Source organism: Manacus candei, unplaced genomic scaffold, assembly GCF_025592945.1.
Source record: "Manacus candei isolate 608988 ecotype Guabito, Panama unplaced genomic scaffold, ASM2559294v1 h1tg000017l, whole genome shotgun sequence".
NCBI lineage: Eukaryota > Metazoa > Chordata > Aves > Passeriformes > Pipridae > Manacus > Manacus candei.
Genome location: NW_026138065.1, coordinates 32456193 through 32600371, shown reverse-complemented (window position 1 = coordinate 32600371; position 144179 = coordinate 32456193). Strand labels below are relative to the sequence as shown.

Sequence of the window (144179 nt, the reverse complement as noted above, 5' to 3'; positions counted from 1 at the left end):
GCCCAAGCTTTTACTGTTATGGGCAGAGTGGCAGCCTTGCCATTTAGAAGTGTCAAACCACTTTACTAATTTTACAACTGTACTTAAAAGTTGTGAATAACTTTGCAAAACTTCAACTGCGTGAGCTGAAAACCAAATAAGTCTTCACCAGGTTGACTATTCTGGAAGTGGAAAGTGAAGTAATTTTCCAACAAAAATGGTTCAGTTGCTTCTATTTTACAGGGTGAATCGTTATCTTTGAAACACATGCCCTACTATACCTAAGCAGGACCTTGGAAAAAAAAAATCTCTGGCCTTTGGCAGGAAAAGCAACCATGTTGTTCACAACTACTCAGTAAAAAAAATCAGTTTTAGAAAATAAGGGCCACAAAAGTTCCATTCCTATTTAGGATGCTCCAGTCTCCCTGTTCTCTATGCTGATTAGGCAGTACCAGATCCTCTGAGTCCCCTCCTTGCATCTCAAATAAAAGCATCCTATTATTTCCACTGTCCCTCCACTGCAGGCACCCAGATGCTGATCCCAGATGCAGTTAATACTTCATCTCATACGCTCCTCCTCACAAACCTAACCCTTACTTCAGGTGCAATCCTTCTCTCTATTCTACTCTTCCACCTGTTATTTTCTTCTTTATCTTCACATAATTTATTTTTAAAAAATGGTCAGATCTTTTAAATTATTGGCTATTTGCCAATATAAATATAAATAAAGGCAAAATCTATAAAGGCAAGTTTTGTCAAAAAATACCTACATATTTCCTCAGATGTTTACGAAGGATTCCACTGCACAGTATTTGAGGCCCCTGATATAATGGTCACACATCCCCTTGAGTCACCAATGTCATAAAACCACTACTTTTCTAGAATATTCTTGTGCAGACTTTTGCACACCTTCTTTATAAATCTATTGCCAACATTTTTTAGCGTTATACCTTCAAAGGAGCTCCAGGAGTTTGAGCATCCTGATAATGGACCTCTTTAAGAAAAGCCAAAGCTGTTGATCTCCCTTCAGGTGTGCTGGTACAGCCGCTTATAAGGCCATACAAATTAAAATGTTCAATTTAAAGCCAGTCCAATTCTGTGAACCAGCTCATCATGTAACTCTACAAAGAGTTTGCCAGTGCAATTATGCCAGTGATGCAAGGACAAAACAAGAGCTGTGTCAGCTGGCAGGGCTGCCAAAAACATGCTTCTTAAAACTGAACTCTCAGGAGAGATATTATGTGAACCACTGATATCTGCAAGGGGTTTTCAGCTGGAGTCAGCTGGACACAACAGTTCCACAAGGAGAGAATACCTCAGAAGATGCCTGGAACGGTCCTGTTGCTCCCCGGCATAGCAGTAGAAGTTGAGTGGACAGTGTGACCAAGCAAGTCTATATTCTATCAGTTATTTACCCCAGGACATCTCTACTCATTCTCTTCTCCCACGGTTCAACCCCCTGCACTCCAGTACCACAGACGTTGCATCAGAGTTGCTGAACAAACACAAGACTGGCGTATTAAGACTAATCAAAACCAGTCACAGTTTATATTAATCTGACAGACTATAACCTGGGATGATTCAACTTGTTTTTATAAGCAGCAGAGGCTGGAACAACTAGAGGCATCTCACAGTGACATGTTCCTCACAGACTGAGCTGTGCTTGCATGCTTTGTTCTCTGTACTCCATATGATTGGAAGGGGACACAGCCTTCTGCATGCCAGCGCCTCTGGGAGATCAAGACAGTAGCAGCACATCAGCAAGCCCCAAATATCTTGTACTGAGTTACAGGCAGGTAAACAGCAGCTTTTTCTGGTCTTTTTTTCTCTCTGAAGAAAAGGAGGCTGAAGACAGAGCAATGGTTGTCAGTTCAGCTGCTGAAGGCAAGGGAGTGAACAAACTGAAGACTGTGACAAACATTTTTGTCCTTCCTGAATAAAATGGGATTACAGGTAATTTGAAAATTCAAATTCACTGCACTGCTTAGTCACAGCCCAGAAAAATGAGGCATACTGTGTCAGACGAAAATCAAAAGGCAAATGGAGGCACAAATGAACTCAAGACCGCATGATAACTCCATCTCTGTGGACTGAAAAGCCATAAAGGTCGCAAATTCCTAACAAAGTTGATGATGATGAAAAAGAAGAAAAATGGTATTTTGACAAGCAGATATACTAAAAGCTGTTCAAGACTGGGCTTCTGCAAGGAAACCTGTAAGCATGGCAGTGCCTACACATTCCTGCCAGGATGAAGGCCTCTCACATTAGGCTACCACTACCCAATTCCTAAAGTAAATATTAAAAGAACAGAAAAACTGGATACCTATTCTTGATCAAATTATCATAACCAGAGAGAACTGATTGCATGCACATGTCAAGAGTCATGACTCCTGTTCAACACAAACAAACTTATTAGATCTGAAGAAGTTTAAAAGTTTTTGAGAACTCTAAGTCTCTGTTTGGGTCCTTTATAAGCAGAAAAATCCTGATCGCAAAAAAATTGATTTCTGTGCAGGTAGAGAAATCCTGTAAATAAATTCTTTCAAAAATATCTTTGTTGCTGGAGAGTGCATCTAGAAGGTGAACTGGACATCTCTGTGTAGGAGAGCATTGCAGTACTCAAGGCATTAAATCGTTTATTCTTTATCTACCTTGCTTTGAATGTGGATACTGAAAGATTGAGGGAAAAGCCAAAGGATACAATTGCTCTAGTTCAGTGTGCCAGTTCTTGAGCAGGGCAGATTATTAGAGGACAAATGCAATAGCTCATACCAGTTGTACCCCTAATTCTCTTTTCCTTGGGGATGAAGGGGTTTTTACCCTGTTGCAGGGTGGCTAAGCTACTTGTGAAATAGGGATTTCACAGTCCTGCACTGATGCAAGGTACAGCTCAGTGCCAGTGGTGCACTAGCACCAATTTCAGCTTGCCTTAATTTGCCAACCTGTACTTTGCAGATCTGCAACATAAGCAACTGAATTGTTCCCAAAGCAGAGGCTGTGCAATAACCACAGCAACCATCCCAAGATAAATAAAGTCACGGACTGAGCATCAGATCCCTGGGGCATCTCATGCCCCTGTGAGCCCCAGTTTGGAAGCAGCAGCACTTTGGCACTCTTAACTGGTTGATGAACACATACACCGACCTTAGGGGGAGCCTGAAGATATTGCAAAGAGTTTGATGACTCCATCATGCTGATTGCTTAATGCAGATGGTCACACAAGGTCTTTCCTTTCCAAGTAGATTGACATAGCAAATATGAAATTAACAGTAAAAAGTCCCTTGCATCTAGAAAGGGGATTTGAGAAAATGAGTTCCCTCTTTAAAAACAAAAAAAAGCATAGTAAGATGTGATGCCTTGCAGTAGCAACTTGTACCTGTGCTACAGAAGGAAGGCATTAATGCTGTGTTCCACCACTCACTTTCACTCATGGTGAACTGAGATTTCTCTTTGCCAAGTTATGACAGAGATAGAAGCCCCAACAACATGAGGCCCAGTCTAATCCAAGGGATTCACAGTGATAAAAAGTTTAAGATAGGAGAAACAAACAGCAGTGCTGAAGCACGTTATCTGCAATAATCTCAAGGTACTCACGAAAGGAAAGGATGATTGACTTTGTTTTCAGGCTTTGTATGCTGATCAGCCAATGAAATATGACTCATTATTAGAGGAGGTTTGGCTGTTAGGCAGAAAAGTAGTGTCAGAGCAAAAGCTAAAGGAATGGGGAAGATTCCCCGTGTAAGCTGTGGCAAAGACCTTTCTTCATGCCGGGAAAAAGTCCATAATCGGATAGGCTGTTGCTCTGCACTGTTACAGGTCATCAAGTTCTATCCAAGACGTCTGATTTTCCTTTTTTTGAGTTTCAGACTTCACTTCCCTCTCTTTGTAGCTCTCATCCCACCTGACAGAACAAGACAGACTTCCTGCTCTGCCTTACAGCCTTCTGCCATTCCAGTCCGGCGACTGACAGGATCAGTCAGGATCAGTCCTTATGAAGGAAGTCCAGCTATGTCTGCTGTGCCAGGAGTTGATCTCCACTCAGTCAAGTGTAGTTTGGTCAGTGGCCCAAAAGCGAGACAAGTGCATTCAGTGAAGATGCAAGCTTTGGAACAGTAGCTCTTGAAGGTCTCACAAGCCATAGGCAAACTTCAATTTTTCAAAACCCATTTAAAATGTTTGCTCCAAAGAACAGAGATATCAGTGTCTTCAGGAAGGGGGGAAAAACCTTAAAAAAAATTTAAGAGAATGAAAATCCTCAGCAATTTTTCCTAATTTCACCCTTAGACAGGCTGGCAAAATCTTTTTACTTCTTACAAAACCCAATAGCTGTAGACATAAAATACTTCAGTTACAGCAATTAAGGTCATAAGCAACTGAAAGAAAGTTCTTACAACGTGAATTAGGTGACCTTTCTGACCTCACCTACAGCAAATCATTCAGTCCACTGAACAATTTCATATGCAGTTACATATTTGGAAATGTCATTTGTTCTTTTTATGTGACCAAGAGTTTCTCAGATTTGTGTGGGCTTGGATATTGATGTTATGCTGTACACAACAAATAAGCAAAGTGTACAATTGGCAGCAGGTAAAATCCTTCCAAATATAGTATTTATATTGAAGACTTCATCAGTCTATTAAAAGTGGTATTTTAGTACTCCATAAAATTGTGTTTATCCTATATTCTTAAAAATGCTAAATGCACTATTGATATCCTCTCATAAAAAGAATGCCAAGAAAAAGTTAAAAATTTATGTTCAAGTTACCTCTTCCTTGAAACAACCCTGCAATTAATATTTTTTATTCAAGTCTATTTCTTATATTTCACATTACTGATATTAATATCTAAATAATATTTAAATGAGTTACCTGAGCTAAAAGAGGATCTCAATTCTGATTTAACTCAGGATAAATTATTCTTTGTTCCACAAAGAGAAAATGTTCATAATAAAATTATTGCTTCAAATCTTCCTTCCCTTACCTCCAAAATCAAGTCTGATATTTCATTACACTTCCTCCTCCTTCTGCAGTTTGAGGAATGTTAACTGTGCTTGTGTTCACAGGGACAAATAAGAATGACAATCAAGGAAGCAATTACAATAAATGTCTGATCTCCCTCCACTAAAAACATATACTTCAGCTTCAAAACAATATGCCACTCAAATGGAGTAAACCCTACCTGACACTAAAATCATCAATGTTTGTCATGTCTGAACACATTTTTTGACTAAATTAAACAAGCAAGTCTTGCCTTTATCAACTCTCCTAAAAGAAAAAGAACATTTAGTGCCTTAAAAAGCAAGGCCACGTAGTGTGTTTCTGTCACTTTTTCTTAAAGAGAGAGTTCTAGGCACTTGTAAACTGTGAAAATTATTATTTTTTTTAAATGGCATCTTGATTCTTGGTGGATTTCACTGGCAGTTGTGTTTGCAGCTTTGAAGTCTCCTCCAGGTCTGTCATTTGGTAAGGCTGTTGATGGGTGCCTGGGGTGCTTTGTCCTCCGGGAGGCTATTTTCCTTTAATTCATCTCTGATTAGAAGCAATTTATGCATTTTCATCTGTTTTATGTAAAGATCAAAGGGATCATGGTTCCCAATGTCGACCCTATTATAGACAAAAGGGGCAGGCTGCACATTTTTGCTTGGTTGCTGTTTAAGCCTCAAAGCACCCGTTCATACCACGCAGTTCTTGATATCTCTCTCATAAACCAGCATTTTAGATGGAGACCAAGTCACACCTATTTGCTTGCCTGTAAACACATGCATGCTTTTATATATACATAAAACAAAACTGTGGAGTGAAATTCCCCATTCTCAAATCTGCTACAGTAATTATTTGCCCAATGAGAACAAAGAGAGAAAAAATTAAATTCAATATTGATGTAACAATACTCTTCTTAATGGTCCCATTAATAAATGTATGGCACTTCATCTAATCACAAACTGATGTAGCTGGCCACCACATGAAAGTTTGTTCAAACCTTTCTCAATATATTTTTCCTGTCTTCAAGTTATAATAATAATTGACTTCAATGCAATTAAACAGAAATTATTCCCAACACAAAGATAACTTTAAAATTTATTCCATTACAATCAATATTCAGTAGCCCTTGATATTAATGATGCAGATGTTAACATTGTTGTTGTCAAAACAAGAGTAAAAATACAGATGTCACTAAAAGTTACCTTGAGTGAAAAGATCTGCATAAGGAAGTTTTATTTTATTACTATTTTTTTAAGCAAATTTGGTACACGTGCCAGCAAACACGCGGAGGTGGGAAACTTCCAGGATGTTGTCCCAAGCCAGTAAACACAAACTGTAAATTCAAATGGCACTTCTTACTTCCAGTCAGTTCAACCTGACTCCCTCTCCATAAGGCTCAAATCTTCCTTTGTCTTACTGATCACGTGTAGAACAGGGAGAAAATATTGTGAAGGCAGATAGAAAGGGGGAAAGCCCACCAAAAATCCATTTTGTTGGAAAAGGCATAGAGCTGTGTTTGGGAAGGCTTCTCGTGTGGCAACATTAAGAGAACAAAGACTGCCACCGGTGGCTTGTGATTTCGAAGGCAAAGAATTAGGATTGTACTTCATCAGACACATCCTGAAGAGAATGTTCCAAATGAGTGACTCACAATAAATGGTGGCTCTTACCTTGATAATAGTGGAGTCTAGCCCTACCAACTTCAGCAAATTCGCTAAAACCCATTATGATCATTCTCTCACAAGAGTGACAGAGGGGCTGCATGAAGCAATACAGGTGCAAGAAAATAGCATTGAAAAAAAAGATGACCAGGAACTGTACAGCTTATTTGTTGTCAGGATAATCCTAACAAGACAAGAATATTTAGAATTTATTTGTTGGAAAATATAAGAAAATATTTATCACATTGTAAAGGATTTTTCAATTTCATCCTCCAGGCCTGTGTTTTTGCACAACCCGAGTTACCACATGCCATTTAAAAAAGAAAAAAATCCACCATCACTTCAGGGAACTTCTTACCATTCTACTTATGAAACTTGTGACACTTGCTACGAATTGAAAAGAAATAATTCTAAAACGCATTGCAATGTTCCCATGTAGTTGTGTGCTTCCATAGCACCCACTGTTGGGATTTTGCTGGTTATTCCCAATCTCTCAGAGTAATGCATGCGGTAACTCAGGTTGAGTGCAAACAGGGATCTGGAGGAGAAGGCCACAATGTCCATTATGAGGTAATTGCTATTTTTTCTACTTTGCAACACTTTAAAAACCACTTAAAAAATCATGAAAGCCACAGCTCCAAAACCAGACAAGCTGAATTCTCAGCTCGCATCATTAACACCATCACCACCAAATTAAACTCAGGTCTTCAATAGTTTATAATATATCAAACCCAAAGAACATGTAAAAGAGGTACTAACATACACATCTGACCTGCCAAAACACAGAAAACTCCAGCTTGTAGGATAATTTAAGAAACAATTATGGTAAAGAACCTCAGGCCGTCAATCCTACCCATAGTAGAAAAAAAAAATAATTGAGCTCTCCAAAAAAGTGTCTGAATTCAAGACAAATTCTAAGACACAAACATCCATGGGGCAAGAAACACCACTGACAAAGAAAACACAGTTACCAGAGGTCCTTAAATTTCAACAGGCAAGGAAACTTATGAGATACTTAGGGGTGAACATTCCAGAAGAACTGGAAAAGACCACAAAAAGAAAAAATTATATGCTGCTTTTAAAAGACAAAAATTACCTGGAGAAAATAGGTAAACTTCCAAATTCATTTCTAGGGAGCAAGAATCCTTTTCCTTTTTCAGGTCTGACTTACCCCTTGTCTAGGGATCCCCTAAACTGCATTCAGAGACATGTAATCGAGTTTATATGGTAAAGGAATGGGAAAAAAGCTGCCCAAGGGCAAAAGGAAGGTCCTGTTTGGGGAAAGGCAGTGGGGTAGGAGGAGAATAGGTGAAGGAATCATTAACTTTCCTCTCAGAAAATTGTTAAAAGGCCTTGTCTGATTTTTGGTAGAATTCAGACTCTTTTACTGTTTAACAGTTCTGGTTAGAATACCAAAATGGAACAGAGAGGCAAGAACTAACTGTTTCTATATATTGGAACTGGAAAACAAAACAGCATGCTGCCCACAAGTAGAGAAGAGAGTAATTCATCTGATTCTACCGAAAAAGTAAAACTGACAAATTTCTCTCACCTAGTCAGTAACTGCAGGTAACAAATTAATGAATAATTAGATTGTGACTACACAAATCTTCTAGAGAAGTTTTCAAGGTCTATTTTGCAATACAGTAGAAAAACAAATTCCTTTAAAGGCAAACTGAAGAACTCAACATGACAAAAAGTGTAATTTTTTTTACCTTATTAAACACTGTGTTTTCAAATTCTCTGGTTTTCTGGTTTAGGCAAATAAAGACGACAATAGGGTTTGGTATTATGATGATATACCTTCAGTTTTGCACAAAGTCAGGTGTCTCATAAATCACTAGAAAACCCCTTTAGCAACTAAAGTTAGAAGGCTTGTTCTAGAAAGTGACAAGCAATTTTATGTAGCAGGTTTTTAAGAATAAAATCCGGCTTAAAAGAAACCTCTTTTGTTCTCAAGTGTTTACATCTCGGATTAATTTTTAAAGTTTTCTATAAATCTTCAACATTGTTCAGATATATAACATAAATGTGAAATGTGGCAAAAGTCGACAAGTTAATTTATTGCACTCTGTAATCAACAATCTGTGCTGATCTTCAGAAAAGATAAACTAGAAAACAGTTGCTCATTCTGTAGAGGAGATAAAAGCAAATGGGAAACTCTGAAAGTGTTCCAGAAATGCAAATGCATACATCATTTGTGCTACAGGCAACACCAACATTCTCCCTCAAACGAAGCAATATATCAACATGTAAGAACAGGGAAGCATTCTTCTGTCAGCAGAAAACAAAGAAAACATTGCCCATGATGAATAAGTTATCAAACTAAAAAAGAAATGGCAACAAGAATTACACATTAGTTAAAAATTTACTTTCAGTGTTCTTGTATGCTCACAACACACTCAGGTTGTAATCCAAAGCACAGACAAAATAGTGAAGGGCACTGTAACTTGTCTGATTTTCTATGCATTGGTTATCTACAAGCCCAACCCCATAATCCCAAACCTCCACGTTTAGGTTCCCTGCTTTTCTCTCAAGTTTCCCAAATTCCTTCTACGTTACACTCAGCTCATTCACTTCTTTGTAGCCATGCCCTTCAACTCCCTTTTCTTCCCTCTCCTCTGCCACTGCACGCCCCTCTGATGCCAGCCAAGCACAAGCAGCACGCTGTGGCTGCTCCAGAGCGATAAGCTTTCTCAGCCATCGGTACACATGCATTCAATGACTGATATCAAAGGCCAAATTGAAAAAAAATCCTTGAGCTCAGGTCACAGTCTTTTCTTGAGGAGTCTGGGGAAGGGGACACCAACTTGCATTCCTTAAATTCTCAAGAAACACGTTCATATTTGGAGCTTTTGAGATCCCTACCTTATCCACCAAACCCATCAAATTAGCCAGCAAGCTCCAAAAATGAATGCGGGAACTGAAAGACAGACTGTGAGCACTGTGAGCTTGTCCCTTTAGGTAAGCAAAGAAAAATGCCCTTTCCTTACTCAGCAGATTTTACTTACGTAAGTCAGGTGATTAAAAAAAAAAAAGGAAATAAGAGTGTTCTGAATATAAATGCATCTGTTGTCCATCTGGAAATTAGGGGTGCTGGGTTGGGCTGTGTTTAGTTCATAATTTGAAGACAGGAAAACTCTCAGGTACATTTCTTGTTAAATATCTAAGGTTGCAAACTGAAATTGATTCTAATATTTTAGTTCTGCAGATTAACTGATTTAAAACATAATCTCATGAGACAAAAACACAGTTTCCATGGCCAACAAAATTTGTGTTTGCTCACTCCAGAAGAGTAAATTTTTACAAACTCCAGCTTGAAATCTACTTTCAATACATTCCAAAGCTGTTTAGCTTTGACATTACTTAGCAAAACTGTGTAACTTTTAAAAATTATCCATAAAACTATACCACATATTCATTAAAACACCCAAGAAACATCCATAGTTCACAGGGTAGTCACGTAGGGTTAGCAACATACTGCTTGTTCCCTGCATCTCCCAAAGTACATTATCCCATTTCAACTGCCACTACCTAAAATAAGTATGAAAATCCATATTCACATTTCACTTTTGAAAACTAGGGCACTTAGAAATTGGCATTAGAACACTGAATTTAGACACTTTGTGGTTATGACAAGACTCCACTGCACATTAAGCATGTTACTGGGCAATAAATGCCATTCCCTGATTCATTTTCAAACAATGTAACATCTTAATAATCAAAAGGAATGTTATCCAAGCTTTGAGGAAAGATGCACGGATGAGTGATAAGATAAAGTATCTTCAGAGAAAAAGAATGAAGGGTAACTCATTATTCCCAGAAAGAAAAGGTAAAAATAGCAATGCACCCCTACCTGGTGAAAGCCATAAGTATTTCAGGATTTCTTTCTACACTTTTTCTAAGACACAGGCAAAAAACGAGAACAAAATGTGATTATTAATACAAAGCAGCTGTAATAGGGGTCACAAAACCTACATTTTGGTATGCAGGGAAAATACCTTTCCCTAGAGGGATAAAGTTCCTTATACCCCATTCCTGCCATATCCAACCACAAACCTGACTTTGCTGGGCAGATCCACTTTTTCATCACTTGTACTTCATAGCAAAAGTGTGCCCTGGAGCTACAACTCTAAAAGGCAAACAATAACTCACTTCATACCTCTTGCTTAAGTGCAGAAAGTGAATTCTTATTATTTCTCAGAATCAGAAAGAAGTGAGACATATGAAAATGTTTGTCAAGTAAAATCTGGGACAGGTCCAAGAACACTTGAAGGTGTCAACAGGACTTGGAGGGGCAAGAAACACTTAACTTTTTCTGCACAGAGAACAGGACAATTGTTGTCATGCTGAGGAAACTGCCTCAATTCTTGCCAAACTCATTTCTTCTCTTACATTCCCAAGACACCAACTGCAGTTAAAGAAAAATAAAAAAACCCCCACAGCTTTTTTTTTTTTTCATACTGATTCATCAAGATAGTTGTATCTTTTTGCAGTATGATGAGTGCCTAATTACAATGATTCAAATCTCTTGTCACCTTCAGGCTAGACTACAGATAGCAATGGGTTTTAGCCAGGGCTGATAGGGAAAATGAACTTGACACAGCACGCAGTGGTTTGTTAAGCATGATATAATATTAAAAACATCACTCCCCTTTTTAATCTAGCCAGGAGGAGGAAGAAAAATCACATGATTTTGAGTTCAAAGTTGCTAAATCCTTCTCCAGCAGGGGAACATGCTTGTCTGATTACATTTTCAGGTTGAATGCATTTGTCATCCTATCACCTTTCTCCACATTCAGTCCTGTTTTGAGCCCTGTTGGCTTCAGACAGTTCTTTCTCCTCCTAATATTGCTGTAATTTCTCAGGTTCCTTCAGCTTACTGCCCATTTTTCCTCTTGGGAAATGGTTTTACACAGCCTGGGCCCTCTAGTGCATCGTGATGTTAATGCACTACATTCCCAGTCCTTTTGGCTTTGTTTTCCTCTACGAAGCAACTTTTACAAGAGCATCTACTCTGTCCAGGTGACTTTTGCAAGGGGATTCGAAGAATATGATCGGGTCTGTACCTGCACACAGATGGGGCCAAGGTGGGAAACTGCCCCCGTGGAATGTTCAGTTTTGGCTTAAGCCAGAGACCAAACCCCTGAGGCTGTGATTCTCTCAGTCACTACGCTGCACGTCCTATACAAGCATATCAAAACCTTCAGCACTTAGAAAACCATCCTGATGCTCCCGTATCATATTTTTTCATTCCTCAGGTTCTGTTTCACAACCATTTAACATAATTATTCATATAATCTCAAACCATTTGCTTGTCTTTCACTTTTAGTTTCTTAAGATAAAAAAGACCTTGCTAACAGGCAAAACTGGAGATGACTAAAATGCTTTAAATAAAAAACCTTGCAATTATATCTAAATAGGTATTTTTACATCACTCAAAAAGTTTAGGTTCTTAAAGTAATGAGTGAATGTTTTTAAAAGAGGCTATATTATGTACATAGCCAAAATTTACACTGACAAAGCTTGCAATAGTCCAGGGGAAAAACATAACAAACCATAACATAATAAAGAAACTGGCAACAGTACAATTAGTGTGAACAAGATCAGAATCATCTGCATTAATTCTCAACACAGCATATACAGCTTCACTGTGTATGTATGTATGACCTCCAAACTGATAAAATCACCCAAGATCAACAAAGACATGAATGTCCTCTCTATGAATGACTGCTCTTTACAGTCTCATGAAGCTTTTCAGCCACAATAATTAACATAGAAAAAGGAAGTCTAATCGAATAGTAACTCTATGGTATAGGCAAAGTTGCACATTCTGTTACAGCTTTCCAGGTTACTGAACATTCTTGGCTGCATCACACTCAGGCTATGTTTTAAAAGAAATCGTTGAAACAAACACATGTTTTGTTTTGGTTTGGTTTTCAAATAGTTTTTAAAACAGCTTCTGACAGCTTTCCCTCTGTCCTTCTGACAGGCCTTCCCAGTTCTGGAGGGGAAAATGTCATTATAGGCATCCTGTAAATGTCACAGAACACGAGGAAATAGCATACAAGTGACCAAGTTTGCTAACAGGCTTGGAGTTACCTGATGACATCACTGCAAGGCAGAAGCATTTTGAAATTTGCCTTTCTTTCACCTCAAGATTAACTCAAAGCCTCCTTATAAAACCTTCAAAAACTGTTCATTCCCATACAAGCTGTCTATACGACTTGTGACCAATGGGTGTGAGAAAATACAAACAAGTTTTTGAAAACCAAAACCAGTTTATGTTCAGCTGCTGTGGATCCATTTAAAATAAAGATGAAACCTGTCCCGATGGACTTCTAAATAAAACACAGTTAAATTCATACCCCTGACATGAAGCTTAATGGAATAACAACTATTTATGGTTTCTCTGTGAATTCTGTTAGTAAAACTCTGGATGTGGTCACAGAAATTATAAATCTGCATTGTTATCTGGAAAACAAAACGATTATAATAATTTTCTGCAATTACAAGCAATTGTCTTTAATTACCCCAACATATTATTTCATTGTCTAAAAAGGCAGGATGTCAGCATGAACAGCATTGGTTTGGCAGCCCCAAATTACCAACAACCATTAAAATGCTGCATGTTCTCTCTATTCCCTTCCTCAAAAAGATGATCCGAGCTGTCACAGAATCTTGACTACCTTGGTACCACATAAAATTAAAAAACTGAAATTATAAGGAATCAGACAACTTAAAAAATTTCAAGTGGTACAGTCATATATTTTAACTTTGTTCTTTGCATCGTGCATATCTTTTAATTATTAGTCACTTCACAGTTTGACCCCTTCTTTTTACCAACCCATTTGTCATGTGGCTCCAATTTACATGTAAGGTAAATGGCAACGTAATGGAAAGGGTAGTACCAAGCAAACAACCTATTCCTTGACAATTATTCTGCAGATGGACATGCAAGGAAGGATGCTTTGACAGCATCAGTCAATCACTGGCAAATAACTTGGTTCTTTTATATACTTTCACAGGGTTTTAAAAAAGTAAATGAAAAAATTAGAAAAAAAAGAGAAAAAAAGAATTTAAACAGATATAGCAATTAGTCATTGTCATTATTGTTGTGAGTATCAGCCCCCATTCCCGATCCCCTGTGCTGCTGGAGGGGAGGAGGGAAAGAAATTAGGACTGAAGTTGAGCCTGTGGAGAAAGGAGGGGTGGGGGAAGCTCTTTTAAGCTTTATTTTTTATTTTCTCATTATCCTACTCTGATAGTTTTGTAACAAATTGAACTGATTTCACCAGGTCAAGCCTGTTTTGCCCATGATGGTAGCTGGGCAGTGATCTCTCCCTGTCTTTACCTTGACCCGCAAACCTTTTGTTATATTTTATCTGTCCCACTGAGCAGGGGAGTGAGAGCAGCTTTGGTTGGGCACCTGGTGTCCAGCCAGGTCAACCCACCACAATTCCATCCCAGATTTCTCACTTATTAAGGACATTGTTTAAAAATGCATTAATTCTGAGGAATTTGGAAGTATCTTCTCTCAAAGGAGAGCTGTGACCAACCATTCTAGTCAGCTGCAACAGTTGGCTCTTACCATTTTCACAGATGTAAAAGATATGATTAAATTAACTTCTCCACACAAGTGGCAGGGCAAAACAAAGCCAGTAAATGGCTTCAGCTGGAGGAAGCAGAGTTAAGTAATTTCTGTATTTTACACAAGCCTTTATTTACATAAGTCTTTTTAGGACTGATACAATATTAGGGTTCTTCTCATTTTGATCTGTGGATTTTTTTTCCCAAAAATCTTTGTCTGAGTTGGGTTTGCTCAAATTAAAGTCACAGCTGCTGCTACATTTCTGTGTGATGCTTCCTTTTCATCCACGTTCATGTTAAGGGAAGCAGCAATATTTTCACCATTATCATTATTCCTCTACTTTTAAACAGAAAGCCAACAGCATAATCTTCACACTAATCCATGAAACAGATGACAATTATATATATGTGAGAAAAGATGCAGAATTTTCATTTTTCTCCTTCCTTGCCCTATTCAGCAAATACTGCAGCATTTCCTTTCATGATGATAACATTTCTTTGATCCCAGCAAAGAGATTTTTGAAACTTCATTGTTAGAAATACATGTAAAATAACTAACTTACATGGCCTCAATTACAAAATGGCATTTACTGCAGTTCATCCACAATGAGGGAGTTTCAAAATTCACAGCATGCCATTTTTCTGAAAATCAAGCAGCAGCACTTCACAGGTATGGCACTCCCAGAGCTTTATGCAAAGTCCACACTCACATGTCCTTGAATTCAGAGTGACTAATAACCTCAGCAAGGCACATATTTTAAAAGAGCACTCATGCCAAAGCTGGCATTTATTCAGTGACATTATGGGTGGTATATTTTGCAGGCTGCTTTTTTAAGGAATGTTCACCCACCTGTACACTGTGTGTGATTTCAAGATCATTGCACTGAAGTTCAGCCATGCTCTGGACCTGAACGTGTTGCATAGTTTTGGTAATCAGATTCAGAAAACAAGCATGACTGCAGTGCAATTCATTTATTAAGTAATTTACTGAATAGGGAAGCAACCTGATACATCGCAAAGCAGAGAGACAGAAAAAGTCACTTAAGGGGTTTCCTAATAGCACATATAAAAATTCTATCCAGAAAACAAACCAAAAACACTCTTAGCAAGAGGAAAAAGTCGATAAAGTTAAATTTCATCACTGACAGATGCCAAAGAAGCTAGTCTACCTAGGTCTTTATGGAATCTCAATATTTAATTTGCCCTTTGATGAAACGTCAATTAATCAAGTTATTTTGAAATAGTCCCAAGGTGTAAGCTCTGCTTACTACCCAAGTATTTGTTCAAATGAAACCACCACCAATGCCACTGTTTCACAGCTGCCAAGATTTTGGACTTTAACACAAGGGTGGCACTGTGTTACAAGTCTTCTAGCACCAGTCTTACCCTGAACTCCACACAAAGAGACCTCTGCAGCCAGCTGAAGCAGTAACAAAGTTAACAGCACTCCTAAAAGAGAGGGGACTTTTCCAGCAGTGTTCCAGGAACCATCTTGATCTTTCACATGAATTGTGTCCTAAGCTGCACCTCAGTCACTGACATTAAATCACTAAGAATTTTGTTCCAATTTAAATGTATTAATTCCTTTTACAAAGGACCTTTTCCAATACCTAAAAGATACACCAACCTTTAAAAACCACGTCTGCTTCCTCCCATATAACGATATATACAGACTGCCACAGCTCCATGTCCAAAAGAGATCAGTAACAAGTGCTGTGTCCGACTGAGCCAGTACTGCTCATTATCTTTATTAATGACACAGTGAGATTGAGTGCACTCATGTCTGCAGATAACACCAAAAGGGACCTGGACAAGCTTGAGACATAGGCCAACATAAACCTCATGAAGGTCAAGAAGGCCAAGTGCAAGGTCCTGCACCTGGGTGAGAGCAATCAGCACAATCAGTACAAACTGGAGGATGAATGCATGGAGAGCAGATCTGCAGAGAAGGACTTGGGGATATCGGCAGGCGAAAAATAATATATGAGCCAGAAATGCGTGTTCACGGCCCAGAAAGCCAACTTTTATGCATCCTGGGCTGCATAAAAAGCAAGATGGCCAGCAGGTTGAGGGAGGGAATTCTCCTCTTCTACACCACCCTGGTGAGATCCCACCTGGAGTGCTGTGTCCAGCTCTGGCGCCCCCAGCAAAAGACATGGACCTGTTAGAGACGTGTCCAGAGAAGAGCCATAAAAAAGACTGGAGGGATGGAACAGCTCCCCTTTTTCAAAAGGATGAGTGAATTTGGCCTGGGGTTTAGCTTGGAGAAGAGAAGGCTCTGGGGAGACTTTATTGTAGCCTTTCAATACTTGAAGGGTGGCTTATCAGAAAGAGGGAGAGAGACTTTTTACATGAGGGTCTGTAGTGACAAGACAAAGGGCAATGGTTCTTCTCTGAAACAGGGGAGATTTGGATTAGATATAAAGAAGAAATTGCTTACTCTGAGGTTGCCCAGAGAAGTTGTGGATGCTCCAAGCCTGGCAGTGTTCAACGCCAGGCTGGATGGGGATTTGAGCAACCAGGTCTAGTGGAAGATGTCCCCACCCACACTGGGTTGAACGAGATGATCTTCAAAGGTCCCTTCCAATCCAAACCATTCTGTGATAAAAGCACTTGGCAAATCATTGCAATTCACTGCATCTGGTCAAGTTATCAGAACAAAAACTAGCAAAACAATGGATTGGGAAGCATCTTCCTAAATATACGACTCAGATAAGAAAGAGTGGAAAATAGCTTTGTACATTATCACAATAAGCTTTAAATTTGGTTCAGCTTTTCTTTATACTACTATTTAAAGAAGACTCCCTTAATATAACCATTATCAAAGAAATATAATTTTTAAAAAATTATGACACTAGAATTGGAAACAAAGCCATGTAATAAGACTGATTTTGAAGTCCATACAGACCTATTCTTTCAAGATGTATTTCTAATGCATTTTACAAGCCTTCCATTTCTCAAGGAAGACAGGCTCAACATTTACAAAACCACCTAAGTGTCATCCAAAATGCAGACAATTCTTTAAAGGTGTATTTTTTAAGAGTTTAGTAATTTCTGTCTAAAAATTATGCAACAAGATGGTGTTATTACCCTGTGGGGGATATTCCTGCCTTCTCAGAGGCACATTCAAACAGATGATCATCTCTCAGATTTTATACAATGACAACTGCATCTTCAAGAGAGTGTCTCACTCTACTTGCTCAGAAGTTTGGGTACAACTGCCTGAGACCGACTAAGATGGAAAAACAGTCACCTTATCAACTTTCAGTAGGCCTCAGCTCCCATTAAAAGGAATGTGGCAATTCAGAGCCTACCAGTGGCCCTCAGCAGGCAAGCTGCTGTCCACCAGCACTACAGCAGATCTTGTGGTAGGGCTGTTATATTCCACCAGCTTCCATTACAGAAATGAGTGACATTAATTTGGCCAGAATAGAGCCTAGCATTGCAGCTAAACTAATGATACTGTTGATGAAACTTCACTAATTTATGTCCCACTTGGCTACGTTGTAGCCGTCTGGAGTATGCTGCTCTTTTGAATTCTCTCTGCAGGTTTTAAGTCCTTAAATCACATTTCCTCCCCAGTCTTTTTTGTCAGGCAAGTCACAACGGTCCAATTTCACAGGCAACTGGCCCACTACTGTTAAAAAACCTGCTTCTTGTCAAACCTTAAGCATGTATGAAATATCACAAGACAGTATTGACATTTTCCTGGACACTGCTCTGCCTATAACAGTCAAAAGTGCAAACAGGAAAAAAGCCAGCTGCAGGTGGAGAAGAACCCTACTATTCCTCTCTAAAGACCACTATTTTTCCAACAGAAACACAGCACTTGCCCTTACTGTGCCAAATACCAAGATACTTGATCAGACACTGAAAAATATATTCAAGCTAGAAATTTTCTAAACCTCTCCCCCAAATCTTGTAACCCGGGGATTCACTTCCGAAATAGCTTTGCTATCAAATAAGGCATACATAGGTTATAAAAACACAAAGCTTTAATCAGCACTTTTTTGACCTAAATTCACTAATGGGTTTGCCAAATTAACCAGCCCAGAACTGTGTGAATATATTATTAAACCCCATTTTGAGTTTGCATATTACCTGAATCTTAGGAGTGAATTAGTCCTCTCTTTGGTGTTTTATATACTTACAAAGATACCCTAAAGTTTTGTCTTATAAGAGAAAAATTCCATAGAATGAGAAAAACTTCTTTGGTAACTTTGGGATCTTATAACTTGTAAATTAGCAATGAAAGCACTGAGATAAGTCTTTGGCAATATATTTGAAGTCCTAATGAAAGGGTCAGATTACAAAAAGCCACAGAGGGAGTATTATATGAGGAAGCTTTAAAGTTAGTTGCAATGTATTAAAAAACAACATTCAAATAAATTATTTTGCACTGCAGTATGCCAAGTTTTTGGAGATAGAATTAAAATTGGGCTTTCATTTTAGACCAAGTAAAGCATAATATTAGACTATAATACTGCATATAGTAGTGAGATCCAAATGCCCATGGTGTTGCAAGAGAACATTTTCCCTCAGGCATTTGAAATTTAATGCTTCTTTAATATTCTCTGTTGGATATTGTTAGAATGGAATTTCAAATATTTCCTGCAATTTGAGTTAAAGATTACTGCATAATGCTGAGCAGCAAAAAATTTTTGAAGCGTACATCTAAAGCTGGCATAGTAGCTTAATGTCCTGTTGTTTCTTGCTTTAGCAAAATTAATTTCTTCAGTCTTCAACCACGAATTCACGCACCACCTGGAGATACAAACCCATAATTTAACTGTGGTGTATTTCTAGCTCCCTTGCCTAACACACCGAGGCCAGACCCTGTATGTCAGGCAAATATAAAAGGCCATTTCAGAGCAATACTTTCTATTCTCCTAAGTCAGAGAGTGAGCAACTTGAAAAACTGCATTTGGTTCATTATTGTCAATAAATGGGATTACTGGTCACGAAGTAAATGCACATGACATATTAAAAGTATATATTCTACTATATAGTCAAAGGTAAGACCTTTCCAATAAGACTCAAAATATTCAAAAGGCTTTTATCCAATTAAGATCCAATTTTTGCACCATGCATGTGTTAGTGCTTTACCATGGTTACTCCATACAGGTAAGGGTAGATGGCAAATGAAACAAAAAGGCACGGTTGTATATCATTCTAAAAAAAAAAAAATCAGAAAAAGACAAATTATAATCACGATTCTCTTTGCTCGATTACTTCATGGGAAAGTCTCCCTCATTCAAAGATGCAGCTGCTTACTTTTACAACACCTGTGTCACAACATAAGTGGTCAATCTCCCAGTTTTCTTCTATGTGGTTCCCTTATCATTTATACTGGGCACATGCAGACTCATTCCTTAGCTCCCCCCTACAGGAAGCCTGACAACCCCCCTCAGAAAGGCTTGGAATGCTGCTTCAAACAGTAGGACTACCATGAGTTCAAATGAAGTCATTCCTCAACACCATCCCAGCCCCACAAGACAACTCTAAATGACTTCATGACATGACCAAAAGTTTTAAACATTGGTCCTCAGTCTCATGCTCTAAGAAAACCATCCTCATGGGCTCCAGCACGACTCTTGTCAACACTCTGAACTGAAAAACCAACAAAAAATATATGTCTGCATGTTTTTGAGCTACAGGAAACTCCAAGTTACGTAGCATTGGTACAGCCAATAGAATCTACACAGCTGGAATTATGTGCCTACACTTTTCTTCAGAGATGGGGACAGTTTAGCCTGAATGAATACAAGCATGTACAAAAATTGAGTACTTCTGTTTATGTGAGCAGAATGAATAAATACAGTTCCTTCTTTCTTTAATCAAATATCAGTAAAGACACTGAGTATGGTCACTACTATAAGCACACATGGTACTAAAGCCATCCATAGACTCTGCTGCTGCATAAAAATCAGTTTGGATAAGGTTTCCAAAAGCAGGCCAGATACCAAAATGAATCTGTGAAGCAGAAGAAAAACCTCCACACAGGACACAAAGCGTTTAGTTGGCTCTTTTGCTTATTAGTGATAAATTCATGTTTTAAAAGTTATGTTTCAAATATGAGTAATATCATTAAGATAAAAATTTATCAGTATTTTCCTTCTGCAAAGAATTATGTTATATACATAATACAACAACTTAGCTCTGTGAAAATACAGAAACAAATTCAAACAGATGTTGTAAAACAACCTGAAATATTTTAATCAAACTACGTGACCATAATTCAAAGAAATAAACCTAATGAGAAAAACTCTTGTCATTATGCAAGAGATTTGGCATGGAACAACATTCATCAGTCATTCTGACATGGAAAGGATGGATAAAGGAAGCAGATGGATTCACCCCCCTGCACTGAGTCTAGAAAACGGAAAGTCATCACGATGGCTGCTAACCTCTTGTATCAAATTTATTACTTGATTATCAGGTTATAACAAACAAGTGCAAGAGGAAATCATATAAAAGAAAAAGCAAACATACATTCTTAGCAGAAGCTGTTTTTCCACTTGACTGAATGCTTACCTCATTTAAAAAACTCAGAAGGACATCAGCTTAATTTAGTGGGAGAAAGGGGCGGTAGTGTTTGTTTTGTTGGGTTTTTTTTAAATTGCTGCAATTAATTAAGAGTACAAGGTTTGATTTGGTAGAACTTGAATTGTTACACAGGTCATTTCTTGTTTAGATAACCAACCTGCCTCTTCTCCTCCACACACTGACATTAGTGAGTAGAAAACCCACATATGGCTGTCACAAAGTCTCTGTTCAACCAAGATAAAGACAGACTTGTGTTAAGGTAAAAGAATCCAGTAAGGCTACTTCTCAGGCACCAGGAACACAACCCTTCTGTTCTCTTTGTAACAATTCAGAGATCAACTCTGCTGAATTTACAGCCAATACACCAAAGTCTTTGTGCCATGTGTGTGTGAGCATTTTGGCTGTTTGTTTTGTGGGTTGGTTTTGTTTGGTTTTGTTTCTTAAACAGGGACTCTCTATACCCTGGCCCTTGTAACAACCAAAAGAGAGAGAAGAAAATCTTCCAGAAATGATGCACAGGTGGTGGATGATGACAGAGCTTCCAGGGTCTCTCAGCTTTGGGGGTGCACAACGGGGGTGCCACTACCAAACCTCTGGTCAGTGATGGAGCCCTGAACACCTGAGCTGCACTCCAGGAACCACAGACCACCCGCCTCAGATCTGAGGAGGCACAGACGGCAAAGGAGGCCTGTCAAACCTACAAATAGCTGTTTGTACTACTTAGAAAAAAAAAGAAATAAAAAAGCACCTTCTGTTGACAATTTTTATTAAGATTTGACTCATGAATAGTTCATAAAGATTACTAATACATGTTCACAGAATCGCAGATTATGTGAGTTGGAAGGGACCATATTACAAGCAAGCTATACATCATTTGTGTCTCTTTATAGGCACATGAGTACAGAATGTGTTATTGCATCCTATCCACCTCTCAAAAACACACTAAAGGTTGTATAAATCAATTAATGATTAATTACTCACCTTTGATTAAAAAACCAATTAAACTGTTAACACGTAAAAAATAAGCCACAGGATAAAATCAAATCAGACCCATAGAAGCCAAAATTTATCCTTTAGAAAGTTTTCTGAACCACAGCGAGAATAAAATCAGGATTATAAGCAGAATTTATAGATACATCAGTTTCCTCATAACATTTAATGTCCATGCAGTATCATGTGACTGAAGTTCAGAAACAAACAGTGAAAAATAACGTTTTGAACATTAGCACCAGGAATAAAAAATAAAATAAATCCTGTGATGGTTTTCTAAACTACAACTTTAATTCTTCTTGCTTATATCTACATCTTTATCTTTTATAAACTCCATGATAGATTTCTCGCATACTTTACAAAACAGCTTTTGATCCTCTTAATTCTATTTCAGTACTTTTTTTGCAATGCTTTTATTTCTGAAAAATCTCTTATTATTATTTCCTTGGACAATAATCCAGAATAGGCTTCCAAAACTGTTTTTATTCTAGTATTTCTAGGATTGAACCCAGCCATTATATAGTTAATTTTTCTTACAGAGTCTTAAACATTCTGAATGTTAATCATATCACACAGACTTAGCTACAGGAGACACAATTTGGTAATAACAATTGCAAGTAAATGCATAAGATAAAAGAAAAACTGTGTCATACATAGAGAGGATAAAAAGAAAACTTCAAAAATTACTGAAAATTAAGCATAAAAACTTACCTAAAATATTCATCAGTTTCTATAGATGGCAGTGAAGTAAAAGAAAATCCCATCCAAAATACAGCTAAAGAACCCAGCCAGCTGTTAACAGAGAATAATTAATTTTAATATATATATAAAAAAATTAAGAGATAATTCTGGTAACTACCCTTCAAAACCACTAGTTGCCTTGAAAAATAATACTTGATCCCCAGAAAACTGAGATTAAAACATCTTAATACTTCAGTGTGTTGATTAATTACCGATTTCCACGTATTTCAATATCTTTTGACTGCAAAAATTTTAAAATGTATTTGAAGAATCAGCCAAGAGCCCAATTCACATGTATACTAAATTTCCATTATTTCATTTGCACATAATGTTTTCATTTATGCAGTTTTTTGGATTAAAGTGCTACACAAGAGACTCATACTAATAAAACATGGGGAAGCATTAAAGAATATTAAAAAAATTACACTTAAATTTTGCTTGGAAAACATTAGAGTTTAACAAGTAGAAACAAAATGTAAGCCATTTAAGAAGGAAATGTTAGAATTATTAAGTTTTGTTGAGTTTAAAAAATACACCACATTCGCAAAACACTAAATTTTACAATATCTTTAGTTAAATCAGCATAGATGACAATTCAGCCTCTCTTGGACTAATTATACTGGAAACAGATTGAAAATAAAGTGACAAACAAAAGCATTTACAAATGGCTTTCCATCACATTCATAACAAATCACTTTCAACAAAACATAACAACAAGATTTGTTGTCATCTCCAGCAGCAAATAGTTCCAGGAGCACAAGCTTAGGCAAAAAAAGGACCAAGAATGAAAAGGAAGTCTTACCTACAGAAAGTTTGAAAGTTTCAAGTTAAGCTCTTATCTGAAACCCACTAAATCAATACAATCTGCTATGCTGACACAGACAAATCAGTTTACAGCATGCTAACAGTGATTTACCTGAAAATTGATAAGGAATCAATTCAAACTGAACTAATTATGTTTGGTGGAAATTACCTTATGTGGGCCCACGTCAGGCTTTGTGTACATTTAAATCTTAAATAGTGTTAATTAAGTCCATACAATGTCCTGGTGCAGAAGAGCTTACAGTCACCAGGGTAAAGCACCTCAGGACACTCTGGAAAACTCTGACTGTAAAACAAGCTCCCTCCTACTTACCAAGCTTCTCTACACTTCACAGCAAGCCAGACTTCAGCTTTGCTTGCAGCTATTTGGCTTTTAAATTCATCCCCAGAAGGGAACTTGGGTACAATCTTCATTCATATTAAAAATGTACAGTTATTAACTGACATAAATCAGTACAGGTTGACATTTAAAATAAACTAAGCATGACTGTACCTTTCCCACTCTGACTGCACAGTTTTCTGTACTGCAGGAGCTGTCAGGGGTTCAGCTAAAGACTTGTTCAAGACACAGGACGTTCTGAATTGAGGCACGAGCACAACTCACTAAGAGGAGAACATTTTGCACGACAAGCATAAATATTTAGGTTTTACACCCACTGCCCTAAAGGAGTGACTTCTTATTTCTGTCACAGACCGAAGAAGAAATTGCATAAGCGTATAGGCTGTTTAGACTGTTTTAAAAAAATAATACTATCTACTCTAAGGATTAGAGAGAGATTTAAAACTAATCCTGCAGAAATATATTGGCACAAGTGAGACTTCACTAAACATTTCACTGAATTACAGATTTTTTGCAATAAGGAATCCTGTCAAGATCCGAGGGAAAAGAAAAATCAACTGTGTCACCCAAGACCCTCTTTTATAGCATAACCAGTACAGTTTATGAAGCTGTATTTTCCTGATGTATTTACACCAGTATCAGCCTCACTTTTAAGCCAGACCAAAAGGAATTGACTTCACCCAATAGTCCAAAACACAAGCAGACGACAAACTTTATTTTTGTACAAGAGGTCCCTAGTTCTAGCAGCGGGATAGCACAGGTAAGCTCTCAGCTTTCCCTAAAAATAATAAAGGGTTAAACACAAGCCGAGGGGGTTTCGTGAAGTGTGAAACGCAGCTCTGCACCATCTCCCGCAGGGCCGAAGGGAATGTGAGGGAGGAGGCGAGGGAAGACACCCGGAGTCACAGGACAAAGGGCTGCAGCTGCAGGGACGCGCTGGTAACTCCCCAGAGCAGGCCGGGCAGGAGAGAGCGGCGCGGGCAACGCGAGGGGCCCGTGAGGGGACCGCTCCGCCCGCTCTCACCGGGGCTCCCGGGGACGCCCTCCCCCCCGGGAAAGGGCAGGGTCAGGCCGCGCACTCGCACCCACCGAGCGCTCCGAGGAGCCGGGCCGGGGCGCGGGGGGCGCGGGAGCAGCACCGCCAGTGCCGGAGCCTGTCCCGGTTCCCCGTCCCGCCCTCCCGCCTGTTTCCCACAGCAACAGCGGCACGCCGCGCCCTGCGCATGCGCCGCCAGCTCTTTCGCAATGTAGCGCGCATGCGTAGCCCGGGGCGCCCGCGCTGGCGCAGCCCCCGCCCCTCCGCTTCTCACGCGCCGCTCTGCCCTTCAATGAATGGGGTGACGCGAGGGGCGGCAACCGCCAATGGAGCGCGGGGGCGCGGCGCCCTGGCCCCCGGGCACGCCGGGAGTTGTAGTTCCTTCAGAGAGCGAAGCAGTGCATGTCGGCGGTAGCCTCGACTACAGCCCCCAGGCGGCCGCGCGCGGGCGGCGCGCCCCTCCCCCCTCCGCGGCTCCTGGGCGCAGCGCCGCCGCGGCCGCAGTCGTGTCGCAGAGGTGACCCCGAGCAGCCGTTTCAGCCGCTCCCGCCGCTCCCGCCAACATGGTCGGTACCGCGCACCGGGCCCGCTGCGCCGGCGCCCGCACCGCGCCCTCCGCGTCCCTCCGGGGCGGATCGGGGGGATCCGGCGGGCGGAGGTGGCCGCGAAATGGCGTCGCGCTGCTCGCGGGGTGTGGGGGATAGGGGTGACCTGGAGGTGGCTGGTGGTGGCGGCACCCGGAGGAGCCGGGCCTGGCGGCGGCCCCAGAGCTCACCGCAACCCCCGCGGAGGCCGCGCAGGGGTGACCTTCCAGCGGGAGACGTGGGGTCGGTGCCGGCCTGGCGGCGTCTGTGCCAGCGCGGCGTGAGGGGGAGGGCGGGATGTGGGAGCGGAGCGAACCCCCCCCCGCCCTCGGTGGTGCCTCCCGACGGGGGATGGCACCGTTGGGCCCCGCGGGTGGCGACGTTGTCTCCGAGAGGTCGGGAAAGCCTTCGCCTTAGTCCGCGAGAGCTTAACGGGTTTGGAGCGGTTCTGTGTTAGCTCAAGGGGAAGCGCTTGTGAAATGTCTTTATTGTTTAATCTCTGCGTGCTGTCAGAAATCCTGCTGTTTGTGCAGATTGTCAATAGTTCTGCCCTGAGGTTATTACAGGGTACTGCAGCGCTTTGCTTTTCTGCAGCATATATACTTACATGTATGCACACACAAACCTGCACAGAGACCTTCCTTTCCTTTGTTACCCTGAAAACGTCTCCAGGTTTTTCTAGACTCTATACCCTGTTATTCAAACCTGTACTTTTAATGTTTTGCTGTAGAAAGGATGCTTGCATGCTCTGGGACGTGGCTTATTTCAGCTATACCCTAAAAAATACCAAAGTCTGTAAACTTCTCTGCTCTTTCTGTTTAAAATGTGGATTCAGAGGAGTGACACAAGATAACAGGTTTTAGTTTGTACCTGAGCTTTCAGATCATTGCCTGACATGAATGTACCAATCTCACAGAGAACTGCTGGTTGTAATCTACTTTGGTGTCCAGACTTTTCAGAATGTCACTGGTTTTATCTTGCCTTTGCTGTTCTAGTTGTGCATGTGGTGGTGGGCAGAGGCTTTAAACTCCAGAAATAAAATTATCTGTCTATTGATGCAACCACCGTTAGATAAATGAAGTGAAAAAAAGTCTTTCAGGGCACCTGTGTCAAGGTCACTTCTTAAGGAAAGAACGCCTTTGGAATTCGGTCTCTGAACGACTGTGCTGGTGGCTCTCCTCAAGTGCAGAGCTGACACTTTCTACTCTGTTTCCAAACATGTTTCTTGTCACCGTATCTCTGCTTTAAAGAAGGGAGAGCAAAGGGAAAGTTTCTTAGGCAGACTCTAGACTCTTGAGGAGATAAAGTTTATCTTGGTGCTTAAATCACCTTCGTGAAGCAAGGTGGGATAGGTTAGTTGGCTTTACTGTTCAGGAAAAAAGTTAAGTTGATGATAAGTTTATCGGCAGTAATGTGTATGGAGGTCTTTCATTTGTAATTTGCAATGGAAAGTAGACAGGGTGTTCTTGCCACAGCATTTGATAGATTGTGAGTTATCTTTAACTCACCTTTGTAACCTCCTGAATCAGTTTTGCGGTGTAGTGCTATTTGCCTGTATAGCACTAATATTTTAGGTCTGCTGTTGTCACCTGTAAATCACAGACATAACTGAGGCACTGAGTTCTTCAGCCAAAGTGTTGTGGGGAGGGCAATAAGCCCACAACTGCCTCGTTTGGTATTGGAAGCTTCGCTTTCATCTGTCATAGTTGAGGAAGGGGAGAAATCCTACATGGTTGCTGAACTAGACAAAGAAGGGTACCCAACAATGTTCAGTTGTTGGGGGTTTTTTCCTCATCCTTTTTATCACTACCGGTGCTACTCTTTTAGTTTCCTAAAGCTATTTAACTGTACATCGGCTGAATGCGGAGTGGGGAAGGCTTTGAAACAAAATAGTTCAGTTAGTTGTTGCTTAATTTGTCCTCTAGTTCTATACCTGAGGGTGAGTAAAGGTCACCCCTGTAGCTACCACATGAAAGTAGTCTTGCAGGAGCCAAGTCACGAGTTGAAGGGCCTGGACATGAATGTTTGGAACCTACAACTTCCACTGGGGAGCTACTCATTTCTCTAAATATCCAACCTCCAAAAGTAGCCTCTGATGCTCAATAAGACCAATTTTGATATGTGATGTAAGTTTTTTCTTTCTTTGGTGAGAGTTATCCACATTTTGTAAGAAACACAGCATTTTTGGCTTGTTAATCTAGCTTCTGGATTTGAGACAGCATGGAAGTTTCTTTGATACTAATTGCTCACAATTAGTGCAGGAGTAAAGGAGCCTGGGGAATGTATTGAATCCAGTGGACTGAAGGCTGGGAGAGAAAAAGCAAGTAGGCAGCACTCTTCACTTTATTTTAGCTTGTGTTTCTTCTGTCTCCAGCCTCACATTGGGGGGGAGAACAGGAAGGATGGTTGTAAGCAAACATAATTATGGTGAGAAGGTGGAGCTGAGTCATGACCAAAGTGGTTTTGTTGGGATTTTTTTTCCAAAAAAAGGCTAAATGCTAAGTTTGTCTCAGTAAAAGTATAATAAATAATTCTATCTCTTACCTTTTTTATTTTCTACTCCTTCCTTCTCCTGTTGTTATGCTAAATACTCACCGTAATATTAGTGGATAGATTGACATTTTTTATGTTTAAATCAAATTAGCATATAAAGTGCATATAGTGGAAAAAAATTCTCATTTTATTAACTAGTATAGTTAGCTACCATAAAAGAGTATTCACTGTCACCTTAATATAAATAAAATGTAGGATCTCCTTAGAAACATGCTGTAAACTTGGCTTTAAAATTTGATACACATCTTAATCCATGCTGTCCATCATCATTCAGATGTTATGGTACATTTCCTTACTCAGGAATACAATACCATGCTGGTTTTGAGATTTAAACCAGCAAGAATTGTTTGTCCACCCTCCTTCCCCCTCTGTGTGGAGTTTCCATGAGGGATGAGGCTCATAATAGGACAGATTCAAAAGAAAACAATGCAGTTCAATGCTGTGTAGCTGCTAATCTTGTAACCAGATATTTAAAGAATCGTTCCCATAATGAAGGCAGAATCAGGCCAGGTCTAATTCTGCAAGTTCAGGAGTTTAATGTCATCACTTACACTCTCATTTTATCTGGTATGTGGGAAGATGGGGTAGGTGGCCTCATTTTTGTAATAATTTAAGGATAGCTTGATGCAACTGTGCTTGGCTGGTCACTTCTGCAGAGAGGATACACTCAAAGCCCAAAATGGTTTTCCTATAAATATCAATGACAGGAACATTGGTTGGGAAGGATCTCTAGAGGTCACACGGTCCTCCCTCTTTCACTGCAAGTCTGGAAGTTGTCCAGTCCAGCCTGACAGCAAGGCTGTTGTCACTGATAAATCATATCATATGTGTGTTTTGATCTGAGTCTTGAAAACCACCAAGGGAGGAGATTGTACAGACTCTCTGGGTACCCTTTTGTAGCCAGTGCACCCTGTTCTGCCGTCTGCCACTAGGAGAGGTGTTGGGAAGCGTTATTTTTGTAACACTCTGTGAAGGTGTGGTAGGCTGCTGTTACATCACCCCCCATCCTCTGCCTTTCCAGGCTACGTCCAGCACCCTCAGCCTCACTTTACAGGACATGAACTCAGGGTGCCAAGACTGGACTCAGTATTCCAGCTGCAATATCACCAGCACTGAGTGGAATGTCTTTGTCTGCAAGCTGCGCTTCTCGTAATGTAGCCCAGGATGCAATTAAATCACTTCTTTCACGTTCAGTTGTGCCTGGTGTTTTGTCTGTATCTCAAATGGTCACCTTTTAATTATTTGACAAAGTGGGTTTGACACTCCAGCTGCCCGGTCAGAGTCTGCTTGTTCCTGTCCGGGCACAATCTGTCCCAGCCCTATTGCCTCTAGAGAAACAGGGAATGTTATGAAGGTCCTTTAGCATGTGTTCCATTTTCAGAGGATCATAGAATGTTGCATTTGAAGGGACTTTTCAAGGTCATCTGGTCCATACCCCCCCCTTACAATGAGCAGCAACATCTTCAACTAGACCAGATTGCTCAAAGCTCCAATTTGACCTTGACTGTTTCCAGTGATGGGGCATCTACAACCTCTCTGAGCAATCTGTACCAGTGTTCCCCCAGCCCTATTGGAAAATATATTTTCTTATCTAAATCTACCCTCTTTTAATTTAAAACTGTTGTTCCTTGTCACTTCATAACAGGCCCTACTAAAAAGTTTGTTGTAGTCTTTCTTAAGGTCCCCTTTCAGTATTGAGAAGCTACAACAAGGCCTTCCTGGAACCTTATCTTCTCCAGGATGAACAACCCAAACTCTCTCAGCCTTCAGTTTTCAATATTGAAAAACCTCTGGATTTCCCCAGATCTTAGTTCTGCTTAACAAAATGGGATGTTTACTATAAAGCATGCATTTTTTTCCCCTTTATTTGCAATATAGCAACATGTTGGCAGTCTTCTCCCAGTCTTGTGGAGTTTAGGGTCAGTTTGACAATAAACAGCTGTATTATGAATTATAGCGTCTGGATTTGTCCATAATGTACCTTTTGTCTGGTAGATTTCTTAAATTACTGCCAAACAGTTTAGTGGGGCACTAGTTTTAAGTCCACTAGATTCTTTGGTCTCTGGCATTCAGTAAGTCTTTGATTGCAAATAAACATTCAAAATGCTTAATGGAAACAGCCCTCAAAATGGAGAAGAATGTGAAAACCAGTGAAGTGTCACAGCTTGTGAAACTGTAGGAAATTTCAAGTATGAATGGCTAATCTAATGAGTGGGTGTTTGTTGTATTGTCCTATGTTGAAAAGACAATGTTGTTAAGGGGAATACAGAGTTTTTCAAATACATTGTTATTCCTGGCATTTTGGAAGTTATTCCAGGAGTGATTCTTCAGGATGCTTTTGCCAGTGTGGTCTGTTTCTGTAAAAGCAAGTAGAGAAATTGCTGGTGGTTCTGGTAGAACAGAAGTATGATCCAAGGAGTTGGGGCTGATCTGCATTTAGGCACACATTAGCATCTAGGTTAAATAATCCATGATATTGCTGTGGTAACTGTTAATTTTTAACACTCAGGTGGTGTGACCTGCACTGTGTAGCAGTGGATAAAGACTCTAATTTTCTTACAGGGTGAACCTGTCAGAGTCCTGGTGACTGGAGCTGCTGGGCAGATTGCTTACTCCCTGCTCTACAGCATTGCCAAGGGAGATGTCTTTGGCAAAGACCAGGTAACTCTCACACTGAATTGTCACAACTGCAGTCCCTGGGACTGGTTTTCTTGTAGACACTCACTGATTTACCAATGTGCAAGTAATTTCTTCTTTAAGTGAGGAAAACTGGTGTCCTGCTCTGTTACACAAGCTTTCAGTTGTTGGTTGTGCTGAAGTTGTTTGTTTTCTCTAAATGGGTTTTAAATCTTGCAGGAGATAGCAGTTTCTGGCAGAGTACAAGACAAAATTCATTATGCCCAACTTGCACTAAACTTTTTCTTTCTTTACAGCCTCTTATTCTTGTGCTGCTGGACATCACTCCTATGATGACTGTACTGGAAGGTGTGGTGATGGAGCTGCAGGACTGTGCTCTGCCACTGCTCAGAGGTGTCCAAAAGAATTTTTTCTTATACCTACAATAGGCTGTAAAAGAGCTGCTGCATTTATGAGTTCCTGTAGCTGGCAGGACGTTAAACAGAAGAAAATATTTTATGATCCTTGGTTTTATATTTTTTGGAAGATAAATTAACTTAGGCTGTAAGCTAGCAAGAATGACATCAAATGAGTTTTGTGAAAAGAACTGACAACACAGATATGTGGGTTTTGGTTTATATCAGCAAATCCTGGGGTTTCAGCCTGGACAGCAAATTGTCAGATACTTGTGCATATGTGCATTGTGTTCTAGCCCAGTGGTGAAATAACAGTCTTTAGATATTTCTTTGCTAAATAAGAAAACTACACCATAATTTTAGACTTCAGAAATATCTTCTGTATAAGGACATGAAATAAAAAATGACCCATTAAGTCATGTAAACAAGTTCTGGTACTTTAAACAAGCAGAAGAAAGGGAGTGAGTAGGTGTTACAGTATTAGAATACTTGAAAAAACCCCATGTAGCTACCAGCTCTTGTATAATTCAGACCTTCGGTTTGAATTGTAACCTAACCCAATTCAGAATCTTTGTTTGGGATTGTTAAAGAGGAAGGAAAATTTCACTTGTGTTGATATTTGCCATTGAAACTTTTTTGTAAAAGTAAAGAATAGCATATGTACTAATATGTATATATTTAAATAGAGACACACGAAACTTATATTTTTACATAGATTTCTCCCATGTTTTCCACTTTAGATAAAAATTTGTACATATAAATCATTTACTGGCAAGTACTTAATCTGTGGAGTTAGGGCCAAATGACTATACTTGTGTTTTTGGAAGGGGAAGGTGGTGATATTGTCAGATTAGATTATATACTCTTTATGAACAAAAGAATATTCTGTTAACACTGTGCCATGAGTATTTATCTTACTGATTTTTTTCCCCTCTTTCCTTTTTTTAGAGGTCATTCCAACAGACAAGGAGGAAGTTGCATTCAAAGACCTTGACATAGCGATTCTGGTTGGCTCCATGCCAAGGAGAGAGGGCATGGAAAGGAAGGATTTACTCAAAGCAAATGTGAAAATTTTCAAGTCTCAGGGTGCAGCCTTGGACAAGTATGCCAAAAAGTCTGTCAAGGTGAATATAGAAACTGAATTTAAAACATTAACACGGTTATGTAGAGATCTAAATATATTGTAGAATGATATTGCGCAAGAAGGAGCCTGTTCAGTGCAGGCATTCCTTTCCTTAAGCCCTGGAAAATATACCACAGTCAAAACCAACCCCACAAAACCATATTAAAAAAAATGAGCAGTCTTTTGCTCGTTATCTCTCTCCTCTGGGAGAACTAAATCTTCTACATGCAGCTGCCTACTTCATATCCATCTGTGGCTTTAACAGAATGGCCCTTAACTTCAGTATCAATATGGAATTACAGTTGCACAAAAAATCGGCTTTATTTGGGTTGTTTGTGTCTTGTTCTTTGGAGCACTGGAAGATTTTAATTGTTCTCTCTCAGATTCCTTCAGCACAGTTAATGGGATCATGGGGCTGCTCTCCCACTGCTCTTAATCTCAAACCCAGACTCCAACTGTGCTTTGTAACTGACTTTTTAATGTCTGCTTCCTCTGCTGATGAACTTCCTACTGCTTCTAAAGACTTGTTTGCTTCTTTATCCAGTTGGAATAAAAACTATCAATATAACTATTATGGAGTAGTGGAAAATTTACTGAACTCACTTTCAAAAGGCGAGATACAAAGGGAGGTTTGCAGATCAGATTGTGTGATTGAGGGTATATGGAGCTTAACATTAGTCATTTGAGGCACAAATGAAGGATGAATAAAAATCAGTTTTCCATAGCTATAAATGGATCTAAGTTGAGGCAGTATTTTACTTCTAACTGCTTATGAACATTGAGATTAGTAACTGTTCTGGCTTTCTTAATTATAAAGCAATTATATAAAGCAGTGGCAGCCAAACTAAAGAGTATTTAAAAGGCGTTGGTGAAGTCACTGTGGACTGACTAGTGTGCATGTACCTTGCTTTTCCTGTGTCTGGTAGCATGAGATTTGAAGCCAGGTTGTGGATCAGTATATAGATCTCCCTGGAAATCTTGTTCTCTTTCACATTTGAATCTCAAGTTATAAAGAAAATACCTACCTAGAAAATATTTTTCTGTACAGTTATAGAAGACTGGGTGACTATGAACCACACACTTAGAAAACAGTCACATTGAAGACAACCAAGAGATTTAGAAAACTTCACTTCTTCGATAGCTTCTTTGAAGGCAAAGCAGTGTATTTCACTGGAGGGAGTTGTTTTGCAGAAATACCGACTTCATCTTCCCCTTTTTCATTTTCAGGTTGTGGTAGTTGGGAATCCAGCAAATACTAACTGCCTGATTGCATCAAAGTCAGCTCCATCTATACCAAAGGAAAACTTCAGCTGCTTAACTCGTTTGGATCACAACAGAGCCAAATCTCAGGTAAAAAGAGCCTATTCTGTTATCTCTGCTAAACACAAACAGAACAGTGCTTTCAAAGGAGCCTGTGAATTGAGAAACTGAAGTCAATGCACTGGAAATCTTTAATTTCCCATTAGATTGCTCTGAAACTTGGTGTGACTGCTAATGATGTGAAGAATGTCATCATCTGGGGCAACCACTCCTCCACTCAATATCCAGATGTCAACCATGCGAAGGTTAACGTGAAAGGAAAGGAAGTTGGAGTTTATGAAGCTATAAAAGATGACAGCTGGCTGAAGGGAGACTTTATCCTGGTAAGACAGGTGGTTTTTTTGGTGTTTGTTTTTTTTTTTAACGGTCCTAACCTTATCTGAAATTGTGATCTATGTACCTGAGTGACTTGGTGAAGCAGCTGTTCTATCTCACTAGTATAAGCCACCCTCACATAGCTTGTTGCTGTCAGTTGTTTGCCCTTGAAAAATTTAAGGCATGAAGGCCTATGTAAACCCTGCTAGAAAAATCCACTTGGAGTGCTGAAATGATTCAGTAAAAAGAGTTTTGATCATAACTCAGGTGAAACTTGTCTGACACAAGAAGCACCTTTGCCATTTCACTGTGGTGACTTTTGGGGCCAGTTTTGTAATAATGGCATTAATTGATTGAGAGCACAGGCTATCTATGAAGTCAGACAGGTTTACGAAAGCCCCAGGTGCCTGTGATTCTGAATAGCTGTGCTCTGCTTGGTGTTGCAATGTTACTGGCATCCGAACAGCCAGGTACTACACCTTAGCCAAGGAAGCTTTAGTTTAGGACAGGGGATGTTTTTTGTCATATGGCAGTGCTCTGTCCTGTTTTGGATGTAATATTTCAGTTCATGCTTGTTGCTGTGGAATAAATGATTGGCAACCAAAGTTCATGAGCCAGAGTGTAAGCAGAAAGCTGTCCTTGTCCTTGATTCAGCTATATCTTACATGTCCAAAACAGATTTGGCCTTCTAGGTGCATTGTAATGCTGGACTGTATTAGAATGCTTTACCTAAGATAAGGTAAGATTTCATAATTCTTGCTTTCTGGACTGGGGTGTGGTTGGCATAAAGCTGTACCAAAACTATAGTGAAGCCTATTCTGAGAACTCTAATTTCACAAACACAAAATTTCTAAATAAAGGGAGGTCTGTTCAACTATCTTTGGGAATTACATGAATTTTGTGCAGTAAATATTGTAGTATTGAGACCAGCAAATAGTTCACATTGGTATTCAGCAAAAAACCTTAATTGACAGTGTTGCTCTAGACATCTGTTACTGTTGACATGCACAAAGTCTCTTGGTGGGAAAAGCTTGAGACATCTGGTTGTTATGTGAGAAGCTGTAAAGCAAGTACTAAAGATTGAGCCAGCCTCTGAAATGTTCCATTATGTTCTTGTCTTGACAACACTCTTCTGGATTGTATGCCATGTATGCCATGTTTAATGATAGAACTGTATCTTGACTGATGAAATTAAATAATTATGTACAACGATCTTTCGTCATGGCATTTACTGACACCATTTGGACCAAGCCATGATTTTGCTGCTTTACGATTTAGGGTTTGGGGTTTTTTTTCTTAACTGCAGACTGTTCAGCAACGTGGAGCAGCAGTTATTAAGGCCAGGAAGCTGTCCAGTGCCATGTCAGCTGCCAAAGCTATCTGTGATCACGTGAGGGACATCTGGTTTGGTACTCCAGCGGTAAGATGTTGCTTTTGAGTAAGTGCATGTTTGCCTAATTTGCTTTGATTACATGCCAGCATCATTGACCTCCGTTGCGTATGTGTGTTCAGAGGAAAGAATCCATCTTCTTCTGGAGTAAAGGGTCTCGTAGGAGAATACAGGATGTTGAAAAATCAAAATTTTGCTTTCTTCTAGCAGTGAAAAATGCATTCATCTCTTACTTTTCTGGTTTCAGGGGGAATTTGTTTCGATGGGAGTCATTTCTGATGGCAATTCTTACGGTGTTCCTGAAGACTTGCTATATTCATTCCCTGTTGTGATCAAGGTAACTAGACTGTATTGAAATCCATGTATCTTCTGCAAGACGTAAAAACTGTCATGTGAGCTTGTTAATAGCAGTGATTTTTGTGTGGGACTGCAGTTACTGGGATGTGGGGGTTTTAGTCTTTCACAGAGAGGACTGTTCTTAGCCAAGTAATTTAACTTGGTTGCCAACTAAGTGCTGATTGATGAGTAGAATCTGACATGACTAGCTGGTGCTGGTTGCATTCTTTATCTGAAACAAAACTAATTGCTGCCTGATGTGTTTTTTAGGGCTGTAAACTTTGGTTCTTATGCTGCAAAGTGTCCTTCATGCAGACTGAATTGAAAGCTTGTTCTTACGTGGTGGGGGCTTTTTATTTTTTTGTTTTCAATCAGGACAAGGCCTGGAAGTTTGTTGAAGGTCTTCCCATTAATGATTTTTCTCGTGAGAAGATGGATCTTACTGCTAAGGAGTTAGCTGAAGAGAAGGAGACTGCTGTGGAATTCCTCTCCAGTGCATGACTAGGTCATGAGGAAATACAAAATCATTTAAGAGTGGAAGAATCTAAGAGTCGTCTTTAGGTCTGCTACCAAACACTATTACTGTATCCAAGTCAACTGTCTGTGGCCATTGTGCATTTTAAAGTTCATAAGCTTACTGGTACTGTTGTGCCTCTGGAGTTATTAGCAAAAATGTTATTAAAGAAGTAAAACTAGTTTGTTGACCAAACTTTTTGTCTTTTCAATACTAGTTGCTTTCTGTGTGTGGTACAGGATAATTGTTTGCCTCGGCCTTGGCTACTAACGCACAATCCGGTTAGAATTTGGCACTATTGGAACACGTCCTAGTCCATGATCACTTCAGCATCCTATGGCTCAACTGAAAATGAACTTAGAATGTAATTGCCCTTGAACCAGTAGTTCAGTGAGTCTGTCACTGGACAGTCTTCAAATATACACAGTTCACTCGGGTTATGCTTACAATGTTTGTCAATAGAAATATTAAAAGTTGCTTAATCACAGTAGTCTGTTGCACTTTATTTGCATGTTTTAGTTATGTAACTAACAGAGTTTGTTAGTAGAAGATAAAAAAAACCCTGAAAGCCTATTTTAAGAAACTGAGGGAAATGAGTTCTAAGAAGCTTTATTGATGACTAGCACCACCCTTTGTCCAAGTTGCTGACTGTCCTGTTCCAATAGAATTTTTCGCCTTGTACTAAAGTAAATCTTGGTCTGTCTTATCTGGTGTCATCTCATTTTTCTTTTTCAGTTTGTTGTCATTAAATAAGGATACAAAAAATAGAACTTTTCTGACCAAAAAAGCAAAGGTTAAACTGAATTATAAGCAAATTGAATGGTTTCTTTGAGGATTTAGCAACAAGAATATAGAATACATCAGCCATCATCAATAAGCTTATCTATAAAAATAAGTCTTCTTTCAGAACGTTACAGTACCTATTGAGTATAGTGACAGTGATGCAGCAAAGAATATACATAGAGTTGAAAGGGAAAACAAACATTTCAGATAATAGGAATGTGCTACAGCACAGGGCAACTGGGACAGGGCACAGTCAGTGAATGCCATGAATGTTTATGAAGCAGCTGTTGCAAGAATTTATGCATTATTGCAGTCTTAGGAATAGACAAGAAATACACACAATTGTATTTTTTCACTGTTATTCGTCTAAGCCCCCTAGAGTTTAACCATGGAGAAGTTATCAGAAGAAAATTTCATACATCTGTCTTTTCACAACAGTTTGGGCACTTCTGCAGGAATTAGGGAGGGAAGGAAAGCTGCCAATGTGATGACTGTCTTGTGGTGTTCCATGCAGTCAGTGAAATCTCATTTCAACATGAGCCCAGCGACCAAAGGAATTCATTACAGTAATTACCATGCTACAGCTTATTTTAAAATAATGTGTTTTACAGTGAATGTTACAGGAGATAGCTCCAGTGCACACTGTTACTTGGTGTGAAAAGACGAAGGAAAGGGAAGAGTGCACATCTGTGCCTGATAAACAAAATTAAGGGATGCTAAATCCCTTGCAGTGTGCTTTGTGCCATACCTACAGAAGCATCACAATGTAGGGAAGAAGCTTCAAAAAAGAAAATGTGGAAGATCTGGCTCTTCAGGGTTTTTGATGTCTGTTTTAAAGCTGCCTTCTGCAGGAGACAACTCACTTTGTGTAATGCTTATAACACATAGGGTATCAGAACAATTGCATAACTAACCTCAGTACTTGATAGACTGTCTCATGACATACCGAACTCCTCATGTTAACAGTTGAATTTACATTGGACTACTCATACTGAATCTTACACACCATTTCTCTTCCCTCCAGATTTCTGTGAAGCCATTCAACAGGAAATCTCTCATCTGCTCATTGACCGCGCACTTTACTATCCCACTACTTACAAACTCTCAAGCTACCACGTGGTGGCTATTCTTTCTATTCTTTGTATTCATGTTTCTGGACTGCTCTGTCCTCTGTTCTACTCTCTCCAGTTTTTTTATTTCTGGGAGATTTCCTCCTGCTGTGGTTAGTTATCTCTCACTGTGGCTCGGGTTACTTTGTGCAGTCTTTATCAAATCTGAGGGTAATCAGATACTGAAACAACCACAGAGGTTGTGGAAGCTTCAGCCTTGGCCCTACCCCTGCATTTAGCAGGAACTTGTACTGAACAGCTGCTGAACTCTGTGACTGAAAGCCACTGAATGTCTTCACACCAGCTATATCTTTTAAACAACTCTAAATGCACATGTGTTGAAAGTTGTTCTTCGCTTAGCAGCGAGGTATTTTCAGGACATGCAGGCTTTCTATGCAGGAAGGGATCTTACATCCACTCTTCACTTGCTGATTATCTCTCCAAGAGAACAAAAGTTAGGACTTCAAACAGCAGCTCCTGAGTGAGTGTGTACAAGTGTTCTTTGAGAAACAAATCCTGGGGGAAATTAGGACTTGAAGTGTCAGATGCACTCCTGGAAAGTTTCTGGATGGAGTAGCTGAGAACATTAGGGCTCCTGGCTGAGTCTGTGTGTCAGCAGAAAGGCTCCCAGGGAAGGCTGAAAGCTTCAGCGTGACTGGCATTCCTTGTCGTGGAGCGCCAAATCCATGGATCATAAATCCTCCCTTCGTGCTTGTGAAAGCTGTACAAGGCAGGCTGCTAAGCTGATCTCTTTGTGCTTTCTCGACAGCTTTCCATTGCCAGCAAGAATTCTTTTGAGAGGGAGAAGTAAAGCTTTTCCCCAAATGAATGAAAAACTGATTTCAAGTTTGTGTCACATCATCGTTCTTCTCCCACTACAGCTATTCCTGCTCTTTTTTTTGAAAACTCCAGATCCAAGGAATGAATCTAAATCAACATTACACCGATGCTCATCACAGAACTTTTTACCTGGGCATAGTTCTAAGGTGTCTTATCAAATCAATAGGTTTTGAATCTCACTTTGCATGAGGGAAGGCAGGAGAACTCTGTCAGGTAAGAGAGATGCAGATTTCAGAGCACTGGATTTACAAAACAGAGGAAAGGTGTCATGGATGAGTTCATTTGAATTACTTTCTTTTTTCTTTGTTTTTTTTCCCCCCGTTTCCTGTGGTTTGGGGACTTTTTTACATTTATAGACACATTTTGAATTCCAAATAGCAAATCCTAGAGGATAACTACAGCTCAGTGTAATGAAAGAGGAACTTACAGAAATAAAATTATTTGCAGCTTAAAGGGAAGATGTTTTATGTTCAAAGTTGGGTTTTTTTTAAAAAAACATTCCAACAGCTCTTTAAGTGGCAGCTTTGAATCGGAAAATGATAAATGCTATTGAATTAAAGCAGAGGCTGATCAGTCAGCTGCTTAAAATACTGTAACTGCAGGCAAATAGAAAAATTAACAGATAGAGATGCAGTCTTCAGCTTAGCCAGAAATAAGCCCATTGTTTTGGTTTTACAGAATCTTTAATAATTTATTACTAAAAATCTAATTATGCAGATACTTTCTTTTTTCAGGTCTGCTAACCACAGCTATCAATGCCAAGACCACCTAAAATCCTAAATAAATACTTAAATAAATAAATACAGATAAAAATAATTTTGCAGTGCAAGTTTTCTAGGAACCTCCAGATGGAGCTAGTAGAGAGGGAGTCACACTGGGAAGATTTTTTTTTCCCCTCCACCTGCAAGCCTGGAGAATTTAAATATTTGCTCAAGAGAAAGCAAACAAATCTTCCAAATCTGCAGTTACAAGGCTGGGGGCCCAGGAAACTCTTGGACAGGAGAGGGAAAGTGTTGGCCAAATACCCTCATCTCCAGCAGTGGGGACAACCTGCCTCCATCCAGCAGGGAAGATGTCCACATGAAAGGTGCCTTCTCCACGGCAAGGAGAATAACCTACAGACATGCTTGGCACCGCCCCTGCTGGTGACCCTCTCTTCCATTCCCAGGTAGGAACAGCGCAAAAATGAGTTGAAAGCCCTGGCTGGAGGATGCTATAAAGGGCATAGTCTGAGTTTCCTTGCAAGTGTTTTGGAGAAGACAGGATGCACCAGGGGACACTGGCGTGAGAGGCAAGCAGAGCAGGAAAGCTCAGCCACCTCTTCATTGACAGGCAAACCACAAAATAAGTAATCCTGACCCACTCGTTTCTCCTCTCCTAACTGGAGAAGCTAAATACAGGTGAGGAAGGCTGTGCTGCTTCTGTGGTCTTTTAAGACAAAAACATAAAGCCTAGCTCCTCGTTATAAAATACTATCACAAACGGTGTTTGGTAACTTCTCTTCAGTGTGGCCTGGTGGCAGTGCTGGTGTTGGTGTCTGCAGAGCAGAGCACAGGATAAACATCTACCTCTCCTGAGAACCAGGAGAGCCTCCACCAGAGCTCTGCCTTCCTGAGGGGAGACAGAGACAAGCCACATGGAGACCAGCCAGAGGCCACCTGTGGGTTTAGGGCCTGCTGATGTCACTGAATGGAAATACCTGGAATATGTGGGAGCCAGACAGAACTACAGCCGTTCCCATTTTTCTCTGCAAAGCCACAGGAGATGAGATTGGCTTTTCTTGGCAGGTGCCAGGTGTTTCATCTGCACATTCCACAAACACAGAAATAATTAATACAGGCTCCACGTATGCTATGCTCCTATCTAGCTGCTGCATCGCTGCGAAACTGGACGTGGGGTAAATTAAGTTTCTTGTTAATGCCCAGGCTGGTAACAATAAAATCTGAGGAACTGTTTGATCTCAGCTGCCACAAACCAAATCCCCATGGCCGGATCCCTGGCAGCATCTCCCCAGCGCCTGAGTCCCCTGCCCCCTGCAGGCCTGGACTGGTGATAATGGGACTCACCTGCACTGCCCGGCAGGAATGCACAGCAGCCAAGTACTGCTGGTTAAGGGCACCTGAAGGTCTGGGGGTTTTGAACTCAGTCACTTATAATTTCACTAAGTGCTAAAATAATAATCATTAGAAGAGTGGGTCTAGACTTTTCCCCTGCAGCTCCTATCTCCAAATTTGACTTTGTGTTTCTCCTCCCAGCTGTCACACTGGCAGTTAATATATTTTGCACAGATTGTGGTGTGATTAAGGGGTACTGTTTCCCCAAAGGCAGCCACCAGCACCCAAAACAAAGGTGCCACTTGAGCCACGAGGTGTCCCCACAGGGCAGCCTTGAAGAAGACTTGGAGGGAAGACACAGGAGAAGACACAACTCCGAAGTGCTGGGCATGAAGTTCTGACGCTTGATATTTTATTTTTCCCTTTTTTCTTTTTTTTTTTTTAAATGGTGAATGTCTACTTTTTGTCTTATGCTAGAAACAGTGATCCCCTTCCATCTGGGGAGAAAAACACTCAGTCTTTCCCAGTCTCCCTTGGATCTCTAACTGGAATAGGTGCAATGTAGGTGCACAGGAAAATAGAAGTTCCATTTTCTTTGTCTTTTCCTAGTCCTACTGCCCTGCTGTCTCAGCATGCCTGCCAGATAGAGGCAGAGAAGTGATCTAGAGAAATGATGCCTCTTGGCCAAACAGTAACTTCCCAAAAACTGATCATTTTGGTACAGAAAGTTTTCATCCTAGGTCCTGGTCTTTTGATCCAGAGAGCAAAATAACTAAATAACTTCTCATGGAGATGACAGCAAATGGATCTTGAGGGTATCAGTTCCTGCTGCTGTATAATTATTTCTACAAGGTAAGATTAGGAGAAATTTCCATTGTTCCCCAAAAAATGCAGAATTTGTGCCTTTTTCTGAGCAGCTCAAATTCTCTCAGACGAAGAGGACAGCAGAAGCAATAGCCCTTTGTGAAGCTCTGTCTTGGCAGACACAACCAAAAGCACCACCGTGATGTGAAACCAGCCTTTCCTTTCTTTTACTTTTCACCTGAGCACAGAAATTACACACTTCATTTTGGAGCACAGAGAAACCTTTGGTGATGGAAGAAAACCCCAGAGGTTTCATTGCTTTTTGGTGAGTGCAGGGAAGAAAAGATGTCTCGGAGTTTCTACATTTACACTTGACTATCAGGCCTCCCATCCTTACTGCTATTAGTTGAGTGAGGCTGCTATTCTAAAATATAACACAGGGTTTGTCTGACGGTGATGATCTTCAGCACTGGATGTTTTCCCTTCCAGACTAGACAAGTCAACAGAAGGAAAGTCTGTCAGACAGAAAAATATCTGCTGGAGGGTCTCTGCAAACCTACGAGCTGTCTGCACCAAGACAGGGTCAGAGTAACCTGTGCTGGAGGTCCATGGTCTTTCAACCTGGTCTTTGAACCCGGGTAATGATGTTGGTCACGGGATGAGCGGAGAGTGACCTCTTATCTTTGCTCTTGGCATGGAAATTGCTGACAGTGAATGTGGGGAGCTGGAGCAAGTTAACCGCTTTCCCATATCAGCTGAGGAGGTACCCCACAGATGAAGGGTTACTGCAGCTCCTCTTCCAAATCTCAGGCTATCTTGCTACAAGCTACCAATGACACTGCCAAAACTCAGGGAGCTGACACTCGTCCCTCTTAAAGCACCCAAGTGATAATGCTTCGTTGACACATTCATCAGCACAGATAATCCTGGAAAACTGCTTGAATCCTACAGGGGAAATAAGCTGTTAGAAATACTGCCTGCAAAGGTTGCCTTACTACGTATCTCCATCAAAAGTACCAGTCATAAAATCCTCAAGCACTTCCTGTCAGTGAGAGAAGGGCTGCCATGTTCCGGATTCTTACTGCAAACTCTTTATGTCATGATTCACCTGGTTCCTGGTATGTTCGCAAAGCAGGTGGTGAATTCCACATCTACCTAGGGCTAAAATGTCTCTTGGCAATGGAATTAACACCTTAGCAAATAATTTGTTTGCTGACTCACGTGGCTCCTACGTGGTGTTACTCTGCCTGGGATGTGGGAAGCGCTGCTGGGAGGCAGGAGGAAAAGGTCAGGGAAGTGAGTGCAAGAAGGCAAATCACTTAAATCCTTGGGCACACGACAAACAAAAGGACAGTAGAAAAAGTAATAAATGATTACGCAAAGTTTATCTTGGCTTTTTTTTTCCTCTCACTGGGAAAATAAAAACTGGGGTGTCATGGTATAAAGGGGCTCCTGGATATCTTTTTTTTAAGAAGGTTGGACTGAAAAATGTCAAGAAATGCCATTTGAGTGACCTCAAACTGAAAATCAAAGCCACAGAGATGCAACATGATCAAAGCTGCCTTGTGGTTTCCCAGCCACTTTTGCTATTGATTTTGACTGGGTTTGGTTATGGACTTTGATAAAAGCAGGCCAGACACAAAATCAATGCTGCTTTTCACCCTTATTTTTCAGTCCATTATATGCTATTGATAGCAACTGGTATTTTTCATCATGACAAATTTTTATGTTCCCCTGGTTAATTCACCAGCTTCATCTTAAGACACTTTTTGCCTGTCCAGTAGGTAACACTATACTGTCCAAACAACTTATCTGTAATGAGATCCCTCATTTTTGATCGTGGCATCCTTCCTTGTCTTTTTGTATCATGTGTCATCATCTTCCATTTACTCCAGATAAAAGGTTTGGGGTTTTTTTCCGTTTTAGAATGGGTTGAGAATAATCTCTTGTGCGTGCACTTATTAATTTCCTTGTTCTTCTCTAGCATGTTCTCTCTAGTATGTTTTTGACTCTAGCACAGGTTAACCTACTTTTTAAAAGCAAAGTGAGGGAAGCTAATCAGAAACATCAATTAACAGCATGGATTTCAAGAGATGGGAGAAAACAAGGAGATGAGTTAAAGAAATCAGTAACAGAAGCTCACAAAACCAGTGCCTGAACCCAAAGAGAGGGGACACAAAAGAAGAAACTGTTAGAAACACAACCTGACCAGAAAGGAGGATGAGGACATCACCTCAAAATAGGAGGAGCTGATTAAGTGGAAATAAGAGGAGTGGGAAGAGAGCCAGGCTGGTCTGAGGGATAATCACCAAAGCTACTGAATCTGGGAGAAGGGGAATATGTGCAGAAATAGAGAGAATTTAGAGCAATGGAGAAGGAAGGATGGATATATTATTATGGTAAGGAGAAAGCAGGTGAGATGGGACAGACAGTGCTGGTGGAAGGTAGAAGTAGGATGGACAGGAGGTCAGCACTTGGAGCATGTGGAGATAGTGGGTAGGTGATATATCCATTTTATGACCTGACCCACTGCTTGGGCAGGCATGAGATGGACGGCAGCACCGCCACACCCGGCACGTCTCTGAAGGACACTGGCAGGTCACCAAGCTCCAGCAGAGACCAGAAGGACACAGCTGTGGGAGCACGTGGTGGGGGAAGTGCCAGTGTTGCGCAGTGCCTCCGCTGTGTTTGCTTTGGTGTTGGCAAGGCAAACGAGGGTAACTGGGACAGGAGCAGAGTGCAGGTGGCAGCCAGCGTGGCTGGGGTGTGTCACTGGAGTCACAGCATGGGAGCAGAGGCAGGGGGAAAAGTGCTGCTCAGAAAACTCTGATTGACACTACCATGGAGAAGTCTGGGCCAAAGGCCAGCATTGGAGGTTGCAGGGAAGGAAGGCTGAGGAGAAAATCATGTGGATTAAAAAGCAAGACCAAGGCAGTGACAGCAGGAGAGCCTGTGCTTGGAAATGACCCTAGATACAGACAGGGCTTATGAAATTTCCCAAAATTCCGTGAAATGTTCCTCTCATCCCCACTGAGCCAAATCTTTTGGTTCAGCAAGGAGAACAAGGGGCCTGTAGGGGCCCTCTGTGCTCTTGCCCTTATCCCCACCCAACCCTTTCTGCAGGGGGTTCCTTCTCTGGACCTAGCAGGGATCCAGCACAGCTCAAGGTGAGAGTCTGGAGGGGCAGAGAACAGGCATTTCTTCCCTTTCTGGGCACAGTCTCGGCAGTCAGACAGCCGTACCTAATGGCCAGTTCCACCCAGGCGTGCAGCAGCGCTGGAGGCGAATGGACACCAGCTGGATCCTTCTCTGAGAAGTGAATGCATGGTGTGTCCTGCAGCAACCCCAGAGCTGTGCTTTGTTTGGAAATTCAGCCAAACTCCCACCTGCAGCAAAAAGACGAGGCAAGGGTCCTAGCTGGAGAAAAGGGGCATCCGTGCTGCTACCACATGATTTTCTACCCACGCTTTTGAACAGCTAAATAACATGGAGCAATCAGGACGTGCCTCACCTTTTCTCCTGACTCATATCCTGGTGTGCTACACTGGGTACACAAAAGCAAACGGTTGCGGTAGTTTTCAGGCCACCATCATTTAAACAGGTTCATCTGAGCCCATGAGCTGACCTGCCAGAAGACTGGGAAGGAGGCAGCTCCCAGGCCACCACAGTTCCCGAAAATGTGTGCTCATTATATCAAATGGAGGCTGCGCTTCGGTACTCAGACTTAAAGGCTTTTCTTCATTTATGCTGCTTTGACAGAATCAATATTATGAAGACGAATTGTTTCTCCAAACTACTGTTTCCCTTCCAGACTCCCCTGGTTGAACACATTTGTGTTAGCTTTTGTACACGAGCACAGGTTTTTCAGAGATTTATTACCTTTACATGAGAGGAGGGGGGAAAAGAAAATCATTAATCCACCACCAACCTCTACTTAGCTGTGCCATGGAAGATATGATGGGGCTGGGAGGCGAATTTGCACCGTCCTGCTCTGTCTGTGTTCTCTCAGTAACTATTTTAACATCCTCCCTATGGAGCTGTATAATCGCCACCACATTTGAGCTCTTGAAGCAGTCATCAATTTTCAACAGAGCAGAGGAATATGAAGAAGATGGTAAGATAAAAAGGCCTTAACTATGATTGCATCCAGTATCTAACACTCCTCCCTATTTATGTGTTTTTCTCCTCTGTTTTTTCTGATTTGATCCCAAATTTGCTTCATTTGAGAAGTGATTGTTTCACAGGCGAGCCAAGATTTTATTTGCTGTACATAAAACCAGACGTGATGCTTCAATGAAGCACACTGTAAGAGTAAGAGAAATCACACCAGCTGGGGAAAAAGGAATAGTTTGGGTCTCTCTCCCTGGAGAGTTTCATTCAAAGACATGTAACAACTTTTCTCAAGCAGTTGTAGAGCAAGAACTGTAATTAAAAAAGCCCATACGAATCAATCTCAAAAAATTAAATCAGATCTGGAAGGGTGGATCAGATGTTGTTATTACGTAGCTATTCACCTACCCAAAATGGGAGTAGGGCATCAACTCAGCTGAAAGCTTTATTCACAATCAGTACTGTGCATAATAACTGAGCTCCCATGTTGTTCAACTTACCATAACCACCACATTCCTGGAAGAAAGAGATTACATTGGATCTAGAACAAAGTGAATGCGCTGCAATAAATGTTAATATTTAATCATGTGAAGTTTGCCAGCCCTCTGGCACATGCAATACAGGCCGGAGACAGGGATCAAGGCCTCTGGTCACAGTGTACACACACTGCCCCCTTGGCACCAAGAACGAAACCTTAAATGTCTCAAAGTCCCTTTGATAAGAGAAACTCAGTCACCTTAGGAGCTGTTATCCTCAGAAAAAGCAGTAATAAAAGTTTGCTTTGCTTTTTCTGCAGTAGTCCCACTAGACAACAGGCCAGACTCAGAGACAAACCAGGGATTTCCCTGGTTACAAAGAATAAAAAAACCTACTCTTCCTAATCACCTAATGCATTTATAAAGCAATATTTGAGTTGGTTTCTATTTATTTCACCTGGTCTTTCACTCTGCAGGGCTGCCAGGGCAGACCCGGTCATCCATGGCCATCTGGGAAAGGCGGATCAGCTGGGGCTGAGCTAGCCTTGGCTTCCAGCACTGGCATTTTCCCAGCCCTCGTCAGCTCTCACCTTCAGAAGAGAAGTGTGACTGAGTCACGGGTCTTGTCTGCTGGCACCTCCGCCAAAAATTCTGGGCCTGACTTTTGAGGATTTTGAGAAGGAGTGGATGACAGGTGGAAGACATAACATTAGAAAGGAGATGATATTTTTATAGCTTCTTCCTTTTCCAAGGAAGCTGTTGAACCAGCTGGGATATATGACAAGATAAAAAAAGAGAAGATTTGAGATGCTTGCACAACTACAAGCTGATGAGGTCTGGGTAATGGAAGGTATCACATCCCTGTCAGGAGGCTCCTGAAGTCAGAGTAAAATATGGTGAAAAGGCATCTCTGGAGAAGAGTGGCAATGAAGCCTGTCTTTTAAATTTACAGCCCAGGGACAATCCACTCCACTGGGTAGGATGCGTCCTGGGTTGTTGTTTTTGGGGGACTTAGGCTGTTTTTCCAGCTCTTGTTCAGCAAGTAGCTGGAGTTTCTTAGAGAGCTTTTTCAAGAAGACGGCAAGAGTCACAAAATTTTACTGTCTCATGTTTCCCTCCAAAACTCCTGTCTTCTCTGCCTTGCCTCTTGCCAGCATGTGGACATCTTCAGGGGCTCAGTGTCCAACATGACAAATGCCACAGCTGCTCCTCCTTATCGCTTTCGCTCCATTTGAGAAAGTAACGTCAGAAAAAGGTTTGTCTTCCAGCATTAGCTCTGGAAACCCACCCTGACAGGGAAGCTCCACATGCCTGTCTTGCCCGGGGGCCAGTGATTAGCAGGTGTTGCTTTAGAGCTGCTTAAGTGGGCTCAGCCACACCGGCTCAGCCCTATTTATAGCTGGGACTGAGTTCACCACCAGGGCTGTGTGAAGTGATGGATGTGCTACGGGGCATGAGCCCCTGGGCGTCCTTATAAATACTTGCAGTCCCCCAAAAGTCATTAAACTGCGTAAGCACAAGCAAATGCCACCCTTGGAACCTTGAATTACTGCTCTTGGCTCTCCCAGAAAATCACTGCACTTTGCCTTGTGTGGGACCAGGTTTTAGGTTTGCCCCCCAGGTGTGCCAACCCATCCGAAACTCCTGAACGCAGCCTGGGTGATTGAAAGATGCTCAGAGGTGATCACCAACCCAGCTAACACGGGTGCAAGCCAGGGCAGATTGAAAGACAACTTCCAGCAGGATGTGCCTCCATCTGGATCATGTCTCATTTTGGGAGAGGTGGCACAGCTCAGTCCAACATTTCTTGGGAGCCAAGTAAAAGTCACGCCAACAAACAAGGATCTATTTTAAGCACAGCCCTGACAACTGTCCCTCCTCTATGGGGGTTTGGAATGTCACCTTAAAGACAGGGGGCTTGGTACATGCTGTACAGCTTAATGAAAACAGTCATGTGGAGCCTCGTGGATAGGAGTTTCCTGAGTTATTCTGGGAAAATTGAACACAAGACACCCTCCATCTGAATTTGGCATCAACAGGTTTATCATTAATTTTTCCTGTGATGGTAGTGGAAGGCCAAATCCTGTCTCTGCATAATTAATCACGTGTGCTGTCATTGAACCTGGACTCAGGACACCTCAGATGGGTTTATTTATGTCAGTGGGAATTGCTGCTCCTTGATAGCAGAACACGGTTCTTTAATACCAGCTGGATGTGTTCCTCTGTGGAGCAGATTTTGATTAGTGTTCCTTGCAGTTTTCTGTGGGTATTTCTCAATCCAGACATGCCAAGCTCCCTAATTTCCCATGGAAATGGTGAATCTCACAGTGGGTCTCATTATAGTCTGGATTTACAGGCCAGTCTTGAAAAAAAAATATTTCATTTAAGAGGAAAAATTCCTGGTAGAATTATTGGTAGGAAGCATTGGATTCAATGATCCTTGTGGGTTCCTTCCAGCTCAGGATATTCTATGTTTCCGTGATTCTACAATTCAGAGAGGCAATGAAGAATTTTAAACACTGCAGTGTTTTAAAACCTGAATTCTTCTTGGTGTTCAAATTTTTTCCTTGCATTATGCCATTTAACACTTAGATGGCAAATGCTTATGGACAGAATTAATTATAAAGGATCCACTTTTACAGGTTCAGTCCAAGTGTTGCTCATGTGAGTAAAGTTACTTGCTTATACCCTCCTTCAGGATTAAGAAGTGAAATCTCTTTAACTGAATAGCACTGGCCATCTAATTTTCACTTCTCATTTCACTGACAGCAACTGCTGAATATCAAAAGAACAATATATGGTAAGAATTAATGACACATATTTGGCATCTGCTCCCAGCAAAGCATTTGGAGAACAGGCAACTGGATAAGAAAGGAGGACAGGGACCACACATAATAATAGCACTTCTTAAGAACTGATGACAATAGATGGTCTGTCTTCTGTACTAGGAAAATGTACTGGCATTTTACTGCTGTGTTTATTATTTAACCACGGGACAACTCACAAGCACTGAAAATATTCCACTGAAGTCCTAGCATGCTGCTGAGTCCAACAAGGATGTATTTTTAAGGAGAAAAAAAGCAGAATTGTCCTCTCCTCCCCACCTGAAAGGGGTACAAGAAGATCAACACCACTGGAGCCGGTGGGGCTGGGATGTGGAATGGCTCAGTAACCCTTCCCTGTGTCTCTCCGCAGCAGCGAGTGATGAAAAGCGCACTCAGCATGTGGGGCTATCAATGCCAGGATTGTAATGCAACTTTCCCTCCCTTCCTGAGGTCCGTCTGCAGCCTTCTCAGCACAGAGCTGCCTTTTCAACAGCCTCTGCTATTTCTGGTGCCTTTTAACCATCTCATCATGGGACCAGCTTGGCCTCAGAACACCACGGGAGACACAGCCAGGGTCTGCTCTGGGAGAGCAAAATGGGGGTGCTGGATTGACCTGGAAGACATGGAAAGCTGTGCATGAGGAATTACAAGCCATTACCTTATTACATGCTTGAAAAAAGGTACAGAGAAACTCAGCTAGCTACAGCTCCACCCCAAAAAACATACGGGGAAGATTTAATGGGAGCAATGCACTGCCAAACTCCTCCCTAGCCAGCACCCCACCTCTCCAGCCCAGTTTTTGTAACAACAGGCACTACTGCCTGGTCCAGCAGTTAGCTTTTAAGTGTCCCATGCCCCCACAAAGGCTGTGCTCCTTTGTGTGCACCCTGAGCTAATTTATATTTGCTGTTTCTTCTGCTGGAACATTAATTTGCCTGGCAACCATGGATATTTTTCCCATGCTGGTTTACTATTATTTATGTGCAGTCACAGTAGCAGCTCTATTGCATACAGGGTTTATTAGGGAAGAGTTTTGCTTGGTTTTCCTCCACGCTGGCTCCTCCACGGCGGCTCAGCCGGGTGCTGGTGCACTTGTGGGAGCAAATGCAAATGTACAATGAGCCAGAGAGAAAAATGCCTCTCTTCTCACTTTGCTTTTTCTCCACCTTGACACTTGCAGATGAGTATTTTCAAAGTGTGTTTCTCTCTATGGCAGTCCTGGTTGGCTCTGCCTTTCTCTTTAGGTGCCCCCACCAAAGGCACCAAGGACCTCTTCTGTATGGAAGATGCCCACTCTGCTCAGCCCCTTTGCCCATTGCAGAGCTAGAAGAGGTGCTGGGAAATGGTTTGGGACTGGGCTGGTTGGCTTGGACAAAACTGTTGTGGCTGTTTTATAACCTCTGCATAACCACAGAGGTGATCAAGGACCTGCATTAGGAAATATCCCTGGCTACCTACGTAGTATAAGTTAATATATAATGGTGTAAAACCAGGCTGCGAGTCCACAGTAGAGGTTTTGGACTTTTTCCTCCTGGGATTTTGGGTCCAAACAGGGTTGATGGAACAGTTCCTCCTGCAAAACACATTTTCTTAGCAAGGGAGCTGGCGCCTCACACCTCCTCACCTTGGGAAATATGGACATGTGGAATATTTCTGTAGCTCCTTTTCTTGAGGCTTTTGCTAGACACAGCTCCACAGTCCCCCTGTTCGAGCTGCAAACATGCATTTGAGATGTTATTTTTGGTACTGGGGGTACACTGGCAAAGAGCAGGTTGTAAACACATTCACTGGTTTGTCTCCTACTACATCCAAGCTGCCTTGGAGGAAGGTCAAGTTGTGGACTGGGATGCTTTGGAGGGCTGTGCTGAGGTCCTGAGTGATCCCTACCCTGTGCTGCTGACATAATCACAGCAGAACTGAAGGATTTACAAGAGAAGCTGATACACTCATGATATTTTAAGTTCTATTTCTGTGTTCCCTGCTTTCTAACTCACACATTGCTGGATGTCTCTGGGTTTGGTTTGGTGTGAAGGCTCCAAACCAGCTAAACCCTCCTGAGCTTCAGGAAGCTGGATCAGAAATAAACAGGGTCCTTATTTTAAAAGAAATCCCAAATCAGGCTCCAAGCACCTCATGTATGGGAAAAGCAAGGATTTGAACTGACATGGCAACTTTGCAGCTCTGTTATTTCTCTGTGCCATGTAATCCAGCCAGCACGAGGACAACAAGGGAGTCTTTTCTGCTCTTCCCAAAAACATTGCACTTCCCAGAGGACTGTAGCTGTGGCAAACACACAAACCACAGCCCACACACTGATGCAAGAGGGCTGGTGTTGGAAAGCAAGCTCCCTGCTCTTCATAAAGCAGAGGAGCAGATAACCCAGCTGAGGTCCAGCTTGTTAGGGACAGCCTTTCTAGCAAAGCTACAGCACATCTGGAAGTGCTCCCTGAGCATCTCAAGGTCCAAAATGATACTCTTGCATCTGGGACAAGGAATGGATTCAGGACTCTTGGCCTTCTAGCTAGTCCAGATGAAACAGAGAAGGAAGAGGCATTGCTGCTGAAAAGGATAGAGCTACCTGGGGAAACAGAGAAGGAAAGGGGGGAGAAACATCATGGCAGAAGACAGTGGTTGGGGAAAAATCAGGTTAAGAGTGGGAAATACAGAAGTCCTAGAGGGAAAAGTGAGGGATGAATGAGAGAAAGTAGGAAACCACATGCCACCAAAATGATCACAGGAAGGTCTGTTGTGCTTTTTTTAATATTGGCTGTGGTCAGGAGATGATCCAGAAGTATTCCAAGCTCCAGCTGTACCAGTCCTTTGCCCTGCTCTGCCTCTCTGTCTCCTGGAACAACATTTGTTCTGGATCAGATATCTAGACAGGTGAGGGCAACAGGAAGGTTTCAGGACATGAAGAAATATTTACATCTTTTTATTTGTTTTAATATGAGACCGCCAAGCCACATAAACACGTATTTTTATTTAAATTAGAAAATGCTTGTATACATGCATACACGTATTTATTTATATAAAAGCATCTCTTCCCCCCATGCAGGAACATGTTGCTTCTCAGTTCTTCATCCTACTTACCCATAATTTTTCCTTAAAGAGCCATGGCAGCAATACAAGCCCTAGTTTTGTCAACGGAGGGACCAACGCTGATCCCGTCCCCTCCATTAACCCACTGGTGTGGGGCTGACCCTGTGCTATCCCACAGCTCGTACCTGTTTCCAAGCAAAACCTCCCACTGCAGTAGAACAGTCCTTCCCAAGATTTCTAATCTGCTGTCGAGCAAAGGTGACCACAGGGGTTTCCCCTTGCCTGAAGCGCTGGTAGGGCATGAAGGAGATGGAGTCCCAGTTTCCACCAGCCAGGGTCGAGCTGTTCTCCTCGATACTGCCACCTGGGCATACTGGTTTAGCTGGATTTTCACGTTCCTTTACGTATCACAGGATACTTCGGAGCTGCAGCGCTGCCTCTGCATATCAGGGGGCTGAGGTGCCCTGGGAAGTGAGTGGGAGGGACATAGTATTTTGGCTTCTCTGTGCAAGCTCCCACACACACCCCGATGCTGGTACCCAGGACCTCGTGGTGCCCAGGGTGAATAGAGGTGTTGGTCCCACATGCTCAAACTCCCCAGCTCCCTCCTTCCCTCCCTGCCCCACAGGCTGGGGGAGCTGCTGGGATTAGGTGGCACAGGCTTGCCAGCAAAACACTTTTCCTGCTTTATTTTACTGGCAGGGAAACCTAAACCATTGGCTGCACTTATTTGCTGACTCAAAGCTGTGATAGATGACGCTGTAATCCAAATGTCACCATGGCAGTAACCTTACATTGGGTGACCGGGGGTGTGGGTCTCATGACTGCTGTCATATTTTCGGAGCCGTGCTTAGCCCAGAGATAAGGCTTCCCTTCCAACTTCCTTTCTCTGCAAAGATTGTGGCCATATGTGTGTGGTCCTTCACCCTGGAACACACCACTGGCAGCTTCTGGGAGTGACGAGGGAGCAGCTCTCGGGCTGCTGAAGCTGGCAGGATCCTGTCTGTTTTGGGGAGGATGGCTTTTCCCTCTTGGGAAAAGAGGGAACCTTGTACCCAAACGTTCACCTCCAGGCCACAAGAGCGTTGTGCATCTCTGGCATTTTTGGTTCAAAAGTTGTTCTGTGGGCAATCTATTGCTTTGAGTTATTTTAAAGCAACATTAGAAGATCCTTTCCTTTCTCTGTGTCACTAATATGGAAAAGTTGAGCTCTTCTTTTCAGATTTGTATCCAGTTTAAAACATGCCTAAAGTTTAAGAAGTGTCCAAGTGATGGAAGTTCTGAGGAGTTGACCCGGAGGGGAGTTCTACTGTCTTGTTGAGGTTAAGACACCCCTAGGGGCACCTGCAAATGGACTGGGCAACATTTTTATTATGCTTTTATTGGATCAATATCAGTCAGCTCTTCAGGTAGTTGCTGCCTGAACATATTTCGTTTTGTTTTTATTTTATTTGTTGTGAAAGACCTGACTCTCTTTAAGCAGGAAGATGCTTTCATCTCACCTGGGGGCAGATGGAGCCTTTGAGAGCCCCATCAGCCTCGAAAGCTTGGGGTCTGTGACGTGTGCCAGTCCCTCCAAATGCAAATGGTCTCATCCCATTTGCTTTAAGAGCACTTTGCATCATCCCAGGGTATTTTAAGGCTGGGTCAGTGTAAAGTGGCTTTTGTATTAAGGAGTATCAGGCCCAGAGATTTTGTAATTCCACTTACTGCAATTCTCATAATCAGCTTGAAGTCTCTAATTAGCTGCAGTAATGACTCAGCCCTGTAGACAAAGCTTGAAGGTGAAGGGTGACATGCTAGACTTGCTCTCTTATCTGGGAAAGGCTGAGATGTGCCTTTTTTTAATAGGAGAGTCGAGCAGCTAAGAAATTTACCCTCTCCCCAGGTTTCATTAAAGGCATTAAAAAGACATTTGATATGTTCAAAAGCCATATCCACCTCTCTTCTGACCAGATCAGGAGTCTCTCTAAATCAGCTTTAAAAGATCCAATTGCCCAGCAGTTGGGCTCCCTGGAGGCCATCTCTTACATCATCCTTTCAGTTACATCAGGTGAGGTCTTGGTTTGCTGAGGGTCATGGTTTTCCCCAGGGAATTGCGGGTTTGGTGCCCAGTCTGTGATCTGTCCAGCTAAATCCAGCTCCAGGCTGTTCCACAGAGAAGCAGCTTGGGAACGAAAATATGTCCATCCTGGGCAAAATTAATTAAAGGCTGACAAGAGAAAGGAGGAAGTTCTTGACAAAAGGGACTATGAAATTTGAAAGGAAAGCTGCTTTGCCAGCTCTTTTTGAGTGAATAGCTGCTGGAGTTTCGTGGGTCCCCATAAATGGCTACAATTTGCTTTTCAACAGCTTCTACTAATGGTTTTGCAGAAGTATCTCATTAAAGTTTATGGGAACTTCCAATCTTCCAGGCCTCTAAAAAATGCAAAAGTTGCTCTGTACCTTGAGCTGAATTCATCAGCTGACCTCATCAAACTTCCATCTCCAGGAAAAAATCCTGTGCTTATTTCCTCACAAGCTGTCATGTTGCTAGCTGTGTGGCTTTGTGTCCCCACTTCCCAGCCATTCAGATGAAATCTCCTGTCCCACAGGGCTGCAACCAACACACGGTGATGGTGGTGCTGGGAGATACCCAAGAAGCTGAGAAAGTGCAGCACAGTCCTGGAGGTGTCACTTGAGAATTCAGCATTTTAATGCCTATTGCAAGGTTCTCTGCTGCTGGGGCAGGTAAGAAAATGTCTGTAGCAGCAAGGATGCTGCTGTGCCCAGCCCTGCAGTGCAGACATTGCAGCCTTGGTCCTGCAGCACCATGTAGGGCGTGTAGGGCTGTGCAGGGCTGCAGGGGGCTGGCAGGGCTGCATGCACTCTCTGCCCATAAATACTTGCTGTAGTAACTGCATTCCTCATGGGAGACCTGTAAAAGAGGGACTCTGAATAACCAGGAGCATGGGGTGGTCCTCGAGCAGCCCTGCAGGCTGCCTTAACCAGCTCTTTGCTTTGCCATGCCGGCTTTTGGGAGCTCTCCAAAGGGTCTAGTATGGGGATTATTGTAGGCTGGGGGACTGCAGCACCCCACTGCATTCCCAAGTGATCAGAGCCACCTGTGAGCAGGCAGCTAGTGGCTGTGAAGAGGCAGGGTGGTGGTTCCACAGCTGGAGGCAGGGTTTGATCATGCCATGCAGCTGCACAGGAACACAGTCAGCTCAGCACTGACACTGGGACAGAGGGCAGGGAGGACAGCTGACACCTGTGCTGGGCTGGGCAGAGTTTCCAGCAGCCAAGGAGCTGCTGGGATGGGGGATTAGCCCCTTGAACTTCAGGCTCAACAGGAACAGCTCCAAGCAAAAATAGCATGGCAGTACCTGTTGGTTTAACCTCTTGTGTGGCCATGTGACTTTCTGATCTTGATTTTTTCAGCCTATTTCTCTTTCAGTGAAAAAATACCTTTTTTTTATTTATTTATTTTTTGAACTCTTCTGTCCCAAACTTCCCACAGGGGCAGAATGGCAAACTCTGTCCTGAAGCCCAGTGTGGTGGAGTGCGGACAAGAGATGCCAAAGGTCAGGCCAGCCTGGTCATATTATACATACAGCCCATACAGAGCACTTTCAGCTGCTGCCTGGCACAGCATTGGGTCAAATCTCTGTGGCTGACAAAGCCAACAGCACCGTCCCCTCACTACTATGCACAGGAATGTGGCCCAGCACGTTCGCCATCCCAGTAAATCAACTTGTTGCTTTCCTTGTTTGAGGCTTCCAACCGGCAACCCCGCAACCCCCTTGGCATGCTCTCCCTAGTGAATCGTTTTCCAAATTTTTTTTTACTGAAAGCTGCAGGATTTGGCTTCTCAGTGCAATTTGTATTCAGGGAGAGCCTGCTCCTCGCTACCCTGCGATGCGGCGGTGCCGTCGCGGGCTCTCCACAGCCTGAACTTGGCGGCATTTGAGGTCGTTGCCCACAGCTACGGGTAAAGCTCAGGGACCCTGCCTGTGTTGTAGAGCTAGTTCTGCATCACTACAGCCAAACTCCTGCAAAAGCCTCTTCACTCAAGCAAAGAACATTTATTGCCTTTGATAAGCTCGTAAAACATTTCTGGCTGCTTCTGGATTTCTCCGGCAAAGCCGCGTAGCACAAGATTAAACTCCCTTGCGTTTCACCCCATAGCTTAATGAAACTAGGGCAAAAAAAAGGGAAAGTGCTCCTGGACAGGTCAGGTGGGGGTTAGGTGAGGTGAAAAGCCTGGCTTTGAAGCACAATCCCTCATACAGAATCATAGATTGGAAAAGATCTCTAAGGTCAAGTCCAACCATTAAATATTTTTGGCGGAATATGATCGGGACTGAAATGCAGAATGGGAAGTGCTGTTGGCTTTCAGCAGTTGTTGATGGGACAAAAAACAGCTCGTGGAGCATATGGCATTGTATCCTCCCGTAACACGTGTAGTCCAAGGCAGTGGAGACACCCCAGGTCTCCTATCTTTCAGTAGCTGCAGCTCTTTCTGCTGCCTGGCATGAGGCTGTTCACTCAGGCTGCTCATTGACCTCATCTTGTCCAGAAGTCACACATCCAGAGACCTAGTTTCCTATCCTACCCTCTATTTCTGAGGTGCTGAGCAATGATCCTTAGGAATCACTCTTTGTACTTCCCTTGACAAGTTTTCTTTGGGGCAAAGATCTTCTGGGCTCATTGCGTGTCACCCCCAGTGAAACCTGATCAGGATTGAAAATGTTAGGACCCCTCCTCCATGAAAATATACCCAGGACAGAAAGGTCTGGCTTTATGTTTGTGATATTTCACTCCATGGCTGCAGTCAAAGCAGAGTTTCACTTCTGGGTAAGAAGGTTAGCCAGGACAATGAGATTTAGCCCTTCTTGCTACCCCTGCACATACAGCCTCCGTAAGGAATTCCTCATGGACACCCGCTCCTGAATATGAGTGATGGAGGTGTGAATGGCTTTCTACAGGCTGTCAGGGGTCTGCTGCAGCCAGATGAGTAAGATTAGCCTGAGACCAGCTTCCCACGCCAAGGAGGACACAAGCTGTACCACACACCTGCTCTGTGCCTGGATGGGCCTTTTACACACACACAGTGTTAGGCACCAAGTCACTGTAATACTGTGGAAAACCAAAATGTGTGCACTAGGCCCATTCCCTTCTGCTGCAGAAAACGTCACTGCCTGGTAAATGATTAATGGGAAAAGTATTGCACCACTCCCCTCTGAGCCTCCTCCAGCAGCGCCAGTGCCAACCCAGGACATGATGCTGCCTGACAACCAGGGCACAGATGTCATCTCCTCCCTTGCTGCCCAGCACCCAGAGCAGGATGGGAGGGACTCACAAGCCTTGGAGTCACTATTTCTGATCAAGAAATGAAGAATCCCTTCTGTAGGGAGGTGCTGTCATGTCCTCTCAAGAGGTTTCGAGGTGCAACCATGGCTCGCTTTCACCCATTTTTGTTGAAGACCTCCTGTATGGCTTTGGTTTGGAGAGGAGACTCGGTGGCATGAGGCTGCTTGCTTGCTCCTCTCCAGATGTTTTCTCCACTGCCACTACCTGACCCATCAGAATGGACCATTATTGCCCTCAGGAAGACTTCAAGACCTCAACAAAGGCATGGGTTGTACCTCCTTGAAAATGGATAAAACGTTAAACGTGTTCTACAATTAACAGGCAGATGTATCATCCAACAGATTTATCATCCAGCATTTAAAGAACACTACTGTGGGCAAATTTAACCCTCTCCACTCCGAGCTTGGGTGGAAAGGACAGCAGCTGATAGTGCTCCAAGAGGATTTGTGCTGCCACTAGGAAAGCCTGAACAGCTGTGACGTGTCATCCAAACTCATCTGAGATTCTGACTTTGACACCAAAGTGGCATTATGGTGGCAATATTATCGAATCATGGAATGGTTTGGTTTGGGAGGGACCTTAAAATTCTGACCCCCCCCACCACTGGGTAAGGACACCAACGTGCAGTGGTATGGATGCTAAAAATAAATTGTTTTCTGATGTTTTGTCTGGCTTCTCCATGACTACTTAGTAGCATGAGGAAAACACTTTAGCAGGGATTCCAGCTGATTTCATCACTCTCTAACTAAGGAAGGGAAGCAAACATGGCCTTAAATAAAAGGATTTACTAAGTGGGGGAGTCTGTGAAATAGGATCGTTTCAGCAGAGATGGAGATGGGAAGTCCAGCGTGTATCAGACAAGAGCTAAAAGGATGAAATGCCCCCATTTCCATTGCAGAAGGGGTAAAAAAAACAGAGCAGACTTTGTGGGGAGTGTCCTACCACTGTCCTACCACAAAAATCCTCGAGAGCAGGATTCCTAGGGGCTCCAGGGAGGTTGCCTGGCAGTGGATGACTTGGCTAGAAAGCGACATGGAAGACATGAGAAACATGATCATTTGTAGTGATAAACACATAATCTTCTCCTTCCTATTATAGACTACACTTTCAGGGAATGTGCCCAAAATGAGCAGGTCTAAAATTAATACATGATGAAGGCAACAAGTCAATGATAACAACTCTCTGACTTGAAATGGGTTAGCAGCTGGGATTTCTTGTCTTCCTCCTAAATCTCCTTAAATATAAGCACCTGAAGGGATTGGGGGACCCAACGGGACCACAGGTTCTTTGCAGATTTCTCCCAGGGGCAGGACAACCTCACTGAGCCGTGGCCCCAGGCTTGAGGCCATCCTGAATCTGCTCCAGCAAGAGCCTGCCAAATCCCATGAGGACGCCTCATTCCTCCTCTGTGAACTTACTGCAGTGTGACCTCATGAAGGTGGTATTTACACCACGTGTTATGTCTATGAGAAGCAGCTGCGGAGAGAGGTTTGGCTGTCAGAAAGCTTCACGTTGCCGACGAAGTTTCGGGATGCAGCAGCTTTAGCTGCGTCTTCCTGTTGGATCTTCCCGATCCTGTCACCCCAACCTGTAGCCCACTAACACAAAACAAAGCAGTGGGTCCAGTTTTTTTCTGCCAGCTCCCTTAAAGGCAGCACTGAGGGCTGCTCCACCCTCAGAGTGCTTGGCAGCACCACCATCAAGGGATACACTTCTGCCAGTCGAACCACAGGGGCCCAGAAAAGATCTGGTGGCCTCGAGAATTTTTACATGCTTGAGAACAGGTGATGTTCCTTACTCCAGTAGTGTTCCTTACTTCCTTACCCCAATAGTGGTGTAGGTAATCCTGCACATGCCTGGGAAGGTGGTGGTGGTCTGCTGGTTAGGGACACAACCACTGCAAGAAATAAAATGGAAGTGAATTAATTTTATGCATTTCAGGGGGGAAAAAGGGTCACTTGGACACATTGGGGTTGGTCTTCTGCTTGGTTTTGCAGCAGTGCAGGACTAGGAGTTGTCTGAAAGCACCATTCCCTCTCTGGGACAAAGTCCACTGTGCTGCTGCACATGTACTTGTAAGCTTGGGCTTTGTTTTCCCTCAGAAACCAGCTGGCTGGGTAACTGTGCAAGAAAAAATATTCAGAAATGTCCTGAATTGGAAAAAAAAAAGTCACCTCTCTGCAGGGGACAGTGGTAGGGAGAGAGCTCTGAAAAGCTGGGGCTGCTGCAGAAGTCCAGGCACAGTCCCTGGTACGCTGGAGGGCAGGGCTGCTGGACAAACACAACGTTGAACGATGCAAGTGGATTTTTCCTGTGTACTTCTTGTCCTTATTTAACCTGGGGATTAATGTGTGTATATGTTAAGAAACTCAGCAGTCAGAAGGAAGCTCAGATTTTGTTTGTTCTGCTTTTTTTCCTCTTTAAATTTGATAGCACGTGGTTAATACAGAATTGCAGATACAAGAAATACATATAGAGGTAGTTGTTAAGTAAGTATACAGTCAAACTATTTTTTGTTATTGGTGGGGATAGGAGATGGACATTTTAGCACAGATAAATTTACTGTTCAGATTTGTGGTTAAATTGATCTATAACTAAGGGATAACCTTCTCTTTCACCTTAAGGCTCTGCTGCTGTTCAACTCCATGAGAATATTACATAATTCCCTTTTCATTCAGATTCTAATGTTACCTTAAATTAAACTTACCTCTAGAAGTAAATACTGAAATTCTGTACACCTCATTGCATGAATCATAAACTACTGTACTTAGGCATGTGTGCCTTAACTACTTGAAGGCATTCCCTGTTGTGATAATCTGGGATTTTGTATTAAGACATGTCGGTAGTTTCAGTTCCTCTCTCATGGCTGAGAACAGGAACTACCCAGAGAGGAGACCTGACAACTTCAGCCCTAGAAATGGTCTGTCAGGAACCTCACAAAGCCCAGTAAAGGGAAATGCCATAGCAGAGATGGAGATGGAGCCAGGCTCCTCTTGGAGGTGTGCAGGGGAAGTATAAGGGCAGGCAATGGGCACAAGGTGAAAGATGAGAAGTGTCAGTTGGACATTAAGTAAAAATGTGTTCTCTGTGAGGGTGATCCAATGATGGAGCCCAGTGAGGCTGTGGGATCTCTGTTTTGGGAGATGAAAACCTTGGCCCTGAGCAACATGATCTAGCAGAGGTTGCAGGAGGGACCTCCAGAGGTTGTTGTTGGCCTCTGCTTTTCTGCAGATCTATGACTCACTAGGAAAAACCTATGGTCTATTGGTGGAGAAACCAGAGATAACAATTCCTTTAGTCTTGTTCTTAATCCACATTTGTTTTTTTTACATTGCCAGGTTCACCATGCCCCAGTGCATGGCCCTTCTTTCTGTATGTCCAACATTTAAGACCTAACTACTGGCCGGTCAAACACCTCTTCATGCTCCACTTGGTCAAGTGGAGTGCTTGGCAACCATCTCTCTTTCCCTCACCTCCAGCTGCCAGTCAGTCACCAAACCCCCTCTGAGACATTTCACCAAACCCACGGGAGGAGTCACCAGCAGTGCTAGTCCCCAATCCTCTGGGCTAGGAAGGTTTGCTGTTAGCATCCCCAGTCAGCCTCACTGGGGCAGCGAGGGAGGCTCATCCAGTGGCTCAGTCCCACCCCTTCCAGACCTCCACATCCATGTCAGGCCCCCCATTGCCAGCATTCCAAGGTCCACCACCATGCTCCTTGTTGCAGGGAACCTGCTTGACCGTGGATGCAGATGCTGGGAGCTGGCAGAGCCTGGCATAGTGCTGTGACACTCTCCCCACCTGGGATTGCTGACTGGACACGCAGATGTCCAGCCACGGTCACTTAGTCTCAACTAGGTCCCGGATCTAGCCTTGAGCATGTAGGGGAGAAAGGGGAAAGCTCTCACCCCACTGCAGGCATAATGAGCTGTTTTTCTCCTGTGTCTCCAGAGCTTGGCTCCCAGCCCCGAAAGGAAGAGCACCGTGCCAAGAATTTCTACAGCCATGTCCAACAGAGCAAGCTGACACCTGATTTGTGGTTAATTATAGTGGTGGGAACAGGCCCAGGGGCAAATGTGAAAGGGTGACGACCGGGTGGTGGTAAGGACGAGGCTCATCTGTCGTTTGCCATAAGGGCTCATCCCGAGGGATTTGTTTCCTATGAAATATCAGTAGGAAGACTTTGAGCGTGCAGAGAAGCAGCTGACAGGACAGGGCCTAAAGAAACCTCTAGCTGGTCAACGCCTCCAGCACCTCCGGACCAAGGAGGGCTTCGTTATTCCAGATGACATTATCCTGCCCTCAGACTCGCATCGGGAGCGCCGTGCATGCCGTGTGCATGCCAGCGTGCCACCGGGCGCTGCAAAATTCCTGCAAGAAGGGAGTTAAAAATAGACACTGAGTTATTCCAGAGCTTTTGTCCAGCCTATCTGTGGACAAAATAACCCCCATTCCATTCCCTTGTGGCGCCTGAACAGCTCCAGCTATTCCCACCACCACTGAACGCCCTCAAGCCAGGAGACCCTGCCCTTGCCGCCTCCGCTGTGTTCCCTGTTGGCTATGCTACAAAAACACTGTTCAAGAATCCTGCAGATCCAAGGGGGAGCATCCGAGACCTCCGGACCGTCCCCACTGAGGTTGCTAACAGGAGATTTTTTAGGCGCAACCAGGCTTGTTTCTGACTCAGTGGCTTTCGGCTGTTGCCCCAAAGGTGCGCTGTGTGTCCGTGCTTTAAACATGGAAAAGTAAGAGAGAGAGAAAGGCATAGAATTAAAAAAAAATATTTTATTTTAATCTTTATTTTAAAACACAGGGTTCTCCCTGCCCCGTGTCCTGCTTGCACAGCCATTGTTCCACTACGCATGGTTCATATGTTGGAATAAAATGTGTTTTAAAATAAAATAAAATAAAATAAATAGTGGATTTTTACACCTTTTTAAACACTCGGAAAATATTTCAGACGAATGTAGTCACAGGTTTCTGCACCCCATGTTGGCGTCCTGTGGTATCACAGACTGGTGCCTCGGGGATATTTTTTAATTATGCAATTTGAAAGCTTTGATCTGTTTGGTGCTATTAAATCTGTTAATGCTCTACGTCCTCCCAGGCTGATGCCCGAGCACGGGTTGTTTGAACTTGGCTGTTCCCCAGCCCGCAGAGACAGTTCAAAGGGAAAGCAGGAGTGGGACCGATGGCACTCGCTGATGAGCCCTTGCTCGTTTAGGAAGTAGTGCAAATGGGTGTTGGTCACAGGAAACAAAGCTCCGGAGGAGCAACCGGGAATGTGTCAGGTGGCTGGTACAAACAGGAGCTGGCGGAGCTCAGGTGCAGCGTGCCCTGTGTGCCCCACCCCAGAGGGCTGAGAGGTTGATTTTTACCCTTTCCCAGTCACTCACTGGGAAAAATAAAAAAGAAAAATTACAATCTATAACTATACATATATTATATAGGCTTTATAGACTGTGTAAATACGTGTATTTATAATATAAATTTATAAATATTTAATATATAAATACATAAGATATACAGAACACGCAATTATATATTAATTATATATTAATATATATTTGATAGACATATATGTTTTTATACACACATACACACATCTATATATATGCAGATCCTTGGGGATCCATGCTTGCTTTGCTGGATGCCCAGATACACCTCCTGGGATTATGTGTATATAACATAAATTCTTGGATTTCTAAACGTATATTTATATTGTAGAAAAAGCTGTAAATACATATTTATATAATGTAGAAAAATATATCATGTGTGGATAATATATGTCAGATATAGAAATCATATATACATATTACTATGATATTATATATTATGTGTATTATGTGTAGATATCATATGTATATTATACATATATTTGTAGCATATATCATTATTAAATATATATAATTAACTGAGAAATGACCATAAAGCACCTGTGTTACTATTTACACTATTTGGGCAACAACAAAAAAGTTTTTTTCTATTATTTCCTAGTCAGTAAATTAAAATGTTCACACCTTGGCTTTCCAAGTGCCTCCTGGCCATATTTCCTTGGCATTTGCACTGTGTCTTTTCCCCCACAAATGCCCAAATTCCCATTATCTGCTGGCCCTGCTCAGCTCGAACGAGTCAGTTAATTGGCAATAAATGAAGCGACTGAAAAACAGACAGAGGAGAGAGGGAAAGTAAATATCCTCAGTGGGAAACTTAATGAGGAATGCTGAAGAAGAAATAAATGAGAGTGTGATGCAAGGATGATGCTGGGTATCCATAAGGGCTTTTCCACCTCCCCTTGCCACCACCCACTTGCAAACCAGAAATGAGCCCACCCAAAAGACGACTTTCCCAGCCAAAAACTGCCAGTGCTGAGCCAAAAGTGGGATGGGGAGAAGGGATGGAGTAAGGGGAGGACAGGACCAGTTCTTTTGGCAGCGTCTTGCATTGGCGTAAACTTCTCTGTTGACAAAACCAAAGGAAATCGTGATAATTTTATTTATTTATTTTCGAGGCATATTTATGGGGCAGTTCATTTTTGAGCCATAAAACCAGGCGGTGGTTTGGGTTTGGTGCCTTGATTCCAATAACAAGCTGTTACTTTGTGATGCAGCCCAGCCTGATGTTCCCGCAAGACGCTGAACCGCCTGGGTGAAATGGTGACATCAGGCATGGGGGGGAGCAAAAGCTGAATTTTCATTCGGGCCCTTTTGACTTGTTTTTGGCATTTCTATGTCTAACTTAACCCAAAATGTTGGTGCAGATGGATGGGCTGCCAGCATGTTGCTCCTTGAGCATTCCTGGTTGGTGTTTTGGGAGCAGCATCATCAGGAGGCTGCAAACCTCTCCTTCATTTTAATACAGCTCTAGGGCAATTAAGTGGGTTTTTTTTGGTTTTGTGCTGCACAGCCTCTCCTCCATCCATCCTCTAGCTGATGCCTGCCAAAGGAGTCAGGAGAAGTTGCTTGGGTGTGGACTGACCTTATCAGCCCAACAGCTTTATTTCCTACAAGGACACTGCCAGAGCTCTGAGGACTCAAGAGTTTTACCAAAATTCGCTGGTTTTGGTTACCTTCATCCTAAGCAACACAGTTGGTGTTCAGTCTTGATTATTCCCTTACTTCCACAAAACTCAGTGAAGGAGGGAGGGTTTTCTCCTGGTTTCACCACAGTAAGACAAGTCACTGGAATTAGTTTTATTGCTGGCAGATAAAAAGTTATCTGTGTTTCTTACCCTATAAATCATGCCTGTAATTATCCTGTAATTACCCAGGACAGCTATACAAATTTGCTCTGGTCCTGTCTGGAGAACATCTACGTAGTGTTCTTCGCTGGCAGGTGTTGGATGTGGGGTCATAGGAGAGCTGAGCTGTAGGAATGGAGCGACAGGTTTAAATCAAAGCATTTTAATTACCAGTGCAAGGACAGGAGCAGGGCTGCTCTTGCACTGAAGATAACAGCAAGCTCCCATCAATGTCTGGAGAAAAGGCTCAGGACTTTGCTGAAGTCCTGGAGTGAACCCAGGACTTTCTCCTGCTGGTGAATCTGGGACAGAAAGAGGAGCATCTTCCCTGATGTTAAGAAGACAGCATGCAGTAAGCCACTGCACTCATCTGGTGGTACAAAATGCAAAGGGATGCTCCCAGGTCAAGTGGACTGGGATGAAAAATTTGCAGAGCACTTTAGGTCTTTGCACTTTCGGTTTTCTTAAAAAGCCAAGGAACAGGCAGAGGCAGAGGGGAGTTGTCTCACCCCAAAACGGACAGGCTCATCCTGGGAGCTGCCTGGTTTTTCCCAGAGACCATACAGGGAGCTTTAGCCAGGAAGGATGAAGGCAGGGCTGCCTGTGCCTCCCACACATCCGCCTCTTCAAACTGGATTTCAGCAGCACCCTGCCAATTCCCATACCCCTCTCCTCATGGTAAAGGGGCACTGGTCTGTGAAGGTAAAAAACCAGGGCGGTGCCATTTACCTGCAGGGTGCTGGGTGTTATTTATGGCAGGCAGGGGGCACGGGGGTTTCTGCCATAACTGGGTGTCACCACCGAGCAGAGGGAAGCTCAAGCACCTCTGGGAAATGTCTGCAGGCGAAATGGGGAAAACATTTGTTGAAGAGGGAAATCACAGCCTAGTTCAGGAGCGACACTTGGCCTTTGGCACCTCTGTGCTTGCCAAGGGCGCTGCACCGGTGTGGCACCTCCCCAGCATCGAACGTGGCTCAGGTACCTCCCCAGCACTGAAATGTGGTCCAGGCACCCGGAGCGTGGAAAGCCACGGGTGGAGATGCTTTAAGTTACGGTACACTTAATAAGTCAGAAATATTACAGAACCACACGGAGTCACAGAATCAATCAGGTTGGGAAAGACCTCTGAGATCATCGATTCCCACCCATAACCAGTCACCACTACGTCCGTCAGACCCCGTCACCGAGTGCCACGTCCAGACTTTCCTTAAACATCTCCAGGGACAGTGACTCCACCACCTCCCTGGGCAGCCCACTGCAACGTCTAATCACCCTTTCTGTGAAGAAATTCTTCCCGATGTCCAACCTAAACCTCCCCTGAGGCTGTGTCCTCTCGTCCTGTCGCTGGCTGCCTGGGAGAAGAGGTTGATCCCCACCTGGCTGCACCCTCCCGTCAGGGAGCCGTGCAGAGCGACAAGGTCACCCCTCAGCCCCCTTTTCTCCAGGCTAAACGTGCCCAGCCGCCTCTCACAACACTTGCGCCCCAGACCCCTTCATCGAGCCTCCTTTAATCGCGGCTGTCGCGACAGAACCACGACCGCCGCCGCGGCCCCTCACGGAGGGCGCGGCCCCGCCCACTTCCGGCGCGAGGGGCCCGCCGGGACGGGCGCGGGCCCCGCCCCCGCCGCGGGGGGAGGGGGAGGGCGGGGCCCCGCCCCCCGCCCGCGGTGCCGCAGGACGAGGTGGGTTCGGCGGGGCCGCCGCCGCCACCGCCCAGGCACAGCCCTGGGGGGGCCCCGGCCCGGCCCGGCCCCGGGGCAGCACCCGCCGGGACCGCCCCCCCCGGCCCGGCCACCGCACGGGGCGGGCGGAGCGTGGGGCGACCGCGCCGGCCTGGCCCGGCCCGGCCTGTCCCGTCCCATCGCTGTTCCCCCCCGGGAGTGGGGAGGAGCCGCGCCGGGAGCCCCCCGGGGGAGGCGGGCGGGCGGGCGGCCCGGCGGGGAGGGGAGGGGAGGAGAAGGGAGGGGAGGGTCGGGGGTGGTGAAACCCGGGGCGCGGCGGGTCCGCCTCTTCCATTGATGAAATTTAAATTGCTCGGCGTTCGCCGCCCGCCCGCCGGCCCGGGAGGGAGCGCTGGGCGGAGGGGCAGCGCGGCGGGCGGGCGGGTGGGAGCTCCCAGGGAGGCCGGGGTCGCCGTCGTTCCCGCCGCAGCCTCCGCAGGGGCGGCAGCCGCGGGGCGGAACCCCCCGGTACGGGGCACTCTGTGTTTGGCCGAGTGTTTATTGATTAAAGAGCGAAAATGTCGGCGCTCGTGAAAGGTAAGCTGACGCGATTTGTTTTTCTCGGCTCCCTAGGGCTGTGTGTTTTGGCCCCGCTCTCTCTCTCTCGGGGGCAGCGGTGGGTGCAGCAGCAGCCGAGGTGCGATGTGCGGGGTATTCCCCGCAGCCCTGTCCGTGATCCCGGCGGGGCCCCCGCCGGCCCAGCTCGGCTCTGCCGCTCCGCGATCCCGGGGGGAACCGGGCGGGAGCGGCGGGACTGTGCGAGGGGTCCCCGCCAGCGCAGCCCTCCGCTCAGCGCTCCGCTAAAGTTGCGGGAGGAAGAATGCCGAGGTCCGACGTCTTCGCTTCTTTTTTTTTTTTTTTCTTTTTAATTTTTTTGAAGGCTTTAGTGCATTTTTGCGTTTTCTGATCCCGGCGGGGCTCCGGCGCTCTCCTTTACTCTCCGCATGTGTGTACGTGGTCTGAGTTTCGGATTCCCTGTGAAACAGGGAACCAAGCCCGCAAGAGGTCATTTCGGGAAGAAAAATTACTTTGGTGCATTGCTGTTGCAGTTTTTTTTTTCCCCCTCCTTTCCGGTGTCCTAATGGTGTTTTTTGTAATGAAATCCGTGCCTGTGGGGTTCCTTAATATAAACCTGTGCAGGCCTATCAACAAATACAGTGCTGCCCGCAGAAGGAACACGAGGAGGTCTTTTGCTGTACGAACTTGGATATTGCAGTCAGCTGAGGGCCTTTGCAAGCTTTGGGAAATCACTGTCCCCTCACACAGTGGGTGTCCAGGACTGTACAACGCTGGCTGTGTAAATACATCACCTGTCTGCAAATGTCCTGTGATACCTGGGCAAAAGGCAGAGAGCTGAAGGAGGAAAGTGTTTCGACTGGTTGCTCAACGAAAGTTACCGAGATGAGCCCTTGCGAAATACATTACGAAAATACATTCCTAATTGTTCTTTTTAGATGGAATTGGCTTATCTCAGGCTACTGCTGGAGGTAGCCATCTTGCAGACAACTGATGTTATTTATGAAACTGAAAGCTGTAGAAACCTGTGTAAAGATCATAGTTTGCTTTTTAAATATTACCAAAGATTTGACAGTCCTAAAAGCTTTTAAAAAAAAAAAAAGTATCCAGTGTTTAGATACTCTTCTGTCAGGCCAATAGTACTAAAACATGTTACCAATGTCAAGTGATATTTTTAGCATGGGGATCAGCTGCTAGACTGAGAAATCCAGCTGTGTCTGACTGTAACACCTAAACTCTTGGTGTGTGCAGCTGGCAAGAAGGGCTTCCTATGTTGCAAATTCCTGAGTTAGCTCAGGCTAATGTGCTCATCTGTCAAGGAGTATCAGAGCATATAGCTTTCACTTCATGTATGCTTCAGTCCAACATGTGTTGGCGAAGTTTGCCTTTAGTACTAGGAAAATAAAAATGTTTGTAAAGACCGAGTGGGTACGTTCCATTCTGAAAGTCAAAGTAGTATTCATCAGCATTGCACTTTATAGTGTGGGTATTTAAAGAGAGCTTTATCCTTGCCAGAGATAAGGGTTGCCTTGAACTTTAAGCAGAGCTGTTGAAAGTTGAGGCATTTACTCCGTGCCCTCAGCACAGAGTTCAAGGATAGAGCATTTAAAGTTTAGCTACGTGTTGTAACTCACTGGCCACCCTTTCTTGATCTTTATGCTGTAGTCTGGCTCCAAAGAGACCCAGATACTTTTCTGCTGTAGGTCTTTCTGGATTGTTACTTGGATTGTGAAAGTAATCACAGTTCATAATCCTCAGCCCAAGAGATTCCCCATTTTTCTCATGAGAGAGAGAACTTCTGGCTTGACTTGTCCCATGACTCCCTCCTGTGCTGGGTCCTTGTATACTGAATACCAAAGCAGGAACTTCTCTTCTGAGTGGATTAATGAATAAAATTAATCAATCTTAATGTCTTCTCTGCTTTTAACATAGAATAAGATGAGGGGTGGCAGAAAGGAAACACGTGCAAGTTCCTAAGGGGTCACTGTTTTTCTGTCCTTGTGCAGTTTTCCTGAGGACATCTACCCCTTATTTTGTTTCTGATAGTGTACAAAGCCCTCCTTTTTATTGGCTTGATCTGCCATGTTTTGTTTTTTTCATATGTCAGTTATAAAATTATGCATCATAAACCTGCTGGTAACTCTGCCATGTGCTGAGGCTTGTGCTGTGAGGGCAGGGGCCAGGTTAGCAGTCAGAGCAGAGCACAAAGGCGTGCTAGAAATAACAGTGGGGGCAGGAGGGCTGGAGTGAAATTCTCCACGCGTCAAACACCATCAGGAACTTGATTAAAGAGCTGTCCTGTCTCTGCTACTTGGGAGGAAGCACTTTCTACCAAAGACATTAAAATAAGATATCCTGGGTGGTCATTTTTGCAAAGCCTAGTGTTTTCTGAAGTCTCAACTATTTGGTCATGCTCTTCTGGTCTGTGCTCATTTCCTGTGTGGGCAGGTCCCCCAAGAGTCTTCCACTACCCTGTCCTACCCGTTTCTTACTTCTGATGAGTATTCAAGAATATTGGTTTTGTAAAAGTGGGCTTAGGCTGAAATCTGAGGCGTTGGTTGCGAAATAGAAATGCCTCTTCCAAACTATTTCAACACAATTTGGGATTTTACGGCCGCATATATCCTGGGAAATCTCTTCCTGTGATTATCCAGCGCCCCTGCCTCTCATCTGATTTTTAGAGGCACAATAGCTACTTTTCATTATGGCCTTAGGAAATTTTAGTTGCCTGTAGGAAAGAACCGCTTTAAGATATACAGTTACACTGGCCTTTCCACTAGTTGCTGCTAAGGTGAAAAGGGAAATCAATCTTCACCCAGGCTGTTAAATTTATCTGTAGCTCATGTTAAAGGACTGCAGTTGTCTTTCTGCTGGCAGTAGGCTGGGATGCATAAATACCAGCTTCTTCCCAAAATCTCTGAGGGGCAGGGGAACAACTAGTATTGAGATTGTTTGGAGCATGTGTACCAATGCTGATGGTGTGATCTTGTTTTGGGGAGCCTTTAGAGAGTACTTTAGGGAGCCTTTAGAGATCCCTGTCCAGCCCACATCCTGGTGGATGTCTCTTAAGAGAAGTGCTCAAAGCCTCTGCCTCGCAATGGCCTGTTATAAGCAGAAGAGCTTTGTGTTGCTGTTTCTTTTGGCTGCTTAGTTACAGTATTCAAAGTCTTATGTATGCAGAATAGATACTTTTCCTGCACCAGGCAAGCATGTGTTTTTATGGACTCCAGCCATGTCCTTCCTCTCTCTGTCCCCAAAATAATAATTGGACTGACTAACTCTCCCCAAGAAACCTTGCCCTGACACATCAAATCTGGATGAGACTGAGGGGTTGCAGTAGTTGTTATGTGGTCAGTGTAAACTAAATATCCTCTGTTGCCATGAAGGGTGCAGCCCCCAGTGCTGGCAGCTTTGGCAGGCTGGGTTTAGGTAAGAGCTGTCCCATCTACTGCCGCTCTGAGTGCCTGATGCTTGGTATTGGAAAAAGCAACAGGTTTGCTTTGCTTCTCTGTGAGGGTGTTGGTGATCGAATGTGTTTAGCATTTGCTCATTCAGTTTGTGAGAATTCATAGTATTACAGGAAAAAAAAAAGATACCAAAATGAGGACGTTATCATGCACTTACTTTTATGATGCCTTTTCATTTTGATTCATTTGGTGTGCTACTTAGTCTCTAAATGGCTTTATCTGGTAGATACAAGTCTTTTGGCCAATATGAGCGAGCAGACTTTTCCTACTTACATGGCAGCCTGGGGAAGTTGCTGGCTGGCTCTGCCTCCTTCAGCCCCAGCGTGTTTAACAGCACGACTGAAAATCTCTGAACACTTGGGATGTGCAGAGTTCCTCCTGAGGTGTGTTGGCGTCACATTGGGAGGTTCAGATGTTTTACAGGCTGATGAACTGTGAGAAATGGCCACTGTGTTGCTGTACCAGAAGTGGTGTATTGTAATATGTTGCAGGGAGGATTACAAACATGTGAAAGCATCTCCTAGCAGTTGTTTTGCTTTGCATCAACCCAAAATGTGAGAATGAAAAGGCAGTGCTTGCAGCAGTTTGGTATGAAAGTATTAAGCTGGTACAGACCTCCTTGTTTTTCTGTAGGAAAAAGTGCTTCCTGATGAAGAGCTGTCCGTGTTTTTATGTATTTGACCTGGAAAGATGTGCCTAAAAGGCTTTCAACTCTTACCTGCTTTTACTACTAAATGACGCATTTGATTAAAAAAAGAACCTATTGTTCACTGCACTGTTCATCTTGAGCTGGCGTTTTCCCGTGTTGCACCACACACAGTATGTGCACTGCAGCACTTGTCTGTCTTTTTTTTTTTTTTTTTTCTCCCTCCCCTACCTGCAAAACAGTGCAGTCAGGAAAATGGCTTCTGTGGGCTTCAAAGCAAGGATTACATACTGTCACTGAGGCTGAGGCTGTGGAATACTTTGCTTAAAAAAATAAAATACAATCAAAATTATATTAAAATGAGCCGTCTCTGCCATTCTTAGGCATTCTCAATAGGAGAGCCTTTTAATGTGTGTTCTCAGTAGGTAGACTTTAAATGCAGGTTCCTCTTCTAACAATATTTTCTGTCAGTATCACTCTGTTCACTTGCAAAGTTCCCTTCTGTCCCTTTTTGCACTAGTGTTCAGGGTGTTTCTAAAATCCAGCTATATTTGGCAATACATCACTCTCTGTGTTACAGGGAAGTCATTACTCAGGGGATTTGGCAGAAATTAAATTAACTGAGGTCTTTAGAGAACATACTCAGAATGTCTTTTGAGAACACACTCGCTTCAAATGCTTTCAGTTGGAAAACAGAGTCATGTTCTCTCCCGATTCTTCCTGCGGGGTGGACTTTATAGAACATTTGTGTATTTACTCTTTTCCACATTCATGAAGCTTATCACTTTCAAAAGTAAAACAAATGCTGAAGTGATAGACAGCCCAATTTTCTAGGTTGCTTAGTAACTGAAATGCATGCTGTAGTGTGAAAATACTCGCACGATAAAGTGAGGGAATATTTACTGGAACAAGCAGAAGATCGTGTGAAAACGCGCTGTATAAATAACGAAAGCGTATGTTTTATTTGCTTAGGTGAACAGAATCACAACGTTCTACAGAGCTTTTCACTAAGAAAATTCTCCTTTTTCACACTTACACTTGCTAAAGTGTGTTGATGCAGCAGGATGTGAATTCTTTAGCAAAAAAAATACGCTGCTGTGGATTTTTGGACACTTCTTGAGATGGATCATCGGTCTTTTCGGGTTCTTTTGAGTTTTGAAAGAAGGGTTGTTATTCTTTGGCCCCAATTTAAGGTCTGTTCCACAAGTAACTAACTAAGAACAAAAACTTTAGATTCCTGTAGTACAAGTGATAAAACGAAACTAGATTATATGAGTTTATCACGTTTTTTTAAACAAAATTGAAGGCTATTTGTAATCTAAATAAACTAGGTTTGTTTCGTTTTGGTTTTTTTTAACCCCTATTTTCATTTTTATTCCAGATTTCAGCAAAGCAATGTCTCAAGCTGGCTCTTCACAGTTTCAGGAAGTCATTCGACAAGAGCTGGAGTATTCAATGAAAGTAGAACTCGATAAGATACTTGCGACCGCAAACTCAAATGAGATAGAGGTAAGGAGCAGGACGTGGGTGCCACTCAGCAGGACAAACTGAGTGCAGGACATTGAGGCAGATCTTGGACAAAGGGATGAATCACAGATTACCATGTCCTTATTTTTAGGATGTGCTCTGATCCTGTGTGGAAGAGTAGCCTGGATACAATGTCAGTAGGAGACTTTCAGTTCCCTATAAACTGGGTGATGGAGTTATTAAGTGTTTAATCATCTTTAGTTATTAAAGGTTCTATGTAATCTTCAATGGATTACAGAAAGGGAGGGTAAAGCTGTTATCTTAAAGATTGGGTCAAATTGTTAAGGTTATGATTTTGACAAAATACTTGTTGTGTAGGTATCCAAGTTGGTTTTGTACCTCGAGTTTTAGTGAAAATGAGCTTTTGGTACCTTTTAGAATTTTACGTAAGTTTTAGCTTGTCTACTTCAGTGCTAATGAAATTACTCTTGTGAATAGATTGTACATAAATGTGTAGAAATGCTTCTGTGATTGAATAGGTATGCATTAAATATCAGCATTTAGTAATGTATTTCTTTTTTGTAGCACACTAAAAAGGACCTGGAAGGATTTAAGAAGTTATTTCATAGATTCCTACAAGAAAAGGGACCATCTGTGGACTGGGGGAAGATTCAGAGACCTCCAGAAGATTCTGTAAGTTGCAATGAAGTGGCAGTCTGTAAGGAACATAAAACTGATAATTGCTACTTAAGGCAAATGGTGTATCCACCCATCGAGGGGATCTATCTGCCATGGTTCCCTAAAATCAAGTAGGACAATGCTTTGGGTTTGAACTGAGAAATAAATATTTGTTGACATATGTTGTATGTGTTCCTGAACATCAGGTCCTGCTTACCATATGTGTCAAGTTCTTTGGTGTTGTTTTGTTAGCTGTTCTTCGAGCAGGGGAACAAAATGGGACAGATGCCACCTTACCATTTGGTACCTTTTCTGGAGTAAACTGGAACTTGTGTCAGAGGGGAAGTAGGTTCGACCCTTGTTGCTCCCATTTCCCTCCTGCCCCTAAAAGAAGGCTGCACGTCTCAGATGAGACTGTTTCCAGAGATCCATTATGCTAAGTAATTTGAAAGGGGACATATGGTGAGTGGGCTGGGTAATAGAGCTCATTTAGCAACTTCTCTAACCTACAGCAGCTCAGTAAAAGAAAGGGATCTGAAACAAGGAGTTGACTGGGGGGGGGTTTGGAATGTAATTTCCTAGTGCCATCTACGTTGTTGTAACTTATAACCTGTAACTTGAGCTGCTGCTGAAAAAGCACTATATATTTTCTCTGCACTGTTTAGTACTGAAATAAATACTTCCTATTAAACCTAACCTCATTTTATTGATTCATCTGTGGCCCCAGGCTGTCCCTTTGACTCTAATGGTGTAGTTGTGCTACAGATTCTTGCTTTTCCCAGCGTAGTGATCTTGGCATATTGCGGGACTTCTGTGTCCTCACAGGTTTGTGGTTTCTCTGAGGCTCTCTGTGTGATTCAATCGAGGCTCTGTTTCCAACTGAAAGGCAGGCTGTCTGGTTACTTCCAGAACAGATGCAGTGCTGCTCTATAAAGCGTTGAAGAATGATGCTGTTTTAGAGCAAGTCTAGGGTTTTTCCAAGGTTGAGTGTTTCCTTTTAGCTTCAAAAACATGTGATGTCTTTCTTTTCTGTACTGTAACACTGAATGAAGTGTTGCTTTGGGGAGAAAAGTTCCACCCTCAATGAAGAGGCCAAGGTGAGAAATTGGAGTTCTAGATAAGGCGACTTGGAAGGAAGGCTGAAGAAAAGGGGATTTCTTTCAGTGTAGGGGGGCTGAGACTGTGGGAGGCAATAGGGCTCTTAAATATGTAAAAAGGTAGTTAGGACAATGAAAGGAATAAACTGTTCCCTGTGTCAAGATAAAGCCTGGGATTAAATTACAGAAATCTGATGCAAGTGAATGGGCTGCTTTGTGGAGAGGAAGAGCTGTTGTCTATTTTCCAAGTTTTGCACACCTTCCATGGAAAAACTTACAAGTTCTGTAAAGGACTGAAAATGACTGAGTAGGACACTGGGAGCAAATGTCAAACAGGAGGGCTTTGGGAAGGCACTAAAATAGACTGAGGGGATATTCCCAGACATGGCAAGGTGTTAAAAAAGAACTAAGGCAAAGGTCTAACTTAAGATGACAGAGGGCTGAATGGAGAGGGACAGGATTAGAAAGAGTATCTGCCTTCTCCCTTGTGGTCTGTACTGCTTATTCTCAAATGTGTCCCTGTGCTATGTAGCAACTTTTGACAAGATAAGAATTCTGTAAGATCGGGTCACTGCTGGTCAGATGAGATGCATGCATGATCTTAAATGGAATTTTGCTTCCTAGCATGAACTCTAAATTAAGTAATGATATTTGATAAATGCTACAGAAGAGAGCTAGGGCAAAATATCTGCAAACAAACTTCCTTCCATGCATTTTTCACGTCATAGTAAATATTTGTTTCTTTAGGGTGATACTTACACTTCCTGATCTGGCAGGAGGTGGGTTTAAGTGCTTGCAAAAACCGAAAGCAAAATTAAATTACTTGAATATTTTTTTCCTTTTCTCTTTTTTACTGACCATAAGAGTTTCATCTCCCTACCCTCCTTGAACCCTGCTCGTATCTACCCCCTCCTTTTTCATACATCAGTCATGTCAGGTACACAACGTGGAAAGTGAAATGTGTCTTATGTGAAACCCTTTTCAAGTGACCTTCTCCCAGAGGATTCCTTGCTGAGGGGTATGACTTGTGGAATTATTGGATAAAAGTTGATTTCTTAAAGACCAGAATATCAGAATTATTAGTCTAGCTAGTACAGGTAAGAACAGTCTGAGCTTTTTAGAAGAGATAAAGAGGGATGATTTTTGAAGGGCTGTAGTAATGAGTTCTTTGGGACAAGTATCCATCTGTGAACATCGACGTGTTTTGTCTGAGTGCTTCTGTTCAGTTCCAGGTGCATTTTCTTTTCTGAGCTATAAACCCTCACATGTATTCTCCTCCTGGTCTTGTTAGAAGAGCACAGAGGTTGTTATACACAAGAATTGTTTGCTGGTGATCTTGCAGGTGATTTATAATCGCCTGTAGGGATGACCTTGTTTTATGAGGTGGTGGGTGTTTGGGTGCTTGGAGAATCTCACACTACAAGGACCACGCCCCAGAAAGCACCAGCTTACTCTCCCCAGTGGAAGTCTACTTGCCTGTGATTGTTTTGGAGAATTGCTTTGCTGATGAGAATTATGGGAAGTATAATCTTCAGCTGATGCTTAGCAGAGTAAAAAGCATCTGTTTAGATATATATGTGTGTTTATATACATACAGACATGCATGTGTATCTGTAAACAGAGGCACCCAAAAATGTGCCAAAGTGTTAAGTTGCTGTTTTTTTGTTTGTTTAGCAGCTTAAAAAAGTTCATGAATACTTATAGGCTTTGTCTTTTAGGTGGGAAGGGTGTTTCAGGCTTTTGCCCAATGCCAAGGGACTGGTATGCAGGAGCAGAATTTCTGATCAGACTTCTGTAGGTTGTCTAGTGTGCTACCTGTGATATTTGTTCTTTGAATGTAGCTTTCTGCTTTTTCCTGAAGCATGTACTGACAAGTAAAGGCTCCTGTCAGTTAATTTAAACAGAAATTTTTCCTTTGTAATATTCCTCCGTTTTTCTCTGCAATGGGAGATTTCTCCCTGGCCTCCATGTTTTCAGTGTAACAACTAATACTGATGATGGTAACAGATGATTGAACCCATTTCACACTATATTGGTAAACCTTTGACTTGTTTTTTCCTTCCAGATGCTTTGCTTTCATATGTCCAAAGGCTTACAGTGATAGCTCGCATAGTTAGGACCCATTACTGTTACAGTCTCCAGAGAAGAAAGTACACTGAGAGTGCCAGTTAACAGGGAGAGGAGGTAAAGAATGTGGACATGGCAAGTGTAACTTAATCCCCTCGATGTAGATTGCAGCCATCTGTTTGTTTGAATTGGAAGCAATAGCAAAGTCCTGCTGAGAGGCCTCAGAGAGAACTGCAGTGACCAAGTTAACCACAGAACAGCAATGCAAAACCTCATCTGGGATGTAAAGAGAGCATCCAAAGCAATGTGAGTGTGAAAGGAACTTGTCTGTTAGAGCCATTTTTTTCCTTCCCCATTGGTTGGATTCTTGTCTGCAGCTCAGGTTGTCATCTCAGGGAACTGTATCGTGAAGGGAAAGAATGAATGTTATGCCCTTACTCAAAAGCAAAACACCTTTCTGATCTTCAACTCTGGAAACGGGTTTTAAGGGTTCATAGAATCTTAGAATGGTTTGGAAGGGACCTCAAAGATCATCTTGTTCCAACCCCCTGCCATGGGCAGGCACAAGTTCCACTAGACCAGGTTGCTCCAAGCCCCATCCAACGTGGCCTTGAACACTTCCAGGGATGGGGCAGCCACAGCTTCTCTGGGTGACCTGTTCCTCTGCTTCACCACCTTCAGAGTAAAGAATTTCTTTCTGAGATCTAATTTAAATCTCTCCTCTTGTAGTTTGAAACCATTCCCCCTTGTCCTATCCCTATCAGCCTGTGTAAAAAGTCACTCTTCCTCTGTAAGCCCACTCTAGGTACTGGAAGGCTGCAGTGAGGTCTCCCGAAGGCCTCTCCTCTCCAGGCTGAACAACCCCAGCTGACTCATCCTGTCTTCACAGGAGAGGGCTCCTGTCTCTCTGATCATCTTTGTGGCTTTCCTCTGCACCTGCTCTAACAGATCCATGTATTTCCTGTGCTGAGGACTCCAGACCTGGGTGCAGCACTGCAGGTGGGGTCTCACAAGGGCAGAGACCTCTTCACTTGGTGGTATTTCTAGAACTGTCCCTTGGTGCTGAGTAAATGTTTCCTGGTAGTGTAAGTACATATTAACTAATACGGGTGTATTCCTTTCCCGTCTACCCACAGTGACAGCCCTGATGCTCATTTTGTCTGTCTCTGACAAACTCTTGCAAAGCCTCCTTGCAGTAGGAGTATGATTCTGAAATCTGTTTGTCAGACTCCCAGTGCTGCCTCATGCAAACTGTTCTGAGAAATCACTTTTGTGACATTGGCTGCAAAACAAAGGAAGCTGCATATGTCATCTTAGAACACTCCCAAACCACGGCTGTGAGACATGTCTCAAGTGAGTAACACTGCAGCCAGGCAGCTGTAAGCCATGTCATTCCTGCCCCTGTTTTTTCCTGAGGAATTTCCCCATCAACACTTACTTGTCAAGCCCACTGTTCCAAACCTTTAGAGCAAGGATTGATTTTTATTACTGTGGAGCACTTCTTACACTTGTGTATACACTTGTAGATCATGAGGTAGTTCTGCATATTAGTGCCTACACATGACTGGAACTGCTACATGATAGCACTGGCACCCAGCAGTCCTGATGCTGCAGCATTCCTGGTGGAACTTGAGTTCTTGACATTTGTTATTTTCTGAATTAAAGACCCTTCAAGATCCAGGGCTTCATTGCCAAGTTGTCGTTTCCAATGCCTGTGCCAGAAGAAACTGAAACATTTAGTGAGGCTGAGTCATAAATTTTGTGTTGTAACTGATGCAACATCCAGTGAACTGAGTCCTCGATGGAGGGCCTGGATGGAACTGTTAACTTCTTCAGGATTTTTACTTTGAGCTTTCTGCATAAGCTTGTCTCAGGCACGATGGTGAAGGCATGAAAGGGTAGTTGGCACTTCAGCAAAAGCAAATGATTTTTGAGGCAGTCTAGCCCTGAGCTGAGTGTCAGGCTTTCTGCTTTTTGTGAGTGATGCAAGAAGAACATAGTGAGACGTGAAAGTTGAGATAATTTTTCTGGATGTTCAGATGGTGTCTGAACATCGTGGATGTGACTCACGTCCCACCCAGCTAAAGCTCCAGCTGAAATGCTTCTAATCCATTTACAGTCTAATACAGAGCGCTATTGACCTTGGAGTGGATGGGAAGCAGTAAATCTGAGTGTAAATCTCTGTAGGTCCTGCTGGTAGTGAATCGTTCATTAAGCTTCCTGAGGTACCTCCAAGACGTTAAAATCAGTGTTTATCATATCTTTGTTAATGAGAAGAACGGTTGTTTGTCGAGGTGTCTGCCCAGCCTGAACACAATCTCTGTTGTCGACAAAGCCCAGTGAGATTCTGCTTTTTGCGCACTTCTGTTCCTGAAAAGTTCTTGGAACCTTGGAAGGAAGTTCCTGTGTTTGTCCTCTGGGGAATGGCAGTGTTTGTGTTACTGCTTTCTGTCCGAGCCACAAGAACTCCGTGTGGAGTCACCTTATCTTTATATATATCCTATAAGCTTTTCAGGTCCCATAAGGAAGAATTTCCCTAATGTGAGGGAACAGCTCTAATCTGCTGCCTGTGGTGCACTGGAATGCTGGAATTGCACAAACTCTCCTCCCTACACCCACACATCCCAGTAAGAAATATGACTCTTGTTCCAGTGCAGTGCGAATTTCCATTTGAACCCCAGCCCAACTTGCCCAAAGCAAACACAGTTCTGAAAACTACTCTGTATGTATTTGTTCTTGGAAATCAGCTGTGGATCTCACACACCCCTTATCAGCGTTTAAAATCATTTTCTTGCAGCTGGAACACACACAGCACTGAAACACCAAGGCTTTTCTGCAAAAGAAAATCTTTAGAAGGGCAGGCTAAAGGATAATTATATTGATTCTGCTCTAACAGTTTTGGCATGATTCTTACCGTGGCATTGTTACTGTTGTCTCTCTGCCTGAGGTGCTTTGGATTAGGGAACAAGCAGTGCCTAATGCGAGACACACTGTCATTACAAGCCTGATTTTGCTCTCCGCCACTAGCCCCAAGTGTAGCCCAGACTCTGTTTTTAAACCTGTCAGTGAGGTAGAAGACTCTCTAAATTTTACTGTGAGCTGGATGAACACATCCTGAAAACCGCAGGATAAGAAGTAGGAACTTTCTTCCGCTTTGTATCATGCTGTTGGGAGAGATGAATTATTAGATTGGACTAGTAGTTGGCATAAAAGTTAGTTTAGACTGAGTTAAAGAACCAACCTTTTGCCGAGAATGTTGCCTTTGACAACCTTAGAGCAAAGTATAAAAAAAATAAATCTATGAGTTTAAGCTGCTCAGGGAAGGAAAGTTATATGCCCTGCAATGCATATGAGTTCCTAAATTGGGCCTGACTGAAGGGGGAGAGGGGGTCATCTTACTGGGACAGTGAGTTAGATGGCACCCAGGGAAACCTTCTGCAGGACAAGAAGAAGGTTGTGACTTCTTCCTTACCCATCTTTACCACTGAGTCAGTTCTCTGAACCTGGAAGAGCAGACAGAGGCATCTTCTTATCTGAGTGAAGCTGATGGTGACTGTTGTCACAAAGTCTATAGAACCTCTCAAGGAAAGAGGTTATTGTAGTAACAAATCAGGTTATTTGTACCATAACAAATTAGATTATTATAGACTCCCTTTGCAGATGTTCATATAAATGTGCATATAAATAAGTGTGGGTTTTTTCACCAGATTTTAAGTTCTGAAAGTTTTTAGGAGAAAACAATTTCCTTCCAAATACCTGACTGCTGGTTTTGGGGTTTTGTTTTCCCAGATCCAGCCCTATGAGAAGATCAAGGCCAGAGGCCTGCCTGATAACATTGCTTCTGACTTGAACAAGCTGGTGGTTGTGAAACTCAATGGTGGCCTGGGCACCAGCATGGGCTGTAAAGGCCCAAAAAGTCTTATTGGGGTGCGAAACGAGAACACCTTCCTGGATCTGACGGTTCAGCAGATTGAGGTAATGTTTGATGAGCTTTTCCTGCTGCGTTGGAGGAAGCAAGACACACTGAGCTGCTCCTGCATGACCTTTTAAGAGGGATCACAGTGGAGGCTTGCCAAAAGGAAGAGGAGAGGGAAACGAGGTCTGGTCACAGTGCTGGGGTGAAGTAGAGAATTCCTTTGGGAAGAGTAGACTCCAAAGGAACGGAGCAGTCAGCACCGTCCCCTCCACACAAGTGTGATCCAGCCTGTTCACACCAACCTGGACAGTGGGAATTGTGTCCAGAAACACAAGCAGTCACATTGTAGAGCTGGCCTGGGTAACTAATTCCTGGGCTTGTTTCTGACTCTTCCAGCTGCAAGTTTATCTTTTTTAAAAAAGGAGGTTTTAAAGTGCATTAGAAGAAAGCTTTTCACAGCAGCTCCAAGTTCCTTGTTGAAGTTAAACTCTCATGCTGGAAGTAATTGCTGGCATTTTCCTCTGAAGAAAGAAAACAGCTGCTGGTGTAGGGAGAGGACATTTCAGCTTATGCTTTTAATGCTGAATATTCCTCTTCCAGCAGATAATGAAGATAGTCATTAGAGTAGGAAATTGGGTGTGCCTGTTCCATAGTTTCTGGAGTGCCAACAATTTTTGCCTCAGTGTGGTGTTTGTTTGGAGTTACTCTCCCATGTGTGATAGATGGTTCTGTAGCAGACTCAAATTTACATCCAACTGATGTGGCTCTTTATCCAAGGGGTCATTGTGGAAGTCTCCAACTCCACCAAAGGATAATGATCCCAAACACTCTCCAGCAGATGAGGGCAAGCTCATACACAAAGCTTAAGACTCACTGAAATGTATTGGGTTTTTTTTCCCTGCACACTGTTTTTGGTGAAACACTGTCATAATGTCCAGTTTTTTGCTGTGCACATGGAAATGCTCCTGTGTATTTCAGCTCCATTCTATAGATTCCCAAATAATTAACATGGTGACATTTCATTCATTATGTACTCTACTGTTGTCCATCTCATGGCCTCCCAGGAAGGCTCAGAAGTGCAGAGACAGTTTGGAAATGTCATCTTGACAGACTGTAACAATTTGATGGAAAACCTGCCTTTTGTACTCAGCAGTAGCTAAAACTTAAAATGATCATTTTGTGGTGTTGTGCTTTTCAAATTACAAATTTAGATGCAGATTTAAAAACAAAGATTAATTAAGGTACATTAATTAATACAGGCCCTGTCTTTACTACTAACAAGGATTTATTTTCCTTTACCCAATTTATTATCCTTTCTGTCAGCATAAGTGCGTCTCTCTTTTCTCTCATGCATTTATTATTTCTAGTCTGCCTTATCTAATTTCTTTCTCCCAAAATCTTAGGTGTCAGGAGTTAAAGCTTAATAATATATTCTGAATTTAACATTTATTTCCCATCTCAGCATTTAAACAAATCCTACAACACCGATGTTCCTCTGGTTCTCATGAATTCCTTCAACACCGACGATGACACAAAGAAAATCCTGCAGAAATACAGTCACAGCCGTGTGAAGATATATACTTTTAATCAAAGCAGGTATCAAAAAACTTCACCATCTGGGGTAAAAGGGCAAATTAGCTTGTTTCTCCAAATTCCACATGGGGTGGATTTTAGTTTGAGGTGCTGGGGTAGCAACAGTGTCTTCTGTACCCATGTTCAGTCTATTTTAGGTCTCTTTTTGAGACTGAAACATGAGGGTGTTGGGCAGAGTCAAGGGCAATGTATTAAAATCAGGGAGAGGGGTGTGTGTGGGACCCAGTTTCTAAGAAATATAGGAATAATGGTGTATGAGATTCTGGCCACTTGATTCCTGAATTTGCTTTTAGTGTCCCTAGGCTCTGGAGGGAGACAGACCGTGGTTCCTTATCCAGAACAAACTCTAATCAAAGTGGCTGCTGGGTCAGAGGTGTGCTTGGCATGTTCTGAACCTGCCTGTCAAAGGCAGGTTGGTTTACAGCATGGTCTGAGAACTGGCTTTAAATCCTTGAGTAGTGAGATTGCATTCTGTAGCTTCTCACCTCAGAATTTGGATGGGTCTTCCCATTGAGAGTACTTAGAGTAACCTGGAGGGCACACCTTCAAAAGCTGTGTGGAAAAGCCCAGGGACTTGCACCTTTCCTGCTGTATTTTTTCTTTTTGCCAGTCTGACATTGGTGAGAACTTAACAAAATCCATTGTCTTCACAGGTATCCTAGAATTAACAAGGAAACTCTGCTGCCAATAGCCAAGGATGTCTCTTACTCAGGAGAGAACACGGAGTGCTGGTACCCTCCAGGCCATGGAGACATCTACGCCAGTTTCTATAACTCTGGTCTGCTGGATAACCTCATTGCAGAGGGGAAGGAATATATATTTGTGTCCAATATAGATAATTTGGGTGCCACTGTGGACCTTTACATTCTTAACCACCTTATGAACCCACCCAATGGAAAACGCTGTGAATTTGTCATGGAAGTCACAAACAAAACCCGGGCAGATGTGAAGGTAAAGGGAGATGGGTGTGAGTCTGTCTGTGCCTGGTGTGTTGGTGGTGATCCCCAGCCTCTCACCTCCTCTGAATGCATGGATCCAGACATACATCCATCCAATCTCCTTACAGCTATTTTAGGCACCATTTAACACATCAGCTTTGTTCTAATTTGACTTGCACAAAACCAGCAAGTTTATGACGTTCTAATTCATGGGACAAATTTGATCCACGTTCTGGGCAGCGGCAGACAAGGGCAGCCTGGGCTTGACTGCAAACACGAGTGGTTTCTGCAGGGGACAGGTCACAACCTCTGTGCCTTCTCCAAACTGTCACTGACACAGGGGGAGAAGCTTGAGGGTGGTAAAAACAGAGCACTGAGGGCTGGGATGCAGCAGCTACATCCTCTGACTGAAAGCTGCCTAAGCTACTTACTGAGTTGTCCAGGTGTGCATTGCACAACTCCGTGTGGTGCAGCTGCACATCTGCTCCTGCCCTAAACCCTTGACTTTGTACAAAGTCCAGGTGTGCCACGTGTCAGAGGTTTATGACGTATCAAATACTTGTAGCCTGCAGTAATTTGTCCTGTAAGTGTGCTTTGCCTCTGTTCTTTTAAATGTGAGTGTGGGTGATATGTGATTTTTTTTCCTGTGTTGATTACCTCTTAAGAAAGCTCCGACTTAGTCCTACAAAAGCACAGAAATGCCCTGTAAGAATACAGTTCAGGTTACTGAAGTACTCAGATTTAATTTAGCTTTTGTTCTGTCATCTGGCAAAGCACGGTTGAAGGTGGTTCTTGACAACAGTGGCAATTGCAAAAGATTCCCAACAACTTTCATTAAAGGAATTAACTGTCTTGGAGTGCTGAAATATGATCGTTGGACAGTTCTGACTGTACTTTAAACACACTCTATAATTAGTAACCTGCTAGCTGGTTACTAAAAACAAGAAATGTGTTCAGCTGAACCTTGCTCTGAGGCTCAAGTTTAAATGCCAACAAACCAGTGCCTCTGTTTGGGCTGAGGGGAGGATTTCTCTGGCTTCTATGAACAGGACTTAAAACTTCTCCTTTGCCCCTCACAGGGTGGCACGCTCACGCAATACGAAAATAAGCTGAGGCTTGTGGAGATAGCTCAGGTCCCAAAAGCACACGTGGATGAATTCAAGTCTGTGTCAAAATTCAAAATATTCAATACCAACAATTTGTGGATTGCTCTGTCTGCAATTAAAAGGCTGCAGGAGAAGAACGCCATTGACATGGAGATCATTGTTAACCCAAAGGTAACCAGCCGGGGAGGGTTTAGAGGAAAGACTCAAAGGAACTGTTTGTTTCCCGTTAACCAACAGGCACTGCTGCCTCCAGGAAGTGGGTGAAGGCAGAGCTCTGGCTGATGTTTGGCTCTAGTTCTGAGACCCAGAACCTGCTCGTTGTGCTCATGTGAATTTTCTCTTCCAGACTCTGGATGGAGGCTTGAATGTTATCCAGCTGGAGACTGCAGTTGGTGCTGCTATCAAGAGTTTTGAAAACTCTCTGGGGATAAACGTACCTCGTAGTCGTTTCCTGCCTGTTAAGACCACATCAGATCTCTTGCTTGTGATGTCAAACTTGTACAGCCTTAATGCTGGGTCTCTAACCATGAGCGAGAAGCGTGAATTCCCAACAGTGCCTCTTGTCAAACTGGGAAGTTCTTTCACAAAGGTAAACTCCTATAATTATACTTGGTGTTTATCTCTTTGGATAAAAATACAGTTCATAGCAATAAATAAGTTAGAAGTGAGGTTTACTTTGTCTCCCTCTGCTCATCTGGGCATTGCCTTTTGCTCTTTGTAAAGAACCGTGAGAATACAAAGTACTTCACAAAGTAGCCTCCTACTGCTGTTGGGTGCTCCTGTACCCCCTCAGCTGAGGAACTGGAAGGTGAGCTGGGCTGTGTGTGTTCTCCAGAGCTTGCCCAGCACTGGTGGAAAGCTGTCTCTATTCTTCCTCACACTTATCTCTGGAAGAAATTACAAAGTAGCAACTCCTGTATTGATTCAGATGTAGATTACAGGAAGGTTCCTGAAAGGAGTATTGAAGAGGCTTGTCTTTAATCCACAGATGGATTTAAAGCTGTCTCTATTATTTTCTCCTTCTAAAGGTTCAAGATTACCTACGGAGGTTTGAAAGTATTCCAGATATGCTGGAGCTGGATCATCTCACGGTTTCAGGCGATGTTACATTTGGGAAGAATGTTTCATTAAAGGTGAGTGTGTAATTAGGATGCCCCTGCACTAAACATGACTGATCTCTGCTTCCTGGGAATTAGGGAAGTGGCCCAAGGATCGTAGAGGCCAAGGCTCGACAGTGACCCCTGTGAAGGAGTGCAGGGTGTTAATTGCCAGAGCTGCTGCTCTGTACAGGCCCAGGGAGAGATGAGGTTTATCTGTGACCCTTGAAAGCGCCACAGACCTCAGGTCTGTTCAGACACTGCTGCCATCTCTGTCCTGTGGCTCGACAAGGCATGTCCCACCTCACCTCCCAGGCTGGCCTTCCCACACCTTTTCTGGCCCCTTCTCATCAGTTTGGGGTTCTTGATTTATTAGTAAATATTGGTGCTGAGCAGGTTAAGTTTCTCTCTCAGATTCTTCCTTAGCATCTAGGACAGTTCAGCAGCTGCCAGATGGGTGCAAGGTGGGGCTGTCTCCCCCAGCACTGGCAGTGGCTCAGCTCTGGGGCTCGAGCCTGTCCCTCTATGCCCGGATTTGCTGTACAGCTGCAGCGGGGGGCTGGGCTGTCACACACCGACTGACCGGGGTAACATTTTTTCGCCTCAAAGCAAGGAGACATGACAAGAGCCCTTACAGCAAGTATGTATCTTCAAAGAAGTTACAGTTCTACTTGTAGGCTGATAGTATCTAGTCTGCTGGTAATTACAGTGTTTCCAATAATGCTTGTTTAAAACCTTTGTTCTGGGGGAAAAAAAAACAAACCACGAAAAAGCCTATGCAGAAACAATACAACAAAGGGCATCCAGGCTCTGGCTGTGTCACCTGTGACACCTAAATGGTCCTCCAGACAACCTACTCCCTCCTTCCAAATTAACAGGTAACGAGTTTCTAAACACTTTGTTTTCTTTTCTTTTCTCTAAACCCAGGGAACAGTTATCATCATTGCAAATCATGGGGACAGGATTGACATCCCAGCTGGAGCTCTACTAGAGAACAAAATCGTGTCTGGCAACCTGCGGATCCTGGACCACTGAGTCCATGAGAGGGCACGGTCAGGTCTGAGGCTGCTGTGCTAAACCAGCCTCATCATGGAAGAACCTTTTAAGCATTAGAAATCTTAAGTACACAGAGGGCCTATGCTTTGTCATCTTCACAGTACCCTGCAGTATTAATTTAAAATTAATTTCTCTTGCTTATCTCTAAGCAGCCACATAGTGCCATGGATGTGCGTAAGTAATGCTTCAGTCCTTAAAGAGATTCTGTAACTCAGTTAATATAACCTTGAAGTGCAATACTGTTTGTCTTGCGGGAAGATGGACAGATCTTCTTTGATAAGAAGTTAAGAGGCTTGCCTCGAACACTCAGTAGTTTTGAATTGCTTGTAACTGCAGAAATAAAGCTGTGAAGCAATACATGTGGGACAACATGGTTGGCAACTCCTGTGACGTTTTAGGAAGGCACAGTTGAAAACCAAAAGTTTCACTACTGCTAAACAGGCTCTTAAAACCCTGTATTTCATGTGCTCACAACCTGTAGCCCTCTGCAACCCCCCCCCAAACTGCAAGTGGGATGTCCTATCCCAGTTGTACGTCGAGGTACTGGGGTAAGGCTGTCAATACCTCCATTTCCGTATCGTGAGAGTGGGAATCATCCGTGTTCCAAACTTGCCCAAAGAATCCAATACTTGAGAAAAATGCCTCAGTATCCATGTGTGGTGTTTGCTTTTTCACATCCCATTCAAGACTGGATCTCCTGTTAATATCTTAATCCTTGATCTGCCCTCTTTTTTCAATAAATGGATCACGTTGACTACACCTATGTTCATATTGTCACAGCCATGTATGTTAATTTATCTTCTCGAGTCATTTCTAAATTTGTACAGGAATCAAAATCCCTGTCCTGATCACTATTGATTTCTTAATGTTTCTCTTGTATTTACATGCAGACAACTTTATTTTATAAGCTTAGTATAACACTGGTATGTATCATTAAAGAAGTTGGTCTTTAAAAACAACTGTGATTTTAGAGCTTTATTTTGACTGACAATTAATGACATCTGTTATGCTGACAGGTGAGCATGCCTGGCTGAGGGAACCACAGGCACACACACACACTGCAGCAGATCATTCCATCATCCATGATCATCACAGGGTTAGGCACTCAGACTGGGGTCAGGTAAAGAGGGGTGAGGTGAGATACACAGGCACTTGTACTTAGTAACTGGCAGCCTCCAGTCTGTAAAAGGTAGTATTAAAAACTCTCAAATTAAGTTTATTTCAGTTGCGCCTTCCTTAATGGTGCAACCTTTTATAAGCAGCCTAAAAACTTCAAAATTCTCTTCTTCCTGCCCTGTTTTCTTCTGTCCCAGTCCTTCCCACTGCCTGGGGCCATGCCAGTCCAGGGCTGGGCAGCTGAGGGCGACCATCCCCACACCAGCCTTTCTGCTACCTTACAGTTCCCCCAGTAACCCCTGTCACTGCTAACAGTGACCAGGTCACTCCTCTGTCCCACATGTAAGGGCTTTGGGGAACTTCTGTTTGTTAGAAAATCTTGCCTTCAGATGGCAGGTTGGAGCCCAGCTGTGAGAAATCCCCTCGAACAGGACTGCTCCCTAACAAAGCTGAATCCTATATGCGAGCAATCAAAAGACATTTATTTATATAAAGTTCTGTAAAAAAATAAATTTTAGAACAGCATAGTTTCATAGAGAAAAACATTTTCTACAGAGTTCCAACTGCGAGATTTTTATATTGTACCATCATTAAATAAGGTGGGACACCATGTGAATTTCATTGCACTAGAAGAAATGCAAAGCATCTTTTTAATATAAAGATATACAGAGCATTCTAGACAACTACAGCTGTGTTACAGCTATGTGTTCTTTTGGATTTGGTCCAAAGAAACCTGAGTCTGTTTCCAGAGAGAATGAAAAAACATTGCACAGACAGCTGATCACTTGTTTCTTGCTGAAGGACACTGGAAGGATCACTCCCTGCAGCTCCTTCTGAGTCTAGCTCCCCTGACTATCAGTCGTGCCCTTTCTTGGAATCTGGGCTCAAGTATTCACCTCACCGTTGTCACGCTGCTTAGAAGAAAGTCAGTCTGTTGTCAGAGCCAAGTGACTGCTCCCAGTGGATTATCACCTCTTCTGCTCCCAGATTTCAGCCATGTTTAGGTCTAAGTTGTTAAGGCCTTTCAGAGCTTGAAGGTTTCCAGTGTAAAAAGCTACATCTGAAGTAACCAGCCTGCAGTGAAACACATGACAAGATTAGAATCAGACCCCCTCCCATCCACCTGGAGTGCTCAGACAAATAGCCAGGGTTTGTTTAGGACTTTGGCACACAATTACTACAATACATGTTCAAATCCTAGGCCTGGATTAGACATTTTAAGTATCAGTTCAACACTCAATGCTATGGCTGTGGTTTATTTTACAGCAGTGATCATCCATAACAGGATTACTGCTGGGCATAAAACTAGTTCTAGGGAAGGGAGATCAAACCACGAGTTCAGAAAACTCAGCAGGAATTAGGCATTTAAAACTTCTATTCTCTTGCTGTAATCCCAGGCTTATCTAGATTTGAACTCCCAATTCCATTGAAACTAAGAATATTAATTATTGCAACATTAACTTCTGTATTTTAGAGGGTAATGATGCTAAGGATAATGTAAAAAGTAACAGCTACATTGTTTGTAACAGTTTATACAGAATTAAAATCCCTCAAACATTGTTGAAGCGTCAGGAGTCATGATGCTTCTAGCTAGCAAGATGCAGGAACACAAGTTGTATTTTCATATTAAAAACTTAAGCAGGAGTCACAGAACTGGATTTTTACTATTTACTACAGAAACAAGCAGTTTAAAACAGAAGGAGGATCAGAAAACCATGTTAAAAACTCGGTCAATGAAGACTGCTGGAACAGCAGCGAGTGACATCCAGTGTTTGATGTTCTCAAACAGCCCCGACTATGTGCTCCCAGAGAGCTGTGTCTGAGGTAAGAACTGCTGCCATCACAGTTCCTGGGCCAGCTGAGACCTTCTGCCTGCTGGGAAATACACCCCAGCATGTCACCAGAACACCTGCCCCAACCCTCCTGTCAAAAAGGGATTCATTTAATCCACCCGACCACAAGTATCAAACAAACCCGACAGCACAGGATGAAGACAGCACAGCTCAGTGTTTGGGACTGCAAATCTGAGTGTGAAACACCCCAAACACACTCCAGGTGCTCTCACTTCAGTGGGGCTGCAGTGGTCTCACCCCACAAATACTTTTATTAAGTACCAAAGGCAACGGGATGTCACCTTGTGAATACACACCAAGTACAGAGAACCATTTCAGATAAACCCTCTCACAGAGGAATACTATCTCACAGGAGAATACACACAAGCAGGACAAACCAGGACAAATTGGACAGGAACAAAACTCACTCCAGCGACCTTTGAAACATTAACTTCCTTCTCTGACTTCTTCAACCTAAGACAATCTCTTCTTGCACATGAGTAGGCCAACTGAATTTCACCCTTACTACACTGCAAACACCACATAACCCCCCTGAGGTCATTAAGAATGATTATATAAACCCCACCATTTCAGCCTGCAAAAGGCTGTAGGCTTTCCTGGGAGGTGGGGACATCAGGCACAGCCAGGCACCCTCAGGAGAAGCACCACTGACCTGCTTGGGGATGGAGGGTTGGGCTGGAGCAGGAAAGGGGAAGAGCTCTGTTTCAAATCTAGTTCTGCTGTGAAAACCATTTCTGTAGAGCAGCTGTTCACTGCACAGATGAAATGCTGTTTTTTCCTATTTTTACTTTGCCAGTGCCATGAGTCACCATCCACGTTTCTAAACTGCTTCGGGAATCACGTAATTCATGTGAATTAAACTGTGTCTGCTGCTGTCACACCAAGGGAGAAAAAGCAATCCATGAACTGAGGAACCTACAGCAGTTTTCCAGTCTGACAATGTCCACCTCCCAACCTGTTACCAGGTGGACTGCACTCCTACTTACTGTGGAACAGCACAAGTCATGTCCTTTACTGTAAGAAAGCTCCAAACCTGACATACTAAAACATAGAGCGTGGCTGCATTCTGCAATCACGACTTCCTTGCAGGAGACGATGCCCGATTCTTTGAGCAGCAAAAAAAGAAGAGTGCCCCAACATACCCATTTAGAGGTCCTCCATCATTGACCACGTTGAGGTGGGCCAGCTGCCTCTTCAGGTGGAGCTTGTAGCTTGCGTTGATTCGTAAAAACAACATCTACAAGAAACCACAGCACCAGAGTAAGGATCTGTCGCTGTGCTTGCATCACTGCCTCCAGAGAGGAAATACACTGCCAGCACCTTCAGTCACTAACTTTTGGTTTTGTTTTTGCAACTCATGTGATTTTTTTTTTTCCTTCTGCCAGTCCTTTGGCCTCCTCATCTTTCTGGCCAACATACGATTTGTAACACACAGGACAGAACATACCCTCCCTTACTAATTTTGTGTTGCACATTCTTAGGAGCATGAACTTTTCTTATCTGTTTGAAGAATCTAACAACTGGTATGAAGGCTAGAAGATAAAAAAAAAATCTCTTTCCTGTACTAGAACCACTTAAAGTGGTTTTTCCAAGAAAAAATATGAAAAACAGTTTGAAGGGACCATTTAATCTAATGTGAAAAAGAAATGACAACTTGGTGTATTCAATGACTGGATCAGTCCTTTCTGTCCTTTGCAACTCTGCAGTAGCAATAACTGCAGCAAAATACTGGAAAAGGACATCTGGTACAATTTGGGTGCATAACACATTTAGGGACTTTTGGAAGCCACTGCTTTTGAGCATTACAGAATTATCCTCTGAAAGGGCTGTACTTGAGCCCTAAAGTGTTGCAATTTGTGTAGAATTTCAGCACTAATTCCTGAATTGAAGATTGTCCTCTCTGGACATTAAAAGGCAGCTCAAAATACTGAAATCTGTTCTTTCTGTGTGTCTCATCTCCCTACACATCCAAACACTTCCCTCAGTTCAGCCCAAGCTGTCTGCATGACTGCAGCCAAGCCCTTTAACGTGTGGGTTTCACAAACACTCAAAAAAGAATTCCCCTCACCACACATAAAGTCCCTCTTGTTACTGAGTTCATGTACATTTGCAAACGAGGTGTTAGATGAGGCTCAAAAATAACATTCACCTGAGTTTGCTCCTCAGGAAGGAGATCATATATAGCTTCATGCATCTTTGCCATTTGCTTGCAGATATTCCTGAAGCATGCTGAAGGAACAGGAGCTTTCACTTCATACTGGAAATAAACACACAACCAGTTACTCCTTCCTACGACTTTCAAATGGTTTATATAGGAGAGTTCCCAACAGCCACCTGAAGCTCTGCTGTGCTAATGACATCAAGAATCAAAGTTCATTTAGCACATCACAAATTAAAACAGTCACTGGGCATGAACTGAGCCAGCCATGAATTACAGATGCGGAGAGAATAATCTCTGTGCCAGCCACCCCAATGCAGTTAGCCCTCTCCTTCAGACTGGGATGAGTCAATGACAGACAAGGACTTCTACCTCTGAGAAACATGCCCCTCGAGTAACTCATGAGAGAAAACTACTTCTCTAGGATCACATATATCCAAATTTGTGAAGAATCAAGGAAAGGAAACCATCAAGAAATGGAAACTCCTAAAAACTCATCATTGGCCATAAAAAAATGGCAACCACATCACCAAACAAAAACCACACAAAAGTGTTGCAGAAATACCTTGGAAAGCAAAGTAAAAAACATCCCTTCTCCTAGTGCCTGAAATCCACTAGGAAACACCAGATGGCAAGAGATTTGCTACAAAGGGAACAAAATGCTTATGTCCCTACTCTGGACAGGGAAGATCTGACCAGGATTTCAGAAACACTGAAATCCTCTCCCAGGAACAGTGAAACAAGCTCTGCAATTCTAGTTGGAGAGGCTGTGCCAGCAAAGGCCCAGGTGACACACTGGCAGGTCATCTTTGGAACAGTGACACTTCCCCACGGAGCCTTGCACAATTCAGTGAAGAACCAAATCATTACAACTACCTAATTTACAAACAGATTGGAGGAAATGCTTGCTCTTCTGATGGCCCGAATTGCAAAAGAGAACAAAGTTTATCCTGACAGGAGAAAAAGAAATGAGGAGTTTTGAGAAAATCTTTACGGTAAAGCCAAACCATTGACCTAATTTTGACAGGACAAGTAGCAGAAAAATAGTGCTTACTGCTCCAAGGGACAACCACCCAGCATGCAGGATCATGCCTCGAGACAAGGAAGTTAAGCAAGAAATTGTTTCCAACTTCCCAGCACATTGTAAAGCCAGAGGGAACTGGCAGGCTCTTACATGACTACAGCCAGAACAAACTCTTCATAGGCACAGGGAAAAGCAGCAGCCCCAGGAAGAAACCCTGCAAGGTGCTGGCCATTTTATCTCCAGCTGAGGTCAATAGCATGTAACACCACGAGGGATCAGACAAAAAATTCACTTCTGTCCAAACAGTCACAAGACACCAAGCTCCAAGAGAGCTCAGAACTCACACTGGGTTTTCTCCGTGAACACTTATTCATGGAAACGAATGAGCCTTTTCCATTCTTTAATTATATTATTTCCACTGTTCAATATCCCCATTCCTGTTTTATCTTCCTGTCAAGGATAACAGACAGCTGAACCTCCTCCACACATTGGCACTGGGTGAGGACATTCCATGGAGCTCCCAGGGGAAAGCATAGCCTGGAAACTCAGAACTAACTTGCTCATGTTACCCAAGTGCCAGGTCTCCTGGTATCTCCTGTCTGCTGCACCAAACTGTCTGTCTCCTAAAAAGCAGGATCATGCAATTCCTGGTTTCAAAGTGTGCCGGACACCCACTGCTGTGGAACTCACAGACTGGTTCACCTCAAGGCAGGTGACCATTTCATGCACAGGACTCTCAGAAAAACATATAACCCCAAGAACACACTGACACGGCTGTACTGACATGCCCATTTGCAAATTTCCTGGGTTTATGCACTTCACAGCCTTCAGATTTCATTATTTCAGGAACAAGATGAGCCAGATGATGGGGTATGGTGGGAATGGTGGCAAATCAACACGTGGTGTCCTTTGCTCCTGGACTCTGTGGGTTGCATTCATGTGGGCCAAGCACTGTCACTCAAGCCCTTAAGAGCTCTAAAGGACAGAAATACTCGCAGTTTATAACTTGTGCCAGCTCCCAAGGGGAGAAGGGGCTGTAAAGATGGAAGGACAGGAAGGGATGAGTTCTTACTAACTGTCATCAAGAACATAAACTGTGTTACTGGTTTGTTGTGGGCTAACTTGTTTGGTATCAATGATGTAAATACCTGCATTTGTCTTCTACTCTCAAGAGATATGGGGTAAAGTGGCCAAAAAGCCATGTTAATTCACAGGACAGCTATTTTTATGGGGGATAAAACCCCCCAAAAAGCAGCAGTCCACTTTTGTCTTCAGAAAAGAGCATAAACACATTTTTAAAAAAAGTAAACACAACAAGGGCAGGGAATCCCAACTTAAATGCTTTTGGCCTTTTTTTTTTCCTCCCCTAAATTTAGGTAACACTATTGGACAGACAAAACAAACAGATGAAATGAAAAAGCACAACATAAAATAACAGAAACAGAAAGGAAGACAGAAATGCTGCCTGCTACAGCTGCCTCGCTGCAGCTCTTATCAGCCTGTCCCCCACCTGTGCTCCCGTGCTCCTCATGAGCCCAGGCCTATCAATCAAATCTGTCACTAAAGAATTAATTTATTTCTCTCATGAAACAGTTTTTTTTTTTCCCCCAAGGACCATAAGATCCAAAGCACAATACTAAGCTTTAACAGCTTGTGTACTTTATCTGTCGGATCCGTGGGCCCAGGAGGTCCCATCCTGGGGAGGTCTCTCAATGTATCCCACCCTAACATGAGTCACAGTGAGTAGATCCAGCCCAGGACCAGACTGAACCACTGAGGAGTGTTCAAAAAGCAAAATACACTAAGAGCAATTCATGGGACAGCTACTAATGCTGCTGCAGAGCAGGAACTGCTGAGCACAGACCTCCAGTCCCCAGGCCTGCAGCCCAACAGATGGGCTGGTCCTTCCCTTCCAAAAACTCTTCTTCCTCAGCATTTTTTTTGCTGTTTCCTCAGCTGCTGGAAATGCCACCCTCCCCACTTCCAAAGAGGCACCACTGGAAAGAGCAGAAAACGGGACTTGCTGAGCCTGGCCGCAGACAAGAACTGTCAGTGGTAGGAGAGCACTTCAGCTCCTGAACACCTGAGCATCTGTGCCAGCCAAAGCATTTCTCTTCCTGCTGAAGGAGTCAATGGAAAATTTATTTTTTGTGTGATTGATGCCCCAGTGGCAAATGCTAACACAAAATATGTTCGTGAGAACAGCACAGAGCTTTCTGTTTACACAGTTTAAAGAAGTTCAAACAAGTCCTGATTAGGAAAGTTTAAGACTCCATTTGAAACATCTAGGCTGCATACAGCGAGACTTCCAATTGCAATTTAGAGAGTATATAATTATTTCCATAAATCATTACCTTGGATAATAGTTTGTCAAATAAGCTATCCATTATGGCAACGAGCTTTGCTGAAATTTCAGCTATGTGGTCGTGATAATCCTGTAAGGGAAGAAAGCAGGTTTCATTTTCTAATGGCATTCATATTCTTCAGAGTACAGTTGAAAAGCAGAACTTTGTGTTTAATTAGGAAATGCCACAAGAATTACCTTTGTAATGTGGTCAAAATGCCTGAGCATGCTAAACTGCTTCGGCTGCAGTCGAGCTTCAAAATGAGCCCTGATAATGGGAATGTAGTGTACAATGAGCTGTAGGCAACGTGAAGAAAGGGCTGTAAATTCAGAAAGAAAAATAATGTAATTATTGCACAGGAAGAGTAATTTTGTATGGACTGTATCTCCTTTAACATAAATGACAGATCGGACACAATTTATCACTTCTTTGTTAGTCTGTTTGTTTCCACTGGGAAACCCCACCCAGTGAAGATGCCAGACTGGTACCTGGCTATTCACACCCAGCTTCGGAAAGATATGGGATAAGGAACTAATTTTCCCAGAGGCTTTAAGTGTTTACTTGAGATTTTGAGCCCTGGGCACACACAGACATTGGAGAGATCTCAGAAGACCTGACTCATCATCCACCTAACCGCAGGAATCACATTCTCAAGGCATCAACGTTTCTTCTGCTGTGGTGTACAGAAACACTCTGCCCTGCCAGTGCTGACATGTCCTGAACCTGCTTCTGCTGCAGTGCCAACAGGATCTGCAAAACTGAGCTTATCCTGAGTCCAACAAGGCCTGAGCCAGTAGGAGGACACACAGTGTGACATACAGTCACCACACAGGCCAAGCGTTCTGCAGCAAAAACCTGACCCAGCTGGAGCCCACAGCCCCTCGGGGGGCAGCCTCTCAACTCATTCTCCTCAAGCTGTTCCCTTTCCAAAAGGGAAATGCAGACTGCTAATCAGGACACCCTGAAACACGGGAACTGTAAGTTCAGACACCTGCTTCAACCCATCAGTCAAAGGCTCTTAATTTCAGGAGACAGTTTAAAACTGGAGGTCTGGAATAGTGTGTCAAGACTCTTCTGCAGCATGGAACAGGGCACCCGGTTCTCCCAGGCCTTCTGAGCAGCCAAAGCAGTCCAGGCAGGTAACCAGCAAGGTCTTATCACCCTCTGTGTCCATGCACGGCACCAAAACTCAAACACAACATCATAAATGTTCAGGGTTTTTTTTCGCATTTTGGTTTAACAGGCAGAAGAACAAGCTTTGACCTCTTAAATATAGAAATCCATACCTAGGTTTTTTGTAGTGATTGTTTTCAAACCAACAACTTGTAATGCACCAGCTCCAAGCACTAGTTGGCAACTTCTAGAGTTGAAATACTGTGAGAAAGAAAAAGACAGTGAAAATGCATGCTGACTCTTTATCAACTATACATAACCACAGTTTAGAAATACCATCAACGGAATTTTGCAAGATAAGACAATTATTATGAAAGCCAGTTCCAGAGTTCACATATTTCTTACTCCAGAGGAGTCCATGACAACTAATTAAAAAGGAACTTTTTTACCACTCTCAGTAGTCACTGGTTCAGTGTTTTTTGACTCAGCTTATGGTAAAGCACTCAAGGCAGTGCTTCAGCAATGGGAAGCAGAAATATTGCTTTTAAAAACACTGATACCCAGTGATTTCAATGCAAGGACTAGTTTCTGCTTCTCTAAGAGACCTTTAGGTGAGGCTTCTCTCCGAGTGAAAGAAAGCAGCAAGACAGATTTGCTGCAGACTCACCACGTTCAGCCTTCCTTTGCAAGCCGTAACAAGAACAGCCTCGTACTACAAATCTATAAAACAGAATTCTCAAACCAGGACCTTGGATGGGGAAAAGGGTAAGGATCTTGCCAGTTTTCTTCAGCAGATGTGTAAAACACTCTGATAGGTCACCCAAATCTCTGGATAGTAAGACAATTTCTGTCAGCATCTTCTGCCTTATATTGGAATTCTGCTTCATCACCCAGCTTGAGACACCAGATATTCCAGACTGGCCCGGGTGAGGCAGTAGAAGAGCCATTGTTCTTGTCCCTGCACTGAATGGAAAGCAGAAGTCCCAGGGCTCATGTTTAAACATGTTTGTCTATTGACACTGGGCTGGAAATTGGGAGGCAAAACTTACACAGAGCTGACCCTTTCTCATACACCTAAAGATTCAGAAGAAATGGTGACAAGGTTGCCCTGCAGCTTGTGTCTGCAACACACAGGATCTCCCTCACACAGACCTCCTTTTTTTAGGGGGGTACAATCCTGCTTCACAGGTCTTGCTTCACGATAATACAAGAGTAAACCCAAAATTTCAAGCGCTCCTTGGGTAAAAAGAAGAAATAATTTTTCTGGCTACTGCCTGGAGTCAGTCACAAAATGCAGGTCCACAGAGAACACACCATGAACCCCACACCCCCAGCTCTGGGCTGCCAGTGGTGTATCCAGGGCCAGAAGAGCAGACCTCATACCACAACCAAACCAGAGCTACATGTGGCCCCTGACCTGAGAGAGGCAATACCTACCCTGCTCTCAGACAGAGGTCAGGCCCTGAAACTGTCTGACATTCACTTCATCTCCTCCTCTGGAAAAGCAAGACCTTTTCTTACACCTCTGGGTGGACTTTAGAAGTAGAACCACTGAGCCGTAGACAGATGTGTCTCACACAGCCTAAGCTCCTCTGAGATATTTAGCTCAGGTTAGTGTTAACTGTGAGGCAGACCATTAAAAACTCTGGCTGTAAAGGACGATGGACACACGCACTCTCCCCCGCCTTCTGTGGGCACGACGCTGTTCCCAGATCGCCTGTTGCAGACAGAGCAGTGAGGAAGCAGCACGTCTGAAACAGCAAAAGAGCAACACCCCCTCCTTGTGCCTGCTGGGAGGAAAGCATTTCTGCGCCCAGCACGCGGCCACAAGCCTTCTCTTGTCTGCACCATCTAAACAATCCATTAATTACAACTATGTGTGTTCAGTTTTGGGCCCCTCCCAACAAGATAGACACGGAGATGCTGGAGTGTAGTCCACTCCAGGGCAACAGAGCTGGGGAAGAGTCTGGGAGCACAAGTCTGATGAGGAGAAGCTCAGGGAGGTGAGGGGTGGCTCAGCCTGGACAAAAGGAGGCTCAGGGGGGACCTCATTATCTCTACAACTCCCTGAAAGGAGGGTGTAGCCAGGTGGAGGTTGATCTTTTCTCCCAAGCAAGAAGTGACAGGATAAGAGGAAATGGCCTCAATTTGCACCAGGAAGGTCTAGTTTGGATATTAGGGAAAATCTCTTCACTGGAACAAGCTTGCCCAGGACAGTGGTTGAGTCACCATCCCTGGAGGTATTTAAAAGGTGTGTAGATGTGGCACTTGAGAACACGGTTCAGTGGCAGACTTGGCAATCTTCAGTTAGTGACTGGACTCGATTGATCTTAGAGGTCTTTTCCAATCTAAATGTTTCTATGATTTTGCCCATACACTGGTGTCATTTCACTCAGGTTGCAGCCACAGTTCAAAACTGCCTGGAATTTCAATACCTTGAAATGGAACACTTTCCATTTTCCACCACAACAAAGTCTAGCTCTTGCTACCCTCACAGTTTGGTAGCTCTGACTGTTGTCAAACAAAAAGCGTAGTGACCTGCCAGGACATCTCGAGTGGCTCTATTTTGTTCAAAGTGTAATAAATGAGCTTTTGTTTCTGCTAGCTGTTCTTGACATTTCTCCAATTGATGGCACCTTGCTGACAGATAGGAAATACAATAATTAAACTGCACATGATGTTTGAACACAAAGAAGTAAAGCACAAATGGCAGAGCTACAAGATAAGGTAAGGACAGGGAAGTAAAACAGAGATGCAAATCTTGTCAAGTTTTGAGACATCTGCTGCTATTCTACCTGCCTGTGAAAGGGTGCTGCAATTTTTGAGAGAAGCAGCAGCTGGAGAAGGAGAGGTGAAGAGGGGCAGGCCCAAAGAGACTGATCTGCCTTGGATAGTGGTTTTAAAGGGGAAGGTTTGTAGATGAATCTGAATGACAATTGCAGGGAGGAGTGTTCCTGCATCTGGTTATTCAAATAAGAACTACCAACAGGAAAATTATTTAAAGGTCCATCTCCCTGAGTGTGTTTCCCCTTCCCTGGCATCTACAAAAGTAAAATATACTTCTGGAAAGTAGAATCTGGTTATCTTTTATTGATTATGTTCATGTTCAGAACTCTAATACCTGATATAACCTTTGTGGGTAAAGGCACAAGGGAAAGTCTTGACATAAATTAACTGCTAGGCTTTGGAGCCTATACAGATATGGATGTATGTGTGTGCATATATATATATATATATATATATATATATATATATATGATAGTTTTAAGGTGCATTAATGTGCTCCTTTTATTGTTGTTTACAAATATTACCTTGCAGTATCTGGGCTTCACCAGCTTTCCCCTTCTCTAGTGAGAAATAAATGAGAAAGAGGTCCTGGTGTTTTATCATCTTTACATTTTACAACAGAAGCTTCATCCCATACTATTTTTCATGCTTCTACTGACTTGTAAAAAACCAAGGGACTTGTTTTCCTTCCTCAATAAAGATATATTTCTGTGGCATCTGGGATCAACCTGCTTTTTCTTCAGCAGCATTAATCATACACCCACAGCCTGGGTGGTTGGTGTAGATGGACAGGCAGCTGTGACAAATACTGCTAGATGGGATTTCCAACATTCCAGGTGACCAAGAGGAAAGACAGCCCTCCCAGAGTTAATTCCCACAACAAATTGTATCTTTAATGCCTTTGACTTAAAAGGCTTCCTTATGGCACAGTAGAAAACACAATGATTTCTAGATAATTTATATGAAATTATAAAAACCCAAGGGCATTACAGAGAGTAAGACATTTGTCCACCCTGACTGCCCCTGCTTAGCACAGGTGGTGCATCCTGAGTCATACCTTCAGTAAATCAGACAGGCGGGTCAGCATGTCAGTGGTGATGGAAGGAATGTTATCCACACACTGGCAGTACTCAAGGATTATTCTTATTAGCAGCAATACTGTCCTACAAGAGAGGAAACAGCCAAATATGTCATCTCAGGGCACAGAAGATGCTGAAAAAAAAAATCAAACACAGGCCAGTCATGTTGATAGAAAGCTACCCAATGCTAGAGATTATAGCATTGAATAAACCCACTAACTAATGTGAAGTAAAAGTAAAATATAAAAGAAGGCATACATAAAGACAGTTATAATGAATACTCATTCCAAAGGGAAGCGTGTGGAAAAAAAGTATTTTATATCAGAGAAAAATCTCTGAAAAAACAAGTAATAAATTCTAAGGAGTCACAAACAGAGAAAGCAGCTGTGAAGAAATAGCACCAAATATCTGAAGATGCTGAACACCTGTAATTTCCCCTGAAGCCAGCAAGCACTGGAGAATTTGGGAGCTACTGGATGGAATTACGAAGGCCCCACATAGAGCAGGCATGCTCCTTTGAATTCAAATACACAGAAGGCAGGAAAACTGAGGTGAGATCAAATGTTCAGAGTAGATATTATAACATTTCAAAGAGTTAAATGTCTTTCTTCCTTTAGGCAGTAGAGTGCAGAGAGATGATGAAAAGTCAGCTGAAAATACACACCTGAAGAATGCTTTGTGAACATCAAGGTATTTTTGACGAATGCCTTTTATTTGATTAAATACAATGAAACTGCACGTAAAAGTGTGCAGAACTGAAACAAATATTTGCACCATGAGGCTCACAATTGCTTCACAGAGCTAAAAGTAACAAGTTTCAAATCAGCAGAGATGGATCATCAAACACATCATATATTAGGTAAATTTTATCCTTTAAAGCAATGCTCCCACACGACCTGAAATGCTCTTTTGCAGTGATATCAGCTGGCTGGCACAGAAGTTCTCAGCCACAGCTTCTGCTTCTTACTGAACAACGATGCATCATCATGAAGCAACTCATAAAATGACAGCTGGTCCAAGACATTCTGCACATCACAACTTTTTTAAGTATGGGTAAATTGATGTGAGGACTCTGGGGAGTGAGATCTTCCAGGTTTTACTCCCTCCCCCAAAAAACACTTTCATGCATTATTTAATGCCTAAGCCTCACAGTCTTTGGAAACACAGCATGCTTTTAAATGAAAGAAGTATGTATCGTGTATTTTAAAATGTCTTTGATATAACCAGCTCTAAGAAATTACTTTCCAATTCAAAGTAACCAGGATGCCAAGAAACAGTGTATGCAGCTTCTGAGATGGCCCATTTCTCCTTCTGAATAAGAGAAGCAATTTTTCTGTAGCGGACTCATGTATTTTGGTGCTGTTCAGCCTGGAGAAGAGGGCTCCAGGGAGACCTTACTGCAGCTTTTCAGTGGGTTTATAGGAAAGATGGGGACAAACTTCTCAGTAGGTCCTGTGGTGACAGGACGAGGAGTAATAATAGTTTTAAAGCAAAAGAGGGTAGATTCAGACTAGATATAAGGAAGGAATTTTTTACAATGAGGGTGGTGAAACACTGGCAGAGGCTGCCCTGAGGGTGACCCATCCCTGGAACATTCAAGGTCAGGTTGGACAGGGCTCTCAGCAGCCTGGTTTAGTGGAAGGTGTCCCTGCTTATTGCAGGAAGGGTGGGCTAGATGACCTTTGAAAGTCCCTTCCATCCCAAACTATTCCAGGAACCTATGATTTTTGCCAGAGATACTTGGACTACATAAGAAATAACCGTGTGCTACGAAGACAAACGTGTATTTTCACAATTATGTGTTTTCATGAAATAATGGAAAAGACCATTCAAATAAAATCATAAATTTCAGCCAAGTCATTCAGAGGAAAACCAGCATTTTAATGTACAGAAGAGCTTTTATAACTGTTTGGGAACTAAAGAGAAACTAGTCTGTGAAAGGAGAGGGATTTCCAATTTAAATAAGATTGCTAAAGCTGTTAGCATTCATCACAGTTCTACTCAGAAGTTCTTGCCAACTAACCCACTGCTAAGAGAAAAGTGTGCATCTTACCCAACTGTTGCATATTTTTGTCCTTCAACAATAAGGAATTCAGCTGGCTTTCTTTCTTCAGTAGCTAGACATTTTAGCGAGACAGGAAAAGGAATGAGTTCAACCAAAAACAAGGGCAAAAAATGTTATTTATAAAAATGCAATGTTCACCTGTTAAAGTTTGAAAAAAATCCACAATCAGTCTTTGGAACACTGCTCTTTTTTTTACAATATTAATTAGATACTTGATCGCCCATCATAATTACTACAACCCACAAAGTTACATTATTATCTGCTGTGATTTTAGGTCAAAAATTCCACAATGTCCCACAGTCACTATGGTCTTAAAAACCCCAAGTACAACAGGTTACAAATAGAAGAAGAAAAGCAGAAAAAGTCACTAGGTTTTCTACTATATATTCTCAAGTCACTTGCTGTGTATATTAATATTTTAACTTCAAATCACTTCTTCAGGCTTCATAGAAGCTCTTACTGATGCAGTTTTTCATGCTAAATTATCTGCCTGAAGGGAGCTGCAAGAGGTTATTTTAAGAGCAATGGTTGACAAACGTATTTTAGTGTTGTGTTCCATAATTGGAGAGATTATTACTAACACACTCTCTGTATCTGTTTTTTTATATTCCTTTTGGAAGGGTTTCTCTACCAAGACATCACTGTACTTTCTTTCTTCTAATCTATGGCCATTTTTCTCCCCCTCTGTATGATTTCTTCCTCTTCTAGATGTTCACACACATCCCTCACTGCAATATTGGATGAGTTTCCCCACGAGGTAAGAACACATTAAGTATTCCCACGGCACACATGGGGAAATAGGGCACGAGAAAAAGTGACTTCTCTGAGGTCAAATGAGGTTTCTATGGCAAGGTAAATAATTGAATGAACGTGAGTTTTGCCTTCCATGAGCAGCCACATGGCATGCTGCCTTTCATTGGAACTGGCAGATGAAGCAGTGGCAAGGAGCAAGCTTTGTTTCACACAAGGGGGGCTGAGCACATGCACTGAGCTCCTCAGTCCCTGGCAATTCTTCAATGGTTTGTTCTCGGAAAAGACCGAATTTGTGCAAAGACTGTAAGCCTCTACACTGGGAATACTTGTATAATATAAAGAGGCAGTTCCCTCCCTGTGCTAACACTTCTGGGTGTTTTCAAGAAGTAAATAAATAATTTGTCAAGGTCAGGACAAGAAGTTTCAACACCGGTAAGAGACAAAAATAATAATAATAATAAAAAAAAAGAAAATAGACATCAATTTCCTTCTGATGCCCCCAGAAGACAGTGAGCAAACGCAGATCAAGAGTGGCATCACAATATGTCCATCAGCACTCACTAGCAGAATTTGCCGATAATAAATTCATTTCACAGTAGTTCTGCAAGATACACACCTGCTGGTTTTTTTTCAGGGAGAGAAATTCTGCCATCTGACACTGAATCGACAAGGTCCTGAAACTCCGCGGGAACTTCAGCTTGCTTCCAGCGCTCATTGTCCAAAAGCAGGCTGGTTATAAACACAAAAGAGAGGAGGCTGAGAAAGAAAAGCCTTGTATTGATGATTCTCCTGCCTGTAATGCTGTGGAATCAAAACTACAACAATTTTTAAAAAGCCACTGTCCCAGAACATTGTGCTAGTCATCTTCATCAGAAGGAGGTGTCTAACAACGGGCAGCAACAAAACAGAACAACACTGTATTGGTCTAGAGATCTCACAGTTTGTTCATTCCATCTGTCATAGGGACCAAAAAAAAGGCAATAAAGGTCTTCATGAGATCATTGTCCATGAAGCAATGTGCAAATACAATACTTCAATTTTTATGGCTTTTGATGGACGAAAGCAAATAGACTTGATGCATGTTCCCCAAGTGGTTTAGTTTTATCTTTTTTGTTTTAGAAAACAGTTGAAAGTGAATTATTCTTAAACTTCTGAGACAAAGCCATGTGGCTCTTCAATGTTAGCCTTGTGTACTTTCTGTAGCCATTACTGTCCTTAGAACAGTATTGCAGAATACAGTTTGAGGAAATCAAGTTACAAAAACAGTAAAAGTCTAAACCACTTAGAAATAATTGGAGTTTAACACAGTTTTTTCACCCCCTGCTCTTAAGTATAACAGGCTTACTAGTGCTCTAGGTAACAAAAGATTGTGTTTGGCTGGCATACAATTGACAAAATCATCCATGGAAGAACAATAAAGATCTTCTACCCAGAAATACCTTAGTTTTGTCTTTCTCTCCTCATGAAATCTATTCACAAATCTGTTGGCTTGACTCTGAAGTGCTCCTCGTAAGGACATACTCTTCTTGCCACAGATCTGCTCAGTATCTAAGATAAAGCCTTCCATCAAGCGAGAGAGAGTAACAAACTCGTTGGAATTCAGTTTCTCTAGGAAGCCATCCTATATGCAAAGAAAACCATTGTAAGGACACAAAACACCACAAAAAAATTTAAAAAATCAGAGATGTAAAGAAGTAACTAGTCAGCATCTGAAGGTTACTAGTATTTTAAGAGGCACATCATTTAACCCTATATGGGACATACAAGGTAGATTGCTGTTACCATACTCCCATTGTGAGTGCCATTTCAAAACCCTGGGAACAAATTCCCATTAAGAATGAGACACCACCAGCAGTCTGATCCATGCTCCTTACCTTTGCTCTTGCCATGAGGAACTTGACTGAACGATCATGGCAGATATCAGAGGCATTATAAAGTAACTCCTGAATATTGTTTGCCAGCCTGACTAGTTCCAGGTCAGTCAGCTTCATGTCATCACCGATCCTACAAATGACAGAACCAGTAGACTGAGCATCAGTTTATAGAAAAAAATCAGTATTTCTGCACACAGGTTGAAGGAGGAAAGAGCCTTGCAGTGACTGTCAAATGCAGACAGTCAATTAATCACTAAAGTCACTTTGTACATATGGGATCTTCTAAGCTGCTGTCAATGTCATGTCAGTCCCCGTAGCGAGGAAATGCATAACTGCCCATCCTTTTCTTTTTTGAATCCACATTCTAATTGCTATGAATGGTCTAAGAGGAAATCGGATACAGTCATTACTAATACAATAAATAAAATTGACATTTACTGAGCTAAAATTTACCTAGCTCCTGTAACACTTGAGGATCACAAAGCATATGACAGATAAAATACAGCATTTCTCTCCTGATGAAAGTGTAAGGCCTAAAATATAGATATTTGGCTAAAATATAGATATTTGGCACTCCCCCCAACCTTACTCCACAGGCTGTCGTTCTATGAGCTCTTTAGACTTCAGGTTCTTAAGTTGGTTGTTTTTAAAAAGCTTGTATGACTTATCTACTGTTTTGAGGTCAGCAAGTAGCTCAGCTCTGCCGTTCACTGCTCATGTCACTAGTGAAGATCACAATCTTCTGGTCCAGCTCAAGGGACTGACAGTATGAGAGGAGAGAGAAAACTTGGGACACTATGGAGCAGCAACTGGGCTAACACTGTTCTGTGTATTTTTATTAGCCTGCTCCAAACACAGAGCAAAGGTGCAATAAAAAACAGAAGAGGGATAAAGCAACTTCATTTTAGAATGAAGTTATGCAACCAGCTGCAGAAACAACTTTGCTCCTCAAGAGCTCTAGCTGAGTGGTGTATTTTTAGCACATTTGGCAAACTGCTCCAGACTAGTTTGGATCCAACCTCTTTCTCTCTCTCCCCTCTTCCCTGTAGCCCTGGACTCCTCTTCACATGTCATTTCTCTTCCACCATAAGGCATGCACAAAAGGATGCCAAAAGGTTACACCTCTGGAGTCTGCAGCACCTCAGGGCAGCACTGCTTATGGAACCAAAGCATTGAGATGGGTTTATTTATTTAAGTATGCAAGTCAAATGATTAATGACAAACGGGAGATTTTTCTCTAGAATTTATCAAGGTGCATTCCATGAAGCCAGCTTAAAAAAAAACAAACAACAACATAAAAAACTGCCATAGGGAGCATGGACAGGGAACAGAGATGATTTTGCCTGCTAAAGGGACGGCAATCTGTCTTTCATGTAGGCTGGACTTGCATCTCTCCTGCTCTCTACACAAGTGGCCTCCCCAGAAGAGCCTATGGAGAAGGAACAAGTGACAGTCCCTGTACCACCTACACACAGAGGTGAAAACAAGGCAAATAAATGAAACAAAGGTGAGCTGGAAGCAGTGCACTCTGATGGCAGCCTCTAGGGGCGATGGTGGAGGTTCACTACACCTACCTAAAAAGCACTTTCCTCCAAAGTCAATTTTTGTACTGTATCATTAGAAACACCTGCCTGCACCTCACACCTTGTTCCTGCCATTGCTGCAAAGCGGAGACAGGCACCGCGTTCACTTACATCATCTCTACTCCTCCTGGAGTAACAGAAGAGGATGTCTGCTCCTTGCTGGATGAGGAATCGGTCGTGCACTCGGGTTCGGAGACCGAGTCGCTGCTGCAGGGCTCACTGTTTGGGGAGGTGTTCCTTTGAGAGGTAGTGTCAGCCGCTCCGGCCGGGAGCTCCCCTTCGCCGAACGCGTCGCTTATGAACATGCCCTCGTGGGTCAGATAAGCCACTTCGGTGTCCACCAAGCTCTCCTTGGCAGAGTTCTTTTGTAAGGTGTCCTCCAGGTCTCTGTTTTTTTGGTTCTTGTCTAGAACCAAGAAAACCACGCTACGGATAGTATTTAACGTTGCCTAGAATAAAACATAACTTTTATTACAAAAAAAACCCCATAACAAAACCCTGTGCCACAAGCTCGTGCTAGGAAGAGATTTTCTTTTACCCACAAAATTAAACTAAATCCTGGCTTTATTTTCTATTGTGTAATTAGTATTCGGAGGCAGACCCATCCGTCTGATGGGAACCAATATCAGATGTTTCTGAGAATGAGGTTTCTTTCACCAATCTAACACATACAAAAGTTCTGTCCTAATCCCTAGCAGCCTAAAATAGATGTAATCATGCAAAAAGAGGTATTATCTCTTTGCCACTGCTCCCTTTGTTAGCACTAATCATTTTTGCCCTGGATGCCAATATTCACCTCTCCCTCTTTCAATCAGAAGTTTGAACTCCACAAGCAAAACCAACACCTTAAGACTCCAAATGGAAAGTAACTTCATTCCCTTTCATGCCTGAACTATGTAAAGCTCTTTGTAAATGAATGTCTTACCTTTATTCTCTTGAGGAAGATTGTGAACTTAGAAAAAATATTCTTCAGTAAATCAAACCACTGAGGAAAATTCATCATCCTCATCTGGTCTGCAAGCCTAAAAAAAGAGCAGTATTCAGCAAATAGCAACTGTTTGCTGGCCATGATGCCTACTGGCACATAAAGGAAAAAAACCACATGCTCTAACTTGAATTGTAAATTTTAAATATAGGGAAAACTATACAGACTTCTATCTGGCAGAACAACAGACATTACCTGAACAACAGTCATGTAAGTGGAATGGGAAAGGAGGGATACAAAATGAGACAACACTATAAAAAAATGAAAGCTTCATATTTACCATTTATTTTCTTTCCTAAGCATAATGTACTTTTCCCTGGCATAAGTATGTGTTACCAACAAGGGAGAGGGGGGTTAATAACACTTTCACAAATCATGTGGGAGGAAAACAAAAATCACAAAAAAAATTGAAAGAAAATATTTTGTAAGTGTTACAAAAGCTGTGTTATTAAGCTCATTTTGTGGCATTGCAATGAGACCACTTCTGCTATTAAAGTACAAGTCAGCTGTTTGTGGCAAAGGGCAGAAAAGTCATTGACAGAACAAAAGTTAAACCCTGTAATACACAGTTAGGACCCAACAGCAGAATAGTAAACACTGGAGAATAGTGACCAAATATCCAATGTTTAAAAATGACCCTGTGCCCAGTCTTTTCCGAATCTGGACATGAATCCCATGTAGATTCTGCCACTCACTTTGCTTTATCAGCTGGACTATTTTTATTATCTTGGGGTAACACTTTGCTGAGTCAAGTGAATCATAAAGCCACGGAAAAAACAGAAGCTGGCGGGGCCTCTGGAGCCCGGGGCCTCTGGAGCCCGGGGCCTCTGGAGCCCGGCGCCTCTGGAGCCCGGCGCCTCTGGAGCCCGGCGCCTCTGGAGCCCGGCGCCTCTGGAGCCCGGCGCCTCTGGAGCCCGGCGCCTCTGGAGCCCGGCGCCTCTGGAGCCCGGCGCCTCTGGAGCCCGGCGCCTCTGGAGCCCCTTTGGCCAAGCCCTGCTCAAGGCAGGTCCAACTAGACTGGGTTGCTCTGGGCCCTGCCCAGTTAAGGCCTGACCATGTCCCAGAACACATTTCTCTGGGCCCCTATTCCAGTGTTTGACCATCCTTATATAGGAAACAGATTTTTCTGGCCTTTCTCATCTTTCGTCTTGCACCCATTGCCCCTTGTCCTTCCCCTGCACACCTCTGAGAGGAGCCTGGCTCCATCTCCATCTCTGCCATGGCATTTGCCTTTACTGGGCTTTGTGAGGTTCCTGACGGACCATTTCTAAGACTGAAGCTGTCTGGTCTCATCTCTGGATAGTTCCTGTTCTTAATCACACAGGAGGAACTGAAACTACTGACACGTCTTAATATAAAATCCAGGATTATGGCAACAGGGAATGCTTTCAAGTGGATATATATTTAAGAGATATATGGTTCATGTAGTGAGATTCACAGAATTTTATTATTTATTTTAAAGTTAAATTTAAGGTAACATTAGAATCTGAATGAGAAGGGGAACACAGTATCCACACAGAGGCAGACAGAAGCAGAGGTTTAAGATGAAAGAGAAGGATAATCCTTAATTATAGGGAAATTTAAGCAAAAATTAGAGCAGTAAATTTATCTGTGCTAAAAAACATCCTATCTCCACCCACCACCAAAAAAAAAAAAATCTGGCTGCATACTTACTTAACAACCACTTCTGTATCTATTTCTTCTATCTGCGATACCGTATTAACCACACACTGTCAAATTTTAAGGGGGAAAAAACAGAACAAAAAAAGATCTTAGCTTCTTTCTAACCACTGCTGAGTTTCATAACATACACAACAATCCTCAAGTTAAATAAGGTAAAGTAAAATAACAAAATAAAGACACATTTGTATCACTTTAACAACTTGTTTCTCTACAAACAAATGACAAAAAACCCAAAAGAAATCCCCAAAAGCACCTGGTACACACAAAACTAGCCAGTTTCTTCAGGTCTCCAGAACAATCTGTTTTCATTCCAAACACATCTATTGTTTTACAGCCATTTCACTGATCTGTTTTCACACTACTTGTAAGCCCAAGGTACAAATCAGCTCCATTCAGACCAAAAAAGGTGTTTTCTCCCAAATGCCAATCAATAATCTGAACAAATGAGTCAGTAGCATGTGAACCCATCTTGCCTTTAACAAATATGTACAATCCCAATGGTGACTGAGGGCTGCCATCACAGATTTTACCTGTGTTTTGAGTAATGGTGGTCAGTACACCTGCAGAACAACAGGTGTGTTGTTCTTCAAGAACACACTTTGCCCTTGAACTGTGTGTGAACTGTCTGCTCAGTGCTTACAAACCTCTGCCCTTTCACCTGCCTGGCCATAAACAGCTTCTAAAAAGCACTGACCAAAACAGCCCAACAATGCATTTGAAGAGGAAGCACATTTGAGGTGTGGGAAGGAAAACAGTTTTCTTCATTAAGGAAAAGTATCCCTAAGAGATGAGACAATGGGCCACAACACAAAAGTGTTGCACAAACCACATAGAAATACTCCAGTCCTGTCTTATTTTCCTTATTCAACAGAAATTTACAGTGCAAGTTGATTAAACTTTGCCTATTTTTAAGCAGAAATGACACCCAAAAAAATTCAACATGAAGACAAATATTTCCAGCAGAACAACTGCAATGTGAAGGGGATTGGGAGAGCCAATTCTGGCTTAAAACAAAAACCTTCAAATAACAATATTAAAAAAATAAATCCAAACTTCTTAAAACTAGGTTCCCAACCCAGTTCACAATGCAGCTGTGGACAGCAGACTACATACTATGAGGACAGGAGATGGCAAACCCAGCACCTATCTCACTTAGCTCCCAGATACAAGTCAGAGGGAGCTCACAGCACATCAGACCATAACTCTCGAAATAACTATGCATCTTTAGGGAAAAAACCCACCTCTTACACAATATTCTCACATATGTGTGCAAACAAACAAGATGAGTAAAATTAAAAGTACCAAACACACACTCAAAGTTCAGTCTATGTTTTTGTTTGCAAACAAAAGCCATCATGTCACTACCCAAACTAGCCCGTGCATTTTCCCCCAAAGATATAATCTGAACTTTTTTCAATTGTTGGTTTTAGCTGGTTTTCCTCATTACTTCACCAGAAAAAGGCAAGGGTGTTATCCAGCTTTTTAATCATGTGCCTATGCTAGGTCTCTGTTAACATTAAGGCAAGCAATGTTTTCTGTAGCATTTGCTGGGAATTCGATTCTTTCAACTGGCAAGTTCTTTGATTCTCTTTTATGTGTTTAAACCAAGAACTTGGGGAGTTTGCTTTTCAGAGGACTGGGGGCCAGGCTTTTTGGTGTGGTTTAGGGGTGTTTGTTGTTTGTTTTTTTAATGAAACACAATTATACTACTCAGGAGAGACATGTGTTGAGAGAAAGGAAAGTTGAGAACAACTGTAATTATACTGAGAAAACTGGAGTGTGGTTATGCTATCTACACCTTCCCAAAAGTCTTTTCTGCAAACAGACCTCTGTGCTTCAGGAAGCCCTTAGTGTCTGCAAGCTCAGCTGCTGTAAATGAGAGACCATCAGCCACCAAAAAACTTCATCAGAGCTGTTCTTAACAACTAAAAAAATAATTTGTAAGGGGTTGAGGCTTGTCAGACACATCAGAAATGTTTGGCTTACCTGTTTAATTATGTTCTTTGCAGTATTAATCATTTCATCTCCATATATTTCATAAAAATTTAGCTTCCTTTGTTTTAAAAGTCCAAAGACTAGAGATACGAGCCTTTCCTATCAAGAAAAAAGAAAATTAAAAAAATACATGAAAAATATCAAAGTGAAGACAAGAAACAATTTTAAGAAATTGCACAGCAGTAAGAACGTTCATGTATCAAACACACAGTGAATAGCGTTTAGATCAGTCCAGTACCTCGAGCCTAATTCCATGCTTTACTTCTTCCAAGTTCCCTGTGGCAATATCAGCTGAGTTCCTTTCTCTCACCCCCTTTCCTGCCTATTCCTTAGTCAGGCTCATTCACTAGGGCTTAAAAACATGGATATTTCTGATGATGAGTGAGTTTCCTTACCTTGAGCAAGACTGACACTAAATACAGCCCAAGTGAGAGGCTGGCACACTGCAGCACAGAGGGGGGAAGAAACTATAGGGCCAAAATGGGTGTATTTCACTGCTATTGCCAATCACTACATTTTATGAAACAAGACTGAACAGTTCTTAGGGTCCAGTAATTACTGAAGAACAGTACAGGCAAAATCCAGAAAAATCTTTTCCAGGCTAGAGAGCAATCACAGCAGCTTAATCTTCAAATGTTTATCATCTTCAGAGGAATGAGGAATATATATATATATATATATATATATATACTGCAAATGAAGCATGTATTCAGGGTAGCCATATGCTTGATATAAGCACCCATAAAAGCATAGGGAGACAGAATGAGAACAACATGCAAATATCAGCTTTCATTGCAAAACTGAAATTTTACAGCCAAGTCAATGAGAGTCCATGTTCTTTTCCACTTACATGCTGAGGTTCATAAAGTGAACTCAGGATACATATAACAGAGAAAAGTGAACTGATTATTTTTGAAAAACTAAAGTGGGGCTGGATGAGAGTTCTGAGTTTAATTAGAATTATTTAATTTTATCAAGCACAAAAATAAAGGGGCGGGGGAAGGTTTGGATGAGAAGAGAAATAGTCTAAAATTATAGTGTTGCTACTAGGGACCTGAGTGAATTAGTTGGTGCTTATTAAGTATGTTAAGGATGCAAACATATTCATCAGACAGTTTATTTCAATAACAGACATACCTCTTCTAGAATCTGGCAATCATCTTCTAGGGGTCTATTTAAATCATTGCGAGCATAAGTTGAAAACTCTGCAATCATCATTTTATCTATCAGCTTTTCCAGTTCACAAAGCTGTGAGCCAAGATGCCTAAGAAAAACAGCCATTGAGATATGAGCTAAATAATCAACCTGAAAATGAATCATTAGTTCACAGCTGAAGAAAATAACCACCCAGCAGGTAATTTCCATGCAATCAACACCGGCTTAATGGGAGGCTCCAATCTTTCACTCCTCAGAGCAGCTGAAACCATGCATTTTTCAGAGACACTGTCACCTTGCACCAAAACATATGGACTTGAATATTGATGGAGGATAAAATTTGGAAGTAGGGCTTTTTTTTTTTTTTTTGGAAGGTGTGAAGTACCTCTCTGCCCAATGAAGCAAACCAGAACTAAGAATACTCAGTGCTTGTCAGTATAAAGGTGTTGAGAAGAAAGAATACTTCTTTTGCTTGTTGAGTTCCTCAGCTCATCAGTCCATAAGTTCTTCTAATTCAAACATCTGAGTTTTTGATGTGGTTACACATTAAATTCACATGACTGAGATGCAGTAATAGCATTATATGGCAGGATGGCTTTCAGAGAACACAGAAGAGTTTTTAAATTTTCAATTTTTATGCTACTCTAAATAAAAAACAGTTTTCCATGTACTGGAGATTTTAAACCATATTTTGCAGACTGTTTTCATACAGAATCACAAGGGAATTTCTCACATCAGAAATATCAACCACTCTTTAAAAGTTGTGCAGCTAGAGAAATTTCTAGCAAAGTAAAACTAAAAGTGGGAACTTCAGAAATGTCAAACACTCCAGGCTTTTCAACTTCCCCTGACAGCTGGGAGCAAATATCTGTAAAAATCAGACTGCCTTTTTTTTTTTTAAACAAAAACAAACAAACAAGACACTTTGCCAGTAAGAACTAGCAGAAACTGTGGTATTTTAGATAAAGAACCTGGATACAAAGTAAGGAGGATGAACATGGCTTTAATTCAGTGCTGGTGTAGCTGGACCACTAGATCATGTAGCTCATGACTCCCTGGTATCTCCTCCCTGCAGAAACCCACGTGGCCAGTACTGAGCTGAAGTCAATGAATCTTGCTGGATCTGGAGTTGAGCAGACTAATTTATTGTTTTTTTCATTTCAAGATGATCAGGGACGTGCCTGCTTTTGAAATTGTTATTCAATGATTCATCTGAATGGACAAAGTAGATACATTTCAAATACTTAATTTAAGCAAAAATAGCCTCTGGAAAATCCAAGCCAGTTGCATCATGGACATTTCAAAACAAACACAAGAGCAAAACCCCCTAATGATTATTATTTGTAACACAATAACTGGAGTCACAAAATCTACTGTGGGACTAATACCCACAGCACAAAGGCTCTTGGGAAAGCATGAAGATGCTCTTTGGTATATTATTTCTGTAACTGTGCTTAACTGCACTGAAACACAACATAACCTGCCCTCTCCAACCCCAGGTATGGAAACATCCAACTAGAGTTCCCAGCACTTGCTCTCACCCCTTTGCCCACGATATTCTAGTCCCTAACAGCAACAGAAATGCCCCCAGCCTGAAACATGCAGAAACAAGTCAGACCTTAAGTCACACTCCAGTAAAACACCTTGGCAATTATCTCTTAACAGGTCCCAGATCCCTTCAATGAGTACTGAATATGACAACTCTGTGATGTAAAATTATGAGTGCAGGGTAAAACTCCTTTTAAAATACACAAATGAGAACTACTTTTCATGTACCTGGGTTTTACTGAGCAAAAAAGTATAGAAGTGTGGTTTGCCAGCATACCTGTGCAAAAAAAATAAACCCACTGTATCTCCATCACCCCAACAAGGACTGTGAAAACAATGCAGAAAGCGGCAGAACAGATTTGAAATTTAGTTAACACATTAGTTTGGGGTTTTTTTTGTAAAATTAAAAAGATAAACTTGAAAAGGTTGGAGCTCTACAACTTAATTGTATCCCAGAGTAGTAGCAAGCAGTTACAACTGACACATATATAATTAGGGATACTAACCTAGATTAAATACACCAATTTATTACTTCACAGAACCATTAAGGTTCTTTCATTTTTTACTACAACTAGAGGCAAACCACATTTTTTTTCTGCATATAGAGAAAAATTATTGTCTATGGATGACCTGAGTAGTTTTCTTACTGCTTTATATTAAAAGACATGACTCAATTTAAAGCTGTCTGTTCAAAAGCAAATTCTACAAGCTGCCATAACAACACTAAAGCAACAAGTTTTTTGGTTTTTTTTTAATCAGATACAAATTATTTACGAAAAAAGACAGTAATTATTCTTTAAAAATGAGATACTGATTTAGAAGTTCATCTCTTCTTAAAACAAACCAGGTATTTAACTCACTTGACAACTGCAGCAGTCTTGCTCAGAACAAAGCAAAAGATCCCTTTGGTATTTCTTGGGAAAAGCTGAAGTATATGTTCTTGCCATCAACTGAGATTTTTAAAAATTTTACTTATTTTTTGAAACACAACATTCTACTCAGAAGTTTTAGCAAGATCTCCATCTTTCCACTGCACATTATTTTTCCCCACAAGCTATATATATATATAGAGACAGCCCACTATGAGATTTGGGAATTGTGCTGGGAACTTCTCAACTGCACTTGCATGTCTGGTGGGGCAATGGACTTAGGCTGCCCTTAACTCACCTTCCTGAGTCTTCGCTATCCAAAGCAGTAGGGACATTTCGCACTCACATCACTATTTGTAACTCTACCAAAAAAAACCCCAGCTAAGTTTTATTCATAGAAATTATTCCTGACAGACAAGATGAATATCTACCTGCAAATATGTTCCACGTCTGAGGGTAATTTTAAAATAATGGTACGTTTTTGGGACATCATGTATATCAACCACAGTGACAACAGAATTGCACTCTCTGCTGACAGAGCACACAGGTTACTCAACTGCAAAACACAACTAATTCTGACTGATGTTGTCACAGGGTTGTAGAAGTACATTGACTATCATCAAGATCAATACAAATGGGACTGAGTCACAGTCTATGCCCCATAATCAAGTGGTTGAGAGTAGGAACCCTAAAGGGGACAGAAACTGTGCTGAGGTGTCTGAAGAGGGACAATCTACACTTTTTAGATGGTCTGTTTCTAGGTTTTTTAGAAAAGCACTAACAGCTTCCAGCAACTTTTGCCCCAACAGTTTATTAGTTCTTTAAATTATTTTTTTCCTTTTTTTTTTTTAATTTGTAACTACTTTTCCCAAGATCTTTTCTACATAAAATTTTAGTTTTCCAAACCCGCTGGAAGGGTGTTAGAAGAGGAGCTTGACAGAACAGATGGACAAGAGCAGTAACCATAAAAACTTCTCAATATTCCTGTTACTGTCATTGAGCAACAACCATGCTTTTATTATGCAAGCTGAGGACCACCAGGCTGCAGGAACCACGTAACCTCGAAACAAATCACCCCCTCACCCAGCATAAATTTAAAAAATCTAAGCATACAGCTCCTCAGCTGACTGATACAAGCCTTGAGCTGATTTAACCACACACTACTTCTGCCAGCACCACACCACAGTAGCAGCTTTGCCCACAATATTTTTAAACTATGATGGTTGTGATAGCTTATTTTACATCAGCTAAAAGAATTCTACTGTATTAATACTCTTGCATATGAGAGAGGACCTTGCCCAGCGCAGTGGCATCTCCCAGAGGAGCTCTAAGTATCCACTATTAACAGATTCCATCACATTCCCATTACTGTAGCAAACATGGGTAAAAAAGCAGCAGCAACAGCAGCAGCCTGGGCAGCACCTCCTCACTGTTTCTTCCCTTTGCAACTTGAACAGCTCACAGGAGTGGATTTCTTCAGTGGAATGGAGCAAGAGGAAACACTCCTGGCCACAAGAGCAGACGTGGCTGAACACATCCCATCTGACCAGCTGTCAACCTCAGATCACATTCTGAGCCACTGCTTGACAGTTTTGCACTGGCTTTTGCTTGCAAAGCTCCTTCCAGCACAAGCCCAGGCTGGGGCTGACCTACCTGACACATGGTCCGTGCATATTCCCTTAACACCACAGGCCCAGATCAGTCACTAAAGACACAGGCCTGGAGTGCATCTGTGTATCACAGCCCCCATCTCTGGGGTGCTACATCCATGAGGATTGCAGACCCCCATGGGGAAAAAACCCTCTCAGCTGCAGGCTACAGGCCGTGCACGATGGGAGCCCAGCCACAGCTCATCTCTCATCTTTGCACCCCTAAAACATCTGTAAACAAGAATGCAGTAAAAAGCATCTAGATGTTAAAAGTTCACCCCACTTAAAAAAAAAAAACAACAAATCATCAGGCATTAGTCACACTGCTTATGCCACACTTACATTTTGTACATTTTGTACTATGTCCTCTAAGAATGAATGAACAAAGGTAGAACAAACCCCTTCAGTCCACATAATGTGCTCAACACATTCCAGCTCTACTTGCATTTTATTCATTTCCTGGATGGTTACCTACCGGAAACTGTGAATACCTTGAAGCTCTTGCTGTAACACCTCCTGTGTTGTTGCTATTAAGTCCAAAGCTCCAACAAACTCAGAAGTGGATAGCAGCAACTGTACTGTGGGCTGTGTTTGGTGTACAGTAGCCATTAACTTCAATTTATTGTATGCTTTTATACAGTTATTTCTGGTGAGTGACAGTCTGAGAACTCGAAGTGATCCTTCACACATTACTTTATCAATTTTAGAGATTTTCTCTCTAAGCAATTTTACAGCCTGGGAGGTTTTCCTGAGGTAGTCCTGCAACTCATGCTGAGAGGTCATTGCATGAAAAAATGCTTCTGAGCGCAGAGAAATCTGATGAGCAATATTGACTTCCACAATGTCCAGGTAATGGCTCAGCTAGAAAGAGGAAGGAAGAGGAAAAATGAACACTATTGTTATGACTTGGAAGCTTTATCACCATGCAAATACACTTTCACGGTATTTGTCTTATTGCATCATGAAGAAATTTTGCTAATAAAAACTAAACCTCTTTGTCATATTAGCAAGCAAACAACTATCCATTGTGGTTTAATAATTTCTTTGTAAAAAAACTCAAAATCACTTTGGGAAGGCTGATTTGATGCTTCTCCTGCTTGAAAATAACAAAGTTAGAAAAGCAAATAACTCTAAAATACCCAAACTTTTGTAACACATGGTTGCACACTGGCTCTGTTAGAATATGGACAATAACCAGGAGACTGCTCTGGATACTGGCTTGCAACCAACAACAGTATACACACAAATATTTTATGTCTAATTTGTGCCACTGAAGCTGCTAAAGGTGTAGCTGACTCTACTTGATGACATGCCATTGGAACGGCTCTGCTTAAAGAGCTGTAGTACCTTCTGCATAGAAAAATCTCCAGGATACCTTTGGCTCCGGTTGCTTTTTTGCCAACCAGTAGGAGTTAGTACCAAGCATATTTCCTGCGTGCTGGCACTGTGAGATTCCCAGGGACAGACTGTACCTACACGTTCAGAACCTGAAATTCCAATTCTCTGCGTTGAACAGTTACCAGACCACTGGTTTGTCCTGATTATTTGACCTGTAAAAGTTCTGTGTTCTGGTTGATGCTGAATATGCAAACTCAAAGGACTGAGGCATTAGGGTGCTTGTCTGAATGCTAATACTCAGATGACCTGGTTTCTAAGAGATGCCAAGCATTCAAACCTCATACTGAATTTCAAAAGGCCCATCCAGAGATGGAAAGGAAATCAGCTGGACAATGTTTCCTTGTTAACAGTTATTTTCACGCATTTTCTACGGATACACTAGGGGTTTATACAATATGCAAACTCATCTTTTTTTGTGCATATGTTTAATCAAAAGCATCCTCCACCAACCACCTGTGACACACGCAGCCACAGGAAAAAAGGAGACAGGCTGTGACACAGGGATCAGAGAAGGGGCTATTCATGTGATTGTAACAATCAGATGCCCCAGGTCCTTTCACTATGCAAAATGAAGTAGAAAAACCAGAACAAAATGATAGTACCTGCCTCAGAGAGTTTACAGTCCCAATGCAGGGCAACACATGGAAGGAGGTAAGGAAAACATCATGGGGAAATTGTTCAAGTAGATCAGCAGCAGCTCAAAAGCACTAACAGCCTAAGGAGGTGTGCTTAAGGCACTGTTTTCAAAATCCTGTTGAAACACAGTGCCTGGAGCTAAGGACAATTATGGCAGCAGGGTGCATATTTACATGTGGTAAGTGTAAACCTCATGCAGTTCAGTCTTTAAAAAGTAAAACAAAAAATTGGGGCTCATTTCAGTAATATGAAGCAGTGTAATAATTTGTTTGTTAGGCAAGTGGCTTTGGAGGCAACAGTTTTGTGCTGTTCAGGTATTTGTATCACCTCTCTCCAAAGCATCTTGGCTCATGGCTATATTCGAAGCCTAATTTTCACTCCTCTGAGGGCTCTGGGTCTCCTTCACTCAAAGTCCTTCTTGAGTGTCCATTCTGCTGCTACCAGGAACACTTTGGAAGTTTAAAACACATGCCAAACACTGCTTTTTCATATTCAGATGGCAGCTGCCTCAGGAAACTCTAAAGTATTCCTCCAACTTTAGGTGTGGAGGACAACTTGATGAGTTGGCCTCCAGCAGAGCCTGTCTCTTCCTCCTGACCTGGCAGGAGTGCAGGAAGACTAACTCCTGGAAATTTGGAAACACTTTCCAGAGGATCTCATGTTATTTTTTCTTATTATACCTCACTAATTTTTTTCCCCTAGCTCCCAAGAGCTTTGGCAGATTAAACAGAAGGGAAAATTAAAGTTAGAAAACAGACTCCACAATTATGCAGATTTTCTAAAAGCATTTTATGGGTATTTGTACCATAAAGATGACTCATTATGAGATTTGCTACAGTGTGACTACATAACTAACAAAAAAAAATTTTTTTAAAAAAAGTAAAGACTTCTGTTTCCAATATGAAAGAAACAGCTCTGCTTTCATGCTCTCCTTTGTGAAATGCAAAAATAGATCAGTGCAGATGCCATGACAACTAACGTAAGAGGAATCTCCTAAAATACAAAACCCATAGGATTTAGTATTGCTTTTAGCATAGAAACCACAGTGCCTTGAATCTGGAATTTTCCTGAGATGTGAGAAAAATAATTGTCTTACACAGTGTACAACCTCTAGCTTTCCCTTCTCATGGAAATGCTCTCCCTCCCTAAGAAACTGCTCCACATCTCTGAAGTTCTCAATGTATACCTGCTTCACTAAGTTTTAGCCAGCTACTACATCATATACAGATTCTTTTTTCCAGATTTGACACGTTTATTTAGCAGGGAAAAAAACAGCTCTCTTTCAGCAAGATGCTTCTTTAGTAACAATCTGCAGCCTGATGTAAAATGAGAGAGAACAAAGCCCACAAGAGTGGTGTCTCAACAAACAGTACACAACAGCAGCAATGGGGTTTCTGTGTAGTACCTAACAGCTGCAATGGATAACAACATCTCACATCAGTTGTACCTTTTCTTGAAGTAACTTGGAGGAAGCTGCATCACGATTTCCTTTCCCACCAGCGGTACTAAAATGAGACCATGGTAAAACGGTATTAAATGTTAAGGAATCTTCCAAGGCAAAATCTGGTTTCATAAAAATCTGAAATAGAAAAACAAAAGAAATAAATGTGCCTCACTCAGCCCTACATTTTCTGCCCCAGTTAAACACACCTCCTGTCTCATTAAGCTAACAGAGACTTTATTTGTTGATGTCAAAAACCAGATTTTCATTTATCGAGGCAAACAAATTCATTCCAGACATTACAACCAATCTACTTTACACTTTAAAAGCTTGTGTGATCTGACAAAATCTTATCTTCCTAAAAATGGAAGGCACAGCTCCAAAATTGCATGGGTGTTCAAGCACCTGAGATGATCTAAGCGTCCTGAGTGTGCAAACATAGGCAGCATTAAAGTGCAGGTGGGTCCTCTAAAGAATCTGAGCCAACCTTCTCCACTAACTGGGGCATCCCACTGCTGATCTGCTCATTTCTGGGGCCACAGCTTCTACCAGACTGAGCCAGCTGTCAGGGTGCAGCAAGTGTTGCCAGGGTGGAGCAGAGCTTCAGGCTGATCTCCTTTAGCAGGATGCAGCAAACACGTTCAGGAAGAGTCAGTAACATGCAACATTAATGTCTTGGAGAACTACTGATCTAAAATTCTCTCTGATAACATTATCTACACTTGACAAAACTGGTACAAACCTTGAGCTTCCAGGCACACAGCAGAACTCCTTTCCCTGTATTTATGGAGCGTCATTTCAAAAGGTTCAACATAAACTACAGCATCACACCACACTCAAGCATTCTTGTTTCCTGGACTTTAAACAATGCAGTGACAGCTATTCAAATCACAGCCCACACAACTGGCACAGAGATGCTGCCCACATTAACACTCTGACTTCTTAATGTACCCAGAAAAAAATTATTCAGACTAAAATGGAATCTGGAGTTGTGTCTTTGGTCAACCTAACACAGAAAGTACATATATACTGCATGCATATATGCAAGAGCTTTGTTCAAGGAGTTAAAATGAATGCTAAGTTGCACACTATGCAATAATCAAGCTTCTACCAAACTCTTCAGTTTCCCTTTTCTCCTAGGGTGGCTAATTTTGTTCAGTTCTGAGGTTTTAACTTTTTCTTATTTAAAAGATGAAAAAAATAATGGTATTTGTATTCTACTTTAAGTGAAAAATCAAGACCATGGGTCTAACAAAGTGTTCTTCATTTTGGTTTTTTTTTTAATTCTGAGCACTGCAGATCCTCTTGAGAATCAACCCAAGTCACCAGCAAGGACAAAGTTGCTACAGAGTACATGCATATATTCAACACTTCATGCGAGAAAACCTTACAAAAGCTTAGAGTGCACAGAAGCCATACCTTAGGTACTTGTTCCAGATCTGTTCTGGATTTATCTAAAATTAAACAGAACACAAGTAGTCATTCATGAGCAAACAACAGAATACAATTCCCTTGAACAAGACAACGATGCCATGTTCCTCACAGAGAGGGAACAGGGTTATAAATTGAAATGAAACATTCTGACTGAACAGGAGGAGAACCTTTTCCCCCATGAGGACAATCGAGCATTGGAGCAGGATGTCCATCCTTGGAGATTTTCTGGCTAAAGCTCTGAATAGCTTGGTCTGACCTCACAGCTGAACTAGCTTTGAGATGGCAGTTGCACTAAAGACATTCTGAAGTCCCTTCCAACCTGAAATATTCTGATTCTTTGAAATGCTCTGTTGCCCTTTGTAGTTCAGGTCTCATGCTCGGAGCACTCAAAGGTGCTTGCACTTGGCTGATTTGACAGTGACAATGACATACAAAGCACTTCACATTCATTAATGCACTAGCAAGGGCCAGCAAAAGGTCCTTCTAACATCACTCCAGTTTTGATGCTCCAGACTGAAGCTGCCCATATAATCACTTCGGCAGAGCACTTGGAGATGGGATGCACAAAGACTAGCAAGAAGTACAAACAAGGGTTCAGGACAGAGTCCCAAGCACAGTGAGCAAGCAGCACAGCAGCTGTACTTCCCATGAAGTAAGTTGACCTGACAACTGCAGAGGGTGAGGGAGTTGAGCTGGGGAAAGAGCTGCAGTATTATACATCAGCAGAACTTGAAGAAAAGGCAAATTCAGACTCTTGAGGTTCAGTCAAAATCCCCTTTTCCTTCCTTACTCATTAACTTAGGAGCATTATGGAGGGAGGGCACACTGGAGGACAAAAACATTAAGGAATTTAAAAGCAACAAGCCCATGTCTCTGCTGGATGGTCTGCTCATCCCTGACAAACACGGTAAGTGCTAGCTCAGCATCATCTCCCACATTGCTCTCACCTCTTTGCTTCTCACTTGATTTGTTTCTTATTTTATTTGTATTGAAATACAAAAGACAACCTCAGAATCATCCTGCTGTCCTCAGTCTTTGACAGACCAATTCTTACGGAAGTGAAAGGCCAAGTCTTGTGGGCTGGAGTTAGAGGAAGACAGGAAATGCTAACAGAAGAAATTACAGAAAATTTTGAGTTTCAGTTAACCAAATGATGCTTCTACTAGGAACTTTCTGGCTACTAAGGATCTCCCAGTTAATTTGGTGACACTAATTTTCTTTTTAAAAACAAAAGACTCAGACTCTTTCAAAATGGATTAAGGTAAGACTGAAGAAGGAACTTTTATTCTGCCATATGTGCCATAGACATTCAGGAGCAGCTATTCCAAAATAATACCCATATAAAAAAAACCTGTAGAAGGGTTTCCTTTTGCACAGAAAAGGAGGAAGAAAGTCAACTGAAAGAACTTTATCAGAAGTAAACTACTGAATGCTTCCCGCTGCATTACCTGTAGACATTGATATAGATAAGCCTTATCAAACAGGGACTGGTAAATGAACCATTTTATGCTAGCATTTTTGAGAAAGTAAATTAAAATAAATTAAATATTAAAAACTACCTCCAAGTTATGAAGTGTTTCTTTTCCTTTTGCTCATCTTTTCTTTCTCATTTTGCCTCTCACCTTCCTTTGTCTAGTTTCAAATTAGTTGAACTATTGCCATAAAATCTTGAAATTCAGCCTTGCTACAGCTGCCCAGTTCTGAGCTCCCCAGAACAAGACAGACCTAGACATACTGGAGTGATTCCGTGAAGAGCCACAAAGACAACTAAGAGACAAGGAGGAGAGGCTGAGAGGGCTGAGATTGTTTAGGCTGAAAAAGCCCAGGGGAGATCTAACCAATGTGTTTAAAGATCTGATGAGAGGGTGTAAGGAAGACATAGCATGTTTTTCTCAGTGGTCCCCAGTGACAGGACAGAGGGCAAATGGGCAGAAACTGATAAATGAAAAATTCCATTTGAACATAAGGAAATCCTTTTACCATGAGGGTGGTCAAACATCAAAACAGGTTGTTCAGACGGGTTGTGTAATCTCCATCTGTGGATAAATTCAAAACCTAACTGGACACTGTCATCCCACTGGTGACCCTGTTTGAGCAGATGGTTTGGACACTGGACCACCTTGAGATGTCACTTCCCACCTCAGCCACCCTGTGATCCTCATAGCAGAGGCACAGGAATGGCCCTGCACTGCTGTTCTTCACTGCCAACACAACGGCTGCCACAGATTTGATGCAACAGTTTCAGTGGATGTTAAAATAAAAAGCAGTTAAAGAAAACACTGCTGGGGACACAATGACCTGCCATGAATGCAAACATGCCAAGAAAAAGTTTCAAAGCAGATATCACAAGCATTCTGACCTATAAAATATCAGCAATGTTCTTGAATAATTCTAGTCAACCATGCTTGAGTTTTCAATTACTGTTACAATGAAATCATCACCAGCTACTACTGCACATGAAGCCCTTGAGCAAGTAACAGATGATCAGTATGTTATAGAATCAATAATGAATAACACTCATAACATTCATTATTGATGATATAACATACTCATACAAAAAGACATTACTTTTTAATGACTAAAGGACGGCTTTGACTGTACCGTGTGTGTGTAGTAGAGTCCTGCCAAAGGTATCTTTAGGAGTACAAATATTCTTGCATCTTTCATGAACCTTCTCTCTCTGCAAAAGAGAAAATATATTAAAAAATTATTCTGAGGCTTAGAAACCATTTTTAAAAAATAAGTTTCTTTTCTTTCAAGTAGAACACTCAGTGAAATACAACTGCATTATGCCAAATAATTCTGACAAGTTCACAACATTATTTTCTTCCTTTAATAAGCTCAGACAGTTTGTCCAGGTAAAAGGTACCAAAAATTTCAACCTACAGTAGATAGGTTGTTTTTTTCCTGTATCTTTACATTTGAAAGAAAATGAACACAGAAGTTACTGAAGAAGTGTAATAACTTCTCTACATAATGATATATAAACATAGATCAACTGTAATTACATAAACAAACATTTATTTGATGTCTAAGCCAGAAATCACACTAACACACAATGAATGCTTTTTCATTAATAAATTAAATTGCATCAAAGTAGAAATTGCTTCCATATCTTACTAATGAGTACCTTGCTGAAACCACGTATCTTGTTTCATCACGCTGAGCTTCAAATTTCATACACCACCACAGACCACAGTGGTGAGAAATTATGTTTCTAAAGAACACCAATGTTAACTAGATTTCTGCTAGAAGCTACCCCACAGGTCAGCTCCCTGTTTTCAAAATCTTCTTTCATTTAGCAGTCACTAATGAAGTGCTAATTTTACAGGATGAAATCTTAAACATTTAAAATGCTGAATATGTGAGTTAATGGTGGCAATAGTTCAGCTGTTGATCAGTTATAGACAACTCACTTCCAGTCTTTAACTACAATTACATAAGTAACACTTCTGCAGCTAATTCCGAACCAGCAAAAAAATAAGGAAGTTACAAACCAAGGAAGCAGAAAACAGCAGGAGACTTCTACATGTTCTTTCAGTGAAAGAGGAAAAAAAAAAGAATACTACATACTTACTGACACCTGTATTTTAAGAGTTTGTAGAAGTCTCCTACTGGTCCTGGTGTCCTTAGATGTAGCTTAAACCTTCCTGTTACAAAAGAAATCATCAAGATAATAGGCCTATTTATAGTTTAAGAACTTCATGTATAAAATGTTTAAATGTTTAGATTGAAGAGACTTAAGAAAGTATCTTCAACCCTACATGCTGCAGCATGTAGTCATTTGACCCAAAGGTCTGAGAATGCTTTGCTGGCACTGTAGAGCCCAACCACTAAACAATTCTCACAGAAAAAAAAAGGATTCTGAATCAGAAAGAATAAATATGAACTGTAAGCCTTGGTGCAGAGCTCAGTATTCAGAGACAGAAACTAAAAAAAAATATATGAAATTGGCTTGGGACAATTCAGACAGCATTTTCCACATGATGGATACTGAGATTATAAAACAAGAAACGTCTAATGAAGGCCCAACAAACACTGAAAAGCAAATTAATTATCAGCTAGCTGTATGATGGACTACTAGCAGGGACATTCTAATTAGAAGAAGGATATCTTTCTGGTCCCTTGCACTATGAGCATCTACCTGGGCATTCTTACCGGAGTGATTTCCTGTTGGTATAATGCAAAATGTTCCTTGGTGATCTGTGGGAGGTAGAATGAAGGCGTGACTTCAGTGTCCACAAAGTCCACTCCCCATGTTTTTGTAAAGAAATCAGATTCCCTTTTTGCTAACCTAGGATCATTTAGTGCTGCTGGGAGATTGACTTTGGAATGATAAATAGTCCATCTTTGCTGATCCACAACTAGAGATGGGCTGTCACATAAGTTACTCGGATCGCCTGCAGCACAAAAGACAAGACAGTTTGTTAAGGTCAGACACAAAGCTGTAGTTCTCGCTAAACTGTGGTTCTTAAGCCATGTTTTCCCAATTACATAGTGGATTAGCATGATCTATGCAAAAGACAGATGATGTTCTTCGGCAACACTTCAACTTGCACTGCTATCAGATTAGCCAACACAAGTCTTGAACACAGTATTGGTGTATTGACACTCATTAAATATATTTAGCTCAACAGCATCAGTTTCTACTGAAGAGAAAAAAATTCGAACCACAAGCAGATTTCTAATATTCTGAACTTGATCAGAATGACAGCTGCAATTCATTACCATTATATATCATAACTCTGAAGATCCCACCCCACCCACTCATTTTTGTAAACTAAGCTTTAGTGCACCACAGCAGCTGGAACTGTGACCAAAACCTGGTTTTATGACAGCACTAGAGACTTATAACAGTACTGTAGACAAGTCTCTTGCTTCGTAGTGCAGAAGGGCTGGGACATTTCACAGAAGTAATGCAGCCAGACTCCAAGCACACTGGACACATCTGCTGCAGGCTCTGAAAGACTATACCCCCTTATTGCACAGAGCATGGATTACAGCTGCAATGTGGAATCACACCCCATCTATAATGGGACCACCTTAAAACAAGCTGCAAATAGCAAGTCTCTCCTATTGCTCCAAAGGGACACTGGGTGGTACAAAGCAGAATTACAGCACACTTGGACAAATATGACTATGGCTCAGTGCACTACACCCGCTACAACAAATGCTGACTGAACAACTGCAAACAGTTCAGTAAATTTAACTGCATTCTCACTCTCCCTGCACACCAACATTACCTGTGGGTTCCTTGGGACACACATCAGGCAGTGACTGCACGGGGCGAAAGCGTTTCGTGGCATCCATTTCTTTTTTAAAGAAAGCATCACTGCTGTTTGACTGAGGCACTGGTGAAGAACTGTGGCTTGATGCCATTGCATAAAATCACCACTTGATAAAAGCTAAATAGGAAACAATAAATATCAAGGCTTTAATAAGGCTCTGCTGACACACTGTAGCAAAACAATGACATTCCAGTATTATTTTTTTTAACTGCAATACTTCAACTGACACATTTCAACAACAACAGGAGAAAGTTTACTTTAAACATAAAAATAAAAGGCAGAATATAACTTCATAGTCTGTTCCTTCCGCACCCCTAGGTTTGGAGGATAGCTTGTTCTTGTGCACAGCACCAATAAAATGTTACATTAAAAAGAAAAAAAAAAAAAGTCTTTCAGGCATTTCTTGCTTTCTTGTCATAGTTACTGCAGCCACAGTGCACACATTCATAGCAGAATTTCCTCTCAAATATCAGGAAATTTGGATCTTGAATCAGGAAAATTGATAATTCAACTTTTCACGGCTGCCTAGTAAACTACAGTTTATTTCACCACAAAAAGTATTTGCCAGACAAGACAATTAAAACATAGATCAAAAAGCTTCAGAGTAAGGAAAGTCCCACTAATTTTCAGTTCAATTTTAAGCTTCCAATTTGAAAATAAACAGTCTCAAAAAATTTACATCAGGGTTGAACTTAATGAGTTCTTTCCATCTGTAAACAAAACTGCATTTCCATCAAAGTATCAGTCAGTAGTAAAATGCAGAACTACCAGAGGTCTGAGAGTTTATTAAAACCCTTAAACAGGGATGTTTATTAAAACGCCCCCATAATGTACAGCTCAAAGAGAGTCTGTTCAAAGGGACTGATCTGGATCCTCGCCTTTAAGGAGAAATTAAATGCATCCAGCAAGATCTTAGCATTTAACTATCAACCCTTAATGGACACCTAAATTACTTACTACCCTGTGAAGGAGCACAAAAAGATAAAAGGCCTATTTTATCTTCAATCACTGAAGGAGGCACGAAGAGATGACTGTGCCTCACCCTGTCAGATTCTAACAGCATCACACACATTACAGCAAATCCCATTTGGAAGAGAAAAAAACCCAAACTTCTACATTCTGAATGAGGTTGAAAGTGTCCTACAGAACAATTCTAAAGACCAGTTAAGATATACAAGTACAGCTGTAATAGAGCATCCCAATGAAGAGGCCCATAGTAAAAAAACCCTACTGGTTGATGTAGAGAATTGCAACAGTCAGAAATAGAGAAAAAAACCTTCCCAGACATCTGACATAAATATCATAAAGCATCGGTCTCTCTCCACAAAAAGCCCCAAAACCTCCTTTTTCTCTACTACTTCTATTGCATGTTCATATTTTTATGTTCTTCCCTTGACATTTCCAAAGCAACTTCTTTCTTCATGAAGCTCTTCCCGGATGTTTTGGGGTGGTTTTGTGAAAAATCTAGCTTGCTAAAATGACAGTGTTTTGTCATAATATTCTTAAAAAACACATCCAGTGCTCTGTTGCAATGACCAAGTCTCCCATAGGCATACAGTAAATTTATCTGCACTTGGAACTGCTTCAGAGTGCTGTATTTGCAGCTTTTCTCCTGTAAAAGGCTCTGTAATATGAGACACAGTCTGCTCTAGCCAGATGTATGAGCAACTAGGGCAATTTGTAGAAAGCACTGAAATCTTGTACTCTTGCTAGCAAGTCTTTCATTAAGCCTTGCTCCTTCCCCACAACGAAGTACCACCTAAAAGGACTGTCTAGGATGTGAATTGTCTCAACTACATAAATCTGAGTGGAGAAAATGCTAACTGTATTATGCTAGTCAAAGATTAAAAATAAATTTAGAAGACAGTTTAAGACTGAAGTCTAGCTCAATACATCAGCTTTTCAAAAACAAACTATACCTACTCTTGCACAGATATTTTTGTTACTTATCACCATAAAATATTCACTGACAAATCTTAAAATAGAATGAAAGGAGTACAACAAAATATCAGTGCAAGCAGTAACCTCCATATTACTGAGTGAATTTAAACAAGATATAAGGCTTCACAGGCAGAGGCCTTCTTAAGTGGCACGCAATCTGATGCTGTACTAAATTATTCATAGTTAACAGCTATTCTAGTATCCTCATAAGTCAGGACCTTGTGGATAATTAACCTCAATGAACAGCCACATTTGCACAGGAATAAACCCATCTGTACTGCCCCAAACCAGGCATTCCTCAAAATGCAGTCCTTAAATTAGGCAAGGAAGTGTAGCTTCAAAGAGAGAAAGAAAAATGGACAATAATGCCTGAATTAAATTCAAATTAGAAAGGAGCATTTGCCAAGTCCATAAGTAGACAAAAATCCTGCCCCACACCCAAACCCTCCTCTGTGCACTAACTTTGCCCACAGCTGGACAAGTTTCATTTGTTCACCAACAGAACAGCTGTTCCTTCTGCTCCACTACAAAACATTTTATAGACAAACGAACCTATAACCAGCCTCCTGAATCAACATTTTAAAATATGCAATAATACACAAATTTGCTGATTTAAACATACCAAAACAAACGAAACGCAATGTTAACACAGAACAGAACTGCCGCAGAATATTTTAACTCATTCAACTTCCCCTGCAAGTGAAAGGCAGGTAAATGCAGTTAACTGCACAAACTGTGCAGAATGAGTTATGAAATGGTGACTCCCCATGAGTCTCTTACTCAGAAGAACATATGGCCACAGTAAGAATATGCAACCGTGTAACTTCATGACATCAGTATTTAAATTGTATACAATTATGTGTTATATAAACTGTGTTCTCTCCAGTAATCACCATAAGTCACTCGCATTTTGTCTAGCAATGTGTATTAAACTAAGACAATTAAAAAAAAAAAACAACTTTAGAGGTTAGATACAAGAGTAATGATGGAATCTGGAGCCCATGATTAAGTTACAACACGCCTTCAAATATATTACATCTATTTTGTACACAATGTATTAATTTCCTTAGTTAAAATTAAATTACACTGTTACTGTAATGACTTAACATCGCTGAAGTTAAACCAAATGAACTGTGGCAACAATGAAAATATCTCTGATGGGTTGAATTGACAGTTTTCTTACAGTCTGAACACACGAAGGGTAACCTTTCATCTTACAGCTTCCTCTCTAAAAGCATTCTTGTTCAATAACAGGCTCAGCAGCTACGGTATGACACAGCTGTACAACTCACAGCATGGAACAAAACGGCTGCCATGACGAAAGTAATAACCACATGCTTGGGTATTTGTACAGTCAGCAAAACAGAAGATCTGTGCAGTTAGTAATGTATTAATCACATGACTCTTAAGAAGTTATTTCTGTGATGACTACGCTCTGACTCTGGAGTTTCACACCCGAGGTTTCAGCTGTTGGAAGAGAACACAACAAACAACCAAGTGTGTTACTCAGAAGTAATTGCCCAGGGCAGTTGTAACTCTTGTTGGACTTGTACAAAAGTTCTTTGGAAACTGTCTCTCCATATTCCGAGTGTTATTCACATGCTTTGTGTCTATGATGGCGAGTCTTCGCTACCGAAACATCCAGTACTATCACAATATAAACACCTTATTAGAGAAGGTGCAAACTAAGCCTTGTCTATTCATGGATACTAACTTCATATTTCTTTATTTTTGGGTAGATTTTGATTAGCATTATCAACCAATTTTCTATTTCCTACTTAAGGTGACAGCTTTGCACAAGTTAATAGTTTTTACTGGGAATTTTCATGTGTGCATACTTTGGTTTGTAAAGCTTTAATGCAAATTAGAATTTATTAAGTCAGCATAATCCCTGCAAGGTGCCTGAAGTCTCCATTTATGCATTAAATAAACTTATATTTCTCCTTTCTCTGCGCTCTCCCTCCCAAATGAAAATAAATCTACAGCCCACTAAGTAATACCTTCGACTTAAACTGGCAGTTTTGATAAGCTAGCTGGTACTTCAAAGGACACCCAGGAACATGGAGTTTATAAGCTTCAGCTCTTCAGACACCTCTAGAACCCGCTCTCCAAACTTTACTTCGGCTTCAAAAGCAGTCATATCAGAGAAGAGACACTAAACACCCAAGGGAAAGACAGTTGGGTTCCAACTGACCATACAACACTGTGCAAGCTTCCCTTTAAGTATTCCACATTGTCTGCTGTGTGCCCATTGGACACCAGCAGGTACTTTTGAAGAGGTACATTCTGCATCCCAAAAGTAAGCCAGGAGAAGTTTCTCTGTGAACACAAATGGCACGGGAAAGTCCCCGCTGCTTTTCACGGCTTTGGCAACAACAGAGTGAAATGAAAACATTGCAAGTACCGTTCTGGTTATCCAACACCCTTTGGAAGAGAAAACCATCAGAAGCCACACACAGATTAAGCTAAAGCAAAATATTTCACCTCTTCTAGAAGACATCATAAATACCAAAGATCCTTATTAAGAAAAAGTATACCTGAAACATAACTAAAGGAGAAAAATGCACAAGGGATTCCTTCCAGGGCCTCAACAGCCAATAGCATGTTGTTATTGATCCAACGTATTTACTCTGTCCTCAAAAGTTTAGGTTTCCCTACCTATTATTGTGCAGCTCTTTTTGCTAAATCAGCAGGATTTACCCTGTAACAGGGAAGTCATGGTATGAGCAAAGTACACACCACCTTTGCAAGACAATGCGAACCAAACTGTGTTAACACAAGCTTTCAGGTTTTTTTCCAACCACCTAATAATTCCTCAGGCTGAAATTTCCACACTTGTCCCTGGTGCCCTGAGACAGACATCCCTATTTCAGAGGAGGAGCTGAGAAGATTAGCGTGGAGCAGAAATGTTGAAGCAGTTTCAGAGAATGAGCTGTAGCTGTTCTGCTAAGCCAAGCTCTTTCTGAACAACCTACTTCCACCCTGGGCTTTCAGACTAGGAAGCAGATGACTGTCAGGGGGATGATGAGGCTGGAGTCAGAGGACAGCTGTGACTTGTCCCCATGACAAGGCATCTACATTTGGGGCACACTCCAACATCAAACCTCTTTACACGACCTGGAGAGGAGCCTGGGTCAGCCTGGCCTTTCTGAAAGCCTAATAGATGTACATATATTTGTATTCATAAACACATGTGTATTTTAGTGCATTTTGCACATCCAAATAGTATCCCAAATCTCCTGTTCTTACACTGAGGGTGTGAACTTCTCTGCAAAGTTAGCAGGAGTGACAACCACACAGATTAGCCTTGCTGGGATGAAAGCAACCCAACAAGGAAGCTGTGTATGAGTTATCTGCCTTTCTCATCAGCCCTGCTTAGCCACATGTGCTGTCACAATCCAGCAGATTCTGTAATTCCTCAGACCGTGCTGCATAATGGCGACTGTGGAAAAGCAAGAGCATTTAAATAGCTTAAAGAGTAATGCCACCACCCTCCCCTTAAATTGTCTCTTTCATAAGGGCATCTCAAAATGCTCTCCTCAAACAGGGAAACAGGGAAGAAAGAACAGTAATCTGACTCCAGAGAAAGAACTGGACAGCTGCATCCTCACTGTAAAGCATCACGGATAGACTACAAGGCCAGGATAAAACATCTGATTTTCATATTATTATATTTTGTATTTTGTTTCTTTTGTCCTCCCCAGCTGAAGACACCACAACAGCAGATGAAAAAACCAAAAACAAACACAAACTAAAAAAAGCTTTAGTTGAGCTTCACTTCTTTAAACCCAAGAATAAGATCCTCTGAAAAAAATTACCCGAGAAGGTCCCATCACTGAATAACTTCTTCTGACATTTTGTCAGAAACTGGAAAGCAATTATCTCCTTATAGACAAACTATCTGGAAAAGTAGTATTTCACTTTTGTTCAGGTACTGAATAAAATAATTACATGCAACATCTGTGATGTACCCAATGTACCAAATGTACTTCCTCTCATCCGGAAACCCAAGCTCCCAGCGCTGAACACTAATTTGAAATCGGAAGGCAGCTTCTCTGCTGAAGGAACAGACCTTTCTACAGCTATTTAGGTCATTATGCACCAAGTTCTTCCATGCCAGGGGTGCTAGAATCATTCAGAAACCATCAGGAAAGCAGTAAAAATATACGCCAGAAAAGGCCCGCGGTTAGTTGCCCACACTTTCACACAAGATGGGAGTGAAATCCTTTTGTACTCATTTTTTTCAGGCATCAGCATTACAGCGTGTATGATCCTCTTGGAAAATGGTGAAATATGAGCATCTTCTCCAGCTCCACAGAGGCCCATGCAGCTGAACAAAGACCATGGAGCCCCGGCAGGCATTCCTGCTACAAGTCTGTCACGGGCAGAGACTGCAGAGCAGTGACATGTGGAGGAAAGGCAGAAGAATTTCACCAGCCCCAGCAAAAATCCCAACACTGAGGTCCTGACTGCACAACAGGAGTCTGACAGAAGCTCAGGGCAATTTGCATCAACAGCAAGTTTCCCTGTGCAGCCTCTCTGCCTGCTGTCTTCAGCAGGGTTAGGCTCGTCTGAAACCAATCTTTCGAAAATGTGAATTTTCATGAGAATTGCATCTTTCCAAAGCCTTACCCAAGCCCTGAACTGCAAGTAGCTATGAAGGAGTCAAATTAAAATACGTAACACCTCTGACATTATGCATAAAGCTGAGCCCAGAGACCATCAAAAAGCAGGCCCAGCATACCCCAAATCAACTCTTACTGAGCAGTCTTGACATAGGATGCCAAGTCCACTGGCATGAGGCAGGAAGTCACTCTACAGGGCAGGTCCTCAGCAAACAAGGCCATCCAAACTTCAGTTTGGTGAGAAACAGAGTGTGCCACCCACGTTTGCTGATAGTTCTCATGGTACCTAATACCTGCCCAACAGAAGGTCAAATGAGACTCATCACCTCTGTTCACATCACCTCCTTTTCATCCCTCAAATGGCTTCTACTGACACAAAAGATAAATAATTCTATAACCTAAAAACCGGGATGGTTATGCTGCATCTAGAATGCCAAAAAACAAATGGGAGGCCTTACACTGCTGCTTACAGCAACTGTAAAACTGGTGGGAACTCCCCTGGCATATTGCAAAGCGTCAGATACGCTATTCCAACTCTAATAACCCATCTTAAACATGCTCCCACACACAGCCAAAGCAGCTCCTCTTTTTATTTTTTATTTAAGAATCAGATTGATAGAGAAAAAGTTGGGATACTTCAGCTATTACATATGAGTACTTCGGAACATCTGATCAGTAAATAGATCTGCCATTTTTGACTACGAGGGAAATACATCAACAATTCTTTACCTTTTGAAAAGAATACTCAGTTCTTTTTTTATTTTAATCTAGCACCTAGGTGAAGTGGATGCAAAAAGTTAAAAACATGGGGAAGATAAATCTTAAATGTGCCAGTAAATATTTCTTTGGACTTAATCACATGAGGTTCCAGAAACACGTATGTAGAGCCTCCACATTCATGCTTATCCACTTGTTTTTTCTGTTCCATTCATAAAACAAGACGAAGAATAAACAAAGTGTAAAGAAAAAATAAACCAAAGGAAAACTGAGCCTCCCAACTGGAAGGATAACATGATGTTTGTGGCCCTTCTCTCTTCTTAAGAGACTCACAGTTCCTCGTTTCCCCAAAGTCTGAAAAGGAAAAGCAGAAGTGGCTTCTACACAGAGTTGCTGCCCCAAAAGAAGAAATAATATGTACATGATTCCATTTCCCAACCTCTTCCCACCTAAACTGCCAAAGAGCAAGTCTGCAGTCTGCTTCCTCCACTCTTTCTAGTGCCTTCTGACACCTTCCAGGCAAACAATATCCTCCTTCAACCTTGGAAATGCACATACTCTTCTCCTCCCATGAGGTTTGTGCTGTCAACAAGGCAAAATTCCAACACACACACACCAGACTCCTGCTACAGAGAAAGATGGTACTGAAGACACAGGGACACTCAGGACAGATCCTGTTACTGGCAAATCACATGGCAGAGGTAGAGATGCTCCTTGGTGTGCAACCTTCTGACCCCACTGTGAGGCTGCCTACATGATGCACAGTGACTTTTGCTTAAACAGCCATGGATCTCCTGTCTGTTAGTCCATTTCAGGCATTGTTTTCCTAACCAACAGAAGCACTATCCTATCCCCAAAGAACTGCAAGGGAACTGTAGCTTTTGCCTATACTACAGTTTGGCCAAGAGTCACACTGACTCCCAGGTAAAAATAGTAATTACTGCAGCCACTACAACAATTAATGTACTACCGTCAGGTCTTTTAGTAAGAGTGTTTTTTCACAGGGTTGCAAAGCAGATGTAATAGCACAGCTACAAGGAGGTCCATAGGACTTCTCATTCACAGTTTCATCAGACAGGGTACAGGTAACACGCTGAAGACACTACCTATGCTTGAAAAATCTGAAAAAACCCACACCTGCAAGTCTGAAGTCCAATAATTATTTCGCGTACACTCAATGTCATGTAAGAGAAACCCTAAGTATTTAGAGAATATAAGAAAAACAGAGAAGGAAAAGAGAACCAATAACATACTAAGGCCTAAACCAGACAATCGGAGAGGGAAAGTTTTGGTTGAGCGTGCGGAAGGTTGGTATTTTACACGCACATATGGGTATTTCTCTCAACAGGACATACTGTGCTTGAAAAAATACGGTAAGGGAAGGCAAAAAATTACATTTGCCCATGCGCACAATTTTAGGATCATTTACAAACCCGGGAACCATCGCAATCCTAAATGGCTTATGGAACCAGCAAGCCCTTCAGCGCTCCGCAGCCCAGTCTATCCCACTGCTGCTGCCATGCGCCAGCGTTACAGAGGAAACCCCAAAACACTTGCTCTAAACCAAAGCCAGGAGCCGGCCATACCTTGGGGAGAACACGCCGGGAGTATCTCCGGGAGGCCGTCGTCATATCTGTCCCCGCAGCATCGCCTGGAATGCTGCCGGGGGCTGGGGACCTGCGGGGGGAGAGCGACCACATGAGGGAGGCCCGGCCTCCCACCGGCACCTCTAAACACGCCCGGCGCCGCTCCCAGCCACCGCCCGCTCCCCGCCGGGGGGTTACCATGGAAATCCAGACCGTGGATTTGCAGGAAAAGGGCAGAGGAAAGCGGGCAGAAGCGGGCAGCCACCCCCGCCGCCCGCCCTTCCCTCACGCCGCCCGCCCCGCCACCCGGCCCAGGCCGCCGGCGCCGCTCACACAAAGGGGCGCCCCGGGGAAATTAAACTTTCCCGGCCGCTCCCCCGGCGGGAGCCCCGGCTGCGGGCGGGGGCGGGAGGCACCTGCGGCGCCGAGAGCGGGCGGGCGGGCGGGCCGTGGAGCGGGCGGGCCCCGCTGCCTCACCTGCGGCGGCGGGCGGGATGCGCGGCCTAGCGCGGCTCCTCCGCCGCGACACGTCGGTGCCCCCGCGCAGGGCGGCGCAGGAAGCGGCCCGGGCGGCGGCGGCGGCGGGAGGAGGGAGGAGAGAGCCGGGCACCGCCTTTGCCACCGCCCGGGGGAGGAGCCGCGGCCGCGGCCGGCGGAAGGGGCCGCGCCGGGGCTGCGGTCCCGCCCCGTCGGGAGAGGGGCCGGCTGAGTGTGGCGTGAGGCTCGTCCGCGGCGGGGGCGCCGCCGTTTGGGGGGCCCTGCGAGTGAGCCATTGCTGTGGGAGCCCCCGTCAGTGACCCCCATCAGTGACCCCCATCAGTGACTCACATGAGTGACTCACAGGTCTCACCCCGACCCCATCACTGCCACCGCCGTCCCGGTGGTGGGATCCCCCCCTCGGTGACCCACAGCTGCAGCACCAGCCGTCGTCCCCCGGGTGGACGATGGGTGCTGCTCCACAGCCGGTGTTATTCAGATTTATACTTATTCATTCTTCATCAGGTCACAGGAGATTCTGAATTACGGGGACTCTGTTAGGTCACAGTTAAGGGACAGCAGCCTCGCGCCTGGTCGTGCCTTAGACAATGATTAAATCCTCGGCCACGGTGGCACAAGGAGGTTCTGATTAACAGCAGCGATTCTCGGTATGTTAAATGGCAGAAGCGTGTGAGCACGCGGCCGTGGGCTGTGTAAATGGAAGTGTGTGGAAATCCGTGGGGTCACGCCTGGGCTCGTGGCTCACTAAGTCGTGTTCGTGTCTGCCCCTGTGCTGACACCAGACAGACTGGGCTGAGGATGTTGTTTTGCTCCTCGGTGGTTATGTTGGCAGACACTTGCTCCGTACAATTTGTTTTGCAGACTCAGCAGATAACCCCAAATGAGTCACCAAGATCAGGTGCTAAGAGTCACAGGGACTCCTGGACTTCCTTGGGAGATGTGTCCGACCTGGCCAGTGTTTGCCCTTCAAAAGGATGAGTTTAAAGAGCAGAAAATGTGACACTACCAGACAGAAAGACCTGTTTATTATTACTGTTACTTCATAACTGTGGCCTTCAGTGTCAATGGTCGTCACCACCACTGCTGCATGTGCATCCTTTATACCTTTTGTAGACAAGCTTTAGAAAATAAAGATGTACTTTCTTTTCTTCAAAATTGAATCCTTGGCTTTCCGGAATTATTATCAGCTCAGCACAGATCAAACAGACTTTATTGGAAGCTGGAACAGCAAAAGCTGTCAAAAAAATCAACTATGTTAAATTTTAAATGCTTGTTAGGAAGCCAATGGGAATTTCCCTCCAGCAACCTGCAAACGTCACTCACAATATTTTCATAGCATGTTTTCCACTACCTGGCAGAAATCTCTTTGTGCCTTACAGCCTCTGCTGTGCTCAGACTGCAGACACGCATTTGACACACTCCTTGTGGGCAAAACATGGTGGTTTGGGTTTTTTTCTTGTTTTTTCTTTTTTTTTTTGCCCCTTGGGGATCACATTAGTTGGCGTCTGTCTGTCTTCTAATCCCTAAAACCTGCACAGCAGCAATAAAGTGAGAGATCATGAACATAAGGTAAAACTGATCACTGTGTATCGATCCAGACTGCAGAAAGACTGAGTTTGCAGGATTTGGTCATGTGGATAAAGTCAAGGAAATCGAAGAGGCTGTGGGAGGGAGGGAGGTGGTGTTGGCCCTGTCCTACCTGCTGTTCTGCTTTATGTCACTTACTGTTTTCCCAGAGGAGTGTCCTCAGCCACGTGGATTAGGGATAGCATTCCTGCCTCGGCATTGCTGCCAGCTGGCTGGGGGTGTCCCCATGGCTTCTGCAACCACTCACAAGTGAGTCAGAAAGTTTGGATTTGCCCAAATCATGTTCATTGTTTGCTTTCAGAGGTCTGACTTTCTGGAATTGGACCTGGGAGTATCTACATAACTGCTTTCCATTAGGAAAGAGACAGATGGGAGGGGATCGGAAGGGAGGGGCAAAAAGAAAGGGAATCCCCAGCAGAGAAGCAGCTGTGGGTGATTATTAACTACAGACACTGGTTTTGAAGGGAAAGCCCTTCCCACAGCCTTGGTGGCAAACCAAGTTTCCCCTTTCCAGCCCTATGGGTCAGGCTGAGGCTGAAGGCCAATCCTGCAGGGTGGATACTATTTTCCGTGCCTCCCTTGTATGAATCATGGACTGATCCACTTGCTGCTGCAATGTGTTTGGGTCCTGGTGAGCAAACTGAGCCAGAGCCAAGTCCAGTCATGCAGGACTGACCTCAGTGCTCAGCTGGTGAGATTCACATCACCGATCTTGAAGCATCTTCACTGAGTCAGGGAGATACCTTGCTGGGTTCATCTCAGTTGATTACTGAGAGCAGCTCTAAAAAAAATTTTGCATCAGTGGTTTAGCATGAAATGTCCTTTATGTAGAGCTGGGCTTACCCCACAGTTGACATTTGCCCAGGAAGCCCTGATCTGGCTGAAAAACGTCAGGTCTGTGTTTCTCTTGCACCAGAGAGGTACATTCAAATCCAGTGATTAATTGTGTCAGAGACACACGGGAAAGCCATACCCTGGAAGTGACCTTTTAGCCATGCACCCTCCCATGACCTTTAATATTTTCCAGTTGCAATGAAAAGAGTCTTGTTATCTGCTCACACAGGGAAAGTAACAAACTGTTTGATTTTCTACCTTATGCTTCATTGACGTTCTCTCTGAGCTGAATGTTGTTACTGTTCTGCTGCATTTTGTATTAACAGCAAAGCCCTCTGTTCCCCTTGAGAAAAATAAACTAGTGCTGCATCATAGTTGTGGATTAGAAGGAAAGGGTGACAGCCAAGCAGTTACCTCCTGCTGCTTGCTTTTCTGACTGTCACCTTTCAGCTAAACCCCGTGGTGGCAGTGACAACACCAGTCCAGCCTGAGACATCTCCTCCCCTCTGGACCGTAGGATACTCAGTGGGTGATTTCTAGAGACTTTGAGAAGAAAGGCTGCGGTTTAAACCATTAAAAAACCTCCCCAAGGCACGTGGAATGGCTGGGATCGTGAGCTGTCGTCTGAATGTGCTGACGGATCTCTGCGGGTAAGAGCAGCCATTGCTTTACCAGCAGGGTTGGTGAGGTGGGGGAATTGTGAGTCAGCAAACCACAGTTCACTTGATCTGCCCCTTCAAGTACAGCTTCTGTCCCTAAAGTCTGCTTTTATGGTGGCATTTCAGTTATCTTTGCTTCCTACTGATTGCCAAGGGCCACGTCAGCTTTGCAGGACAGCCGCGACTCAGCCCTGCCAGCGCTACAGTGCCCGGGTGACATAAACCAACAAACACTCCTGGGCATGTGGGACACGGTCCTACAGAGAGTCTCTAAGGGAAAAAGTACAGTCCCAAGTAGTTTTAGCCAGGAAAATATTTCTACCGCTACTTTTTCAGCGACATGAGTTAAATTGGCATTCTTGCAAAACAACAGAAACATGACGGGGGTTTTTCCTGCGCTCACACAGGTTCAGGAGTCTTCTGTGGACTCTTTCTGGGAAGGAAATGGGAAACAGTGGGTTTAGTGCTGTGGAAAATAAACAGTAAAAAGAACAAAGTAGCTCAATGTTTTCCCAGATACGAGAGAGAGCAAGAGACAATAAAAAGTAAGGAAATGCTTATTACTGCTCAGTGGCAGAACCAGCAGCCAACTGTTGTAGCAGCTGGGTTATCTCCAGGAATATCTGGGCTCCTTTCTTGGGATGCTATAGTGTTTTACAGGGTCCTTGGTTACAAGGTCCTGGTACCACTAGCTTTCAGAAACTTCCATAGGAAACCTTTGCTTGGCTTGTACTGCAAGTGAAAAAAGGTACTGTGATCCATAGGGAATATGAGGGAAAAGAGTGATTAAATGTAATTAGAGGGCAAGTCCCGTAGGAACCCTGAGTGTAGTGGGTAATCTTGTCTCTAAAAGAGCAGCATTAAACAATGATAGGAACAACCAAACTTCGAGGAAAAGCTCTCCCTGGAGGAAGCAAGGGATATAAAAGAAATATGTAAAATAATGAACACTGCAGAGAAAGCAGATGGAGAGTTTCTGCTCTTCTTGTCCTAAGTGATGCGAAGTGATATTAAGACTGAATTTTTCATGCCGATAGCAGGGAAGATATTTCCATGCCTTGTGTAAGTGGAGCGCGGTGCTCAATGCCACGAGAAACCTTTCAGGACAGGAGCTTAGGAAGATGCAGAGTGGGATGGCAGTTTTATAGGGCAACATTTCTGGCTCTCAAAATTAACACAGATGACAATTTTGAAGATTATTTTTATAATGTCAACCAAAGGCTAACTATTATGGCTCAGGATCAGACCTGTGTAGAGAAGACATGACTGGCCTACATCTACACTTATGGGCCACCACCTGACACGGCTCTTTCTGGGACAGTTTCTTAATGGACTCCATGAAGACACTGTCATGACCTAAGGACAACCCATAAAACTGGGATGCCAAGTCTCTCCTGTTGCTCCTAAATGCCCTGGCACATATTCCTCCATGTTCCTCCTGGCTCTAAGTCATTCCTCAGCACGTTAGACATGCTGCATATGTGGCTACATTTCACGCAGTTTCTTCTTGGTTCTCTCTGTCTCCAGTAAAGAGGCTGTGTAAAATTAAAAGCTCTTTCTTCTGTGTCTGGATTGAGCCCAATTTATCACATAGCAGTTTATTCTGATGGAGTACATTAATACCTGAGTCATCAGGGGCTCTGGCTTTTTTTATGTCAGCTTTCCAGGCTAGCTTTGTTATGTGCAGTGCTCCCTTTGAATCTGGACACTGCCACCCCAACATTACAAAAGGAGGGATTCTGGTGGGATGTTTTCAGGAAAGTGTAATGGGAAACAGTCTCGTCTGAGCAGCACCTCAGGCAAGGAAAAAGCTCTTGCTTCTGAGATTAGTTGTGAGTCAAAATGTGCAGTTTCAAAGCGAGTGATGGTGTGGAGTGAGAACGAAAGTACAGAAAAAGCAGATCAAGTTGGTGATGTCTAAAGAAGGTAACAAGGAAGCAGGGCTGGGATCTTACGGACTTTCAGAGATCAGAATTAGATTATAGACACCACAGGGTTCAGTACAGGTTTTATTTTAAAGATCAGAGATAAAGGCCTGGAATTACATATGTTTTGAGATTTTGCTCTGCTCTAGGTTGCAAGATCTGTGGGTAGAGGTACAGCCACTGGCCAAGTTCTCTAACACACACATACCCTGCTGAGAGGAAAAACACACACCTTTCTGCATTTTAAAATTCTACAACTGAGAGGCTGTAGAATGATGTGGGTGCCCAGATTAAACAAAGGGAGCAGCACCCTGTCCCCTCACTGCAGGCTCACCCAGCCAGCAGCTTTCTAGATAGTGCCTCAGTCCTCTATCTTTGACCTTGAGTGGAAGTCGCAGGGATTAAAGCAGGTGGGGACCACAGGGAGGATTCTCTTCCTCTAAGGGCATGATAGGTAACAGCCATTATTAGGAGAGGGATCTGTGTGGAAAGCATCACCAGGTTTTTAAGCACACAGTTCATCTTTGCTTGTCTTACCCCACTTTTGCCCTGAGCTCATCACAGCTTCGGTGTGACTGCCGTGATTTGATTTAGGTCAAACTTATTTCCAGGAACCGCTTTGCGTGACAGCAGAGGGCAGCCTTTCCCCAGACTTCCAGAAATGACAAGTACGTGGATTTCAGACAATCTTTTCTTGTCTCCTGGTGTCTGCTAGCTGCCAGCAGAAGCCTCCGTAGGAACAGAGCAACTGATTCAAAGCAAGCAGAGATAGAAACAGCACTTCAAATCGTATCCTTGCATTTGCACAGCTTGGCTTCTCACCAGAGGGTGATCAGCTCTTGCACCTCCTCATTATTCATCTAAGGTGATGTTTCCCTTCCAACTTATATCAGAGTTCAACATCAAAGTAATTAAAAATCCACGCTAACTCTTCACCTTGACAACAACGCATAACAGAAAATACATCATTCTTGGTGGGGAGTATGTCAAAATCAAAGTGACATTTTTCAGTGCTTGACATGCTGCATTAAAAAGCACCTCTGTTAAGAGACCTACGCAGCTGGCTGAATAAACCGTGGTGTGGGTGAGGCCTCAGATTACTTCATCTGCTGGTGACTTTTCAAAAGAGCCTCAGATATGCTCTGTGGATTCACCCAGCCCTGAAAAGCAAGGAGAAAAGTGATCAGCACTCTAATGTCCTGCCCCTTTTTATTCCCTGCTCGCAGAGCCAGAAGAGGAACGCTTACTGGGACAGGGTGTTTTGAGATGACCAGGGCCAAGCTCTTTCTAACATCTCCTGGATCCTGTGGAAGCATTTCTTATTACCACATGGCAACAACCTTGTCCAAACTGTGTTTTTGTACTTACTTGACTGATATTAGTCTGGCTGTTTCACAAGCACAAGAAAGATGCAAAGATGTCTTCTTCTGGGAGGTTGCTCCTGATGCAAACACAAAAGAACACAGATTTACTTCTATGTAGGATCTGCTTTCAATTTCTACTTTTTATCCTGCTTCTGTTCTCTCAAAACATGTTAATGGCATCCAGATGCTTATTAACACGCTTCATAGTAAGAACCAGAGACAGGAAATACAGGCCAGATGAGGAAGAGAAAAGCTTAAACAACAGTTAAGAGAGCTGAGAGGAATCCAGAGTCAGCAGGACCAAGTTAAAATTTACTCTGGAGCCTTCAAGAAACTAATCAAATGGTTGTCAGTGAGTGACAGTATAAACTCCAGGGGACAGAAGAGGTCCCACAGGACCAGAGAACCTATTATTAATACTTAGAGGGACATCCAAATACAGCATTAATTAATATTAAAGGCCCACATGAGCCTTAAAGCCACTGCTATGGGCTTACAAAAACAGGCCGTGTCTAATCAGCTCCATTCCTCTCTTTGATAAGGCAGCTGGCCTGGAAACTAGGAAAGGGAAGTCACAGATGTGCTGCATCTTCACTTGAATCATGCTGGCTAATGCAGCCACCAAAGGAAATGGCCTAGACAGCATTACTGGGAGGTGAACAGGCAATCAAGTTGTTTACACTCAAGGTGTAACATTCACCATGTCCCCGGCTCTGTCTGTCCCATCAGCCACTGCCACGGGAACATCGGCTCCCAAAATCTGACTGAAGAGGTGGGAGACTGGATTTCTGTGCAAGCACCATGCGGGGTGGGAGTCACAGGGAGACATTTATTTTCACACAGGAAATCACCATCAGCGAGGAAATTACACCAATTCCCTACACCATGCTCAAGGTCTTGGAATTCTCGAGCATCTTTTCTTTACAAGACATGCGGGCAATTCACCCACCAGTTCAGCTTTTAATGAAAGAAACACTTAAAACACTCTTCTACCAATCTCCCCAGCCCACAGAGCCTGCTGCAGCCTGCTGCTTCCAGCTGTCCCTCACAGGAGCCTTCTCATCCTTTGAAAGTTGGCCTCTTCTTTCCCAGCTCTGCAGAGAAATGTGGCTAACTAGGGATCTCAAGGCCATTCTAATGCTGTTCTCCTCTCTTCCTGGCTGCATTCATTATTAATAGCTCATCATTAAATGTTAATACATTGAATATCAGAGGTTTAAGGCTTGTTAGGCACCTTTTCTCCCTTTTTTTTCTTCCAGGTCTATTTGTTGGACAAGTTCATTCAGTGTCACGCTGGGGAAGGTGCTGATCGATAACAGACACACCTTTTGCAGGAAGCTGCTTTTTTGCTTTATTTCCAAGCTCTGCAGAAGTGCTTGGAATACAAAAGCTTTTGCTTGGAGCTGTTTCTTTTTCTCTAAGAAAACAAACCCCAAACAGTAGGTAAATATTGGGTCCCAACTTGCTCCTTGGTTCATTTTAGTAGATGTGAGTTTATGAGTTCAATCTTTGTTCACTGATGAGTTGGTTTCACAGGGAAGATGGGCTGTGTAGGACTGATCCTAAGGCAGGATCTGTCCCCCAAAGAGTGTGAATGGTGGGTGCTCCAGGAGAAGCACTGAAGGCCTTGGTAGGGAGAGAGCCTCTCCATCATGTTTTTCAGGATGGAATTTGCTCCACCCCCATCCCAGGGGTGCAGCAGTGACACTGTCAGCAGCACTAATATTTGCTTGCACAGGGTTGTTTCAGTGTGGATCATCCCCCTCACCTTGCAGTTAAAACCTGACAGGAGGACTCTGTAGAAGATCCAAATTGCTGAATGGTCGGGGCTCAGGCACCCAAAATTGAAATGCTTCTCTGTGGGCAAAAACGTACTGAAACAAAGAACCATCAGGATATTTTTCCTCAGTGGAGGAGGTGGGTAAGTCTTTGAAAGGACATACAGCACGTGGGACATGGGCAGGGACCTTCTCTCTTCACTCAGCAAGCAGAGGGGCCTCAGGGAGGATGAGGTGAAGCTGAAGACAGAGTTCAGGAAACAGAAGCAAGGACCTGTCAGTCTGGCAAACACAACCTATGAAGAAAGATCAAAAGGACTGCTTCAGCAAAGAGAAGAACAGGCTGAGGAGAGACATGCTGAGAGCCTTAACTAGGTAAAATGCTGCTAGAAGGAGCTATGGCCTCCACGTGCTCTCAGTCCTAACTGCTTTAGTCCTAATGTGCTAAAGATGTCCTTTTGGGGGGCTTTAGGTTCAGGAAGAGGAGCCATTTTTTCACTAAGAGGATGGCTGAACCAAGGGCCAGGCTGTCTGGAGAGGCTGGGGAATCTCCATTACTGCAGATTTTGAAAGAATAAGCAAGTGGCACACTTGCAAGCAGCATTTGGGTAGAACTGACCCTGCCACCGGGCAGACTAATGAAGGAGAGGACCTTCCATGGATCTGTGGTTACATTATGAACAATATGTTCTTAAATCAGCTCATGCAAAGGAACTTGCATCTAAAACTTGCAAAAAAATTGTTTCGTACAACCTGGGAACTCTTATTGGTGGTGGTTGTTTATTTTTTTTTCCCTTTGAAATAGTGAGTCAATTCCAGATACACTGATGTTTTGAGTATTAAGAGCAGAGTTGGGTTAAATATTGCCCATCCTAGGGACTCCCAGAACTGCTCTTCTCTTCCTCTGCTGTGTCCTGGGGAAGCCCACCTCAGACATACCACCTTTATTCTTCTATACTGTGAATTAGCCCCTAAATTACAGTCTG

At 42.6% G+C, this 144179-nt stretch overlaps 4 protein-coding genes and 2 long non-coding RNA genes across 20 annotated transcripts in view; 3 read left to right on the top strand and 3 right to left on the bottom strand.

Moving 5' to 3' along the window:
• WDPCP (WD repeat containing planar cell polarity effector) overlaps positions 1-24855 on the bottom strand; it is a 148244-nt gene extending 123389 nt beyond the window's left edge. For 9 of the 10 annotated variants that reach the window (XR_007903967.1, XR_007903968.1, XM_051783646.1 and 6 more), the window contains exons 1-2: positions 24741-24855; positions 22460-22540 (exon numbers count right to left, since the gene is read on the bottom strand). The gene's annotated coding sequence lies outside the window, so the exon portion shown is untranslated. Of the gene's footprint in view, positions 1-22459; positions 22650-24740 lie in introns of those variants that run through there. The other variant, XM_051783641.1, reaches the window with a different exon arrangement.
• A 486-nt stretch (positions 24856-25341) lies between these two features.
• On the top strand, positions 25342-36341 carry MDH1 (malate dehydrogenase 1). The gene is given in 10 exon segments (XM_051783651.1): positions 25342-25596; positions 25598-25666; positions 30387-30485; positions 30758-30854; positions 31805-31980; positions 33207-33329; positions 33446-33622; positions 34921-35034; positions 35252-35341; positions 35716-36341. Coding segments are annotated over 10 exon segments (1311 nt in total). The 5' UTR covers positions 25342-25356; the 3' UTR covers positions 35842-36341.
• Positions 36342-61931: 25590 nt separating this feature from the next.
• On the bottom strand, positions 61932-66018 carry LOC127469416 (uncharacterized). Its single transcript, XR_007903974.1, has 3 exons — positions 64475-66018; positions 63264-63402; positions 61932-62638 (listed from the first exon to the last, which is right to left on the bottom strand). It is a non-coding gene; the product is annotated as an uncharacterized LOC127469416 (long non-coding RNA).
• Positions 66019-66143: 125 nt separating this feature from the next.
• Positions 66144-86807, top strand: UGP2 (UDP-glucose pyrophosphorylase 2). 2 transcript variants are annotated; one of them, XM_051783650.1, is made up of 10 exons: positions 66144-66165; positions 72215-72342; positions 72886-72993; positions 79932-80117; positions 81521-81654; positions 82305-82602; positions 83669-83866; positions 84042-84284; positions 84724-84828; positions 85720-86807. In XM_051783650.1, the coding sequence occupies exons 2-10, from the start codon at positions 72229-72231 to the stop codon at positions 85825-85827; spliced, it is 1494 nt and encodes a 497-aa protein (XP_051639610.1). In that variant the 5' UTR covers positions 66144-66165; positions 72215-72228; the 3' UTR covers positions 85828-86807. The 2 variants fall into 2 exon arrangements, with proteins under 2 accessions (XP_051639610.1, XP_051639609.1); XM_051783649.1 differs by lacking the exon at positions 66144-66165 and adding an exon at positions 66573-66741.
• Positions 86808-87580: 773 nt separating this feature from the next.
• Positions 87581-135162, bottom strand: VPS54 (VPS54 subunit of GARP complex). 5 transcript variants are annotated; one of them, XM_051783638.1, is made up of 25 exons: positions 135026-135162; positions 134549-134639; positions 125635-125796; positions 124686-124791; positions 124550-124594; positions 122993-123071; positions 120377-120411; positions 118964-119021; positions 115958-116343; positions 111399-111525; positions 110253-110360; positions 108258-108313; positions 106524-106620; positions 105710-106047; positions 104016-104145; positions 103581-103762; positions 102758-102870; positions 101377-101440; positions 99302-99407; positions 95631-95718; positions 94542-94663; positions 94354-94434; positions 90967-91074; positions 89960-90054; positions 87581-88038 (listed from the first exon to the last, which is right to left on the bottom strand). In XM_051783638.1, the coding sequence occupies exons 3-25, from the start codon at positions 125768-125770 to the stop codon at positions 87933-87935; spliced, it is 2766 nt and encodes a 921-aa protein (XP_051639598.1). In that variant the 5' UTR covers positions 125771-125796; positions 134549-134639; positions 135026-135162; the 3' UTR covers positions 87581-87932. The 5 variants fall into 5 exon arrangements, with proteins under 5 accessions (XP_051639598.1, XP_051639597.1, XP_051639595.1 ...); XM_051783637.1 differs by lacking the exon at positions 120377-120411 and having other exon boundaries at positions 118964-119095; XM_051783635.1 differs by having other exon boundaries at positions 118964-119095; positions 124550-124791; positions 135026-135161.
• Positions 135163-135255: 93 nt separating this feature from the next.
• On the top strand, positions 135256-136206 carry LOC127469415 (uncharacterized). Its single transcript, XR_007903973.1, has 3 exons — positions 135256-135391; positions 135551-135693; positions 135908-136206. It is a non-coding gene; the product is annotated as an uncharacterized LOC127469415 (long non-coding RNA).
• The last annotated feature ends 7973 nt before the right edge of the window (positions 136207-144179 follow it).

What these genes read in the sequence shown, in the direction of transcription:
- UGP2 (XM_051783649.1), top strand. An exon ending in AGATCATTGTTAACCCAAAG is followed by an intron (nt 83,867 to 84,041) that starts GTAACCAGCCGG and finishes TTTCTCTTCCAG; the next exon opens with ACTCTGGATGGAGGCTTGAA. An exon ending in TGGGAAGTTCTTTCACAAAG is followed by an intron (nt 84,285 to 84,723) that starts GTAAACTCCTAT and finishes CTCCTTCTAAAG; the next exon opens with GTTCAAGATTACCTACGGAG.
- VPS54 (XM_051783635.1), bottom strand. Translation starts at nt 125,770, where the DNA reads ATGGCATCAAGCCACAGTTCTTCACCAGTGCCTCAGTCAAACAGCAGT. An exon ending in GACTCTACTACACACACACG is followed by an intron (nt 120,412 to 122,992) that starts GTACAGTCAAAG and finishes GTTTAATTTTAG; the next exon opens with ATAAATCCAGAACAGATCTG. An exon ending in GATGGAGGACCTCTAAATGG is followed by an intron (nt 88,039 to 89,959) that starts GTATGTTGGGGC and finishes GTTTCACTGCAG; the next exon opens with GCTGGTTACTTCAGATGTAG.